Genomic DNA, 144,179 nt, shown 5'->3' with positions numbered 1-144,179 from the left:
TCATGTCCAGTTTAATTTATACAGAAAATTTAAAACACCACAAGTCAACCAAAGTGCTGCACAGCTCCCATAACTTCACCAAATACATATATAGATACAGTAAATAAATATACCAAAAATAAACACATACAAGTTTAAACAGATAAAAGCAAAATGAGAGGCTATCAGGCTGGATTTAAAAGAGCCCAAAGCAGTGCGAACCTCAGATAAAAACACAGACGATTTGAAAGCTTTGGGGCAGCTGCTGCAAAAACACGACCCCTCTAAGCTGAAGTCTACACTGATAACGTCTGGTCACAGGACCTCAGTGGCTGTGAAGGAGAGTAAGGGTGTAAGAGGTCAGTGACATAAGAGGGGGCTAAACCATTTAGGGAGTAAGAAAACAAACAAACAGTCAGATTTTAAACTCACTCGGCCCTGGAGGAAGCCAGTGAACTGAAGCTAAGCCAGGTGTGAAGTGATTCGGCGTTCGTGTGCCCGTTAGGAGTCTGGCAACAGCGTATTGGACGAGCGAGGGATGACCGATTAACTGCAGTGTGTAAGGAGTTCTAACAGTCAAGCTGAGAAGAGACAAACACACTCATTCGTTTTTCAAAATCAAGTACAGAAAGGAAGCAAATACACAAAGCTAACAGAAACAGGCTGTAACAATGGAGTCAATCTGTTCATCAAACCTGAGGGCATCATCACAAATCACACCAACACACTACTGTGAAATGTTCACCGCAGGTCACACAAAACACCAAGATCAATTGGAGGAGCACAAGCAAGATCAGAAGGTGCAAAACACACAATCTGTTTGTTAGTCATTTAAACTCAGAACATTTAGTGACACCCATCTTTTAAATTTTTCCAGACATTCTAAGAAAGGTTTAAGAGATTTTTTTTTAATCTGTTTCAGTGGAGGATATTATCTGTGCATCATCTGCATAGCAATGGAAAGAAATAATATGTTAAAAAATAAATCTTAAGGGCAGCCTGCACAATGAGTTTGGTTTACCAGTCCACTAAACTTGGGCATCTATAGAATAAGGGTGGAAACAAAAAAAAAAAAACGACACACATGGAAACTGCATTTAGAGTGTAAAATTAATTCTGCTGAAACTGAAAGACACAAACACTAACAATTATCTAATAATCATCAACTGGCATTACTGGTTCGGAGCTGTAGCACCAAAACTTTTTTTTTCCATTTAATTTATTAAAAGCCTGTAACATTCCATACAATCAAGTCAAACTTAATAAAACTGAATTCAAATCAACCCTCACCCATGAGGCCAACAGCCAGAGTAAAACTACTGAGAATAGTAAAGAGAGAAAGGAGTCTTCACTCCCAATATAAAAGCGGATTCTAAAACGTTATTGATTACATCCTGCCAGGTTTTCAAAACAGTTCTGAACAGATCCTCGAAGTGAGAATTTCAAACAGTACATAACAACAGTTACCCACTGACTTAGAATAGGAGAGTTAGGATTTTTCCAGCTGAGCAAGACAAGTCTACGTGCCAGTAGTAAAGAAAATTACAGCTTGTTTGTCCTTCTCCACTTTAAATCCATCTGGAAGAAAACCAAGCACAGCTGTTAGTGGATTAGGAGGGATTGCGACACCAGGGCTGTCTGAAAGGCATTGAAAGATTTTGCTCCAGAAAGATGTTAATTCGGTGCACGCCCAAAACACGCCCCCCTTTTTTAAACCTGTATCATATGCGTGAAGAAAAAAAAATGTATAATTGTTTATCCGTGCAGTGCATGCTGACTACGTTGCATTAAGCAGTCTCAGAATATTAGGCCAATCATATAAGTACACATACACTGATTATGGATGCCCGTCTTTAACAGATACGAACATTCCATTTAGACTTCACCAGGCTTGTTAACGGAGGGATACCGGCACGACACTTTTCTCTCGCCTTATACATTTGTTTTCGTTCTCAGCTCGCATGCACTTCGACTACTCTCCGTGGCCACGGACTTCAGGTTAATTCGGTTTCGTTGCAGTGTTTTTCTAATCAGAAATGTAAAGCCCAACTGATTTCTCGTTGCTCTTTCGAAAGCCGACCGGTGACAAAACTTCAAACTGAACACCGCGGACTGACAGAAGAGAACGAAAAGTGGAAAACCAAGCGCTGCGTGGGTGGAATCGCCTCCCCCTCGCGTTTGGCGATTCGGGAAGGACACGAGTGAAGGAAGACACGGAAAGAAATGAACTGGAGGGGGTGGCGGCCTGTCTGAGCGACGTGAAATAGAAATGGCACTCGAACATGAGAAGTGAGCCAAAAGCACGCAGGATAGAGAGGGGATTTACTCGAGCAAAAGGTCGGTGGCGTGTTGGTTGAAGAGAACGCGCTGCTCGCCTCTGATACAGTAACTGAATGGAGCGGATGAAAACCTCACTCAACCATAAAGTGCAGAGACCAAACCACAGGTACTTACCCACTGTCTCTCGGCGATGGTGTTATTTCTAAACTGATTCAGTCTCCTGCTTCGCTCAGTCGGCAATCACCTCCCGTCTCCTGCACCGCACAATGCGAGACAACAGGGTGACTTCTGTTTCCGTCGCCTCGCCCGAATGACGTGGCTGTTTGGAGAACCGAGAGTCCACCAACGCGCGTGCGCAATAAACCGAGACCACGCCCCCTGCCTTCCACAGTCCGCCCCGCGACCTCCCACAGTCTGTAGAAAGAGGAGAACAGCAGCAGCTGTACAGCTTTGGCAGTTCGGAAAAGAAAAGGAGCTGAAAACGTTTACCGGCCGGAACAATGGCAAGAAAGAATCACAGTATATTTAAGGAAACGTTGGAGCCATTAAACAAAACTAGTGACATATACGATTATATATTGCCTACGATCGTCATTATTATATCTTTTAAGTACTGTATATTATTTAAATGAATTGTTTTCTTTGTATTTCTTTTTAATATTTGCCTCATTATTTAAGCTATATCAACTTTTTAACTTATTTATGAGCTGTTATGTAGTATGTTAGTGTACAATATCAGACGTATTTATGTTTATCCTCGTCACTAACATTTGTTACATATTATTTAACTTGATTTTTTCGTAGTTAAGTTAGTCATTTATAAATGCACGATAGCGATTTCTGCCAAATTAACATTACATATTATTTCTGGCTTGATTTCCACATCCACATTTCTCCATAAAGGCAGAGAATATAAAGCCAGCATTGATTATATTGATTAAGTGTCCAAATGAGTCCAAGTGCCCTCTTTGTAAAGAGCAGGGAGACCACAGCAGCCTGATGCCTCACCTTCAGAGCCATGAGGCCCGCGTTGTAAAGGAAATTATGTAAGTATTGTGTTTTATTTTAAAAAATGACACTGAGCTACTTTACTATGCAGACAATGCTGATTGTTAGATTTCTAAATTAGAACGTTTTAAATACAGTTTAAAAAGATGAGCTAATCCTGCATTTGCTATTGTTTGGCAGGATTTACTATCTACAGATGCAGCACAGAGTGTCTCACACAAGTAGCCATTTCCATTATTTTTGTTTAAAGGTCACTGGCAATGAGAAAAAGATCTCAATCAATATATCAGAAAAGGAGTGGAAAATAGCAATTCAGAGAATTCACTCAAGCTGCATATGCGCAAAGCATACAATTATCCATCCATTATTCAACCCGCTATATATCGCAACCACAGGGTCACGGGGGTCTGCTGGCGCTAATCCCAGCCAACACAGGGCACAAAGCAGAAAATAAACCCCGGACAGTGCGCCACCCCACCACAGGGCACACACACACATCCACCAAGCACACACTAGGGACAATTTAGAATCACCAATGCTCCTAACCTGCATGTCTTTGGACTGTGGGAGCAAACCCACATAGACACGGGGAGAACATGCAAACTCCACGCAGGGAAGACCCGGGAAGCGAAATCAGGTCTCCTAACTGCGAGGAAGCAGTGCTACCCACTGCGCCACCGTGCCACCCATACAATTATTCAACTCAAAATTATATAATCGAGCACATCTGTCTCACTTAAAACTGTCCAAAATGTTTCCAGAGTAGGATCCAACCTATGAACGCTGCAATCAAGTCCCGGCTTCACTGGGTCGCATGTTTTGGGCCTGCACCAAATTAACATCATTATGGACCAAAATTTTTAAGTGCCTTTCAGACAGCCTCGGTGTCACAATCCCTCCTAACTCACCAGCAGCTGTGTTTGGTGTCCTTCCAGATGGGCTTAAAGTGGAGAAGCACAAACAAACTGATTGCATTCACTACACTATTGGCACGCAGAAATTATACTATTTGAAATTGGAAAAAATTCAAATTCTCAGTTAGAGGGTCTGTGCAGAACTTTTTTCAAAACCTGGCAGGATCTAATCAATAATATTTTAGAATAAGCTCTTTAAGCACCGAGGAAGCAGTTCTCTCCGCATTTCTTTTTCTTCTCCATTTATCTTTATCCGCCTATTAAACCCATCAATGAATTTATATTTCAAAGCTTTAAGTTTTACTCCGTTGGCCATGCTCTCTTTCTCAGGGGTGGGGGTCGATTTGTTTTCAATCCTATTTTTTTGTAAAAATTGATATATTTGTATGGAATGATTACAATAAAATGTAAAAAAAAGTCATTTACAACAGTTTACTGTATATCAGTAGTTAATTTTTTTTCTTTGATTAATTTTTAACTCTTTGTGTTTGGGCCTTTCAAGTCAGATGAATAGCCACAAATGCGGAGAAAACTGCTTCCTCGGTGCTTAAAGAGCTTATTCTAAAATATTATTGATTAGATCCTGCCAGGTTTTGAAAAAGTTCTGCACAGACCCTCTAACTAAGAATTTGATTTTTTTCCAATTTCAAATAGTATAATTTCTGCGTCTGCGGTGACTTGGCACCCTGCCCGGGATTGGTTCCTGCTTTGCGCCCTGTGTTGGCTGGGATTGGCTCCAGCAGACCCCCGTGACCCTGCAGTTAGGATATAGCGGGAAATGGATGGATGGATGGATGATTTCTGCGTGCCAAGAGTGTAGTGAATGCAATCCCAGTTTGCTTTGTTTCATGTACAGTAGCTGGTATGACCATTTCATATTATAACTATATTTTGTGTATGTCTGTATTTAATGTTGTGTCCAGATGACCATTTTGTGGTTTCTCTGTAGAATGCACTGCAAGTCTTCCCTCAGACCCCCTTCGAATTTGAACTTTAGTCATCTCTTCTTTCATTGTAGCATTTGTGGAGGGAGGATTATATCCGATTGTGGGCTCCTATTTTTGGCACCTTCTATAATTTGTTTTAGATATTTGTGTTCTGTTATGTTTATTTGATTATATTTGTATTATTTTTTACTTTTAGCATACTGTTCCTAGTGGTTTTGATGTTCCATAAACCCCCACCTTTCAAAATCCACATATTTTAAATGCATGTTTGTAATGGTTAACTTAAATATTTTTGTAACATTAAACTCCTTTTAACATAACGGGACTCTGCTCAGTCCTCTTTAGTATGACATGCTGGCTTTGAGGAAGTGCGGGTGTAGAATGTTGTTTGAGAACTCAAGCGCTAAACGAAGTTTCAATTTTCTTTAATAACTTTACTTCAGTGCTGTGGCGATGTGACAATTATGCTTAGCTATGTTGTAGATCAAGTACAAATAAACAGAATGTTTACCATTATAAACATAATGCTTCTTTTTGAAATCACTGAGGTAACTGCTCACATTGGACTGAGTGAGCAAACACTCTTCTAAATGAAGGCCAAGAACCCAACAAAATGTTAGAAATTACCAGGGACGTACAATCAGGGAAGGCATCCTGAAAAGTAAAAATAATAAAAAAAAAAAAACTAATAATGATAACATAAAATAAATGTGTCCACTGGTTTGTGCTATAAATTTGTTTTCTGTGTAATTCCGATATTTTTTATAGTCAAACTCGCACTGCGCATTTCCTGTTCAAATACTGGGGAGCAACGCGGGGTGCCGCAGCGACGAGTCTCCCCTCCCCTCGAACTGCGCTCTCCCTCACACACGGGGTTGATTCAATTGTCGCGTGCCTGTTGCTGCCTCTCTGTGTGTCGCCTATATAAGGTTTGCAGGCACGTTTATTATACACCCTGACTTTCCACAGTCTGGCTAATATCTTTAATGAATGTGTTTGACATATTTAGCCTTGCTGATCGGACATTAAACCGCAGTGAAAAGGCACAAGGTGAGCAGACAGTACCGTCCTGCCCTGAAGGGGGCGCATGTGAGCCCAACAGGTGCTCGCTGTTGCTGTTCTTCTGCGCCAATACGTTAGCGATATGAGAAAGTGAAAAGCACAGCAGCGGTCCGTTTATTTTTGTTTTGTGTTCCTACTGACTGCCAAAATGGAAGATTAAGATTTTTAAAAACTAAAGGAAAATAAGGAGGATTTTTACAAGAAAGTGACGGAGATTGTAATTTCAACGGCAACTTTTAGAACGCTTCGAGGGTGCGGAGCTAATGCGCTCTCTTCTCTCCGCCGTCTCTCACCGCTATAAATGTAACGTACTTATTTTAGCTAAATACATGCCTTACCTGTCTGTGTGTGTGTAAAGAATGTAAATGAGATATGAAACATAACCACTAGTCACTGTGCATGTGGCTGCCAATGGAAAAGTGAATAAGCTGCTCTTTTGGGATCCTACATTTATAAATCTCACTCTGAACGAGTCACCAGCCATGAACCTCACCGCATGTCACTGTATGGAAGGTACAGAAATGATGCCCAGCCTGGACATGCAGTGGCATTGTTTGTGCTTGTTCTTTTGGTTCATGTTCAACATTTCCTTAGGTAACTATTACTTTTTTCAAGTTTATTCACTATTGAGCCATTAATGAAAAGACAGAAGATGGGTAAAGTGAAAAACAAAAAAGTTGCTATTCCATAGCACTGAGTTAATGGAGATTTCAAATCTTTTCTTTCAGAAGAGAAGTCAGCTTCCCTTCTCTAACAATCCAGTGCAAGGCACTGACGAGCAGGTACAGACAACTCATTTTATAAACTTCCACAAGAAAAAGGAATTACATTTTGTTTACACTGGCTTAAAAGGCTTACTATATAGTCAATAAAATGTACGAGAAGACTTGTAATGTTGGTCTCGGATGCATACTGTTAATTGTTAACGAGTAGGAGTCAAAGCCTAAAAGACCAAAAGCCTGTGTTACGTCTTCTGACACAGAAATACAACTCTTAAAGGCCTTAAAACATTTGAAATGCATTGTGTGCTATGTTAATAATAGCATATTGTAAGAAACATGGAAGGCCTGTAGAATCTGTGATCGAAAGCGGCAATGCTAATAATGTGTAACATACAGTGGCTTGCAAAAATATTCGGCCCCCTTGAACTTTTCCACATTTTGCCACATTACAGCCACAAACATGAATCAATTTTATTGGAATTCCACGTGAAAGACCAATACAAAGTGGTGTACACGTGAGAAGTGGAACGAAAATCATACACGATTCCAAACATTTTTTACAAATAAATAACTGCAAAGTGGGGTGTGCGTAATTATTCAGCCCCCTGAGTCAATACTTTGTAGAACCACCTTTTGCTGCAATTACAGCTGCCAGTCTTTTAGGGTAGGTCTCTGCCAGCTTTGCACATCTAGAGACTGAACTCCTTGCCCATTCTTCTTTGCAAAACAGCTCCAGCTCAGTTAGATTAGATGGACAGCGGTTGTGAACAGTAGTTTTCAGATCTTGCCACAGATTCTCGATTGGACTTTGACTGGGCCATTCTAACACATGGATATGTTTCGTTTTAAACCATTCCATTGTTGCCCTGGCTTTATGTTTAGGGTCGTTGTCCTGCTGGAAGGTGAACCTCCGCCCCAGTCTCAAGTCTTTTGCAGACTCCAAGAGGTTTTCTTCCAAGATTGCCCTGTATTTGGCTCCATCCATCTTCCCATCAACTCTGACCAGCTTCCCTGTCCCTGCTGAAGAGAAGCGCCCCCAGAGCATGATGCTGCCACCACCATATTTGACAGTGGGGATGGTGTGTTCAGAGTGATGTGCAGTGTTAGTTTTACGCCACGCATGGAACTTTCTGGCCAAAAAGTTCCATTTTGGTCTCATCGGACCAGAGCACCTTCTTCCACATGTTTGCTGTGTCCCCCACATGGCTTGTGGCAAACTGCAAATGGGACTTGTTATGGTTTTCTGTTAACAATGGCTTTCTTCTTGCCACTCTTCCATAAAGGCCAACTTTGTGCAGTGCACGACTAATAGTTGTCCTATGGACAGATTCCCCCACCTGAGCTGTAGATCTCTGCAGCTCGTCCAGAGTCACCATGGGCCTCTTGGCTGCATTTCTGATCAGCGCTCTCCTTGTTCGGCCTGTGAGTTTAGGTGGACGGCCTTGTCTTGGTAGGTGGTTTACAGTTGTGCCATACTCCTTCCATTTCTGAATGATCGCTTGAACAGTGCTCCGTGGGATGTTCAAGGCTTTGGAAATCTTTTTGTAGCCTAAGCCTGCTTTAAATTTCTCAATAACTTTATCCCTGACCTGTCTGGTGAGTTCTTTGGACTTCATGGTGTTGCTGCTCCCAATATTCTCTTAGACAACCTCTGAGGCCGTCACAGAGCAGCTGTATTTGTACTGACATTAGATGACACACAGGTGCCCTCTATTTAGTCATTTGCACTCCTCAGGCAATGTCTATGGGCAACTGACTGCACTCAGTCCAAAGGGGGCTGAAGAATTACGCACACCCCACTTTGCAGTTATTTAGTTGTAAAAAAATGTTTGGAATCATGTATGATTCCCGTTCCACTTCTCACGTGTACACCACTTTGTATTGGTCTTTCACGTGGAATTCCAATGAAATTGATTCATGTTTGTGGCTGTAATGTGACAAAATGTGGAAAAGTTCAAGGGGGCCGAATACGTTTGCAAGCCACTGTATTAACGATATACTATATGCTATTTTTTCTCCTTTTTTTTTTTTTGCACTCCTTGTAAATGTAAAGGAAAAGGCTATAAGCTTTACGATGACCATTTAAAGATTTTTTTTTTCTTTCATAAAACGTATTACAGCAACACAGAATCTGTCAGCATTTTAAGGAAGCAGAGCAGTGGTGTGCTGAGAATAAATCTGTGTTCAGAGTTTGAGTCTCACTCCCGTCGTTACTGTCAAAGGAGAAAGACAACATCAAGAAGTGAAATGTGATTGGCTATCTGAATTTACAGAAGAAGACTACAGAGAATATGTCCTTAGACCCTTTAACTTCCTTTCTTCATATATGGAAGATACACATCTGTTTTTAGATAATATGAGAGGAAAAAGGAGTACCAAGTTCCTTGGTGTGCACATAACTGAGGAACTTACGTGGACACATAACACCTCATCACTAATCAAGAAAGCCCAGCAGAGACTACACTTCCTGAGGCAAGTGAAGAGAGCACGTCTTCCCCCTTCTGTCCTCGCCATGTTCTACTGATGCACCATAGAGAGTGTGCTGACCAGCTGCATCACTGTCTGGTATGGCGACTGCAACATATCCGACCGCAAGCACCTGAAAAGGATAGTGAAGACAGCAGAGAACATTATTGGGGTGCCTCTCCCTTCACCACAGCACATATTTTACAAAAACAGTGTCCACAAGGCCTACACCATTGTGCAGGACCCCTTACACCCCTCACGTGGACTTTTCACGCTTCTGCCATCCAAGAGAAGATACTGCAGCATCAAAGCCAGATCAGCCAGGCTGCAGGAATGTTTTTACCCCCAAACTGTCAGACTCCTTAACACCAGGCTGCCCCCTGGGATCTTCCACACAGCCTCAACCACCTCTAAAAGCAGAACTTTAATACATGAAAACCACTGTCCTGTAAAGACGAGTGTGCATGTAGAAAAGAACTGAAAATCTCATACTGACCTTTACGGATTTTGACACTCTTGATGTCCTTCTGCTGTGAAACATTCTGACCGGTCATTGTTTACACGTCTTGAACAACTATTATCATACACTGATCATTTCTTTATTATCTATATCTATTATTTATTTATTATATTACATATTTATTGACTATATTTATGTATCTAGACTGCAAATACCATACATTGCATCAATGTTCATATTGCTAACTACACGTCAATATTGCTGCTACTTCTTTGTCTTGTCTTTGCACAATGTCTTGTCTTGTTTGTGTTTTAAATTTAAATTCTATTTTTTATTTATTATTTATACTTCACTGCAGTGGGCTGGCGCCCTGCCCGGGGTTTGTTTCCTGCCTTGCACCCTGTGTTGGCTGGCATTGGCTCCAGCAGACCCCCGTGACACTGTAGTTAGGATATAACGGGTTGGATAATGGATGGATGGATTATTTGTACTTAATGTTGTTACACTGTGGACCCTGAGCTTCGCAATTTTGTCTATCTGTATACTTGTATATTGTTGAGATGGCAATAAAGTTCACTTTGACTTTGAAAAAGAAAAATCATTGTGTTTTGTGAGAAAATGTAACATAAACATACAAGTCCCCCATTGTTCTCTTACAACCTCCAAATCTAGTTCTAGATTTTATAGATTGTTTAACTTTTTTATAATAATTGTTGCAAACCAACTACATATTTGCAGGGCATTGTCTCAGATCTCAGTGTTATGCATTAAAATACAGTACAAGTGCAGCACAAGAAAGGGTAAAAGAAGCAGTTCAAATATCTACGTACACATCACATAGCATAACCAACCATTACATCAAAGATGAACTCATAATCCCTACACCATACATACAAATTAATACTATACTCATGCATGTTTATGAGTCAACATATACAAACATCATGTCAACTCCAGGGTCAAATGCCAGTGAGAAGAAATAAAACTTTAAAGATGACTTAAAAATGGCCAATGTTGTAGCAGACCTCATATACCGTATTTACGCATGTACCACACGCACATTTTTTCCCGAAAATTAGCATTAGAAAATCATGTGCGCGTACACAAGGAAATAGAATTCTGTAATGTTTACTTCTTCTGCTTGGGCTCTAACGCTCTCTCTCTTGCTCGCTCTCTCTCTTGCTCACACTCTCTCTCTCTCTCTCTCTCTCTCTCTCTCTCTCTCGCTCACTTGCTCGCTCGCTCTCTCCCTTTCGCTCACTTGCTCGCTCGCACTCTCTCTCTCGCTCTCCCTTTCGCTCACTTGCTCGCTCGCTCCCTCCCTCCCTCTCTCCCTTTCGCTCACTTGCTCGCACTCTCTCTCTCCCCCTCTCACTCACTTGCTCGCTCGCTCTCTCTCTCTCTCTTTCGCTCACTCGCTCTCTCTCTCTCCCTTCCTCCCTCCCTCCCTCCCTCTTGCTCACTTGCTCGCACTCTCTCTCTCTCTCTCTCTCTCTGGCTCTCTCGCAGAAAACGTGCCCTAAATGCTATTTCATTCAAACATTTAAAAACAAGTAATAGAATTTCAAAATCAATTCTGAAATGAACCCGGAAGACAATGGAGTGAGGTCAGTATTGCTGAAATATTGTCACATTTACGAGAGCCAGTCAACAAGTGAGCAGTAGCATTCTGGGCGTGTTGTAGGTGTCATAAACAAGGCCTGATTGACACCTACCTACAAAGAATTGCACTAAAAGAAAGAAAAGCCTTTGCCTTAAAGTCTCAGCTGGAAAAAGCTGCATTTAAAATAAACCAAAATAACTGTAAAAAAATGCATAGTAGTAATATTGGCAATAACCTGAAGAGTACAATTGTACACACACACAATGATAAGGAGGACCTAACAGCTACACAATAATTTAAAACATAAATCAGTACATTTAATTAAATCTTAGTTAATCTTAGCATAGTTTACAATAACACACTATAATAAGGAAACTTATAAATAAGGCACCACATACATATCAAAAGACAACTAATTATAATGAAATGTATTAGTACAAAAATAAAATATCTAAATGCAAAATATAAAGTGTTAACCGAGAACTGATGTACTGCTACCCCCTGTAGATTACCCGACATGTCTACTGACAAACAGAACAGGCCCAATCGAGAGAACACACAGTAGTATAACAAGTGACAAGTAAAATATCTGTGTAACATCTAGTGAGAGGTCAAGCAAAATGACACCTTTTATTGGCTAACTAAAAATATTACAATATGGAAGCTTTCAAGGCAACTCAGGCCTCTTCTTCAGGCAAGATGTACTAAGATTATAGATTGCAAACTGCCAGAAGAAGGGGCCCGAGTTGCCTCGAAAGCTTGCATGTTGTGATCTGTTCAGTTAGCCAATAAAAGGTGTGAATTTCAGCAATAATGGCTAACACGATCCAACACCCTAGTACTACTGTGTAACATAAAAAGAAACAAGTAAAAATAACAACTACATAACCATCAGAAAATCAGTACAATATGAATAAAACAATACAACAAATAGATCAATCAAAAAAAAAAAAAAGCACACACCACAGTGTGAGCCCAATAGAATAAACCAATCAGTCTAAATTATACAGAAAACAAATACAGTAGAGTCTCGCTTATCCTACCTTCGCTTATCCGACATTTCCTATTATCTGACGTCACACCGCAAAAAAAAAACAACGCATCAATCAGCAACAAGAACTGCAAGTTGCGAGCGTGAGCGTAGTCTATTTTTTGTTGCACCCGACTCTACCGCAGATAATTACAGTGGAACCTCGGTTTGCAAGCATAATTTGTTCTGTAAATGTGCTCGCAGTCCAAAGCACTCGTATATCAATGTGAATAAGAAATAATGGAAACTCAGATGATTCGTTCCACAACCCAAAACTATTCCTATAAAAATGATTAATACAAAATATAAAGTAAAAATACATAAAACAAATTAACCTGCATTTTACCTTTAAAAAGAATCATGGCTGGTGTGAGGGAGTTTCTAAACTCTTGTGGGATTCCACCCAACGGGACGACACGCGGAAGAGCGTCCCAAAGCAATCGCAGTCTCCCAGCGCTGTAGCAGTTCGCCGTAAAAGCGAATCCAAAAAGATCGCAGACATGCTATAAGCGCCTGCCGTCGATGGGTGATACAAGGAACAAGGGACATTATAAATGCGCAGGGCTCAGTATTACTTTTCCCTCCGACCCTGCCTGAGTGCCGTGTCTGTGTATAGGAGAATGGCAGATCCCGATGCCATAAGTAACTGTGCTGTTGTTATTTCAAGCTGAATAAAGCTGGTGTTGTTAAAGTACTGAGACTTAGGTTCGAGTTTTCGGGTGCAAGACGGGGACTCGCACGTCACAACACACACACACACACGCAGTCACAATGCTGTAGTAAACAGTATACGCTCGTACGGATGTTGACTATATGAGTGACGGAGTCAAGGCTCTAGAAACTGCAATTAATTACACTGAGCAACAAGAAGCTACAGGAATCGACATAATGATGCTGCAAAGATGGCGAGACTTGACAGCAAAGAAACGGCACACGTCAGGAAAGCAGACTACGATCAAAAATGTCTTTAAATCATCACAGGACTGAACTTTTTAAGTACAGTACATACTATATTTAACTTCAGACAATTCTGTAACTGTAAGTGCATTTTTTCAGTTAATTTATTCTGTTGTTTTGTTGTAAAACATGATTATTAGGTTCGTAATGTGAAAAATTATAACATAGTTTGACGTTTAATAGGCTTTTTCTAAACACCTGCCATTATCCAACATTTTCGCTTATCTGACGTTCTGCCGGCCCGTTTATGTCGGATAAGGGAGACTCTACTGTAAATAAAAAAAAATCAACATTATGAAGCAAAACTAGGCATCACATTTAGGGGAAACCAAACAGAGTAACACTGGAATCCTGTCGCTTTTACATGTGGTGAAGTGTGGATCTAGCTGGCGCATTTCGATGAGAAAACCTCTTCTTCAGGGCACAGCAACACAATATTAACTTCAGAAAAACATACACATACTAGCTGTGTAAGCCTGTGCTGTAAAAAAACCCGGGGTCCTAGAATCTATTGAAAATTGTCAGAAAAAAAAAATTGAAATGCAGAGAGGTGAGGTAAAGTAATTGAAAGGAACTACTCTGGGCGTCGCTCTCCTAATAGGAATCGTTTTCCCGGCGTGCTTGGCTCGCTTGTGTATTAGCGGAGGGAGGAAAAGTAATAGGGACTCCGTTCTGCCAATGTGCTCGCCTCACTTCTATATTGGCGGGTAAGCGAGTGTCTCTTTCATCGGAGGTTTCGTTTTACCAGCATGCTCACCTTGCTTGTGTATTAGCGGAGGGAGGAAAAGTAAAAGGGATACCATTTTGCCGATGTGCTCACCTCGCTCCCGTATTAGCCGCTAAGCGAAGTGATTCTCTCTTCGGAGGTTTCGCTTTGCCGACCTGCTGGCCTCGCTTGTGTTTCCTCGAAGGTGGAGCGCTTACCTCAACTCCACCTCTCACTTCCGGGCCGGACAGACACACACACACACACACTTCTACGCATAGACGTTTATATATAAGATAACAGTGAGGTAAATACTCATAAATAAATCTTACACCACACATCAACAATACAGTAGCACCCAAAGGAGGACAGCAGCTCACAGAGGTAAAGCCATCACATAACTTTCCGTTCCAGTTGTTCCCGTTTAGTTTCCCCAAATGCGATATCCAGTTTGCCTTCATGATAACATTTGTTTTATTGTATAATTTAGGCTAACTGGTATTGTGCTCATACTGTTTTTTTTTTTCAATTAATCTATTTGTTGTATTGCTTTATTCACAATTTAACAATTTTCTAATGGTTATGTAGTTAGCAAGTCAAGTTTAAAATTAATCAAACACACACACACACCCATGAGAAAGAGAGCTAGGCCAGCAGAGTAAAACTTTAATAACAATAAAAATATGTAAATAAATAAATGAATAAAAAAAGAGGGGAGAGAAACTGCTTCCTCAATTACATGCTTTTTCTAAAATGTTATTGATTACATCCTGCCAGGTTTTAAAAACAGTTCTGCACAGATCCTCCAAGTGAGAATTTCAAATAGTACATAACAACAGTTACCCACTGACTTAGAAGTGGCGAGTTAGGATTCTTCCAGCGGAGTAAGATAAGTCTACGTGCCAATAGTGAAGTATGTTTGTCCTTCTCCACTTTAAGCCCCTCTGTGAGCCCACCAAGCACAGCTGTTAGTGGATTAGGAGGGATTGTGACACCAGGGCTGTCTGAAAGGCATTTAAAGATTTTGGTCCAGAATGATGTTCATTTTGTGCAGGCCCAAACCATGTGACCCAGTGAGGTAACACTTTATATTTTGCATTTAGATATTTTATTTTTGTACAAATATATTTCTTTATAATTAGTTGTCTATTGTGTTTTGATATGTGTGCTGTGCCTTATTTACAAGTTTCTTTATTATAGTGTGTTATTCCTTTATTGTAAACTATGCTAAGATTGAATTAAATCTACTGTTTTATGTTTCAAAAGCTGCATTTAACCTCAGAATGTATCTTTTTGTCGAGATTGAATGAGTCATCAGAGATCACGCCTGGGTTCCTAACTGAAGCTTTATGATAAGTAGAGTATGGCAAGGGGTCAAAGAGCAACATTAGAGACACTCAAACCCTCTGAACTTTTGAACACCACAATCTCAGTTTTATTATCAATTTAGTTAAGAACATTCATTGCCATCCAGATTTTAATATTATTCAAGCACACATGGAGAGTCTGTATTGTCTTGCTCTCGTTCGATTTTACTGGCAAATAGATTTGAGCATCTTCAGCATAGCAGTGAAAGGACAAGCCATACTTGTTAACAATGGAGCCTAAAGGTTAACATGTAGATCAAAATGAGAGCTGGTCCAAGGATGGAACCCTGCAGAACCCCACAAGTAAGAGGAGCTAAAGAGGACGAGAACTCACCCAAGTGAATAGAAAAACTTGTGTTGCTTAGATAAGATTTAAACCATCTGAGGGCCTTACCTTGGATTCTTACATATTGTGAAGTGCCAGTTGAGCATGGGAAAGGCGCTATATAAATTACATGTATTATTGTTAAGGTGGGATATAAGAATCATAAGATCCAAAGCATCAAAAGCTGAGGTACAGTAAGCGCTAGCAGTACAAGAATGGCAGAGTCTCCAGTGTCACTAGTCAGGAGGAGGTTAATTGTAAACCTTTAACAAGGCTGTTTCAGTGCAGTAGCAAGATCTGTATCTGGATTGGAATTTTTCCAGAATACTATTGTCAACCAGAAATGTTTGTAATGGAGTAAGGACAAATACTTGGAAATTGCCTTGAAATTTGACACATCAGAGGGTTCAGATTTGATTTTTTAATAAGTGGCTGCACCACAGCGACATTTCAAGGCAGCAGGAACAGAACCAGAAATGAAGCTAGCAATTAGTAAGGTAACAACACTTGGTCAGTGTTGTGATATAAGATTTTGCATATAATTTGATAAAATGTTTTGTGTGTCTTTATTTAAAATTTAGGCAAAGCAATGTAATTTAGTGTTACTTTGGTGAGAGGCATTCATGTTTGCCCCCCACCCCCCCTTTACGACTAAGTCTCTTTGTAATTTTACGACAGGATTTGGGAGATGTGTCTTAAACCAGTTTGGGGAGTGTTTGTAGACAGGCCTCTGCAAAATATGAAAAAAATGCCCCCGGTGCTTCGGATGTTTTTTCGGCACATACCTCGGAACGTAGGCGATCCAGTCTTAGTTCATTATAATAGTCCTCTGGAGTCACAATCCTACCGCATTCTGGTTGCCACCCTGCTCGGGTTTGCTCGGCTTTAAACTGCACCCGGTCTTCCTCACCCCTGTCAGGTAAGTCCACACCATCTCAGCACCAGTTTGGACCGAAGTCTTCTGGATAGACCCAGTCTTTTTTCCTGCTTTCTTCCCCATCGTGGTCTGAAACTGACTAAGGCCCGATGTCACAGCGTTCTTCGCAGAGGGTAGCATGTCTACCTCTGTGTGTTCAGGCTGGACCTTCTTAGGGGTGTCTGCGTACATAATCCTTGTTTTGAGAACAGGTTCTCTGCCAACGGACGGCCAGAGAATCCTGCCGGCTACGCCAGTGTCACAGTAGAGGTTCTGATCCACCTCTTGAACCCTCGGCTACCACTCTAAACACCAGATAAAAGTCCAAAACTCTTTTATTTTCTTATAACACAGTGCACCAAGCACCTTTCACTCTACATTATTCACAAACACTATAATAACACAATCCTCCTCTCCCAGACACTTAGCTACCCTTCCTCCCAGCTCAGCTCAGTGTCTGGGCTTTCCCAGCGTCCTTTGATACCCCCTGACCTGGAGGTGGTCCTGCCCCACAGTCCACAAGTCCTTATCACTTCCGGGTCAGGGTAAAAGTCACTCTCTTCAACCTGGCAGTACGTCATCTCCTGTTCACGTGACCAGGTTATAGGGCACATAAGACTTTACGAGCCCCCCTACATCGACTCCCTGTGGTTCCCAAGGTATCCAGCAGGGCTGTGTATAAAACCTACAAAGTCCATGAGGCCCTGCTGGAACTCGGGGCACGTCCTTGCTGATGGGAGAGCTCCTCCTGGCAGCCAGGGGATGAGGGCCGGAAAGTCTTGCCGGACATTCATCACAGGTGATAAAGGATAAAGATGGAAACGTACTCACAAGTGAGGATAAGGTGCTGAGAAGATGGAAAGAGTACCTTGAGAGGCTGACGAATGAAGAGAACGAGAGAGAGAAGGTGTTGGATTATGCAGAGATAGTGAATCAGGAATTGCAATAGATTAGCAAGGAAGGAAGTAAGGACAACTATGAAGAGGATGAAAAATGAAAAGGCCGTTGGTCCAGATGACATACCTGTAGAAGCATGGAGGTGTTTAGGAGAGATGACAGTGGAGTTTTTAACAAGATTGTTTAATGGCATCTTGGAAAGTGAGAGGATGCCTGAGGAGTGGAGAAGTGTACTGGTGCCAATATTTAAGAATAAGGGGGATGTGCAGGACTGTAGTAACTAAAAGGAGATAAAACTGATGAGCCACAGCATGAAGTTATGGAAAAGAGTAGTGGAAGCTCGGTTAAGAAGTGAGGTGACGAGTAGTGAGCAGCAGTATGGTTTCATGCCAAGAAAGAGCACCACAGATGTAATGTTTGCTCTGAGGATGTTGATGGAGAAGTTTAGAGAAGGCCAGAAAGAGTTGCATTGCGTCTTTGTGGACCTGGAGAAAGCATATGACAGGGTGCCTCAAGAGGAGCTGTGGTATTGTATGAAGAAGTCAAAAGCGGCAGAGAAGTACATAAGAGTTGTATAGGATATGTACGAGGAAAGTGTGACAGTGGTGAGGTCTGCTGTAGGAGTGACGGATGCATTCAAGCTGGAGGTGGGATTACATCAGGGAGCCTTTTCTTATTTGCAATGGTGATGGACAGGTTGACAGAAGAGATTAGACAGGAGTCCCCGTGGACTATGAGGTTTGCTGATGACATTGTGATCTGTAGCGATAGTAGGGAGCAGGTTGGAGGAGACCCTGGAGAAGTGGAGATATGCTCTAGAGAGGAGAGGAATGAAGGTCAGTAGGAAAAAGAAAGAATATGTGTGTAAATGAGAGAGAGGTCAGTGGAATGGTGAGGATGCAGGGAGTAGGGCTGGTGAAGAAAGATGAGTTTAAATACTTGGGATCAACAGTACTGAGTAATGGGGATTGTGAGAGAGAGGTGAAAAAGAGTGCAGGCACAGTGGAATGGGTGGAGAAGAGTGTCAGGAGGGATTTGTGACAGGCGGGTATCAGCAAGAGTGAAAGGGAAGGTCTACAGGACAGTAGTGGGACTAGCTATGTTATATTGGTTGGAGACAGTGGCACTGACCAGAAAGCTGGAGAAACAGCTGGAGGTGGCAGAGTTAAAGATGCTAATATTTGCAATGGGTGTGACGAGGATGGATAGGATTAGAAATGAGTACATTAGTGGGTCAACTCAGGTTGGACGTTTGGGAGACGAGTCAGAGAGGCGAGACTGCGTTGGTTTGGACATGTGCAGAGTAGAGATGCTGAGTATATTGGGAGAAGGATGCTAAGGATAGAGCTGCCAGGGAAGAGGAAAAGAGGAAGGCCTAAGTGAACGTTTATGGATGTGGTAAGAGAGGACATGCAGGTGATGGGTGTAACAGAACAAGATGCAGAGGACAGGAAGATATAGAAGAAAATGATCCTCTGTGGCAATCCCTAATGGGAGCAGCCCAAATAAGAAGACGACGACTTGATCTTGTTTACTGTAGTTAAGTCCAGTTTGTGTTTTTGGTTCTGCTTTAATTCCAAAATGGCCTTATTTACCTTGCGGATTGTAGTTTGCACAGTTCAATTTAGTGCTATCATTGGTAACCTCTCTCTTTCGCAGATTTCTGTGTACTTGTCTGAGACAATTATGTCCAGGAGCTCCTCTTTAATTTCTGGAATTTCTTTGTCCTCTAATGATGGTGTCACCTTTGCTCTTTCTTGGTCGTTTTTATTAGCTTGTTTCCACTTAATTTGAGTCTCTGCAACTTTTGTTTTTTTCCTTTATTGTCTGTGCTCCCTTTATCATTGGGGTTGGGATTACTTGTGATTTCTGGGAATACATTTTTGGATGATGACTTTCATTGTCTGTTTTGGCTTCTTGAACTTCGATCACTTCCATTTTTAGCTCTTCCAGGACTGCTTTCTTTACTGACTGAATCTCACTACGTGAGAATTGATTACCTTTTAGAACATTACACTTTTGGGTGTTAAGTATTTTTTGTGTGTGTTTATTCATATTTGAGTGTTTACGTGTAAATTTGTTTTCACATACAGTGGAACCTCGGGTCACGAACGTCTCGGACCACATACAAATCAGGTTACAACCAAAAAGTTTGCCAAAATTTTGCATCTGTTCACGACCACATACTCGGGTGACGAACAAGCCAGTTTCCTTTCCGATTCATACGTGCCTATGATTTCCGCACGTGTTCAGTTTCTCCCTGTACATTCGCTGTGAACTCTTTGTGTTCTATTCTGTTTCCCTACTGGTTTGTACGCACCGGTGATTTACGCACGTGTTCAGTCACTCCCTGTACAGTACATTGTTCTTGGTCAGACGTGCTTCGCGCAGAGGGATTTTGTGGTATAGCGTGTCCACAGCTCACATCAAGAGGCCAGTTTTAAATAAATCGCCACGCTTGCAGCTTAGCGAGGGGGCGTGGTGGTTGATTGCTACAGTGCGAGGCGGCTAAAATAAAAGAAAGACGGAGGTTGCGGATTGAGGAAGTAAGCAGGAAGCAGTGTGGAAAGAACCTGTGTGAGCAAGCGCGTGCTCGCAGGCAGGCAGCTGGGCAGTGAGCCCAACCAGGGGTGTTTAGGCCGACACTCGGTGATGCAGAAGGAAGTGGTCGCTCCAGCTGAGCGATCAAGGAGTTGGAGTGACCAGAAGGACGACGGCTGGCTGCGTAAGGCAGTTAAAGAATGCACCGGGCTTGTTTTTAAAGAGACTGTTTCGAGCATTGTTTTAACCTCGTATTTAATGAAGACATTTTTCTATTGGATTTTAACCTCCACTCCACTTCTGTTATTATGGGATTAGTTATTTATTGAAGGATTCTGAAAGCACTGCACTTTATTTAATTTGGACATTGTTTTTGATTTTAATAACAAGCACTTGGCACTTTTTGCACCATCCGATTGCTCCATTGTAGTGCCTCACTGTCGTGCTCATCGGTAACAAGACTGACGGTGACGGGTTTAAGGGCTCCTGGAAGTGAGATAAGAGCATGCAGCGAACCTGCATCTTCACAGACTTTACCTCAAAACTGTACTCTTCTCACCACCAGTTCCTCCTCACTTCCTTCATGCCAGAACATGACTCATGCAAGGTTAGCTTATGGTTAGTACGGATTTTTCAAATGTTCATTTTTCAGTTCGTAGCATGAATTGTTGCAATGTTACTTTTCTTGGTTGTTTATTAAATTACGGATTTTTCAAATGTTCATTTTTTTCCCTGTTCTTAAATCTCATTAAAAAAGTGTTTACAGCGAGCGGTTCATAAGGGTGTAGCGTGAATTCTTGCAATGTTACTTTTCACTGTTCAAGGTTTTCTCAGTGTTATTCAATGTTTTTTACATTTAGTTTACTATTACACTGTGCATTTCTATGGTATAATTAACTATTTTTGTGCTTAAAAAAAATATTTACATACAGTTCATACAGCCTAGAATGGATTAATTGTATTTACATACAGTCCTATGGAGGAAATTACTTCGGGTCACGACCAGAGTTTTGGAACAAATTATGGTAGTGACCTGAGGATCCACTGTATGTCCATTTCCACTTTTTTGCTTAATTTTCCTGCTGATGTTTTCAAGCTGGCATAAATTTTGACAACATACAAGATCCCTCCTCTTCTCATTATCCCAGGTCTTCTCCCTTTCTGTTCTCATACCTGCTGGATTTGAGTTTTTTCATGTATGACCTCTTCTTTGTTCTTATTTGGAGATAGTCTAATTTCTCCTCAGTTATTTGCCTTCTTTCTTTAATTATTCCAATTACAGATCTTAAATTTGCATCTGTTATATTACTCAACTAGGAACTTGCGATTTTATTTCTGGATTGTAGTTTTATGCGATTCCTCCTTGCATATCCCTTTGTTGGAAATTCAGGGTTTGTTGCATAAAAGTAGCAGGACATGATCTCCTCTTTATCGTCACTCGACCAGTGGACTTTCCTAGTCCTGTTAATTTTTTAATTAATGTTATTAATAATGCTTCTCTCCAGTGTGAACTCTTTTGTGACTTTGAAGACTTCTCTTGTTATAGAATTGCTGGCCACATTCTAAACAGCTGAATAGCTTTTCTCTCCTGTATGAATTTTTTTGTGGCAGTTAAGTTGACTACTGTAACGAAACCATTTCCCACATTCAGAACAACAATATGGCTTCTCTCCAGTGTGAACTCTTTTGTGACTCTGAAGACTCTTCTCGTCATAGAATTTCCGGCCACATTCTAAACAGCTAAATTGCTTTTCTCCCGTGTGAATTCGTTTGTGGCACCGAAGATGACCACTGTAACGAAAACATTTCCCACATTCCAAACAGCAGTATGGCTTCTCTCCAGTGTGAATTCTTTTGTGACACTGAAGTTTACTACTCTCACTGAATCGTTTGCCACATTCCAAACAGCAGTGTGGCTTATCTCCAGTGTGAATTTTTTTGTGACACTGAAGTTTACTACTCTCACGGAATTGTTTGCCACATTCCAAACAGCAGTGCGGCTTCTCTCCTGTATGAATTGTTTTGTGCCTCAGAAGAGAGTTCTTGTGACAAAATAGTTTGCCACATTCAGAACAGCTGTGAGGTTTATATCCTGTATGAAGTTTAAAAGCAAAACAGAAAAAAAAGGTTAATTTCATTATATTTACCTATGTTTCACATTAAATTAAAACATTAAATTCTTATAGAAATGATGATCAATCTTTTTTAAGCATAATCAATCTTAAGTTAATTTTTATTTGGAAAGACCCCTAGCATGATCATTTTTCCTTATCTATTACAACTATTCACCATATGAGCACACTGACTGTAGGTAAGATGTTGCAACAGTAAAATACAACAATCATGTGTCATACGTCCAACTGAGAAGAGTGTTGGTCACATTTTGTGAACTACATTACAGATCTGCATCATAGTCTTGTCATCATCCTCTTAAAATGTTTTTTAAAGTTATTGCTTTATTTAATTAATGGAGGTAAAAAGTGAAAATCTTCAGTTATTCCAACACTGAAGAGAGTTTCATTTATAAAACAGAACACCAGGCCAACATGTGAAATGCGCTTTTGATAATCACAATGTGCCCTGACATATTTCCACAATTAGGCAAAAGCGACTCGACTCCAAAATGTATATCACAACAGCTTATTTAAATCACCAAAGAAAAGCAGAGGGATGAACCAAGTGATGTATGAGTGTACAGGACAATATGAGCTGCAGGGGTCAGGGAGAAAAAAAAATCAGAGGATGAGAAAACCCAGGATTAGCACAGTCAATTGTCTCCCTTCTGGAAAGAAAATGGCAAGTGACACTACGGCTGGTTAGCTATGTGACACATGAGAGGCTCACTGTGGAACGGTCGCACAATAACTACTCTCTGTTGCTCACCCAGGCTCTACCATTTTTTGTTGTTTTGTTCCTGTACCTTTATTAACTAACTGAAGAAATTATGTAATACCTGCCCATAATGATACCCTCCCTTGAGTTTAAGAACTTCCCCCAATTTAGTGACTCCGAGTCCAGCAAAGGAAACCCTCAAGACCAGGCATGACAGCACCCTGATCATTGATTCCGACAAGCTGTCTTTGATAATAAATGAGCTCCAAAATTTTGTGGAAGAACAAAATGGCATACAGTAATCCCTCCTCAATCGCGGGAGTTGCGTTCCAGAACCCCCAGCGATAGGTGAAAATACGAGAAGAAGAAACCATATGTTTGGGTAGTTATTTTTATATATTTTAAGCCCTTATAAACTCTCCCACACTGTTAACATTATTAGAGCCCTCTAGACATGAAATAACACCCTTTAGTCAAAAGTTGTGCTCCATGACAGGACAGAGATGACAGTTCTTTCTCACAATTAAAAGAATGCAAACATATCTTCTCTTCAAAGGAGTGCCATCAGGAGCAGAGAATGTCAGAGAGATAGAGAGAGAAAAGCAAACAATCAAAAAATCAATACGTGCTGTTGGGCTTTTAAGTATGAGCACCGCGATAAAGCAGCCGCAAAGAAGGGAGCAATGTGAAGGTAGTCTTTCAGCATTTATAGAGTAGCGTCCGTATCTTCTAAACAAACAGCCTCTGTGCAAACAGCCCCTCTGCTCACACCCCATCCGTCAGGCACAGAGAATGTCAGACAGAGTGAGAGAGAACGAGAAAAGCAAAAAATCGAGCACCGCGCGGAAAGCATATCTTATATCATTGAGGAGTTTTAGTTAATATGTAATACGTGTTCTGATTGGGTAGCTTCTAAGCCATCCGCCAATAGCGTCCCTTGTATGAAATCAACTGGGCAAACAAACTGAGGAAGCATGTACCATAAATTAAAAGATCCATTGTCCGCAGAAATCCGCGAACCAGCGAAAAATCCGTGATATATATTTAGATATGCTTACATTTAAAATCCGCAATGGAATGAAGCCACGAAAGTCGAAGCGCGATATAGCAAGGGATCACTGTACCCCAAAATGCCATTGAGAATGTTCTTTATAAGAGTTTTCGGATTTAAGTGCCAACTTCAACACCCTGTAGGCAGAGTAAAGCAAACTTTCTTAATCCTTTGACCGTTTTAAGGGCTGGCTTGAATGACATGACATGGATATACCCGGGGGGAGTTCATCTAACACATGTAGCCTCGTACCGTCACTTCACTGATCACAAGAGGACTTTGGAGGCAAGTGATAGCTTTGCACTTGGCTGATCTGACTATTTATTCAATAACTTTATCACAGATAAGTTCAATTTGCAAAATACCCTGCAGTGTTATTTCTTATGTTTAAGCTGTTTTATATTAAGAAAATATATATATATTTTGGAGTTTCTTTCTGCTTTCTCAGCAGGGGTGGTACGGTAGCTTTATGGTGATGTGAATTTGTTTGTCCTGCACTTTCCCTGGGTCTGCCTCAGGCCCAAAGTTATCGTGAACTGGTTACTGTGTTTATACTGGGCTTCAGCAGGTGGGATATTTGGACGTGGTTGCTGATCTGATCTGTTCTGCACTCCTCTGCTATTACAGGTGCTCACACTAAACCTTTTCTCTTCCTTGTTTTCTGCACTTTTCTTCCTTTTTTTTTCTGCCAGAACAGCTTTTCTTGTGGAATGTGAGGTCATCGTCTACACCTCAGAAAAGATTGAATGTAATAATGAACTTATATAACATAATAATGCAGACATAATACTTTTACAAGAAACACATCTCATTTCTATAAATGCAGAGCATGCTGCCCCCCAAATGAGATCTTGTTGCTGTCTCACGCCTACCTGTAGAATGGTGTCGTAACTTTAATTCAGCAATCATTACAGCACAAGTTCTTGACTCTGGTGGTGATGAGGGAAGGTTCTTCTATGCTCTGGCTTTACTGGGTGGCAGAAAACTCTCCTTTTATATTGACACAACTTAAAAGACTTTTTTTTTTATTGGTTAAAACATTTTAGTATTTGCCGTCTTTCAACTTAGTATTCACATTGATTTGAATTTCTTTATTACCCCGCTTTTAGATAAAGCTCCTTCTAGGATCAATCAACATGTTCCTCCTGCCTCTTCCACTCTTGTGAAATTTGTTTCTGATCTACCTCTGGTTGACTGATTTAAACTCTTCAACAAATCTGTGAAAGAATTCTCTTCATCTTCTTCAACATGATAAACCTTTCTCTACATTTAACTATATTTTTTAATTTCAAATCACTTGCATCACACTATCTTAATGCATCCTTACTATCTCTGATCATAAAGTTTCAACACTAGATATTCACCTTCCCGTTTCTTAAATATGAGGAGCTCTCTGGCTACAAAAGAAAAATTGAAGCAAATGTGCCCATCTCCTGTTCTTTATTATCTATCCCCTTCTCCTTCACCATTGTAAGGTCCCTTAAATACTAAGATGTTACTATTAATCCCCTTCCTTAAAGACATTCCTGCACTCAGTTTTCATGTGTTTATGAAAAGGTTAATCAATCCCTCCCTTCTCAGATTGAGATGAACACATGCATTGAAACTATGCGAGCACAATGCTAAACCCTTACCACTCCCCTCTATTCTAATTAGGTTCTCAACATTGGCTGGTGGACCGTTTCCTTTCAGTGCTGGTACACGCCATGAAACACAGCCCAGGGGTTTGGGGGACAGCAGCACCAAAACTGGTCTTCAAGATCCTCTGATAACTGCATAGAGGCAGCAGGGTGCCTGACCTCACAGGATATGCATTGCCACATACTCAGCTGTATACTTGACACATTGTTGACACAAGTATGGTGGACCAATCATACCGCCAGTCTGATACGAACATGATCACTGAATAACATGCGTGTCCCACAGTGGCCACAATTTAAGCCTTTGGCATAACATACGTGACTCCATGCAGCACTGACAGGCCAGGCCATTAACGTGCACCATATTCCATCACTGGAAATAGTGGCGCGACTAAAGCTCTGTGTTTCAGAAAGTAGGATTACTGTATATACTCACGTTTCAGTTCTCCCGCATATAAGTCGGGACTTCATGTTATCGTATAATTTCTGGTATTTTATAATGTCGGTCAAATAAGTCGAATGTGGAAAACTCAAGCGATTGGTACAAGGAATTATGATATGCTAACGCCCACTTGACAGAGTAACCACGGAGCACATGGACTTTTTTATCCCCTATGTATTGTGCCTACGTGACCCCATGGTAACACCCAAACTATTCCAAAGAAACGTTTGCACTGATTTGTGTTTTTTGTATTTCACACCCTCATACACGTTTACCGTAAGAGCATCCCTTATTTACGATGGAGCATTCGATCAGAAGAAAATAAGAAGGTGGTTTTAAATTAAAAGTCGTTGAAGTGGTGAAAGAAATTGGTAACTGCGCTGCTGCAACAAAATTCGATGCATCTGAGAGATTTGATGCGTGAGACTGGAGGAAGCAAAACGATGAAATAAAAATTAAGTGTTGCACTTCTGAATGGGCATATAAGTCGGGGTCTGATTTTATGATCATTTTTCGGGTTTCAAGACCCCACTTATACACGATAGTTTGAAATCAGTCCATTCCAGAAAACCTGGATTTAGCCAAACCTGCATTTCTGGAATAGATTAAGGCAGAAGTACGTAATCCAGGCCAAATATGCAGATATTAAAGGCAGCATTAGTGAAGTAACAGGATCAGGAATTACCTGCTCCAGTAGGAAAAGATCAGACAAAATCCAGCTCAAAAAATGGGGCAACCAATGCTGTGAAACTAACTTGTAAAAGAACAAGCTTAACATGAAGGCCACAAAAATTAAGGGGAAAAGCGTCCAGTCATAAAATCAAAGTCTATAAATGTCCTGTCAGAAATTCTGATCCCAGAAGCACTATTTAAGGAAGTACAGTAGAATAAAAACATTCAAAAAGTCGACCCCCCTTCCTGGATGAACAATCAACACAGAAGCACAATTCCTTTATCACATTATGCTCAGAAAAATATAATCAGACCATCATTAGACATGCCAGAATACCCAGAGAAGTGTCTGCATAAACTTTACCATCAGTGCTTTATTATCTCTGCGCAAACTTCTACAATGCGACATGTTCAGTGTAGTACACCGTGGCTTTGAGCCGACATGAATCCAAATCATGCGCATTGTGTGGTTGAAATTTAACATCTTATTAAAGAACAAAACATTCTCTAACAGGACAACTCAGTTATCAAGGAGTAGAAAAGCTGTACAGTGTATCTTTTAATTACTCCTCAGCAAAATGCCTCAGAGGGAGCATTCATCAAAAGCAGTCTGTTACAGCCTGGTCAGAGAAACAAAGAAGTAGAGGTTCATTTGATAAACTATTGAATTTACTAATAGTGTCAATCAATTCAGACATTTACTCTGGTTGGTTTGTTGGTTTACACCCAAATGACTGACATAAAATAAAAGTCTGTTACATTATATTCTGCTTCTTCTTATACTTTTGAGTTGCATCACCTCCCTTGACATTTCGGTGCATATAACAATTATCCATTATGATTGCTTACAGGACAACTGCTTAGTCATTTCTTAGTCCTCCTTCAGTACATTTTGTATATGACATCAACCTTTCTTCGGGTACATTATTTACTTGACCATCTCAGTATTTTTCCTAAACCAATTCTTATATTTCAGTGTACATTTTCTTGTTCACTTGACCTTTATCTGGTTTCTTAGTGTGACTGAACAGGTTTCTGACATTTATTAAGCCTTTATGTATTTTCTTTAAGATGAATGCTACGTTACCCTAAAATTATTTTTCCACAATTGTCTTCTATTTTTTGCTTAAGGGGCATTTTGTTTTTGAACAACCGTAGACATCTCGCATATATCGGCAAAGCAATTGTAAAAGTGTGCCAAAATTTGAAGCAGTACCTGTGCGTACACACACACACATACAGAGGCTATCTTCACAAGGCAGAAATAAATAACCACAATCAAAAATGAATTCCACGGAGTCGTATGAAGGGCAATCAAAGTTTAACAACTGTTGCATTGCTGAGCAAGAACAATTGACAATGGAGTCGCTGGTGGAATAAACTTCCCTCCTTCATCCTTTCTGCGGAGCCCCTCAGGCTTTCAAAGAGACATATCTCAAGACTCTTCTCTTCAACAGATCTTTACAGTACTCAGTATGCTTACTAATGCAGTTTTGGTTTAGGATTTTGTAATGGAATAAAACAATAATAGGACTTCATCATCGCACTGCACTTCATTTGGTTGAAGTTTGTATATCAAATTCTCATGAAATCATCAATGTGTCCCCTTATCCATTCTTAAAATAACATGAGATGTTCTGCACTTTTATATATATTTCTTTGGCACTGTTTGCACTATCCCCTGGCTTCATTAGGGAATTGCCCTCATATGTCAGCTCATCTCGGTGACATTACCAATGGTGTTGGGTTCAAGGGCTCCCGTAAGGACGATGGGAGTGTGGAGCAAACCCGCATCATCACACTGAATATACAGCCACTGAGCAACATGCTGACAATCTATCCTATCAACATGACAGGCTCAACCCCCAATACAGACTGACACCCCACCACATACACTCACAGGTCTCCCTGGATGCAAACAGATCTTTAGAAACTCACCGCTCTGAACTTAAGCCACAATGGAACAAAATGAACTGCAAAACTTAGATTGTGCTCGGCACTTCTGAGTGACTAAAAATAATTAATAACTTTGACTGCGTTTTGTTGGTAAATATTTCCTCAAACCCTCTGTATAATGAGTTAATACTAATATTGAGCTTTGATGGCAATGCAAAATTGAGATTTTTTATATAAGTTTTTACTTTGGAAAGAATCAACTCTAAATCATCTTTATAACCATTACCTGCTCCTGGTGAAGACCTGTAATACGTAGTTTTGCTACAAACACCTTCAAGCCATAGACCCTCCAAACACCATTCACCCCCCACTCTCAGGATCCAGCCATGCTGTGGATGGTTTGCATGGTCCATGCACATGTGTCAGACATTCCTAAATCCTAACAACAAGGAAACAAAGCTAACCTTTACATTATACGCCCTGATGAAGCACTCAGAGACAAATGCTATCAAGACCAGAAAAGACCAACGTTATCTCCTCATTTCCTAAAAACACTTCAAAGTTTCTTTGATGATAATCTTTATGCTCGATCACTGCCTATAATTTCCATTCCCTTTTATCTAAGGCTCAGAGGTACACATACCCAGTGTCAACAGCTCCTTATCTTTGCCATCCATGACAACCGCTATTCATAATCCCCCAGTACATGGTGCCTGTGTTTTCAGAATTCATATGCTGGTGGACTTCACGTCCTTCAATTCCCTGTCTTTGCTGTACCGCAGGTCCACGTGTTCAACTAGTGACTAATAAAAATACAGATTAACTATTAAGAAATATGGATTGGCTGATATTGAAAGATAGAAGCAAAAGCAGACCTATAAAATCCTGAAATATCATATGGCACATCTTAACTCTTTTAGGGCTATTTTTTTCCTTTTATCCCAGTCTGAATATTTTTCCAAAACACTTTTTTGAAGCGGTGGTTTCACACATAAATCAACATAAAAATGCTTATTTCTGACAAATGTCACTCTGTTTTATTTTCCATGTGCCTCTACAGAGTGTAAATTGACATACTTATTACATTCTTATTGCATACCTGCCTTCTCATCACTCATAAGCTGAAAGGCACTTTCTGGAAAAAAAAAAAAGCCGGAAGTAGTCAAGTGGCTGGTAATCTGTAGTGTCAACTGCACGATCAACACATACTGTACCTGACTTTCATTTTTGATCTCCAGATCACTTGCATCAAAATCAGAGTTCGATAAGTCAGAGTCTGATTCAGCAATAATACACAATAAAGAAATAATATGCATGGAGTTTTTTCACCCCATGTCTAGGCATTGTTTACACTACGCTATTCATGCACACACAGGCATTCAACATCAAGTCAACAAGTCTAATAGTCCTCCCACCTAGAATGTAACAATGAGTTTTATCGACGTTTACAGCTTTTACTGCCCTCAACCCTTTGTGTCAACAAAAAAGTCGAGATCCGCCCTAAAAGAGTTAAGTTAACAATTCCAAAGTGAGACCAAAGTAGCTGATGGCTTTCTTAATACATTCACAGTTTTACTAGAATGGTGATATTTTGCCCAACAGCCCTAGTTGATTATTAGCAATAATAATAACAACAACAAGGTGGCACGGTGGCACAGTGGTAACGCTGCTGCCTCACAGTAAGGAGACCCGGGTTCGCTTCCCAGGTCCTCCCTGCATGGAGTTTGCATGTTCTCCCAGTGTATGCGTGGGTTTCCTCCCTCAGTCCAAAGACATGCAGGTTAGGTGCACTGGCGATTCTAAATTGTCCCAAGTGTGAGCATTATGGTGGGCTGACACCCTGCCTGGGATTTGTTCCTGCCTTGCACCCTGTGCTGGCTCCAGCAGACCCCCGTGACCTTGTGTTAAAGGATGGATAATAATAATAACAACATCAACAACATCATAAGGTCGTTATAGCTAAGTAGCACTTTTTTATTTTAAAAACAGACTTTTGTTGTCATCTGGATGTTCGCCCAAGGTTTTGTCACGTTCTCTTCAAAAATTTTGTTATACAGTGAACCCTCGTTTATCACGGTTAATCCGTTCCAGACTCTACCGTGATAAATGAATTTTCGCGAAGTAGGATTCTTTATTTTCGCAGTTAAGAGTATAGAAAACCTGTTTACGACCTTCTAAATACATTTTGTAACATTATTAGAGCCCTCTAGACATGAAACAACACCCTTTAGTCACCATTACACTCGTATTACCCAATATATTAGACAAAATAAGACATATTAGACGTTACAAATATCATATTACTAGGCGCACTCGCCTTTTAAGGCGACCGACTTTTATCCTCAATTTTTGTGCGCTCCATGTGTACATCAGGCATGTAAGTGTAGGGAATGAGAACATCAAAGTGCCCATTCGTAAGTTTTTTTTATCCCCTCAAGTGCCTGTCCAAAGTCGTACAATGTCAGCCCACGAATCTGTACCGCTAAAGACGGAGTTTCATGCACTAAATAAGCTATAGATGAGAATAAGCAAGCACCATCTCCCCTGATATTTACTACGCGGTGAGGTATTTGTACTCCATAAACATTATTTCCAGAGACATAATTTAGTCTATTTTTCCAGCGCATCCCGCACAAAAGCAAGGGAACGATGACAGCACCAGAACTCTGCTCACATCGCGTCGCTTCGTACCTCAAGCCGCAAGTAGTAAGTCTGTAATAAGCAGACAATCCCGAACACTTTTATATAGTAGATTATTGTACTGTACATTTAATTGCACACAACCACTAACCTATGAAGGTACGACCTCAGTAGGAGAGTCTTCGGGTGGTGCAGTATCTTCAGCAGGTGCGTTGTTGTCTTCAGTGAAGAAGTACCAGGAGTAGGCAGTGGGTGTCTGGGTGCGCGGCTGAAGAACATCTTGATAGGCAGTTGCTGGCGCTGTCTTTTCATATGCGTGAGGAGGCTTTTGTAGGTTATTGCCATCTTTAATCATATCACCTTCTCCTGGATAGTAAGCATCTTCCTCCGGCGCTTAGTTTTATTGTCAGAAGGCTTAGAAAAAGCATCACATTTAGGAGCCATCGTAGGACTTAGATAAAAGTTCTCAGAAAGCGCATGCGTAGTGACGTAAGTGTGTATGAGGAAAAAAAATCACGATAGAGTGAAGCCGCGAAAGTCGAAGCGTGATATAGCGAGGGATCACTGTATAATCAAGCAGCACACACATCTCTCCTTTTTTATGTTTGCATTTTTCTGTTGTGGACAAGTTAACTGAAAGTCACTTGTTGGCACTGCGTTCAATGCTCGCTCCATCTGAGCTTACAACATTTTGAGTGCTGAAGACCTCTGCATCAGAATGTATCTCGGGTCTACAATAGTGGCCGAACAGTGCATGGTTTCTGTGTAAATCTCAATGAAAGGATTGCTTACAGCCTCGGAGAGAGCACTTGTACTTATTCTGGACTCCAAGGTCCACGTGAGAGTTCTTAGTCAACAGACATTTTACTGCATTAACTGAAAAAAATCGCATTAGTGGCTAAGATTTTAGACTGGAAAATTTCTCTAGTCAATTGTTCAAATACGGTGAGAAGTGCGCTTACGCCACCACCATCTACTCAAAGCACTGTGATGTTCCAACAATGATGGATGGATTAAAAGCCAGAAGTCTGTATGACCATCAACATCAAGTGACTCCATAAGAACCCTAAATCCAAAGAGGACTGTTTCATTTATGTTAGGTAGAATGCCCAGAGGGGACTGGGCGGTCTCGTGGCCTGGAACCCCTGCAGATTTTTTTTTCTCTCCAGCCGTCTGGAGTTTTTTTTCTGTTTTTTCTGTCCACCCTGGCCATCAGACCTTACTCTTATTCTGTGTTAACTAATGTTGTCTTATTTTGTCTTTAATTTTTCTTTTCTTAAGTATGTAAAGCACTTTGAGCTATGTTTTGTATGAAAATGTGCCATAGAAATACATGTTGTTGTTGTTTATGTCCTCAATCCAGCTCCACTGATTAGATGTTAGAGTTACAGGCAACACAAAATAAGCAGCATAAACCTCCAAAAGTACTCTGCTGGTCCAGCAAGCTTTGCAGCATAAAGAATGTGCTACTCCATCAAGCCCAGTGATACTCAAATTGCTTTGACCCAAGGACCACCTTACTAAACTCACAGCAGACTTATGAAGCCTGACAGTTAAATTTTACCGTACTTTCAATATTTTATATATATATATATATATATATATATATATATATATATATATATATATATATATATATATATATATATATATATATATATATATACACACACACACACATACATACACACACACACATACATACATACATAGTTGAGGCCAAAATTATTAGCCCCCCTGGAATCATGGAACATTTTCCTAAACTTCTTCCCAAAGTTTGCAACATTGATGAAACTTGATATAATCAAACATCTACCAGTGCTATTTACTAGCTTTTGATACATTTTGTAATATAAAATATATTTTTAGTCTTGCTTTATATCAAATATAGTAAAAAAATGGCGTGGTCAAAAATATTAGCCCCCTGTTAAAGTTTGCTTTCAAAACACACCTACACTAATTAACCAATCAGCTTTGAAACCACACCTGTGCAATCAATTTGCTTCCTAACAACACTCAACCAGCATAAAAAGACTCCCAAGGAACAGGGCTCTTGAACACATGAGAGGGACTACTGTTACTGACCATGCCCAAGACAAAGGAAATCAGTCTGGAGCTCAGAAAGAAGATAGTAGAGGCTCATGATAAGGGGAAGGGCTACACTGCCATTTCCAAGCGATTCACAGTGTCTAGAACTGCTGTACGTTGCATCATTGCCAAGTACAAGGAGACAAATTCTGTTAGAAACAAACCTGGCCGAGGCCGTAAGCGCAAGATTTCAAGAACTCTGTAGAGAAAAATAGTCATAGATGTCAGCAAGGAACCCCGGACATCTGCCAAGATGATTGTTGTTGACCTGGCCTCTTCTGGAGTTGATGTTTCAAGGAACACAGTTGTGAGGGCTCTTCACCGTGGTGGGCTTCACGGCCATCGTCCCAGAAGAACCCCTTTACTCAAAGAGCAGCACATTACAGCCTGACTGAGGTTTGCCCGTGAACATTTGAAATGTAAAGATGATTTTTGGAAGTCTGTGCTTTGGTCCGATGAGACTAAACTGGAACTGTTTGGGCACATGGATGTTGCTTATGTTTGGTGAAGAAAGGGACAGGCCTTCAACCCTAGGAACACAGTTGCCACAGTTAAACATGGTGGTGGGAGCATCATGCTGTGGGGCTGTTTTGCAGCCTTAGGCACAGGGAGCCTTGTTCGGGTGCATGGCATCATGAAAAAAGAAAATTATGTTGACATTCTGAGGGAGAATATGCAGAAATCTGCTCGTAGTCTAGGCTTAGGTCGTCGCTGGGTCTTCCAACAAGACAATGACCCAAAGCATATATCAAAATTAGTTCAACAGTTTTTCAAGGATACCAAAACCAAGATCTTGGAGTGGCCCGCACAGAGCCCAGACCTCAATCCCATTGAGAATCTGTGGCGAGTGCTCAAAGTGAATGCCCATGCTCAGAAACCACGCAATTTGGACCAGCTAGAACAATTTGCAATGGAGGAATGGACCAAAATCCCTCAGGAGACCTGTGCTAATCTAGTAAAGACCTACTCTAATAGATTGTTGTCAGTTGTGGCTCAAAAAGGGTACAGTATTGACTATTAATGGGCATGGGGATAATAATTTTGGATGTCTCATTTTTGCCCTTTCTTGTTTCCACTCAGTGTGTCAATAAAATATCCAAACTACAATTCGTGGACCTTGTTATTTTGGACACAGATACGTTTTAAAAAAACAAACATTTGTTGTTAATGGTCATTTTCATATTGGAATCAGGAGTGTTGCCTAATTTCATAAGGGGACCTAATAATTTTGGCCACAACTATGTATGTATGTATGTGTATATATATATATATATATATATATATATATATATATATATATATATATATATATATATATATATATATATATATATATATATATATATATATATATAGTGGAATATGGTTGGCGACTTCTCCCGGCCAATACCCCCAAGCTGCCAGGTAGAGCCCTCCCTGCAACATGGAGGTGCCCCGAATTCAAGCAGGGCATCAGGATATTTGGAGCTTTAATGCACATCCCTGCTAGATACCATGGGGCCACCAGAGGACACCGCAAGGAGGCCCAGAGACTTATTTTCCATACAGCCCGGAAGTTCTTCCCAGTCATGGGTACAGAAGAAATGTACTTCAGGGTTGAAGAAAATAGGAGTTTTCACCCGACCTAGAAGTGTTACAAAGTCACATGGACAGAGAGAGAGAAACACTTCCGGGTCAAAGACTGTGGGAGATCCCAGCAGTGAGCGGAGTTGGGAGGAAGGGTGATAACGCATCTGGGAATTGGAGGATTGATTATTGTGAATTGCGTATTGGTATAGAGGAGGTGGAGGTGCTTTGAGCACTTATTTAATACAATAAAGTCATTATTTGGACTTTTATCTGGTGTCTTGGTCTGAGGGTTCAATGGGACGACAGCATACATACACAGTATATTTATATATGTGAAAAACACTAAGATTCAAATCCAATGTTGCTGGATTTGAATTTCAAAGTCACAGATTACAGACAATACAATTCCACTCAATCATACATAAGCATCTTACTTAACAAAAACTCATAGGTACACTTAAAGAAAGTTGCTATAAAAATCAAACCAACATCTTATTTCTTATTGGGGCTGTTGCCACTTACTGCTTTTGGCTAAGCACATTTGACCGCTACCTGCACCAGTGTTCTAATAACACGTTACAAAGTCTGTGCAGTTTATATGACAAAGTCATTTGGTATTACTGATCTCATTGTTAATTATATTCATATATCAATGTTACCTTCCTGAAAATATGTATTTATTTATTTGGATATCCTGAAGGGCCATATGCACAGTAAAAAATCCTATAGGCTCATGTCATTGCATTAATTCCTTTATGATTAGATTTTTATGTTTTCCTATTGTCACGATAGGTGTTTGTAAATTGTAATTTTAATAAACAGATGCAGAAATGACATCCTTTCACCTCATTCTTTTCACATATGAAAAAAATTAGAACAAAAAATAATCCTTCAAAATTAAATGAAATTACATTTAGCCATTAAGAAGGCTAACAGAATGTCAGGTTATATAGAGCCTTGATGTGTGGAGTACAAGTCACAGGAGGTTCTGCTCAACCTTTATAATGCACTGGTGAGGCCTCATCTGGAGTACTGTGTGCAGTTTGGGTCTCCAGGCTACAAAAAGGACATAGCAGCACTAGAAAAGGTCCAGAGAAGAGCGACTAGGCTGATTCAGGGCTACAGGGGATGAGTTTGGAGGAAAGATGAAAAGAGCTGAGCCTTTACAGTTTAAACAAAAGAAGATTAAGAGGAGACATGACTGAAGTGTTTAAAATTATGAAGGGAATCAGTACAGTGGATCGAGACTTGTATTTTAAAATGAACTCATCAAGAACACGGACACAGTTGGAAACTTGTGAAGGGTAAATTTCACACAAACATTAGGAAGTTTTTCTTTACACAAAGCACCATAAACACTTGGAATAAGCGACCAAGTAGTGTGGTAGACAGTAAGACTTTAGGGACTTTCAAAACTCAACTTGATGTTTCTTTAGAATAAGTGGATAGGACTGGTGAGCTTTGTTGGGCTGAATGGCCTGTCCTCGTCTAGATTGTTCGAATGTTCTAATTACATTACAACATTGCATACATTAAAAAAATGCCAGATTAAAGACAAATTGGAATTTTGTTACCTAAAATGCATACTTAACATACCTGGAAACTCAACTAGATTATGCGAGTTTGAGAATGTGATGTTGTAAAATCATGAGTTTAATCAGCTTATAGTTACAATTTTGTGAACCCTTGGGAATCTCCTGGATTTCTTCATCAATTCCTCCTGAGAACATGGTTTGATCTCCAATCATGTTACAACAACAAAGAAACAAACAGAATCAACTTAAACTCATTAGGAACTTAGAACAATCTAGAAAAGAACAGGCCATTCAGCCCAACAAAGCTCACCAGTCCTATTCACTGAATTCTTCAAAAATGACATCAAGTCGAGTTTTGAAGGTGCCTAAAGTCCTACTGTCTTCCACACAACTTGGTAGCTTATTCCACATGTCTATGGTTCTCTGTGTGAAATAAAACTTCCTAATGTTTGTGTGAAATTTACCCTTAACAGGTTTCCTGTGTTCTTGATGAACTCATTTTAAAATAACAGTCTCGATCCACTGGACTCATTTTCTTCATAATTTTAAACACTTCAATCATGTCACCTCTTAATTTTATTTTCCTTAAACTGTAAAGGCTCAACTCTTTTAATCTTTCCTCATAACTCATCCCCTGTAGCCCTGGAATCAGCCTAGTCACTCTTCTCTGGATCTTTTTGTAGTCTGGAGACAAAAACTGCACCGAATACTCAAAACACACAAACAATTTGGATTGTCAATGCTGAACATGTCATTTAAACATTTACAGTCCAATCTGTGACATGCTATGCTAATGAACTCCCTAAAAGCTCAGTGGCGTAAGGAGTTCAGCCAATCACATGAGACTGAAGGTGTGGCTTCGAAGTGCCCAGCCCTATGAAAAATAGAACTCAAGGTTTAGGTACTGGCCTCATTTCAAAAAGATCTGCTCATGAAATATAATAAGACATTAGAGGAAGAACTGGAGAGAGATTCACAAAGTCCTGGGGGGTATATCAATCTGTCAGGTTGCATGAGTGTGCACAGAGGGCATCTACTAAGGTAAGTAACCCTGCCTGGCACCTTAGAAAACACGGCCACTAACACCTTCTCCTCATTTTCTTTTCTCCACACATAAGAGGATGAGTTCCGAGTCAGACTGTGATAACACCTCAGAATTCGGCTGAAGATCCTGCCCTTTCTGCGGCTACTTAAAGAACAATGGCACTGGAAGTCGTTGTTTACTTCAGAATTTGCCTCCAAAGACTATGGAACTCCATAGAAGAGAACTTTTGTCTGACTGAACCTTGGCAAGCAAATGCTGCTCTGGACATGAGGGCTACATGATTATTTCATTAAAACGGTTTTCTTATCTTTTTATTAAACACAGAACCCAATTGGTCACCAACCCTTTACAGTCTCTCAATTCGTCTCTTTATACTAGGAAGGAAAACTGAGGAATTTCACTTCTTCAATGGGTATCATAAAAGAATCACTTCAAAAGTGCAGAGGTTAAAACGTAACTTTTTTTGGGAAGAGTAAACAACCTGCAGAAATCCCTTGAACTTGACAAAGTCTCTGTCCATGTGTCCACTAGAATGCAGCTCCTGGAAGGGAACACTCAAGGAAAATACTGGTCTCTTAACAAACATCATTGCACATCTCAAGCTTGCAAAAGACCACCTGGATGTTTCACAGCAGATAAAGTTGAACTCTTTTCCAGAAACACTTAAGGTTAAGGGTTAGGGTATAATTGTTATTTTATACTTACTTTCACCAGACTGATTTGTATGTGGTGACTGATCTTCTTGAGCTCCAACAGTTGTATTTTCATTAATTCCCTTTGTGTCAGACAGTAAGGATTCAGACTTCACATTGACAGATGAGCAGTGTCTACTTTGAGAAGAGACTAACTTGGTGATCAATTCATCTTGACACCCATAATGAAGTTCTTCTTCCTTGACACTCTTCACACTTTTACTTTTGTGTGCCTCCATGCTGACAGACTTTCCTTCAGTCTCTTCTTTAATGCTCATTGACCCCATTTCACCCTCTTCATCCTTAATGCCCAGACACTCCTGTTTAGGGTAGACAGACATCCATTCACAGTCTTCCTCCTTAACATTTATGGTCCTTATCTCTATGCTATTTGTGTAAGCCTTGCGTATCTCCTTGTTCAAATCCATCTGGACGTTACAGTAAACTGCAGCTTTTTCTTTGTCTCTGTGGAAAGAATAGAATTTGGTTTCATCAAAACTGCATCACTCAGCAAGAAAGACATTTGAACGTAATTTTACAAACCTCATTTAAGATTTATGTCAATTCTGACAGTAACTCATTACTCTTGATATCAAAATATCAGGTGTAAAACTTGGAAAAGCTGGAGTGAAGGTTCAACACACTGGGAGATGATGACCTTCTCCTACAATTGCGGGCTAGCAGATAACATTTGGATTGTTGGGCTCCCAGAGTTGTGTTATCAGTTTTGAGGAGGAATGTTTATAAAAGAAGAGCATCAGAACTGTGTTAGGAAACAAGTACATGTCAAAAAGGGGAAGATGAAAGGGGAACTCAACTCTGCTGGACCGCAAATGACAAGCTATTTTTAATTTGTTAGTAGTTTTACTTTTTTCATGTAAATGCTGGGTTAGAATTTATATTACTATGTATTTTTATTTTTACACTGTTGCTTGTTCCTCCATGATCCTTCCCTGTCCTAAACTCCCTGACCCAAATAACCCTAGTTAAACCTATCCTTGACTAACCTACTCATACACCTCCCCAACACATCTGTGCCCCTCCAGTTCAGATGCAACCCGGAACAGGTCCTATCTGCCAAAAGGAGTCCAAATGCCCCATAAACCTATACCATTCTACTCTAGACCAAGATTCAAGTCACGTATTAAGCCTTCTGCTTTCCTCAATTTTACCTGGACTGGGGCATGACATATGCAGAACTTCAGAGAAGACTACCTTGTCAGTTCTACTAATCTCCCTGACACCTAACTCTTTAAATCTGGAGCACATAACTGACAGACTACCCTTTTGTGATTTGTTCCAACATGGACAGTAACAACTGGATCCACCCCTGCTCTGGCCATGAGCCTATGAACCCTTCCAAGGAGGTCTTCCTACCTGTACACCCAGAAGACAACACACTATGCAAGAGTCCCCATCTCTGCAGCAAAACCTTAATTCCAGTCGCCAACTATCACTACCTCTCTCTTTCTGGGAAATGGTTCTGAGGTGGCCCGTTGGAGCTTCTCATGCCTGCCTGCCATCTGATAATCTTCAAAGATACCATCCAGCTCTGCAAGGATCTGATAATGGTTTGACATTTTCAATTCGGAGGTTGACAGCGTGCACCCTTTGCCTTGCGACCTACCTATCTCCGCCTGTCTGGTCTGTTGTCTCCTCCTGCGCCACCTATCGGGTGCACACTATCTCTCTAAAGCAGGGGTTTTCAACGTCGGTCCTGGGGACCCCCTTGTCGCTGCAGGTTTTTGTTCCAACCAGCTTCTGTTTTTAATTGAACTCCTGGGCTAATTAAGTGAACTGATATTTCCCAAGTTCTGTGTTTAGGGAACAATATATTATTTAGAAAACTAAGCTTGCAAAAAAAAATATTAAAAAGTACCAAGCAGTTACAGTATATAGGAATAATGTATTTTTTTTCTTTTTAACATTCATTCTACTTTTCAAGGTGTTCTAATTGTTTAAATAATCCATTATTTACTAATTAGTGGGTCTGACTTTAACGTAGTTGCAGCCTTTGATTATTCAGTGTTGTTTGCCAGGGTGTCAAGATCTGCTCGTTTTAAGTTGTCATTATTAAGATACAATGAAGGGGGAAAAACTGCACAGAGAAAGGGCAAAGTATAATGAAATCAACAAAATAAAATTAAGCATTTAAATCTATAGCAAAAGCAAAAATATTTATAAATGTCTTAGAAATGTAAAAATCATGCTGCTATGCTTTTCTGAATGTTGAATAAAAGAAAAAAAAATACCAGCTAATTAAATGAGCTCAGTGTTAACAGGTGTTGTCACTGATTAGGAATCTGGTTGGAACAAAAACCTGCAGCCACAGGGGGTCCCCAGGACGAACTTTGAGAAACACTGCAGTCTAAAGGACGCCTGGGACAGGTCCAGAAATTCTCTACTAAAACACAAGCCAGCCAACTCCTCCTCTAGTTAAGCAAGCTGAAGATTGAGGTGTTGGATCAGCGGACATCTCCTGCAGATGTAGCCCACATCGAAAACTGGCTCCTCCAACTAGACTTGCATTGCACTGGCCTCATTATTAAAATTTGAGTTAGGATTACTAAAACTGCCTTAGCCTTTTTTTTTTTTTTATCAAAATTAAATTATTTAGCTTATATAGTAAAACTAAAAAAAAAGAAGCCAAAGAAATCAGATTAAAGACTGCGAGAGTCTGCTATAGTAATTTTTCATCTTCTGGCCCCTTAAGCTTCTGTGATCTTCTCCCCTTTAACTATATGCTGTGTGTTAGGTCTCATGGCCTGGAACTCCTGCAGATTGTATTTTTTTCTCCAGGCGTCGTTTTTTTTTTTTCCTGTCCTCCCTGGCCATTGGACCTTACTTTTATTCTATGTTAATTAGTGTACCCTAATTTTAATTATTTATTTTGTCTTTTTTCTCTTTCTTCATCATGTAAACCACTTTGAGCTACATTGTTTGTATGAAAATGTGCTATATAAATAAATGTTGTTGTGTATTCTTCTATTAGGTTAAGTTTACTTTTCTGTTCTAACTTTGCACTCATCCTATTCTTTACTTTAAAAGCTCTGCACTCTCAGCGTTTGTGTCCTTTCTTATTAATGAACCCTTATGCTGTCACCCTCTTAACTGCTCTACTCTCTTAATTGTTAAAAACTGTTCACTCTAGACTCACTTACTGAATATCTGCTGCTAGTTCATTTCTTACTGTCTTGTCTGCCACTTGTGCCTGATTGATGCCTTAACACTCACAGCCTGTCTACATACTGCTAAGCCTTTTCTTTACCATTTTGAAGTCAGTTACTGCCTTTTTTCCCCTACAATTAGGAATCATTTCTATTACATACAATAATGACAGTCATTTACTTATAGAGATGCCGCTGTAAGCTAGAGCTGCTTACTGTCATGCACTACTGTCACTAGTTTGAATACAAATAGCAAGTAGCTTTTCCAAAACCTCCCCCAAACACTCAGCTGCATTTACTCTTGTGCGGAGGGATAAAAATTAAAAATTCCTACACAGCTCCTTAGCAGCAACCAAAAAACAACACTTTTAGGAGCAAAATGTATTTTTTAAACAGATCCTCGTTGCAATGATGTTACAAAGACAGGCACTAAACAGTGTTGAAAAGTAAATGTGCTGTACTGCAGGTGGTCAGATTTTCTTAGTTTATTACAGTAGTATACCCTAAAATACACTAATTGAAACTTCTGTGGCAACTTAGTGGAAATCAAGTACATCTATCCATTATGAACCCAATATAAACTGTTCAAGAAAACATCAGATCTGGGTGTAGACAGTGGCCACTCCAGTATGACGCCCAAATCCTGCTCATGAGGTGTACTTTTAGGTTTCACACCTCCCATTGTGTATTCAGACCTAACATATGGGAACTTTATACTTTCGTCGAATTCGACCATCCTTTGATCATTTGATGACATTACAGGACAGCTCACGCCATTGAACCCAGTCCCTTGCTAGGCTTGTGAGATGTGCTAGTCATGTCTTGTTATATATTTCTTTCTGCTGAAGCCAAATGGAACCATAATAAACTTTTGCCTGATTTTTGAAGTTGCCGCTTCATTGTTAGGCAAACTCTACATGGCTTCACTCTTAACACATGCCCCACATATTTCCAACTTCTTAAAGCTGAAGCTTCTGATACGCTCTGGTTTATGACAGATTTTAATTTGAAATACAGCTACACGTAGGAAGTGCTTTTATAACTGAAACCAGGAAGCACTTCTTTATGCAAAAAGTTGTGGGAATCTGGAACAAACTACCAAGGCATGGAGTTGAAGCAGAAACCTTGACAACCTTAAAGAAGAATCTGGCTGATATATTGGGACACCTTAGCTACTAGCTAAACAAACAAGCTTGATGGACTGAATGGTTCCCTCTCATGTGTCAAATTTCTTACAGTATGTTCTCATATCTACTTCCCACATGTAATACTTTACATTTACTTAATTAAATTCATATGCCAAAACCTGTATGCCACCAAGTCTGTCTTTAATAATTCAGCTGATTCTACAGCATATGCCCTTCCACCTCACTTGGTATAAACTGCAAACTTATCCAGTTTATGGATTATGGTCTTGTCCAGATTGTTTATGTATTGTGAGCAGGGGGGCTGAACGCACCCCCTAGAAGACATGGATGCACCTCAAAAAAACCCTCTTAAAAATGCTGATAGACTACCTTCACATTGCTCCCTTACTTACTGGGCTTACTGTGTCTGCTCTGTTGCACGATATCCTTCTCATGCAGCGCTATGCATACTTAAAAGCCTGAACAGCACCTGTCCTTTTTAGGCTGATTGCTTTGTTTTCTCTCCCCTCCCCCAGATATCCTTTTCTCCTGTTGGGCTCCCCTATGATGTTTATCTATTCTTTTAGTTGAGAACTAACTGCATACTGAGCTTGTTTTACGTCTGAAAGAGACATGTTTGTTTGAAGTATCTGAATAAAATACCTGTCTCTACAATATCCTGAATTTCTGTGCAATTCTGTGACCCAAACGTGACAGTATATTAAAAAGAGCAGAGGCCCCAGCACCAACTCTTGAGGGACACCACTTTAACATCTCTGAATTTTGAAAACATTCCACTCACTGTAATCCTTTACTTCCTGTGTTTGAGTCAATCTTGCACTCAACAAAAGGCCGGACCCTGAATTACCACTTCTTTTAGTTTGATCACTAAGCTCTCATGCAGGACCTTATTTATCATGATTTTGGGAGGGCATTTGGTAATATCAAATGTTTTCGTTGCTTTGTCGTAACTTCCAGCATATTAGTGAAACAAGACTACAACTCCCCACAGAAAACTGAACCCATGTTAACTGTTCAGTTACACTCCTTAACTTGCCATTTGCACTCCTCAGTCTTCTCATAAATATTTCCTTCCATTAATTTATATGTGATGCACATTAAGCTCACTGGCCTGTAGTTAATTGGCTCCATCCAGTCACCCTTTTTATACAACAGGATGAAATCATTAGAAGATTATTTTCTAGCCTTCAGTCTTTAGAAATTTCCCCAGGATGCTAAGAGTTTCATAAAATGTGCATAAAGAGTTTATATCTGTACTCATTAACCTTCTTAAGCACTCAAGGATAAAATGTCACCTGGTCCTGGTGATTTGTTTGATTTCAGCCTATTTAATCCAAGCCACACTTCTCCCTCTATAATTTCAAAGACACTAAACCTCCCCCCCAAATTGCAATATCACATTAGACAACATTTTCAGTGGTTTTCAGTCGTACCATTTATTTACTAACTCTTATTGTGTCAGAGGCAGTTGGTGGCATGCCCATTAAGACCAGTCATGTGATATGACATGCTAGCAAATCACTCCAACTAGTCCAAGGCTTGCACTGGCAAAAATTAAACAGGCTTGATTCTATCTTTAGTCATAGGGACGTTTTCTGGATGAATGAGCACTGACAAGCAACAAATGCTCATCTGGAAGTACAATGCACATAGTGCAGAGATGAGGAATAAGGAATGTGGGTGTTCTGCAGAAGTGAGAATTGTCTGTCTGAAGTCTTGTGCTTTATACACCACAACAGAATGAAAAAAGAAAGAGGATGGATTACAGATAAACTAGTGGCACCCTTTAACCTTACATAAAGTACATGCTCCATCAGGCAGCACCTTATTAGCAGTAAGGTATTTTGACATGACCAGTGATTTGAAGTTCTGTTAATTGACATGGTCTGACAACAAGACCCGCAACTGCAATCAGCAGCTCTGACATACCTCATGACTAGAAGTTGCATATTACAGATTTAGTAGTCCCTGTTACTTTCGGGAGTTTGCCGTTTCACGGTGTGTATATTGCAGCTCACCTTTACTGTTCCTGATATTCTCCTTGACTGTACTTTTACTGCTAAAACATTAGAAGAATCTCTTTGGGTCATCTTTCACCTTTTCTGCAGTGGTTCTCTCCAACTATCTTTAAGTCGCCGCAATATCATGGTTGTGCCATATTCATCTTTTTTTTTTCTTCTCCTTTGTAACTTCCTTTTTAGGTCCTTTGTATCCACCTCCAAGTTTTCTTGAATGCCTTACTACTAACTAACTTTGGGACAAACTTTTCCTGTATTATATGCAAATACCTTGCTCACATTCTCTCAACATTTAAAAGCTTATCCTGGTTTATCTTACTTTGGATTTGCCTTCTCTGCTCAAAGTTTGCCCTACTAAAGTTGAACTGTTTCAGTTTTCAATATGCACTCTTTCAAAATACACAGAAATCCATTATATTATTGTCAATTAATCTTAATAGTTCAACCACCTTCTGTAATAATCAGGATAGAACAGAATACTAGATAGGCCCCCGTCTAGTCGGTCCTATAACATACTACATTAAAAAAGTAGTCTCTGATTACGTCTAATAACTCCTGGAGGGTATTCCACAAAGCACCCTTCGCCAAAAAAACCCACTTGAATTGAGACACTAGGCTTACCTGAGCCAGTCTGGGTTCCACCAAAGAGGATTACGACAAGTCACGCTCGGTAGCCAAGACAATAAAACGTCACCTCTTAGGCTACTCCATGCCACCGTGAAGGCGAAGCTTAGCAGAGTGTTGCAGACTGAGAGGTCATTACATTCCTGCTATAGGAGAACAAAAAAAATGTATCAAAGAAGGGATCTTGTCTTGTAATTATTTAGCAAAACTAATGTTACTAATTTAAAGTATGTTTAAATTACATGTTCATTACAAAAATGATAAAATACCATAACCTAAACTATCTATTGAAAATATTAAGAATATCACATTTATAATTATACCATTTGTCTCTGTTGCTCTTTTCTGTCAGCGAGAGACAAAAGTAAAAGATAGTTATAAAAAATAAGTTGAAAATGGCTTGTTCCATAATGTCAAAATCAGCAGTTATAAAAAGTGTTAATTGTATGTCAGTAAACCTCTAACACTTGTGGCGGACGGCCGGGACAGTATATGCTCAGGGGGAGCAGCCATGGACTACTCAGTATCTCCCCCTAGACGCTAGAAGGCAGCACCCCTAGGTTGGAGCGGTGCCTTGATTTCCTGCAGGGTTCCACGGGAATTGGACTTGGGTGCAGGCCTGTTGGGTCCCGCAGGCACCACCAGGGGGTGCTGCAGCTGAGACTCCTGAGCCCTTATGTGCAGTGTTTTCACCACACCCGGAAGTGCAGTCAGAACTCGGTAGTCAATCACCTGGAGCACTTCTGGGTGGACTATAAAAGGGTCCAGCAACCACCATTCCTCGGAACCGGGAGGTGGAGAACAACACTTGCCAAGAGGAGGGGTGGTGGTGGTGGTGAAGGAGACCATTGTGTTTTGTGTAGTGCTCGTGGTGTTTTTGGGACTGTGTACTGCCAGTGCGACACGGGGAAGACGTGCCCCACAGATGAAGAAAAATAAAAGTTTATTGGCTTTTATACGTGCCTCCGATGTCAGTCTGTGTCGGGTCAGCACCTATATAGTGCCATTATTAAACACTAAAGTAGCACAAAGATGTTCAAAGAAATGTAAAGCACAAGATAAAATGTCACACTTCAAGACCTTCTAGTTTCATTCCGTTGTACTCCTATCCTCGTGTACATCATTGAGCTTTAAAAATGGCTTTAAAACCGCCATCATAAGTAAGGGTCAGAAAGAAAGCCCACCAACATTTTTGATACATGTCATCACAGTATTTGTATGTACATTGTAAAATAATAGCGAGTAGCATATATTTATAGATTCAATTACACATCTTAATAATTAAACACAAGCTCTTTATCATTTTTGTAATTGCCCACCCCATCCTACTAGAAAGATATTAAAATACAAAAATCTTAAAAATTGTGGACATGCCAGTAACACAGAAACACTCATTATACGAAAAGCCAAGTCTGGTCTTCTACTCATGATGAAGACTTTCATTCATGGTGCGTCAATTCCATGCAAAATCTGATGCACGGGGGAATTCCGATTACTTGAAAACAAAGAGTTAAAGGACTGCACAGACCCCTTGACATTTCCTGTTGACCACTGAATTACAAGAAAAGAAAACTTATATGAAATTAGCTGAAGACAAACACTGCAAAGTCCACTTGATGAAGCCAATGCCCGAGAACTGTGCACACAGTTTACACCAGTCTGGACTTTTTTTTTTTTTTTTAAATTTTGGTAAAAGAATCTTTGTAAAAAGCATTTATTTAAAGATGTGTCAGGTACACTAGAGCATGTTAAACATCTGAAGTGTCACTGGCGTAAAAGACTGCACTCGTGTGCAAATAATGGCACCGGTAACTTAGAGGCTGACTAAGTACAATACACATAATTCATAGCATCAAAGCACAGGTCAACCGTTATAAATGACCCAGACGTGCACTACTAGTCATATTGTGCAATCAGCCATTCTGATGTGGGCAAACTAAACGGCAAGATTGACATTTAGGCATTGTGCCACAGACGGACGCTGCAGTTTTTTTTGGATTTCAATGTGTAATTTATGTTTGCATATAAATGTCTATTCTAGTATCAGTTGCTGACAAATGCACTTCATATTGCTACTAAATACTTTTTAAGTGTGTCACGCATAACGTGCACAAATATGCTTACGTTTTTAAATGTGCGTAACGCTATTAATTGTCTACTATGTGTCTACTATTTATTGTCAAGTAGCCTCTTTCGCTTTCTTATGGAAGCTCTGAACTGCACAGTGAAAAAAATTATGGGATAACGAGATGTTTTCACGTACGTATGAGAAACTTTTCTCTCTCTCTCTATCTATCTATATATCTATCTATATATATATATACACACACATACACATTTAGAGATAGATATATATATATATATATATCTATATCTATATATATCTCTATAGATAGATATAGATATATCTATCTATCTATCTATCTATAGAGAGAGAGAGAGATATAGATATATAGATATCTATATACTGTATACAGTGGTGTGAAAAACTATTTGCCCCCTTCCTGATTTCTTATTCTTTTGCATGTTTGTCACACAAAATGTTCCTGATCATCAAACACATTTAACCATTAGTCAAATATAACACAAGTAAACACAAAATGCAGTTTTAAATGATGGTTTTATTATTTAGGGAGAAAAAAATCCAAACCTACATGGCCCTGTGTGAAAAGTAATTGCCCCTGAACCTAATAACTGGTTGGGCCACCCTTAGCAGCAATAACTGCAATCAAGCGTTTGCGATAACTTGCAATGAGTCTTTTACAGCGCTCTGGAGGAATTTTGGCCCACTCATCTTTGCAGAATTGTTGTAATTCAGCTTTATTTGAGGGTTTTCTAGCATGAACCGCCTTTTTAAGGTCATGCCATAGCATCTCAATTGGATTCAGGTCAGGACTTTGACTAGGCCACTCCAAAGTCTTCATTTTGTTTTTCTTCAGCCATTCAGAGGTGGATTTGCTGGTGTGTTTTGGGTCATTGTCCTGTTGCAGCACCCAAGATCGCTTCAGCTTGAGTTGATGAACAGATGGCCGGACATTCTCCTTCAGGATTTTTGGTAGACAGTAGAATTCATGGTTCCAGCTATCACAGCAAGCCTTCCAGGTCCTGAAGCAGCAAAACAACCCCAGACCATCACACTACCACCACCATATTTTACTGTTGGTATGATGTTCTTTTCTGAAATGCTGTGTTCCTTTTACGCCAGATGTAACGGGACATTTGCCTTCCAAAAGTTCAACTTTTGTCTCATCAGTCCACAAGGTATTTTCCCAAAAGTCCTGGCAATCATTGAGATGTTTCTTAGCAAAATTGAGACGAGCCCTAATGTTCTTTTTGCTTAACAGTGGTTTGCGTCTTGGAAATCTGCCATGCAGGCCGTTTTGCCCAGTCTCTTTCTTATGGTGGAGTCGTGAACACTGACCTTAATTGAGGCAAGTGAGGCCTGCAGTTCTTTAGACGTTGTCCTGGGGCTTTTTGTGACCTCTCGGATGAGTTGTCTCTGCGCTCTTGGGGTAATTTTGGTCGGCCGGCCACTCCTGGGAAGGTTCACCACTGTTCCATGTTTTTGCCATTTGTGGATAATGGCTCTCACTGTGGTTCGCTGGAGTCCCAAAGCTTTAGAAATGGCTTTATAACCTTTACCAGACTGATAGATCTCAATTACTTCTGTTCTCATTTGTTCCTGAATTTCTTTGGATCTTGGCATGATGTCTAGCTTTTGAGGTGCTTTTTGTCTACTTCTCTGTGTCAGGCAGCTCCTATTTAAGTGATTTCTTGATTGAAACAGGTGTGGCAGTAATCAGGCCTGGGGGTGGCTACGGAAATTGAACTCAGGTGTGATACACCACAGTTAGGTTATTTTTGAACAAGGGGGCAATTACGTTTTCACACAGGGCCATGTAGGTTTGGATTTTTTTTCTCCCTAAATAATAAAAACCATCATTTAAAAACTGCATTTTGTGTTTACTTGTGTTATATTTGACTAATGGTTAAATGTGTTTGATGATCAGAAACATTTTGTGTGACAAACATGCAAAAGAATAAGAAATCAGGAAGGGGGCAAATAGTTTTTCACACCACTGTATATCTATATATCTCTATATATCTATATATTAAAGAGATCCAAATCGATTTCACTCTTTAGAGTGCATATTATATATCACAGTCAACTGAAAGAAAATGTCTTCTTCACATCACCGATAACAGGGCAAACAAGTCAATGAATTTCCTTACATTTGGGCTAAGCAAGTATTACCTGCCATTTAACTTCGGGATCCATCTTGTCAAATACGTTACAATAACAATCCGCCGCAACACGATTTAGATCTCTGCTGTACTTCTAAAGATCGCAGTTCGTTTCTGCACAATGCAACGGGTAACCCAGTGTGCCAGGTTTGCCAGTGGATTTCACTAGGATATTCAAGTTTTGAGTTTTAGCAAGGGAACATTTCTTGTCTGAAAACGGCAGCAGTTACAGTGGCCCGATTTGGATTTAACTCTTTAGATGCACGTTAAATCACACAGTTCATTAGTTCAGATATGCGATCGAGTGTGCCAGGTTTACCAGAGAATTAAATTAGTGAACCCGCATTGAACTGGGTAAACTTCACATGCACTAAATACGTGAAATATGAATTTCTTTCGTAACATGTGCGAATAACAAGCTGCGGGCTGGTAAGTAAATGGCTAACTAATGTACAGTAATTTCCTTTTACTATAAATTAGTGCATTGGTTAGCGGTGCTGCTTCGCGGATTTAACGATCTGGGCTTGAATGCATAGCGTGTCTTTATAAACTTGCCAATATTCATTTCTGTGTACTGTAACTGTGTGAGGAAAACATCAGACTGTTCAGTGATATGTCCTGTTTCCAGAAAATGATGTAGAGTAGCACGCGACGGCATTTGGTGCTCATCTGAAAGTATGCTGCGCACACGCAATATTGGCAGGTGCGACTTTAAAGAACCTGGTGCGCAGGCTATGGTAAGTGGCGGGCACGAGATAGTAAGTTGTACGCACCAAATTGTTTCCCAGGAAGAAACAAAACACCAGATCTCTTCAGGTGCTCCGTACGAGTGTGCAGACGAGTACCTGTAAACTAAACCCTTGCCCTCCCACAAGCCTACTCTTAACCATAGTGTAATGGGGTATGCGAGGGGCATTTCGTGACTGACGTTCTGGGCATTACCTGACGTAGGTATTGCATGCTGCTGTTAAAGCCAACTCTAACCATCCCACACTCCTTTAATAAATAAAAGCCCATCCGTCTGCTTTTTTATATCACCGCGCTACAAGCGCTGAAAGTGACGTCAAACTGAAGCGCCACGGCCTTGGTAAGGTCGTAATTAGGAAGCCCCGAAGCACACTTTTGTAATATTTTAATCTAAGTTTATCGCGTAGGTACGAGATATTTTCACTTATGTACGAGATAAGGGTTCTCCCTTTTTTTTCCCACTGTGCGGTTCAGAGCTTCCGTACTTTAATAGCATGACGCATTCCAGTTTATTATAAGTTATTTCTTGACCAATCAGTGAAAAGACCGCCACCGTCTCCGATAGGTTTGTTTATTTTATGGAGATTAAATAAAACTCTAAACTCCTCCAGTCTGCCCCATCAGTTTCACACTGAAAGTCACGGGTACTCAGGTAATCTGCGTATGTTGGGCATTCCCTCTGTGCTTTTTGAGGCCAGACAGATGTTATCACCAATCGGTTCTCAAAGGCTGCTTACACTATAATCGTGAAATGCCCGAGTCCGTCTACACGTTCGTGGAGCCGCCTGAGCCTCGAGGAGATTTATTCAAGAGAGACTACTGAGCCAGATCTCGATTTCATGGAATATCTCCCAGCTCTCTTACTCCGTTGTTAGTAAGGCTAACCCAGTTACTATTCTAGTAAATAATGCACCATCTGACTATTTTATGTTCCCCTAAACTTGATAAGATACTTGCCTAACTTTGGGAAGTTAAATCCGAAAATGTTGCGAAAGACGATATCGTCGACTTTCCGTTCATGGAGAGGCCGCGCGTGCACGTTATATCCGGATAGGAACAGGACGACTCTGGCTCAGATCATGAGCAGAGGTGAGCGGGCACAAAGATATCAGAAACAACCATAATATAACTTTTTGCGTTTTGCTGTGATTAAGAGGCACAAAAAAAAATGGCGAGGAGTCGTCGGTGCACATCGAAACTCCATTGATAGAATGGAGCTGTTAAACCCCAAAAACACAATAGAAACCAGGGACTACGATCAGAAGGTCTGACAATAGCGAGCCCCCCCTCAAAACACACTGTCTCTCATTTAGATTTAAGTTCGTACCTTTCATCTTGCGGGGATTTGTTTCTCCGGCAACTGCACTCGAAGTAACTAGTGTGAGCGACCGCATCAACCGTTCACTACACCAGAGTTCAATGCTTATAGTTGGAGTTCGCTTCTCGTGCAGCGTGGCTTCAGCTTCCGTCGCTGAAAATGACGTCACTGGCGCGCTCCACAATATCCTGCCGTGACGGTTTACTTAAAATATGAATGCAGGATTACGAACGAGGTTAAAGTTGGCGACTTATTCGCTGTAAATGTTTTTGACTAGTGCGTCCATTTGAAAGCTCAGCCAATGATAAACAAAAATCCAAAGAGTTAAGAGGGGTTCCCAAACTTTTTTCATATGACTGTATATTATTCATTAATACTCACGAGTTAGTCCCGTTTCATTGAGATTCTGTATGTATAGTTTGTCAGTAGAGCGTGCTGACGTTAACAATGCATTCTGTCCTAAATTACTATTCACAAGCTTTTTTGATATTTCCTAAAGGCCAATATGTCTCCGTTTGTTCATTAATATATTTTGACAGTGTTTTCAAATCAGAATTATTAGAAACATATTACCCATATTAATTTCCCATGTAGATATGTAGCGTTTGGTAAGAATAACAAGTAACAACACATATAGTAGTTAGCGCGTTTTTTTATAATTAACAAAACTCATCATTTGTCTGAAATGTTATGTTTTGTATTTTCATATTTGGCAATGAAATGTTTCAGTATACAGTACAGTCAATTTATTCACTCCTGAAGGTGTACATTGTCAGTATCTTCCATTGCATTTGCCCCCAGTGTAACGGACGAGCTCAAGCAATGGGAGACAAGACACGTTCTCATCCTGATGCCCAGGCTCTTCTCATAAATATTCCAATCTTGTGTTTTTTCACATTATTATTATTATTATTATTATTATTGTTATTATTATTATTATTATTATTATTATTATTGTTATTGTTATTATTATTGTTGTTGTTGTTGTTGAACACGTATTTAGAGGAAATGTGTGTCTTATTTTATGTCTATGAAAGGAAGGGCGGTAAAGCCTTGAATGAAACTGAGTGTTGATGCTTTGGATAACAAGACAGGTTAAGGAGCAGGGAATGTTAAATGTGACAGTGACTGCGGGGGATTGTGGAACTGAAGATGGTTTAAGAATACAGAAACGACAAAAGCTTAGTCTTTCAATAATTCTGTTTACATAAATCATTTACTTATATGCTACAGTTCGTAAGATTACTTATTTACCCCCCAGCGCAGCCTTTGATAAGATTCATTCACAAGGATAGGATGTTGCTGACAAAGTCAGATGCTTTTTTTGAAAGTTTGGCTCCAGATGTGCTTATCCAGCTGCTCTCTTTTCTCAGTACTTGAGTGATCTTTACATTCACCTCTGAATGAATTCGCAAAGTTTCTTTACAACTTGTTTGTCTCATTAACGCAGAAATCTCGAGGCTTTCCTTAAATTGCAGAAGACGCTGTCGATTGCACTAATTCTGTTTAAAAGACAGTTGTAATTAGTTATGCACCACACACATTTACTCCCATTGCGTTTTGGAAATCAATAATACAAATCAGCTACAAATTTTGGAATCACTGAATAGTAAAAACGTTTCAATGAGGAGTGTCTTGCACATATACTGTCGTGATGATCACGTCGGCTTTAGTGAAGCGTTTCTTAGCCTCTCTGATATGATCGACATGGGGTAGAATAGATTCTAGATTGTTATAATACGTGCTACCTTACGCAAAATATGCTCATCGATTTGTTGCATATTCTAGGTGGACAAGATTTTACACCAAGGAACGAGGTGCCCCATGCGAATCGTTCATAATGGCTCTTAAACGTATTTGTTAACTCACAGACATGTACTACATAACTGTTTTTAAAAAGTTTTTTTTTTTTTTAAGTGTGTGTTTGGTGTGTAAATGTGTGTGCGCGCCCTGCGGTGGGCTGGCGCCCTGCCTTGCGCCCTGTGTTGGCTGGGATTGGCTCCAGCAGACCCCCGTCACCCTGTAGTTAGGATATAGCGGGGTGGATAATGGATGGATGGATGAATGTTTTGTTTTTTGGGGGGCAGGCGTGAACCGTAGGATTTGAACTCGCGTCAGCACAACTTAACAAAGCAGCAGGGCCACCGCTTTTACGCTCTGAACCAAAGAGATTCAGCAGCCGAGTAACTGACTAAATCGGCTTCTGACTGCGCGCATAGCAGTGACGTCATGACGCTAGCGTGCCCCCAAAATCACGTGACGGGTGCATTTGAAACAAGCCTCGAAGCTGCGCTTCGAAAGCGCGACACGGTATCGATACGTCAGTATCGAGCAGCCCATCACTAGTTTTAACCCTTGCATGAGTAACTGCTTTGCACAACATATGTGAATAAGTAGCCAGCTTCAGCTTGGGTGTTCTCTTCTGCATTAATGCTCAGTTCACTAGAGACAAGGTTAAGCGCCTCCATACACACTGCTTGTCCATTTTGCCCTGTAATTAGCTTCCGGTCCAAAGGACCATGTACAGGTGCATCTCAATAAATTAGAATATCATCAAAAAGTTCAATTATTCTAATAATGTAATTGTAAAAAATGTGAAACTCATATATTACATTACACACAGATTGATATACTTCAAATGTTTATTTCTTTTCATTTTGCTGATTATGGCCTACAGGTAATGAAATCTAGTGCATGTTGTAGTGGTAAGTCATATTTGCAACTCTCCCTGAGCCTTTATTTTATTTGGCATGTACACGTAGGTCCATAAGTATTTGAACAGTGACACAATTTAAATAATTTTGTCTCTATACATCATCACAGTGAATTTGAAATGAAGAAATTATTACATGATTGAAGTGTAGGGTTTCAGCTTTAATTTAAAGGGTTTACCAAAAATATGGTATGAGCCATTTAGGAGTTGCAGCCACTTTTCATTATAGCCTCACCATTTCCAGGGGCTCTTTTCCACAGCCAGGAGGGAGCAGGTCCTTCATTATTTCAATAACTATTAAGCAGGTACAAGGTCTGGAATTGATTCCAAGTGTGGAAATTTCAGTTTGGAAGCCGTCATTGTGAATTCTCAATATGAGGTCCAAAGAGCTGTCCATGCAAGTAAAAACAGGCCATCATTAGACAGAGAAAACAAATCAAACCCGTCAGAGTGACAACAGAGACACCAGGAGTGATCAAGTCAACCATCTGGTACATCCTAAAGAGAAGGAACACACTGGTGAGCTCAGCAACACCAGAAGGCTTGGAAAAACCACAGAAGGCAACTGTACTAGATGATTGCAGAATTCATTCCTTGGTGAAGAAGAACCCCTTCAGAACATTTAATCAAACCAAGAACATTCACCAGGAGATGTCATTGCCAAAGTCCGCAATCAAGAGACGACTCCATGAAAGTAAATACAGAGGGTTTACCACAATGTGCAAACCAGTGGAAAGACCCAAGCATAGGAAGGACAGATCAGACTTTGCCAGAAAACATTTTTTAAAAGCCTGTCCAGTTTTGGAACAGTTTTCTTTGAACAAAGGAAACTAAGATCAATATATACCAGATTGCTGGAAAAAAAAGAGTACAGAGAAAAGAAAAAAACAGCTCATAATCTGTAGCATACCACATCATCTGTGAAACATGGTGGAGCCAATGTCATGGCATGAGTATGGGTACCTGCCAAATGGAAGTCAGCCCCTGGTGTTTATTGATGATATGACGGCTGACAGACGTAGCAGGATGAATTCTGAAGTGTTGCCTTGCATTACGTTTGCAAAGATTTGCGTTAATCTACAACAACCAGTCTTCAGCCACGGTCAGTTGTTCATGGCTTTTTCTAGGGTTAGATCTTTCGACTCATTATCTGTCGTCTCTAGCAAAACACCTATTCACAACTGCGTCTTTCAAGATGTATTTCTTTCTTCTTGATTTCTGAATTCTTTTCTCATCGTTTTCCGTTCCTATTCTTACACCGCCATATGTTACAGCAGGCGTCAGTGCAACTAGAATGTGAGGCCTACAATGGCATCAATTGTCCCGAGGTTGTTCCTGCCTTGGCCCCAGTGCTTGCTAGGATAGGCTCTTGTTTCCCTGCAACTAAGCTCAGGATAATGTGGGTTTAGAAAATGAATGGAAGAATATGTGATGCTCAGATGTGTTTGACTAACAACAACACAACTCACAACTTTTAAAGTTTAGTAAATTACAGACAACCCATATAATTTTCTTATAGGTGATGGTGGGTAAACCATAAGAGAAGACATATAATGAAAAGCACTCCTGCACATGGTCGGCAATAGAATGGATCATTGGTTCGATAGATAGATAGATAGATACTTTATTACTCCCAAGGGGAAATTCAAATAATCCAGCAGCAGTATACTGATACAAAAAAACAATATTAAATTAAATAGTAATAAAAGGCATGTAAAAGCAGACAATAACTAAGAGAATTGTTAGCATTTACTCCCTCAGGTGGAATTGAAGAGTCGCATCGTGTGAGGGAGGAACAATCTCCTCAGTCTGTCAGTGGAGCAGGACGGTGACAAAAGTCTGTCACTGAAGCTACTCCTCTGTCTGGAGATGACACTGTTCAGTGGATTCTTCATGATTGACAGGAGTTTGCTTAATGCCCGTCGCTCTGCCACAGATGTTAAACTGTCCAACTTTACTCCTACAATAGAGCCTGCCTTCTTAACACGTTTGTCCAGGCATGAGGCGTCTTTCATCTTTATGCTGCCTCCCCAGCACACCACTGTGTAGAAGAGGGCACTCGCCACAACCGTCTGGTAGAACATCTGGTGCAACTTATTGCAGATGTTGAAGGATGCCAACCTTCTCAGAAAGTATAGTCGGCTCTGACCTTTCTTACACAGAGCATCAGTATTGGCAGTCCAGTCTAATTTGTCATCTAGCTGCACTCCCAGATATTTATAGGTCTGCACACAGTCACCTCTGATGATCACGGGGTCCATGAGGGGCCTGGGCCTCTTAAAATCCACCACCAGCTCCTTGGTCTTGCTGGTGTTAAAGGTGTAAGTGGTTTGAGTCGCACCATTTAACAAAGTCTTTGATTAGCTTCCTGTATTCCTCCTCCTGCCCACTCCTGATTAAAACGATCCTGATCATTAAATGGTGGATGGTGAGGTTTGGATTCGTTGGGTAGTCCCACAAAGGTTTGTTGCATTGTAATGGCCTGTGCAGTGCTGCTCAGCATAGTGCAGAAACATGGGTGGCCTCAGGACATCAACACTATGGCAATTCAAAGATATCCGGATGTGGTACACTGAGAGTAAAAAGACTGGTATTGTAACATCTTGTGATGCCCAAGGCCTCACAGTGCCTTATAGTTGGGGTTTGCAGGCCAAAAGGCTTTTATATGAAGAAACTTGGGGTAGCGCCTGTCGATATGCACACGTGCATCCCTGTCAGTAACAATTGTTTCGTCTACACTTTAGTGTTTAATTTATTGTGCCTTGATAGTGAATAAGCGAGTGCTTACATACAGGCAAGTCTGTCTGTGTCCAGGTCATTTCCAGCCTGTGTAGCTTTTCGCACGTTCATGTGAAAGAGATCCTGCGTTTAAAGTGGGCACCCTCACCAGGTGTCTGTGGGTTGATGGATGGGCTGACTTTGAATGGCTGAAGGAGAGCAGCGGTTTAAGGAAGTTCAATTTATAGTTTACATTTTGTTTTAACTGATGTTTCATTTTTTGACTTAGCTTGCTTAGATTCCATGTGTTTGTGACTTCTGTTTTGTTTATGAGCTTCAGTACTGCAGAGAGTGTGTGGTGGATGGCCGGCTTCATATTCTGGCCCTTACCCCCAGGCCACCTGGAGGAGCTCTCCCGACAGCATGGATGTGTCCCGAGTTCCAGCAGGGCATCATGGACTCTGTAGTTTTTATACCCAGCCCTGCTGGATACCTTGGGGACCACAAGGAGTCGCTGTATGGAGGCTCATGGACTCGTATATGCCCTATAACCTGGAAGTACATCATAATCCCGTGACAGGAAGAAACGACGTGCTTCCGGGGTGAAGATAAGGACTATTTACCCTGACCTGGAAGGAATATTTTATTTATTATACATGCTTACTACTCTAAATAAATAAAAGGTTCTTTCTGGAACCTTCATGTGGATGGGTCTTTTTGGAATTAATAATGGTTCCCCTATCGGATTGCTCTAAAGAACCACTCTAGCATCTTTGTTTTTAAGAGTGTAGGAGGCTTTTGTGCTCACCTGCGGCCTCATGCATAATGTCGTGCATAGAATTGACACTAAAACACGGCGTACAGACAAAAGTGGAAATGTTCCTATGCACAAAAAACACAGATACATAAATGTGTGTGTTCGCCAACTTCCATGTTCTTCCGCTCCATAAATCCCAGTCAGCGAGAAAAGTAACGCACGTGCACACGCCTGCTGCCCCACCCAAACTCCTCCCAGAATTATGCCACTTTGAATATGCAAATCAATATAAATAGCCCTTAAAGCTCAGCATTCTGTGAAAAGGCAATGGCAAAAGCCCGGGGGAAAATAAAAAAAATTCAGCGAATACCAAGTGGAGGCATGGAAAAACGTAATATTTGTTGGTTTAAACAGTGATATAAACAACAAAAGGAAGTTGATCGAGTGACCTAGAGTGTCGGAGAAGCTCGAAAGCTCAAGTTCATAAAGTCGTACAGTGCCCAAAATAAAAAAGAAACTGTCAGATATCAAAGTCGCCGTGAAAAGGCGAGTCGTAGTGTCATATGAAAGCTTATTAGGGTACAGAGAAAAGAAAAAAATAGGCACAAAGTGGGAAAAAAACTCAATGTCAACTTTAATCTTGAACTTTACACTTTAATCACATAGTTTATTTTGCCATTAAAGTAGAACATCATAAACTTCATCTTTAAATTGTTTAATTTACTAGTTTCTCAAATCCCATCGTAACTAAAGCAGCACGTTAAATGCTTTGTTTTGTTTTTGTTATTCTATGTGTTGTACAGTGGGATGCAAAAGTTTGGGCAATCTTGTTAATAGTCATTTTTTTTCCTGTATAAATCGTTGGTTGTTATGATAAAAAAATGTCAGTTAAATATATCATATAGGAGACACACACAGTGATATTTGAGAAGTGAAATAAAGTTTATTGGATTTACAGAAAGTGTGCAATAATTGTTCAAACAAAATCAGACAGGTTCATAAATTTGGGCACCACAAAAAAGAAATGAAATCAATATTTAGTAGATCCGCCTTTTGCAGAAATTACAGCCTCTAAACGCTTCCTGTAGGTTCCAATGAGAGTCTGGATTGTGGTTGAAGGTATTTTGGACCATTCCTCTTTACAAAACATCTCGAGTTCATTCAGGTTTGATGGCTTCCGAGCATGGACAGCTCTCTTTAACTCACACCACAGATTTTCAATTATATTCAGGTCTGGGGACTGAGATGGCCATTCCAGAACGTTGTACTTGTTCCTCTGCATGAATGCCTTAGTGGATTTTGAGCAGTGTTTCAGGTCGTTGTCTTGTTGAAAGATCCAGCCCCGGCGCAGCTTCAGCTTTGTCACTGATTCCTGGACATTGGTCTCCAGAATCTGCTGATACTGAGTGGAATCCATGCGTCCCTCAACTTTGACAAGATTCCCAGTCCCTGCACTGGCCACACAGCCCCACAGCATGATGGAACCACCACCATATTTTACTGTAGGTAGCAGGTGTTTTTCTTGGAATGCTGTGTTCTTTTTCCTCCATGCATAATGCCCCTTGTTATGCCCAAATAACTCAATTTTAGTTTCATCAGTCCACAGCACCTTATTCCAAAATGAAGCTGGCTTGTCCAAATGTGCTTGAGCATACCTCAAGCGGCTCTGTTTGTGCTGTGGGCAGAGAAAAGGCTTCCTCTGCATCACTCTCACATACAGCATCTCCTTGTGTAAAGTGCGCCAATGGTTGAACGATGCACAGTGACTCCATCTGCTGCAAGATGATGTTGTAGGTCTTTGGTGCTGGTCTGTGGGTTGACTCTGACTGTTCTCACCATTCGTCGCTTCTGTCTATCCGAAATCTTTCTTGGTCTGCCACTTTGAGCCTTAACTTGAACTGAGCCTGTGGTCTTCCATTTCCTCTGTATGTTCCTAACTGTGGAAACAGACAGCTTAAATCTCTGGGACAGCTTTCTGTATCCTTCCCTAAACCATGATGGTGAACAATCTTTATCTTCAGGTCATTTCAGAGTTGTTTTGTGACCCCCATGTTGCTACTCTTCAGAGAAAATTAAAGGAGGAGGGAAACTTACAATTGACCCCCTTAAATACTCTTTCTCATTATAGGATTCACCTGTGTATGTAGGTCAGGGGTCACTGAGCTTACCAAGCCAATTTGAGTTCCAATATTAGTTCTAAAAGTTTTGGAATCAATAAAATGACAACGGTGCCCAAATTTATGCACCTGCCTGATTTTGTTTGAACAATTATTACACACTTTCTATAAATCCAATAAACTTCATTTCACTTCTCAAATATCACTGTATGTGTCTCCTATATGATATATTTAACTGACATTTTTTATCGTAACAACCAACGATTTATACAGGAAAATAATGACTATTAACAAGGTTGCCCAAACTTTTACATCCCGCTGTAAGTGTGTGAATCACTACATGCTTTTTAAATGGGCTTTCTCTTCCTCCAACTGGACACCGAATTCATTACATTCATGATATTACAGCTCTCTGAATAATTAAAATATTGAGATGTATACTTGATATCATTTTCATGATGATAGGAATAAAAGCATGTTATTAAACATTTTGTTGATTTATTTTGTTTTATAATTGTGTCTTTCATTTTTCTATTCTTTAATATGTAAAGCACTTTGAGCTACTGTTTGTATGAAAATGTGCTATATAAATAAATGTTGTTGTTGTTGTTGTAAACATGGGAACACGGTGGTGCAGTGATAGTGATGAGCTGGCGCCCTGTCCAGAGATTTTTCCTGCCTCCCATAAGATGCTTGCTGCGCCGTGCATGACCTTCGAGGAAATAATTTATTGCAGCAGTACTGTCTCTTTCAAACATACTAACCTCCAATTCTTGTCCTTCCTTTTCTTTCTCCAAGTAACCAATCACCACGCAATCAGCTCTGTAATAGATGTTAAGCCATCTGTAAGCTGAGAACGCCAATTCTTCAAAACCTTTAAGGAACATTGAAATATCTTTGTAGTGCATGTTTAATTATTACATCCATCTATCCTTCCAGTGTCGCGACAGCACCAGCAAGAATACAGCGTGAGGCAGGAAAAATCCCTGAACTAGCTAGCGCTGTGGCACCGTACAAGTACGAACAATTCTACAAGGAGCACTTGATGGACTGATTGAGTGCGTTTATAGTTCTTGGGATGAAACTGTTTCTGAGCCGCAGTGTCCCTACAGGAAATGCTCTGAAGCGTTTGCCATATGAGAGCAGTTCAAATAGACTGTGCACATGGCTAAGGCAGTGTGTGCTTGATATTATATACCGATAATTCTTTTTCCGATCAGCTGCTGTAGATTTGTGATTCCTCACTCAGATACAGTGATATAAATACTCCGAGTGGTGCAGTGCGATTAATATGGAAAAAGATGATCCACTGTGGCAACCCCAAACGGGAGCAGCTGAAAGAAGAACAAGAAGGTGCAGTGAAAGTAACAACCCTAAAGCAGTGATGGTATTTGGAAAAGTCTGGCCATAGAGTGGAGCATTATATTGTTACAGGTTAATTGCAATCAGATACCTTAAACTAATAAACAATATGCGGTTAATTTCAGTGTATTTAATTTAATTTAATTTCAGCAGCATCATGGATGTGCATCTAAAAAAGAAAGGGAAACCACACAGGAACAAAAGCACTGTTTTGATGCTGGGTGCCACCAGTTTGCCAAACAAAGTGGAGAACTTGCGTGTGGCAGGGTTTTAGCTAGCGTGAAAATGTGCATGGCTTTACGGCAAATTTAGGTTTTATACATTGTGATTTAAGCATGGAAACGGGCTTACGCAACATTTTTATGCTTACGCACCGTTTATACATGAGGCCCCTGGTCTTCCACGGGTGTGACATAACCCAGTTTCCTGTAATGTATACTGGTGTAGTTCAGCTTACTGGTAGCACTTTGCAAGTCTGAAGCTGCCCCTCTTATACTTCACAGAATAACTCAGCAGTCTGTTAGGAATGTATTAAGGAAATAGAAATATGTTTAAAGATATTAGTCTGGTATCTGGCTTGGAATGCTAAAATGCAATAACAGATTTCCTCACTAGATCTCCAAACTGGTTCATTCCCAACTTAAAGGCTGTTTTTCTTCTCTTGTACCTCTGGTTCCCTTTTAGTATCACTTTACCTTTAATACAGAAATCTCTTCAGAAAAGACAAGCTGAGTGTGATGGAAATGAGAAGAGGACAAGCAGGCAGCCATCACCTTGGAGCATTGAAACGACCCCTGATTCTGTACCTTGTGTCTCCTTTACCTTCTTGTTCTGTTTGCCACGGGTCTTCTTCCAAGCCTTCCACTGGGAGTTCAGATGCCTGTCAGTACACATGATGTGCTAAAGGCAAAGAGCTTGACACACCATAAAAAAGATGGCATTCATGGTAAACTGTAGACTGCATCAAAGATGAAATTAACAGGTTACCTTGAGGTTCTAATATCAGGTCAATTTGTTTAGCATCATATTTCTCTTGATATAATTAATCATTCATGCAATCATTTTTCATTCCATTTGAATCCAATACAGGATAGTGTAGAGAGGTATATTCTTAAAGTTGATGATTTGCACACTGTATATTCAAAGAGAATTATCAGTCAGTCATTCTCCAACCTGCAATATCCTAACACAGGGTCACGGGGGTCTGCTGAAGCCAATCCCAGCCAACACAGGGTGCAAGGCAGGAACAAATCCCACAGGGCACACACACACACCCACACACCAAGCACACACTAGGGACAATTTAGGATCGCTAATGCACCTAACCTGCATGTCTCTGGACTGTGGGAGGAAACCGGAGCACCCGCAGGAAACCCATGCAGGCACGGGGAGAACATGCAAGCTCCACGCAGGGAGCACCCGGGAAGTGAACCCAGGTCCCCTTACTGCAAGGCAGCAGCGCTACAACTGTGCCACCCTCAAAGAGAATCGTGAGCATATATTAAAATAAGCATTATATTCTAGTGCACGTCAGTATAGTAAGGGTTAAATCACAATTATTTTCCTTAGCAAGCTGAAAACCCCCAGTATTTCATGAGTCAAGGTCAGGTGTGTAGAGAGAGGCTGACAGGCAGATCCCCCCTTCTTTTCAGGTGGTGAAAGTGGACTGAGGACTAGAGATAATGGTGGCAGGAACTGGACGGGTTCGAGATGGGGAAGAGGGCCTGTCAGGTGGGCGTGATGGATAGAACTAATTAGAGGCAGGACCAAGGTACAGTAATCCCTCCTTGATCGCGGGGGTTGCGTTCCAGAACCCCCCGCAATAGACGAAAATCCGCGAAGTAGAAACCATATGTTTGTGTAGTTATTTTTATATATTTTAAGCCCTTATAAACTCTCCCACACTGTTAACATTATTAGAGCACTCTAGACATGAAATAACACCCTTTAGTCAAAAGTTTAAACTGTGCTCCATGACAAGACAGAGATGACAGTTCTTTCTCACAATTAAAAGAATGCAAATAGATCTTCTTCTCTTCAGGAGCAGAGAATTTCAGAGAGAGAGAAAGAGAGCGCTCGCAAAGAAAAGCAAACAATCAAAAAATCAATATGTGTGCTTTTAAGTTTGCCGCTGCATTTTTAGAGGAGCGTCAGTATCTTCTAAGCAAACAGCCTCTGTGCAAACAGCTCCTCTGCTCACATCTCCTCCGTCAGGCGCAGAGAACGTCAGAGAGAGAGAGAGCGAGATTAAAGCAAACCATCAAAAAATCAATAAGTGTGTTTTTGGAAGCACCGCGATAAAGCGGCCGGCATTTCTTAGAGGTGCGTTCGTATCCACTAGGCAAACAGCTTCTGTGCAAACAGCACCTCTGCTCACACCCCCTCCGTCAGACGCAGAGAATGTCAGAGAGGGTGAGAGAGAGAGAGACAAGCAAACAATCAAGCACCGCGCGGGATGCATATCTTATAGCATTGAGGAGTTTTAGTTAATATGTAATACATGCTCTGATTGGTTAGCTTCTAAGCCATCCGCCAATAGCGTCCCTTGTATAAAATCAACTGGGCAAACAAACTGAGGAGGCATGTACCATAAATTAAAAGACCCATTGTCCGCAGAAATCTGCGAACCAGCGAAATATCCGTGATATATATTTAGATATGCTTACATTTAAAATCCGCAATAGAGTGAAGCCGCGAAAGTCGAAGCACGATATAGCGAGGGATTACTGTAATGGGAAGCTGGGGGTCAGATAGGGAAGTCAAATGAAATGAGTGAGCTAAACTCTTGATAAGAACCGTAATAAAAAGTAAGGTAGCCCCGTTGCTAAGTGCTCATTTCACTGAATTGAGGCGGTTTAGTACTTTTTGTAATAAAACAGTGCCTCCTTTGAGCAATTTTTCTGATACAACAATAGTCAGTCATTTTCTAACTTGCTTAATCCTGAACAGGGTCGCAGAGGTCAGCTGGAGTGGATAACAGCAAGCATAAGTCACAAGGCAGGAACAAACCCTATGCCAGGATGCTAGGACACTTAGCGTCGCCAAACCTGCATGTTTCTGGACTGTAAGAGGAAACCAGAGCACCTGCAGCAAACCCATGTAGACATGAAGAGTATGTACACACTTTATACAGGTAGGACCTGGGATATGAACCCTGGTCTCCTTACTGCAAGACATCAGTGCTACCATCATGTCGCCCCAGTACAGGGCAACATAGGCCAAGATCTAACCTTGTACATGACACACTTGTCTGATGCTTTCAAAATGTACTCCTACTGGGTTATTTGAGAATAAACCAACCAACTGAAAGTGCACTGCTTTGGAAATATATATATTTTACCCCATTTTTTTGTCACCCACTGCACACCCAACCTGTCAAGAAGCGGAGCCTGTTAAAACCCATCAAGGTCTATCCTTACATTGTCTTTTAAATGATGTGACAGATAGGGGGCGCTATCGCTCCCTTGAACCCGTGTCCACGACTCCAGACACCAGATAAAAGTCCAAAATACGACTTTATTAACTCGCCACAGTGCACAAAGCAACCTCTTTTCCACTATACTCATAAATAACCAATAATTAATAACAATAAACAAAACTCCAACTCCCAGACGCGTTGCCCTCCTACCACCCAGCTCAGCTCACCGTCTGGGAGCTCCCACAATCCTTTTTATATTCCCTGACCCGGAAGTGTTCCCAATCCCCAGTCCATGTGATCCTGTATCACTTCCGGGTCAGGTAAAAGTCCTTTTCTTCACCCCGGAAGCCTGTCGCTCTTCCTTTGATGAACTTCCGGGTTATAGGGCACAAATAAGTCTTTGGTCCTCCCTGCAGCTCCCTCTTGTGGCCCCTGTGGTATCCAGCAGGGTCTTGTATAAAAACTACGTAGTCCATGACTCCCTGCTGGTCTTCGGGGCACCTCCATACTGCAGGGAGGGCTCCATCTGGTGGCCTGGGGGTATTGGCCGGGATGACAAGCCGGCCAAAGATCACAATGAATAATTGCCACACTCGCAGTTTAAGGAGGGGTCGATGTTAGCGTGGCTGGAGTGGCTCCTGAAAGCGATGCGGCACAGGCATTTGCGCACTTAAGTGCACAGGTGAGGAATCGTTCATGTCTGTAATTGATACCGGGGGCAGCTAATCGCCACACCTGTACCACGTTCCCCAAGATGAGAAGCACGAGTGTGGGGAGGAAAAAAGAAAGGTAATAGATGGAACGAAATTGTTGAGAGGGAAAAAACACAATTTAAGAGCAGTGTCGGGAGGACAATCTGGCCACCTAGAGGGAGGAAAGGCAGTAGGAGCTGGGGTCGCACGAAGGAGTGTAGTCTCTGACACTCTAGGGGCTTGGTTCGCCCTACTGAATAATGGTGTCGAGTGGGGCGAGTAGGCTGGATGAGCTCTCTATGGATCCGAGGTACGACTACAGGTGTGTGAAGGAAAACTGGAGGAAAGCTGATTTCGGACGGTTTGGCTGCATGGTTTGGAGGAATGAAGTTCATGGCTGCCGAGTCTCCTCCGGCTACACGAGTGATGGTTGAGCCGGGGAGATGAAGAAGGAAGTGGGCTGAGATTAGGAGGAGCCAGTGACCTCATTCTAACCTCTGGTTTTAATGGATTTATTTATTGTGGGTTTTATCTCCCACACTTCATTTGGGTTTTATGGATTTTTTTGGATGTTTCTGAAGCACTGCACTGTAGACACTGTTTTTGGTTTGTTTTGATTCTTTTAGGAAAAGCACCTTTGCACTTTTACACCATCCCCTTGCTCCATGTGAGATTTGTTCCATTAGTTAGCTCAGTTTGGTCATAACTATCGACGGGTTTGGGTTTGAGAGGCTCCCAAAAGTGAAGAGGGAGTCTGGAGTGGACCCGCAATGTCAAAGTTATAAATTCTCCATTATTAAATCAACCCTTAAACTGTACCATGTACACATGAACATATCGTGTCCAATGAGAAACGTGCTAAGGGCTAATTTAATTCTGTTAGGATTTGAACCCAGTGGTCTAATGATGGTGAGGCAGCAGTGTAAATCACTCAAGTGTTTACAGATTTAGGGTCTTCATTTCATTGCCCCCTTAATCTAAAGTGTCTCGGGGACCTTGCATTGTTAACACAAAATAAGTGAAATAATTACAATGAAAACGTGTGTAAAAACACAGGCCAGAATAAATTCTTCTTGTTACACCATTAAGCAATAGCGTAATAAATGTATTAATATAAATATGTTAATGTCCATTATACTGTCAGGGAGAAACTATAAATCAAATAAGTAAGTGTTTAATTTAGATTTTAGTAAGTCAAGTGATCATTGCATCCTACTATTTGGCAAATGGCAAATATCATCCCATTATATAAAAAGGGTGACAGGGCAGATCCAAGCAATTATAGACCAGTAAGCTTAACATGCATCACAGGAAAATTAATAGAATGAATTATTAAGAATAGGATTGAGCAACACATGGCAAGCACGGCAGTGGTAGAGAACAGTCAGCATGGGTTCAGAAGAGGGAGGTCGTGTTTTACTAACATGCTGGAATTCTATGAGGAGGCAACAAAAGCATACGATCAAAGTGGAGCTTATGATATTATTTATCTGGACTTTCAGAAAGCATTTGATAAGGTGCCACATGAGAGGTTGGGCATCAAGTTAAAAGAAGTGGGAGTTCAGGGTGATGTTTGTAGGTGGGCGCAGAATTGGCTCAGACACAGGAAACAGAGGGTGATGGTGCGAGGAACCTCATCAGAATCAGCTGATGTTAAGAGTAGTGACCAGCAGGAGTCAGTGCTGGGGTCGCTGCTATTTTTAATATATATAAATGATTGAGATAGGAATATAAGTAACAAGCTGGTTAAGTTTGCAGATGATACCAAGATAGGTGGATTAGCAGATAATTTGAGCTACATCATTTGTATGCAAATGTGCTATATAAATAAATGTTGTTGTTGTTGCAATTTGGAATCCGTTATATCATTACAGAAGGACTTGGATAGCATATAAGCTTGGGCAGATTTGTGGCAGATGAAATTTAATTTCACTAAATGTAAAGTATTACACATAGGAAGTAAAAATGTGAGGTTTGAATACACAATGGACGATCAGAAAATCGAGAGTACGCCTTATGAGAAGGATTTAGGAGTCATAGTGGACTCTAAGCTATCGACTTCCCGACAGTGTTCAGAAACCATTAAGAAAGCTAACAGAATGTCAGTTTTTTATAGCGCCTTGATGTGTGGAGTACAAGTCACAGGAGGTTCTGCTCAAGCTTTATAACACACTGGTGAGGCCTCATCTGGAGTCCTGTGTGCCGTTTTGGTCTCCAGGCTACAAAAAGGACAAAGCAGCAGAAGAAAAGGTCCAGAGAAGAGCGACTAGGCTGATTTAGGACTACAGGTGATAAGTTATGAGGAAAGATTAAAAGAGCTGAGCCTTTACAGTTTAAGCAAAAGAAGATTAAGAGGTGACATGATTGAAGTGTTTAAAATTATGAAGAAAATGAGTCCAGTGGATCGAGACTGTTATTTTAAAATGAGTTCATCAAGAACACGGGGACACAATTGGAAACTTGTTAAGGGTAAATTTTGCACAAACATTAAGAAGTTTTTCGTTACACAAAGAACGATAGACACTTGGAATAAGCTACCAAGTAGTGTGGTAGGCAGTAAGACTTTAGAAGCTTTCAAAACTTGACTTGATGTTTTTTGCTTCACTTTGCTTCGCTCACCCACCCCCGGGTTTGGGTTATCGAATATACAATTTAAAGAGATTATTATTTTCATGGGAACTGTTACATTATGCTCTGTTTTCACTTTTACTTTAAAACTTCAGTAAAAACAATATTTGGAATGAACGTTTCTTCAAGATCACATTTAATTTTGATTCTGTGTTTGGACTTACATCGTGACAATGCAACATATTACTGCCTGTGAGTGAATATCGTTTTCTTTCTCTCTAATAAATAAACCGTCTTTTTTGAATGTTTGTCCCTGCTCTTTCTTCTTCGCTTAGTCGTTGACGAGTCATCTAGAATGTATGAAATTATTGATAAAATTTATAAGAGCTGAGAGTGGAGGAAGTGTGTCTGTCAAAAGCATTCACACGGCTGAGGTTGTAAAGTAGGGTATGACTTGAAAGAATCTCATGTTAAAAGTCTCCATCTCACGGGGCTTCATTCCAAAAAGTCTCTCTGAAAAAGTCACGTCTTGTCACAGGATAAAAAGTCTCGTCTCGTCCCAAGATTACAGTATTTTATTATAATAGAGAGAAATAAGTGGATAGGACTGGCAAGCTTTGTTGGGCTGAATGGCCTGTTCTCACCTAGACTGTTCTATTTAAAATTACTTTTATAAAGCAAGATCAATTATGAAGATTAGAAGATGATCTTTATGTTTCAATTAGGTTATAAGTGCAAATCATTAGAAAATAAAATAAAGTGTGCAATTAGATAGATAGATAGATAGATAGATAGATAGATAGATAGATAGATAGATAGATAGATAGATAGATAGATAGATAGATAGATAGATAGATAGATAGATAGATAGATAGATAGATAGATAGATAGATACTTTATACCAAACATGCCTGTTATTGTGATGCAATAGTGGGTGACACCGAGCAGGCAGTGGCAGCACAGACACAGAAGAGGCCTTTCAGTGACATGTGGCTGTCAACACGTCCACACCGACTTCTTTCTACTCACGAGAAGGCACACTGTGAGCAAATAACATCAGAGGAAGAATTAAGCAGCAGCGCAGGGTGGGAAGTGCACTTGGGGCTATTAAAGTAAGCCCTGCTGGTGGATAAAGGGGCTTTACTGGGCTTTTAATTTGCATTTTTACTGCCCAATAAAAACAAACCACCTGTCCTGTCCACAAGACGGTCTTTTTAGGATTAAGTCAGGAGATGGCAAGCGCTGTGAGGTTTGAAAGTCACTAATTCAGATGAGAATAGTAACATGACTGCCAAAAAAAATTAAAATAGTAAGGTGAGAAACCCAAGGGCTTATTCATGAGGTAAAGCCTTAAATTAGGTGCAAGAAAAAAAAAGATTTTTATTTTTAATTTAATGTCACACCAGTTTGGGGAGCGTGCACTGGTACAGGATTCTCCGAAGAGATTTTCATGTGAATATAGTCAAATAGGTACATCTGCTTTTATTTGGGCTTGATTTATATGTTTTCTTTGATTAAGGCAGCATTTCTCAACCTTTAGTTTTCATAACAGTACTCGCGCCCCCCTAACGTTTTTTCGAAACCCTAATAAAATGTATTCCTATATTTTTTGCTGCCGATACACCGCTACAAGTTTTATTATACCTACTTAACTTTTATTGACATTTATCTAACTCTATATTTATTTTCCTTGTATCAGAATGTAGTTTAAGTTAATTTGTTTTGGTTTCAATAGATGTATTTTTCATATTTTCGATTCTTGTTTTCTTTTTTTCACATCTTCGTGCCCCCTTTTTTGTTACTCCACGCCCCATAGGTTGAGAACCGCCGCATTAGAGCATTGGTCCTTCATCCGAAATAGTTACATTTTCCTTGTAATTTGCTTAATTAACAGTCAATTAACACAAGTGATCAATTTTAATTTTATTCAATCCTGAAATTGAAAAGTAACATTTTGTGCTAGTCAAGCTTTAATCAAAGATCAGCTCCTCACCACCATAGTTTTATGTTTAATAATAAGGAGACATGTCTAAAATAGTGAACGTGATCATGATGGCGACTTTTGATCCAGGAGGTCTGCGTTTCTTCTGCCAGCTCACTGCAGTATGTCCATCCATCCATTTTCCAACCCGCTGAATCCGAACATCTTTATTAATTTTTATCAAACACTCGAGGTATTCAAGAACAAAACATAAAGAGTAGACTGAAAAAATGGCATGTCATATTAAAATAAATGTACATCGGTTGCACATAATAAAATTGTTTTTATGAAAAATAATTTAATTATGCTTAATGCGCTAAATTCAGTCAGTCATTTCCCAACGCGCTATATCCCAACACGGGCGGCACGGTGGCGCAGTGGTAGCGCTGCTGCCTCGCAGTTAGGAGACCCGGGTTCACTTCCCGGGTCCTCCCTGCGTGGAGTTTGCATGTTCTCCCCGTGTCTGCGTGGGTTTCCTCCGGGCGCTCCGGTTTCCTCCCACAATCCAAAGACATGCAGGTTAGGAGGATTGGCGATTCTCAATTGGCCCTAGTGTGTGCTTGGTGTGTGGGTGTGTTTGTGTGTGTCCTGCGGTGGGTTGGCACCCTGCCCAGGATTGGTTCCTGCCTTGCCTTGTGCCCTGTGTTGGCTGGGATTGGCTCCAGCAGACCCCCGTGACCCTATTCGGATTCAGCGGGTTAGAAAATGGATGGATGGATATATCCCAACACAGGGTCACGGGGTTCTGCTGGAGCCAATCCCAGCCAGCACAGGGCACAAGGTAGAAACAAGCCCCGGGCAGGGCGCCAGCACACAGCAGGGCACACTCACACACACACCAAGCATGATTTAGGATCGCCAATGTACCTAACCTGCATGTGTTTGGGCTGTGGGAGGAAACCCACGCAGACACGGGGAGAACATGCAAACTCCACGCAGGGAGGACCCGGGAAGCAAACCCAGGTCTTCTTACTGCAAGACAGCAGCGCTACCACTGTGCCACCGTGGCACCCACTAAATTCATATATCCTTGAACAACATGATATTTTTATTTAAAATGAGTGAAACTTTTTCATTCTCTGTTAAATTAATTGTATTTTGTTAAATGAACATGTCAAGAAAGCATACGTGTTTTTTAACAATTGTTTTATAACCTTTTTAAAAAATGCACCTCACCGAGTTACTTAGCTATAACTTTTATTAGGTTGTCAATTATACTTATTCCAGTATCATTTTATAGTTCATGTTCAAAGTTATTAATAAGATATAAACAGGTTTGCTTATACTAAAATTAGTTTTATTTGGTAAAAACAATACAAACCAACAAAAAATACAAAAGGTTCGTATTCAAAAGCTGAAGTGTACAACAGTTGTACAAGAGCACTACTTCTTTGGCTGTGCCAGAATGCCATGACCAGTGTAGAACTAGATATGAACACAAAATGCACCTTGGATAGAGTGTGATATTATAAAATACATTTATTTATATTTCTATAATGGTATATATTATAGAATTAATTAGTAAAATATAAAGTGCAAAAATTGCAGCTTGGCTCCTCCTTTCTTCTTCGTCTTCTTCTTTCATCTGCTCCCGTTAGGGGCTGCCACAGCAGATCATCTTTTTCCATATCTTTCTGTCCTCTGTATCTTGCTCTGTTACACCCATCACCTGCATGTCCTCTCTCACCACATCCATAAACCTTCTCTTAGGCCTTCCTCTTTTCCTCTTCCCTGGCAGCTCTATCCCTAGCATCCTTCTCCTAATATACCCAGCATCTCTCCTCCGCACATGTCCAAACCAACTCAGTCTCGCCTCTCTGACTTTGTCTCCCAACTTGAGCTGACCCTCTAATGTCCTCATTTCTAATCCTGTCCATACTCGTCACACCCAATGCAAATTTTTCAAACAAGCAAATTTGGCAACTCCATTGTTTTGTGTTTGGGTGTATTATTGATTTGTTTGTATTAATAGTATTTATCTGGTTGATCGATGTTATGATCATACTAATGAACAGCAATGCAGAAAGTAGCTGACCCATAACGAAAGTCAAAACTTTTGTTTTTTAAGTACGTAAATGTACCCGTACTAAGTGAGTAAATCTAGACAACCTAACAGTACATTTACTGATTTGTGACGGCAGTTAGTGAGCACAGTTTGATTAAATATTAAGAGAATACAAGGAAAAATGCAAAATGGAGTGACGTTGGTCTGTGTGATTAAGTGTTTTAAATGAATATCTGAATATTTCTCGTGTGTGTTTGTGTTTTTTTTTTCTCTTTTATTTCACTAACCCTTTTGTTCTTAACTGGTGACAGTAACTCAAACCCACAACCTGTTGCTTCTTTGGGAGTCACGTGACTTTACTGCCAAGTTATCCAACCTCCCTCCACTGACAATGATTCCACTTGGTTCTTATTAATTTCCGATGAGAACTAAATAGAGCTATTTTGACTTCTACCCAAACGACTGAAATTAGTATATTGTACATCCCACAAGATTCAATAAATTAAACATTATTGAGTTATGTTTGTGGTCTTACTAAAGCAGCGTTTCTCAACCTTTAAGTATTTGCGACCCAAGTTTTCATAACAGTTTTAATTGCGCCCCTCTAACGTTTTTTTGAAACCCTAATAAAATGTATTCCTATATTTTTTGCTGCCGATACACCGCTACAAGTTTTATTATACCTACTTAACTTTTATCGACATTTATCTAACTCTATATTTATTTTCCTTGTATCAGAATGTAGTTTAAGTTAATTTGTTTTGGTTTCAATAGATGTATTTTTCTTATTTTCGATTCCTGTTTTCCTTTTTTCTCATGTTCGCCCCCCCTTTTTGTTATGGGGCGCGCCCCACAGGTTGAGAACCGCCATACTAAAGAAAGAAACCTCCTCTAACAGGACAATTCAGTTATCAGGCAGGAGAAAAGCTGTTTGTTGTATCTTTTAATTACTCTTCGGCAAAATGTCTTGGAAGGAGAATTTATCAGAAACAGTCCATTACAACCTGGTCAGAATGATCAGAGAAACAAAGAACAGAGGTTCATTTTATAAACTATTGAATTTACATGCAGTGTCAATCAATGCATAAATTTATTCTGGTTGGCTCATTGGTTTACACCCAAATGATTTATCTATACTAATAAAAGGCAAAGCCCTCACTGACTGACTCACTCACTCACTCACTCACTCACTCACTGACTCATCACTAATTCTCCAACTTCCCGTGTAGGTAGAAGGCTGAAATTTGGCAGGCTTATTCCTTACAGCTTACTTACAAAAGTTAAGCAGGTTTCATTTCGAAATTCTACGCGTGAAGGTCATAACTGGAACCTACTTATGTACATATATATGGCCATAGCCTGCAGCTTGGTCACTTTGAGAGGCGGAGTTGCGTCCCCCATCGTCACGCCTCCTACATAATTGAGTGCCTGCCCATATAAGGTCGTCCATCAGCAGCGATCCAATAGACACGCTGCCACTAAATATTCGTGGGTGAAGGACTGTGCTTATGCAAACGAAGATGAGATGGTCAGGGATAGAATAGTGTTTGGCACAAACTCAGCGAAAGTGTGAGAGAAACTTTTAAGTCCCGGGTCTTAGCTAACATTAAATAAAGCCGTGGACATCGCAAAATCACACGAGATAGCACAAGCACAGCTGAGAACCTTCGATGCATGTACTCCGAGCGGCTCACATGAACTGACTTTGCAGGACTGGGAAAGGTAAACCCTTGAATGCAGTGTGTGATGTCTCAGATAAAGAGGAAGACGAGCTGTTTATTGATGCAGTAAGAAAGGAACAACCCTCTGACGCTGAACAAGCCTTTGTAGACATATCAATAGGAAAGCAAGGTGTAAAGCTTAAGTTTAAATTACGTTCATAGATACGCTGCCGCTAAATATCCGCAGGCAAATCCACAACTTAATACCGGGAATGCCTGTTAAACATCTTAGATTCACGAGTACCGATTTGGGTAGTGGACACTTCGATGAATGAAATCTGTTATCTTTACAACGGTTAACAAACACAGAATGTAACTTGAACACAACACGTCCTCCAAATACGAACCTGATTCAAAGAAATAATGATAATCAAATCCTTGATGACAGCAACACTCATAACAGTCACAAAACAATTACATTGACAATCATGTTACGTTATTTTTAAAAGTTTTCCTTTTCTTTTTCATAACTTCTTTAACACACTACTTCTCCGCTGCGAAGCACAGGTATTTTGCTAGTATAAAATAAAAGTCTATTATATTAATATTCTGGTTCTTCTTCATACCTTTCAGTTCCGCCACCACCCTTGAAATTTCTGTGCATATAACAACTGTCCATTCTTGCTTATAGGACATCTGCTGATTTCTTAGTCATCCTTCAGTTCCTTATGACATCAACCTTTCTTCCGGTACATTCTTTATTCACTTGACAAAAAAAAGAACAAGAATAGTTGAGCCTTACATATTTGCCCCTTTTTGTTAAGGTTAGTTTTTTAACAGCTGCTTGACATCCTCCTTTCTATCTCAAACAGACAAATGCTGATGGGATGTGCCACCTGACATCTGCACACATGTGGGTTCATACCAAAGATTTTAAAAGTGTCATTAAAATCATATATTGTAAACAAGATGATGACAGACAAATGTAAAGTAATAAAGATGGGAAGAACCCTGGTGTGCTGCCAGTTCGTCGATGTGTACATGGGAGAGGATGATTAGCCTAACATGGGAGGACACTGACAGATCTGAGAAAATGCAAAAGGCAGCAGCTCAATCGAGAATCAAATATTGCCTGTGACTGAGACCAAGTGCCACACTGAAAGTCTGTCATCTACTTATTCAGTCTGAAAAGACTCTTTCAAGAGTATCTTAAACACATGGATTGGAAAACCAGGCAGGGGCAGCAGATATCAATTATAAATTATGAGAAAGAAACAACAACAATGTGCTTATTTGACTTAGCCATCCTAATCTTATGTGTAGGATGAAACACATTTTATTTTTTTGTTTTACTTCAAGGGTCACACTCAGTGTTGTAAAAAATATTCAAAGTACTCTAAAAGTAAAGATTCCTTTTCTGAAAAATGATTCAAATAAAAGTAGCATTTTACCAAAAACTGTTCAAATCTTTGTCAACTTTATGTTTGCCTTCTTTGTAGGCATTTTTGATATTAATTCTGATCCATCCATCTGCCTACTTATCCAAGTCCAGGTCACAGGGACCAGCGGTCTAAGCAAAGAGGCCCAGAGGTCCTTCTTCCCCGCCACCTAATCCAACTCCCCCTAGGGGGAATCCTAAAGTGTTCCCAGGCAAGATGAAAAATATAATCTCTCCAACATGTCCTGGGTCTGCCATGAGACCTCCTTCCAGTTGGGGGTCTCCCCATGGAGGCAACCAGGGAGCCACTGCATATGGCAACTTTTGATGTGGAGGATCAGCGGCTCTACTTTAAGCTCCTCCTGAATGTGTACTCCTGCCTCTACTGTAAGGCTGAGCCCAGACACCCCCTGAAGGAAACTCATTTCTGATGCTTGTATCCATGATCTAGTTCTTTTGGCCACTACCCACAGCTAGAGACCTTAGGTGAGCACAAGGACATAGATTGACCACTAAACTGAGAGCTTTGCCTTTTGGACCATGACTAACAGGTACAACATTCTCATGACTGTGGATGCTGCTCTGGTCCATCTGTCAGTGTCCCGCCCTCTTCCACCCTCACTTGTCAACAACATCCCAAGATACTTAAACTTCTCCGCTTGAGACAGCACTCCATGACCAACCTGGAGAAGCCACTCCACCCTTTTCCAAAGTAACAGTGAAAAGTGTAAATATGGAAGGACTGGATCCATTTATACACTTAAAGTGTGAATTTAACACTGGAGAGTTTGCTGCGCAGTGTCTGTCTGAGGTCACAGCTCGATGACACTAGCAGGACCACATACTACTACTACTACTAATAATAATAATATATTATCATTATTATTATTTTATACATTTATATAGCACTTTTTTCACTATTCAAAGCTCTTTAGTGAGTGGAGATCCACTTTAACCAACACTTAAAACGTAGCATCCACCCAGATGTTGTGGACGGCAGCCATTTTGTTACACTCACCATACATTAGCTATTAGGCAATGAAATGGTGAGGGTTAGCTAGTCAATTAGAGATAGGGGATTATTAGGGATCCAGAATGACCAGGTCATGGTGAACAATTTACCCTGGACATATACCCTACTCTTTATGAAGGATGCCCAGGGATCTTTTATGACCACAGAACACCAGGACCTCGGTTTTATGTCTCATCAATGGGACGGCATCATTTTTACAACACAATGACCCCGTCCCTGCACTGTGGCATTGGGATCCACATTCAGATTTCGGGGTAAGTGCCTCTTGCTGGCCTCACCAACACCTGTTCTAGCAGCAATCCAAGCTTTTCCTATATGGTCCCTGATTCAAGTACTGGCCGGCCATGAACATACTTAACTTTTGGTGGATGGCCTCTTCTGAAGCGCATGTCATCTGAAAAAAAGTAGACGTGTGACCCTGAAGTCATCAAACAAGGCACTCTCCACTCCTGGGCTGAGCCGAGAAATTCTGTCCATAAAAATTTTGAATTTTCAGCCGTCTCTGTGAATCACCACCTTATTGTGGTGGGAGGGTTTGTGTGTCCCAATGATCCTAGGAGCTATGTTGTCTAGGGCAATGGGTGCACAAGGAAGATTGGTGGTGGTCTGGTGGTTGGGTACAGCTTAAAGGAGCAATATGAGGTCTATCTTCCAGGGGACCCACTGCCTACTGGAGAAACCATCAGGACCCTGTGCTTTATGGCTTGGGCAGCAATTGAAGGCAAGTGCCTTGGTGGACCAATCCCTGGCTCTAGGAACACAGGATATTACTTTTGAAATCTGTTGTATGAATCCACATGTGTGCAGATGTCAGCTTGCATAGGCCAACAGCATTTGTCTTCACGTCTGAAGTAAAAATGGGGATGATAAGCAGTTCTTTAAAAATTTGACCCTGACAAAAGTGACAAATATGTAGGGGAAATACTTCAATATTCTCTCTATTATCTGATCCTTAAAATCTATAGTATTTGTCACTTTGTAAGCTGAGAATTAATAAAGACACAAGGTGATAAACTGAAATGAGTTATCAGCAGAATATATGACCTTTTGGTCAAAAGTCAACCCCACCATCAAGTCCACAATTTTTGTAAAGTCCCACACTGGTGAGTCTCTTTATTGATTAAACAGTAACCTTTGGTGGTGAGGAGCTGATATTTGATAAAAGCTGGAAGAGCACAAAGATTTATTTTTGAAATTTTAGGTTTGAAACTGTCACTTGCTCATTTTAGTTGTGCCAAAAGAGAATTTCAACTTAAGCTGTAAGGCAACTGCAAGTACAATTAAAGCTTTTTCTAATATGAGATTATCTTTACAATCAAAGGTGAATTGTAAATCAAGCCAAAAGAAAAGAAGATGCTTCTGTATCGCTCTATGCAGATTAAATAAAATCTATGGCCTTGCACCTAATTTTACGGCCTTACGTTATGGATAAGCCCTTGGGTTTGCCACCTTACTATTTATTTATTTTTGTAGCACTGCTCCCATTTCCAGCTGACTTCAATACTTAACAGCACTTGCCGTCTCCTAACTGAATTCTAAGAAGACTCTTTTGTGGGTGATTGGGTGGGATGGGTGGTTTGTTTTCATTGTGCAGTTAAAACACAAACTCAAAGCCCAGTAAAGCCCCTTCGTCCACCAGCAGGGCTTACCTTAATAGCCTCAAGTGCACATCCCACCCTGAGCTCCTGGTTAATCCTAATAATGTTATTTGCTCACAGTGTGTTTCCCCCGCCTTCTCGTGAGTATAAAGACGTCGGTGTGGACATGTCAAGATCCACATGTCACAGATAGGCCTCTTCTGCATCTGTGCTACCTGTCACTGCTCGGTGTCATCCAAGACGGCATCTCAATAACTGGTAATGCTTCTCATCATGCACTTTATTTTACTTGTAATGATTTGTAAGGTAATCTCATTTAAGCACAAAGATCATTTTCTTTGTTTTCACTCTGCTTTATAAAGGTAATTTCAGATATCTCAAGGAAATCATGCAATGCAATGATCACTTGACCTATTGAAATCTAAATTAAACACTTATTTGATTAAGCGTCTTTATATCTTTGCCTTGACTTTTTAAAGGATATTTACACGTTTATCTTAATATATTTATTATACTCCACCAAATTTATTCTGGGCTATCTCTGTGTTTTTATGCACTTTTCTTTCATTGTAATCACTCCATGGGTGACAGCAGGGCCTTCAGCTGTATAGCGCCCAGACTCTGGAATGACCTACTGAAATTAATCAGGTCAGCTGACTCCATGAATTCTTTTAAAAAACAACTTAAAACTCATCTATTCAGGAAGGCTTTTAGCTCTACTTGACTTTATTCCCCTTCTCTCAGTTTACCTCTCTGTCAAGATGCTCATGTAACCTGTATGTGTGTGCTAGACATCAATTCTGTTGTCTGTTAGGCTCTTTCTCTGAATTTACTGTCTTAAACTTCTTTATTTATTTATCTGGTTTAGTACAATGCTATATACTACATACCCTTCTGTTCTTTCTTAAACTCTGTAAAGCGCCTTGAGCATGGGAAAGGTGCTACATAAATAAAATGTATTATTATTATTATTATTATTTATTCTGTGTTTACAATGCAAAGTTCCTGAGATGCATTTTTATTCAGAGGCACTGGAATAAAATCTTAAATCCTTGAACCCTTGAGTGATTCGCACTGCTGTCTCACAACATCAGACTGTCGAGATTGAGTCCTAAAAGCAAAATTAGCCCTTAATGTTTATCTATTTGAAGACATTATTTTCATTTCTATGGTACATTTCAAGTGTTGAAGGCGGCACGGTGGAGCAGTGGGTGGCGCTGCTGCCTCACAGTTAGGAGACCCGGGTTCGCTTCCCGGGACCTCCCTGTATGGAGTTTGCATGTTCTCCCCGTGTCTGCGTGGGTTTCCTCCCACAGTCCAAAGACATGCAGGTTAGGTGCATTGGCGGTCCTAAATTGTCCTTAATGTGTGTTTGGTGTGTTGGTGTGTGTGCCCTGCCCGGGATTTGTTCCTGCCTGGTGCCTTGTGTTGGCTGGGATTGGCTCCAGCAGACCCCCGTGACCCTATGTTAGGGTTGGATAATGACTGACTTCAAGTGTTGATTTAGCAATGGAGATTTTACTACACTGTTCAAGAGCTATGATTTCCTCGCCTTTCTTAAAGGTGGAAATTTCCAGTTGATTGTTTATTGTCAAATGGCTCAGTGTATGTGTGATGTTTCGTGTATCAGACAGTGTGTATCATGATCAAGTTTTGATCTTGGCATATGCTCTCCTGGTAACCTGTACTGGAATTATAGGGAATGGAAAATGAATCAATGAATAGAAGTGTGAAGTGATGCAAGTCCTCTCAAGGTAACCTGTTAATTTCATTTTAAATGCTGTCTTTCTACAGTTCACCATGAAGGCCATCTTTTTTACGGTGTGTCAGGCTCTTTGCCTTTACCTCATTGTGTGTATTGACAGTCGTCTGGACTCCCAGTGGCAGGCTTGGAAGAAGACTCATGGCAAACAGTACAAGAAGGTAAGGGAGAGACACAAGGGGCAGAACCAGAGGCCGTCAGAATGCCCCGAGGTGATGGCTGCCTGCTTGTTCTCTTCTGATGTCCATCACGCTCGGCTTGGCTTTTCTAAAGAGATGTCTGTGTTTCAGGCAAGTGAATTGCAAAAAAGAATAATATGGGAAGAGAACTTGAGGAAAATTAATGCCCACAACCTGAGGTACAAGAGAGGAAAAACAACCTTTAAGTTGGGAATGAACCAGTTTGGAGATCTGGTAAGGAGATTTGGTATTGCATTTTAGCATTCCAAGCTAGATCCCAAACCAATATCTTTAAACATACCATACTTTTCTTTTCGTTGCTTCTAACAGACCTCTTCAGAATTTGCCAGTATGCTGAGTTCCTATTCTGTAAATCACATGAGGGACGGCACACTGTCTGCCGCAGATCTGCGAAGTGCTGCCAGTAAGCTGAACCTCACCAGCATCGATTACAGGAAACTGGGTTATGTCACACCCGTCGAAGACCAGGTGAGCACAAAAGCTTCAGAGATTACAAATGTCTCTTCCTATGGTGTCATAGTAGGTGGCATCTTTAGTATCTTCTCATTTACCTTCACCCGAAGACTTATCAGGGCTTTGTATGAAATAACAATGAGGTAAAAAAATGCCTTCCGATAACTAACAAGGGACCCTAAGGAGAGGACAAAGCTGCAATCCTTGTATCACTTGTTTAGATTGTTATAAGAAATCCTGTAGAATTATGTATTTGGTGGTGTTATTAAAAATTTTTTTATAGTAACAGTGATGGAAATTTTGGAAATTGAGGAAAAAGAAAATCATTCCTGAAGTGCAAATGCCATACAACCCTAAACCTTGGACTGGCAGGTTAGGAAGATGGACGGATTTAGAGATGGACAAAAATCAGGCTCATAGCTGAAAATGCCAATAATCATTTTGTGGTTCCACTGTCAGTAAATGAATCCACCTGTGAAGTGCATCATAAAGTTTTAGCAAATCGGTTTCAACTGAGCTTAAGCATAAGGCGTAGTGTGACTTTTGACATGTGATTGACTAAGCATTAGCTAGTGATGAGACATGCCAATGGAAATTAAATGAATGCTGTCCTCCAATCATCACAGTGCTATTAGATGAATTCCTAGAAGTCAGAATAACTTTAATAACTTATTAAAATATATAAAAACATTAAGCAAGACAGGCCCAGCTGAGCGCTCTTCTCATTTTTCTGCAGGGATCGTGTGGTTGCTGTTGGACTTTCAGCGCTGCTGGAGCAATAGAGGGGCAAACCTTCAAGAAAACAGGCAATCTGATAACACTAAGCAAGCAGAATCTTCTCGATTGTTCAGCATATCTGGGGAACCAGGGCTGCTCAGGCGGTAGGCCCACTTTGGCTTTCCAGTACGTGATCGATAATGGTGGAATTCAGGCTGAGGCCACCTATCCCTACACGATGGCGGTAAGTACTGAAGCGGCAAGTCAGACGTCTTCTCACAGAGAACTGTAGTGACCTTCTACAATTACGTAGTGGCATGTGGGAAACAATTTAATCTGGAAATCCCAGATGTTCAGAAAATGGCAATGATTAGTTGAAAGGTTCATTCTCATCAAACCTGATCTTACAGTATGTACTCTTTTCAGACACAATTATATTCCAAACTGTGGTCTTTGTTATAAATAAAGGTCCCTCATTGATTCGATTTGTGAGGGTATCTCCACATGCAGTGACGCTGCTGGCTTCAAGATCAAAACCTTAGCACAATCCACTTCTGTAAGCATAAATGATGTTTAGAAGGGCTGAACCTGTGAAATTTCTGAGATGTGAGGACTTAAATAAAACAGTGTGCAGATAGTTCTGGAACATGATGAAGGAGAAGATAATTGGGAAGGGAAATATAACAGCAATGTCATTAAAGACAAAGTCGATTTTTGGATATCATCACCAGTTGGATTCAATAGTATATATGCAGCTGAACTGGAAAGCTACCATATTTGGGGTGCTTTGCACTCATAATCAACATTCATTATTTTTATAGCAGCTGATGTTTGAAAACTGATAGGGCAAAAGAATTGTTCAGGGTCCCATAATCAGTCAATGATGGAGAATGGAAGAGAAAAGTTTTGGGTCATCTGTCTAGCATTTCTTGGAGAAATTGCCTGCTTCCACTCTTTCTGTCTCACATTTGTGCTGATGCCCCTCCCTCAAGACACTTCTGGGGGTAGGTACATTTATCACCCCTTTCTAGCCACTCTGCTTCCACCCTTGCATCTAGTGGACATTTCTGGTGGTCAGTGTGGCTCTCTTTTTTTGCCCGGAGGTTTTCTGTGTAACTTTAAATTCACCCTGTGTCACCCAGTCATACTTTTGTTCACAGCTAGTCACACCTTTATGCAAGATTATTAATAAAGGTTCGGCACTGTTTAAGAATTCGGTGAAATAAGTTTCTAGATTACTTGATGGCACAATTTAAGTATGTAGACTACTTTGTGGCCAGAAAATAAAGGTTTGTAGGCTATATTGTCCTGGCCTTTTTCCATTTTTCATTTGTAGACCCCTTTATACCATAGATAATGATAGAATGCTTATCACACTGTCAGGGTTGACTGCTACCACAGTTCAAGGATTCTCCCTTTCTTTTACATCTGTAACCACAGGCATCTAAATCGGTTACCAGAACAGGCAGGACATTTACTCATGCACTATAGATAACCAGTCCATAAAGGCAGAGAACAGTGAAAGTTGGTAAAATAACACCACCTGGTATAAAGCTGTCAAGTGGTGCTCTATCTTCTCATGTTAATTGACTAGCAGAACAGTCAGTTTCAACCTCATCAATGCAAAGCCTTCAGTCCTTCATCCCAGCACTCAACACAGATTTTTATGTGATCTGCTAGGGTCATAACAGTGACAGAGCAACAAATGGTGAATCAGCTTCCCTACATTTTAATATAAGATTTTGTTAGACTTCATTGCCAGGATCATCTTCTTCTTCTTTTGGCTGTTTCCATTAGGGGTCGCCACAGCGGATCATCTGTTTCCATTTCTTCCTGTCCTCGTCATCTTGCTTTGTCACACTCATCACCTGCATGTCCTCTCTGGCCACTTCCATAAACCTTTTCTTAGGCTTTCCTCTGTTCCTCTTGCCTGGCAGCTCTATCTTTAGCACCCTTCTCTCATTATACCCAGCATCTCTCCTCTGCACATGTCCAAACCAATGCAATCTCGCCTTCCTAGCTTTGACTCCCAACCGTCCCCCCTGAGCCGACCCTCTGATATCCTCATTTCTCATCCTGTCCATCCTCGTCACACCCAATGCAAATCTTAACATCTCTAACTCTGCCACCTCCAGCTCTGTCTCCTGCTTTCTGGTCAGTGCCACCGTCTCCAGCCCATATAACATAGCTGGTCTCAGTACCATCCTGTAGACCTTCCCTTTCACTCTTGTTGATATCCGTCTGTCACAAGTCACTCCTGACACTCTTCTCCACCCAGCCTGCACTCTCTTCTTCACCTCTCTTCTACATTCCCCGTTACTCTGTACTGTTGATCCCAAGTATTTAAACTCATCCGCCTTCACCAACTCTGCTAAATATGTTAAATTTAAAGAAAAAAGTATCACTCAAACATATTTGATAAAAAATGATCTACAAAAATATTTGTCATATTAGATATAGCAAAATACCCGCGCTTCGCAGAGGAAAAGTAGTGTGTTAAAGAAGTTATGAAAAAGAAAATGAAACATTTTAAAAATAACATAACATGATTGTCAATATAATTGTTTTGTGACTGTTATGGGTGTTGCTGTCATCAAGGATTTGATTATCATTATTTCTTTCAATCAGGTTCGTATTTAGAGGATGTGTTGTGCTCAAGTTACATTCCATGTTTGTCTAGTCTATCCCTGACCATCTCATCTTCGTTGTCAACCGTCGTAAAGATAACAGGTTTCATTCATCGAAGTGTTCACTACGCAAATCGGTACTCGTGAATCTAAGATGTTTAACAGGCATTCCCGGTATTAAGTTGTGGATTTGCTTGCGAATATTTAGCGGCAGCGTGTCTATGAAGGTGATTTAAACTTAAGCTTTACACCTTGCTTTCCTATTGATATGTCTACAAAGGCTTGTTCAGCGGCAGAGGGTTGCTCCTTTCTTACTGCATCAATAAACAGCTCGTCTTCCTCTTTATCTGAGACATCACACACTGCATGCACGGGTTTACCTTTCCCAGTCCTGCAAACTTTAGTGAAGTGGTTCAATTTACTACATTTTTTACACTGTCTTCCTTTAGCTGGACATTAACTTTTTCCACCGTGTGCTTTGTTTCCTCAGTAGCTGCACTTATGAATATGCTTGTATGTGTCACTCGCTTCATATTCTTTTGCTGCCGTCTCAATTGTGTAATGCGTTTTTTGTTCAGCGCTCTTTGGAGCTCTTGATTGTTCTCTGCGTACTGCGTTCACAGTCAGTTCACGTGAGCCGCTCGGAGTACATGCATCGAAGGTTCTCAGCTGCGCTTGTGCAATCTTGTGCGATCTTGCGATGTCCACAGCTTTATTTAATGTTAGCTCAGACCCAGCATTTAAAAGTTTCTCTCGCACTTTTGCTGAGTTTGTGCCAAACACTATTCTATCCCAGACCATCTCATCTTCGTTTGCATATGCACAGTCCTTCACCAGCGAATATTTAGCGACAGCGTGTCTATTGGATTGCTGCTGACAGTCGGCCTTATATGGACAGGCACTTAATTACGTGGGAGGCGTGGTGATGGGGGACGCAACTCCGCCTCACACAGCGACCAAGCTGCAGGCTATGGCCGTATATATGTACATAAGTAGGATTCAGTTATGACCGTTATGCATAGAATTTTGAAATGAAACCTGTTTAACTTTTGTAAGTAAACTGTAAGGAATGAGCCTACCAAATTTCAGCCTTCTACCTACACGGGAAGTTGGAGAATTAGTGATGAGTGAGTCAGTCAGTGAGTTAGTGAGGGCTTCGTCTTTTATTAGTATAGATTTTCCAATTGTTTTATCTCCACTATATAGAGTTATTATTATAAAGTGTGGAGATTACAGTGAAATTCTTATTTGTTTGTGGTAATCAACATGCAACATGTCACCAGTGCCATAATTAATGAGTATAACAAACTTTTAACATCTGTATTCCTTATCTGAAAAATCTGAGAACAAGTTTGTCACTTCCAATGCAATTTATCCCTAACATGACATTAAAATATTTAATAATAATAATAATAATAATAGATTTTATTTATATCGCGCTTTATATTTAACAATCTCAAAGTGCTACAAAAGAAGAATAAAATTAACAAACAAAAAAATCTATAGAAATAATTTAACAGAAAGCCTTTCTAAAAGATAAGTTTTTAGGCTTTGTTTGAAGGCATCAATCGACTGTGGGGCTCTCAAGTAGTCGGGGAGGGAATTCCACAGCCTCGGCGCCACCGAAGAAAAGGCTCTATCACCCATACTGCTAAGCTTAGTTCTGGGAACTTGAAGAGTGTTGGTATGCACAGAGCGGAGGGTGCATGAGGAAGTATGAGGGATAAGGAGTTCCTGTAAATACAGGGGAGCAGATCCATAAATGCACTGATGGGTAAGGAGGGAAACCTTGTACTCAATTCTAAGTGGTACAGGGAGCCAGTGAAGGGTTTTCAGGATAGGAGTGATGTGGCTATGCTTTCGCACCCTCATCAGGATCCTGGCAGCGCTGTTCTGAATGTACTGGAGTCTCTGGATACTCTTGCCAGGAATCCCAATGAGGAGCGCATTACAGTAATCCAGCCTGGACGAGACAAAGGCATGGACAAGCCTCTCTGCATCTGCCAGGGTAATTGTTGGACAGAGTTTAGCAATGTTCCTGAGATGGTGAAAAGATGACTTACAGAGAAGCTTAATGTGGGTGTCAAAAGTTAGTTGAGAATCCATTTTAACACCCAAGTTTGTAACAAATGTAGAAAGAGGTATCTTTTTCCCAGAGAAGGTGATACTGGTGATGGTAGTGGAACGAAGCTGGTGTGGTGTGCCAACTAAAATAGCTTCTGTTTTAGATCTGTTTAGCTGAAGGAAGTTGAGCCTCATCCATGCCTCTATTTCCTCCAAACAAATAGTCAGTGCAGATGTTGGCAGAGGAGCAGTAGAGGAGGTGGGAGTAGTCCTAAGATAAAGCTGAGTGTCATCGGCATAACAATGAAAAGAAAAACCATGTCTGCTAATGACACTTCCAAGGGGGAGCATATAAATGTTGAAAAGGATGGGGCCCAACACAGAGCCCTGTGGAACACCACAGGTAACATTATGGGTGTGAGATTTTGCGCTGCCAAGTGCGACATACTCAGTTCTACCGGTCAAATAAGATGTAAACCAATTTTGAACAGTTCCTGAAAGTCCAAGGGTGTATTGCAGACGGTGAAAAAGAATATCATGATCAATTGTATCAAAAGCAGCTGTCAGGTCAAGGAGAATGAGTAAGAAGGGAGAACCAGTATCTGCTGACATCAGAAGGTCATTTGTGACACTGACCAGGGCTGTTTTGGTGCTATGGCCAGGGCGAAAATTTTATTCTAGCTTTGTTTGTCCAAACTTCTCCCATTTGCATTGTAGGCAGTTTTAAATTTGCCATAAGGTGGAGTTTGCAAGAGTCCCAGTGCAACAACCTTCCACCTACTAGAGAATCCATAATTAATGGATGAGGTTTACAACTTTAGAAGAAATCATTTCACATCAACTTAGTCATAGTTACATGTATAAAGTAAAGATAGGTGCTTGGAGAGATCAATCTTGGAGCGAGGTGAAATATATTAAGAGTCTATAAGGAGATACCAGACACAGGAAAGTGTTACAGTGTCATGGAAAGCTTTACATGAAAAAGTGACGAGTCAAAAGGCGACATGACTATAAGGATTTCAGTCTAAACTTGATTTTGTTTATTGTCATGGATTGCAGTTTTCACTTTGGAGAATTCCCCCCCATGGACATTATTGTCATGGAAGGTTTCAAATATTTGTGAAGTAAAAGCAGCCTGAAACAGACAACCAAGATGCACCTTACTTTAAAATAAATGATCCTGGAGTAAAAAATATGGCTGATTTCTTAGTCTAATGTGTTCCTCAGCCATAAAATATCACCTTGGATGGAAGCGGCTCTGTAGAGTCCTGCTATTTTATTAAACACCCTGTCAGTGTCTAAGTATTATCTTACTGAATGATGTTAAAATCCTAACTTACTCTCATCCTGCCACTCACCTCAGCCCATTTTTATTCTCACAGGTGGGGTCCTGTCGTTTCAACAGCAGCAAGGTTGTCGCCACAGTGGCAGATTACAAGTACCTCCCAATTGGCAATGAGCAGGCTTTGGCAGATGCCCTGGCAACCATCGGGCCAATCTCAGTGGTTATAGATGCCAGTCAGATCAGCTTTCAGTTCTACTTGTCTGGTGAGTTACTTTTTGTTCACTTTCAGCTGTCACAAGGGAATAACTCAATGAAGCAACCGTGTCAGGACAGAGCTGAACACTCTGCTGAATTGTCCAAGTTTCAAAGAAACAAAGTACAATGGACTACTTGTGGCCATATTGTGCTCATTGCTGTAACATGGCTTGGCCAGTCAGGGTGGGCATCTAATCAAAAAAGGAATGTAAGAAAGGGAGCTGTATGAGTTATCTTGGAGCTAGTGAAGTTAAGGGTCCAACAGGGGGTCAAAACTGAGAGTTAGGCATCCGTAAGTGTACCCTATACCATTTGTGTAGAACTTGAGGCTGAAGGAGCCCTTAAAGAAGAATAGGGGGCTTCACATTTGGGTCTGCCAAGGAGCGTTTGCTTTGTTTTCTTGTTGTTGTGCAATACCTACAGTTTAAAATAAAACATGGGCTTTCCATATATATTTACATTATTCGACCAACTGGGAACTAAGTCCTTCCAGTAAGCAGAAGGGAAGTATTCAGTTTCTCCCAAGGAAGAATACAATTTAGGAGAGTCTAATGTGATCAATAGGGGGTGCTACTGAGCCCCAAAACCCAAACATGAATTAACCTCAACCCTAAGCCTAACCCAAACATGAATGCACAGACAATGTCCCAGGTTCAAACAAAGGTTTTTATTTTAAAGAAATGTCTCTGTACTGCAATTACAAGCACTCCTTTTTTTTCTTCTCTTCTCTGTTACTCATCCCAGAAGAGTGTTCTCTGTCTCCTCACCTGGCTCCAAGTCACCAAGACAAGGCAGGGTGGTCCTTTTTATTGAAGACCTGGGAGTACTTCCAGTGCTAGGGCTTTGCCTGTTGGAAGTACTCCTGGGTTATATGAAAGTCCCATAAATTAGGGAGGGTAACTCCCTGCAGCACTCCCTAGTGGCACCCATAGACCCCCAACAGGGCTGCACAACTGGACCATAACTGTGGGTGTCTGAATGGGTACTGAAGCCCAGGGATGTGGCGATCTAACATGTCGGGAGAGCACACAGCCTTGAAACATTGTCTCCCTCTATCTCGCTGTTGTGTCGGCTTCCTGACTGATTAAGATAAGATCCCAGCAGAGGCGCCAGCCCATACTTCTTGGCCATTACACTAACCTGCATCTGAAATTCTCTGCTCATAATATTTGAGTTGAGGCTGTTGGAAAACTATGGTGCCCGGTATATGCACAGGAGACATGACACAATTTCTGTCCTTCATGTCTGTTTCTCTCTCTTTGTTTCTCTCAGGAATCTACAATGATCCAAAATGCTCCACATTTAACCTAAGTCATGCCATGCTGGCAGTTGGTTATGGATTCCAAGGAAGTAGCAATTATTGGATTATTAAAAACAGGTAAAGGCTCCTGGAAAATGGGATTACAGCCCGTTGCCAGACACACAACAACAACAGCATTTATTTATATAGCACATTTTCATACAAAAAAATGTAGCTCAAAGTGCTTTACAAAATGAAGAATAGAAAAATAAAAGACACAGTAAGAAAATAAAATAAGTCAACATTAATTAACATAGAATAAATAAGGTCCGATGGCCAGGGTGGACAGAAAAAAAACTCCAGACGGCTGGAGAAAAAAAAAAACACCACACAATGAACCACCCAGGTTGGGATCCAAGTGCAGCTGCCCAACGAGTGACACCTCAGCACCACATTGAACATTATGAGGTTCTGAGGCTGGAGTGCCTTGCAGGGTTGGATGCAGACTAACATCATACCCAGGATGGAACAAATGCAGGTTAAAGGCTTTGCTCAGGAGCCCAACAGAGTAGAGTCAATTCTGGGATTCAAACATGCAACCTTCTGATTGCCAGCACTGATCTCTAGCCTTAGTGCCACCACTCTGCCATTGTTTAGCTAAAGACAAAGAATGCTGGCAGTCACCTGCTATATATTAACTGTGTAAGCCGCAAGGGATCCTAGAAAGTATTGAAATCGTCAGAACTGGGCATCTCTCTTCTATGAGGAATTGTGTTGCTGATGTGCTTGCATCGTTTGTGCATTAGCAGGTAAATGACTGTCTTTCTTAGGAGGTTTCCTTTTGCCGGTGTGCTGGCCTCGCTTGCATGTCCTCGGAGCTGGAGCCCTCACCCCGACTCTACGTCTCACTTCTAGGGTGTACAGACACATACACATGCTCGTGTAGAACTGTATTTAATTTCAAAAGCAACAGGGGCGCAGTGGCGCTGAAACATAAAGAATGCTGGCAGTCACCTCCAGTTCGCCCTCTGGTGGTTGTTCTGAGTGTCAACTGAATGATAACATGCATACAAGACCATAAGGTCACCCACCTACCCTACCCAGAAGGGGGTGGGTGAGGGCTGATTTCACCCTGCAGTATTTTTAGTTGACCATTGAGAAACGTGTACCATGAAAATCGCTCCAGCTGTTCAGACTTGATGCTGGAACATACATACATACACACACTGACTTTTTTATTTTTATATTATATATATCTTGTTCTTCTTTCGGCTGCTGCCGTTACGGGTTCCCACAGTGGATCATCTTTTTCTATATCTTTCTGTCCTCTGCATCTTGCTCTGTTACACCCATCACCTGCATGTCCTCTCTCACCACATCCATAAACCTTCTCTTAGGCCTTCCTCTTTTCCTCTTCCCTGGCAGCTCTATCCTTAGCATTCTTCTCCCAATATACTCAGCATCTCTCCTCTGCACATGTGCAAACCAACGCAATCTCGCCTCTCTAACTTTGTCTCCCAACTGTCCAACTTGATCTGATCCTCTAATGTCTTCATTTCCAATCCTATCCATCTTCGTCACACCCAGTGCAAATCTTAGCATCTTTAACTCTGCTACCTCCAACTCTCTCTATTGTTTTCTGGTCAGTGCCACCGTCTCCAACCCATATAACGTAGCTGGTCTCACTACCATCCTGTAGACCTTCCCTTCCACTCTTGCCCATAACCGTCACAATCACCATTACTCTGTACTGTTGATCCCAAGTATTTAAACTCATTCACCTTTGCCAACTCTACTCCCTCATCCTCACCATTCCACTGACCTCCCTCTCATTTACACACATGTATTCTCTCTTGTTCCTACTGACCTTCATTCCTCTCCTCTCTAGAGCATATCTCCACCTCTCCAGGGTCTTCTCAACCTGCTCCATACTATCGCTAAAGATCACAATATCATTAGCAAACATCATAGTCCACGAGGACTTCTGCCTAATCTTGTCTGTCAATCTGTCCATCACCATTGCAAATAAGAAAGGGCTCAGAGCCGATCCCTGATGTAATCCCACCTCCACGTTGAATGCATCCATCACTCCTACCGCACACCTCACCACAGTCACACTTCCCTCGTACATATCCTGTACAACTCTTACGTACTTCTCTGCCACTCCTGACTTCCTCATAGAATACCACAGCTCCCCTCTTGAGGCACCCTGTCATATGCTTTCTCCAGGTCCACAAAGACGCAATGCAACTCCTTCTGGCCTTCTCTATACTTCTCCATCAACATCCTCAGAGCAAACATCACATCTGTTGTGGTCTTTCTTGGCATGAAACCATACTGCTGCTCACTAATCATCACCTCACTTCTTAACCTAGCTTCCACTACTCTTTCCAATAACTTCATGCTGTGGTTCATCAATTTTATCCCCCTGTAGTTACTGCAGTCCTACACATCCCCTTTATTCTTAAATATTGGCACCAATACACTTCTTCTTCACATCTCAGGCATCCTCTCATTTTCCAAGATTCCATTAAACAATCTGATTTAAAAACTCCACTGCCATCTCTCCTAGACACCTCCATGCTTCCATAGTTATGTCATCTGGACCAACGGCCTTTCCATTTTTAATCCTCTTCATAGCTGTCCTGTCTTTCTCCTTGCTAATCCATTGCACTTCCTGATTCACTATCTCCACATCATCCAACCTCTTCTCTCTCTCATTCTCTTTATTCATCACCATCTTGAAGTACTCTTTCCATCTGCTCAACACACTCTCCTTGCTTGTGAGTACGTTTCCTTCTTTATCATATGTATCTTATATATATATATATATATATATATATATATATATATATATATGCACTAGCTGTGTAAACCCGTGCTGCTAAAAACTATGGAAACGTCAGAAAAAAATTGAAATACAGAGTTGGATGTGCTTGCCCTCCTTGTCTGCTATGCTATGCAAGTTTCTCTCTCATTTGTCTTTCTTCTGTGGTTTCACTTTAGTGATATACTTGCTTTCTTTCAGCTTGACAGACACAAACACTTCAATGCATACACGTTTATATAATGTGTGTGTATATCTACTCTCGCTATATAGAAAATCCTAAGCCTAAAAGTGTAATGATTTTGTGCAACAATTTTATGTGATGCTTTTATGTCACATTTTTATCACACTTTAAATCGGGCTTATTTTAAAACCTATATATGTGTTTGGTATCATTCTTTTCAGGATTTATCGAACTTTAATGTGATGTTGTTAGATTTTCAGATTCTTAATCCGTTTTTAAATGACAAAATAAAAAATGTCAAGAACTCACATCCTGCAAGATAAGACTTAACCAACAGTGCCAAGAGGTTTAACCACACCCCGGGCGGGAAATTAAACAAAAAGAGTAGGACAGCTGCTGTACAGGCTTTGAAATGTTCAAAGTGCTGCACGAGATGCAGATCACGCGGCGGCAGCAGCAGCAGCAAGCCTGATCAAGCAAAGAGGGGGTAAAAATTCAAATTATATCACCATTTAAGAGGGGGTTTCGGATGAGCGACCACATCTCCTGGGGGTTCGTTCAGCCCCCCTCTTCACAACGCGAGCAGCAGAGACGTGAAGTGGCTGGCGCGTATTGCAGGCCTGGGTGGGTTGGCAAGCGAACCCCCTACAAATAATCATTTTTCTTTTGTACATTTACACATTTTACTAATATTCTGGCTGCAACTGGGGGTTGGGTGCCGAAGGCGCCAGGGGGGCTTGCCCCCTAGTATAAGTATATGGGATGTATTCTTGGTTGATCTCTGTCTCATTCACTATTATGTGATTTATAAAATCAGCAAATTGAAAGGGAACTAGAAAATCACTTAAAATGTTCTAATAAGTTGAGGTATAAAAAGTTGCCCACACTGAAACATATATCTGTCTGCTAGTGATCGGAATTCCAATCCTGATCACTTTATAGCACCTTGCATCTCCTCCAGCACACCACAACACATCAAGTGCTTCATGCAAATTACAATTTGAGTCTGTAAATTAGTGGTTGATATTATCTGATTAGAATTTGTATTTTCTAACAAAATGTATAAAGATATCTTCCTCTCTTTTAAATTCAACATTCGGCCTGCTCCAGACTTTCTCTCTAACTTTTCCTTTCATTTCATCTTTCAGCTGGGGCAAGCTGTGGGGTGTCGGTGGTTACCTGATGCTGGCCAAGGACAAGAATAACGTCTGTGGGATCAGCCAGTATGGAGCGGTCCCTTTTGTCTGAGACACACAGCTGGTTCCCTTTAGATTCCACTGATTCAGCTGCAGTCATAAGCCTGACTCTGGTCATTGGAGTTCTGTTCAATTTGAAATCTTGGTTGTGGGACCTGGTGGAATGTGAACGGCACTAATAGGAGGTAAAATGAAAACAGACTGCTAAACACACACACACTGCCATGGAGGACTAAATAGACAGTCAAGCATAATGATGGCTAATTGGAGTTAGAAGGAAATTTGTGTGGAGGGAGCCAAGTGATTATTATGTAGTTCTGTGGCAGTTGAGTAGACCAGCCAGTTTTACAAGCATTTTGTAGTAATTAATTCCTAAATGAATCTTAAATCTGACCTGATATGATTTACCCGAACTCATTCCTCATGAAAGCAAAATGAATGCAACTGTTAATTTTAATAAAGTTTTCTCTTCTAAATAGCTCTGTGATTGTTTTTTTATATACTAAAAGTCTCCAAATATTATAATTGTGATAAATTATTTATTGTAATGTTAACATCTAGGAATGAAGGCAAGTGGATTTTTAAAATAACTTTAAATTGGATTGTATCAACTAAATCACGGGTGGGCAAAGTCAGTCCTGGAGGGCCGCAGTGGCTGCAGGTTTTTGTTCTAACCCGGTTGCTTAATTAAAAACCAATTGTTGCCAATAATTTAATTTCATGGCTTGCTAGTGCTTTAACTCTGCTATGTTAGGTCATTCTCATATTTCTAAGGATGCCATCCAAATGATTTGAAGTCTAAATGAGACAAGTTATTCTCAGTCCTTCACTTTTTTTCTGTTCACTTTCCTTCCAAGTATTTCATTAAACCCAATAGTGCACTATAAATACACACACTGGTGTAAATGGTAACAAGGTAAATAGAGAAATGCTGGTCTCTTTTGTCATTTGCATCTTATTGCTAATTTGGAGCCATTAAAAACCAAGACTACAGTTGTTTAAGACTAAGACAAGCAATAAGGGTTCAAAATCTTAACGAGCGAGACCACTAAAGTGAAGCAGAAATGTTACTTGAGCAATAAGTGCTTCTAATTAAGCAATTGGGTTGGAACAAAAACCTGCAGCCACTGCGGCCCTCCAGGACTGTGATGGAGGACCCCTGAACTAAATGTTCAGCATATTAGAAACCTGCTTTCGTCTGCTTGTCTATCAGGATCAGTGCTGCAAGTCTGAATTTCAAACTCAATTTCTTATTTTTAAGCTTTTATTAGTGTTGAGTTCAGTATTCCCACTTCTAAATCAGTTCATTAAATCTCACACATTAAGTCTTCACTTATTTTAATGGCTTCCCGATTAACAAAGGGATATAAATGACTAAGGAACCAGCAGGTCACCATTTAACTTGTTTTTTTTTACACTTGGGTGTGTTTGTCATGAATTATCAGCTTTAAAAGAAAAAATAAAACTGGACAGCGATGTAACAGAAAACAGTAATAACTGAGAATTATCCATCCATTAATCAACCCGCTATATCCTAACTACAGGGTCATGGGGGTCTGCTGGAGCCAATCCCAGCCAACACAGGGTGCAAGGCAGGAACAAATGCCAGGCAGGGCGCCAGCTCACCGCAGGGCACACACACACACACCCACTAGGGACAATTCAAAATCGCCAATGCACCTAACCTGCATGTCTTTGGACCATGGGAGGAAACCGGAGCACCTGGACCCATGCAGACATGGGGAGAACCCGGGAAGCGAACCCGCCCAGGCCATGAACTATTTAGATAAAATCATTGGAAAGTAAAATCTCTCTCTATGTATAAAATCCAATGCCTGTCTGTCTGTCTGTCTACTTCACGGATTTAGATCGTTTTTTTTTTCTGTATAATTTGCTAGAACATTCCGGTTGATTTTGCGACTTCTCTTATTGTGCTAGTATCATAGTTTGCATGTGGTACCAATTTATTTGCGTGAATCCGAGAGAGACAGGGCGAGGCCCTCCTCAATCAAGTGCCAGCCTCGCGGGCATAACCTTAATTCTACTTAGTTAGTGAACGAGAGAACTACTTCACGGATTTAGATCGTTTTTTTTTTCTATAATTTGCTTAAACATTCCAGTTGATTTTGCGACTTCTCTCATCGTGCTATGAATCACAGTTTGCTTGCAATAGTGATATAGTCACGCTAATCCGAGACAGAGGCTGTGGGCTGAAGGCTGAGGGGAGGGGGAAGAGTGACGTCAGGAGTGGGGAGCCAGGCAGGGCCCTCCTCGATATCCTGTTTCACTACTACGCGGGTGGAGCCGCAGGGGACGGCTAGTCTACAATAAAAGAATAACCTGATCAAGCAGAATGCAAAATCTGAAAAGTCATTCATTTAAACAAATTCTGTCATCATCAACAAATGTCTTCTAATGAAGCAAATGGATTTGAATAAGAAGCTGTAGGTGCCGCTTTCACGGGCAGTTAGCCACCCTGCACAGTTTGATGGCTTCAAAATTATGCCATTAAAGCTCTCACACTTCTGTTTATTTCAACTCCATTCTTTATTCCTCCCATAATGTATAAAGCAATCCTGCAGAAACACTTCTGGGTTACGGGAACGGCCAGATCTTGCTTACCCAGGTTTTCTTGAAACGTTAAAGAGTTACATACATCGGACATTTTCAAACCTGACTGTCCTCAAAATGGCATGAATGGACCCATACCACCCGCTCTGGAGCAAATCTGCCACAAGGTGGGTGGATGGAGAGTTCTCGCCACAAAAGGGCAATTAGGCCCCCAGCTTTCCTAATACACCAGGTGGTCAGCCTCATATGGAACTAAAGATTTTGGCCTTACTGTCTATTTGCTGTTCTAAAACAAATGACCCCCTGAGTTATTCAGTACTGAGAACACAGCTCTTCTCGTCTCATCTGTGTGTTCATGAGAAGGGATTGCATTTCACGCAGTTTCAGTCCAACTTATGCCTACCACACCTTGGCAAAGCTTTGCACATTGGACATCCCTACGAAGGGTAGAAAATAGTAACATTTATTGAGGAGTTATAAGTCACATTGAAACAGTGGCGTAGCTAGTAGTGGTCCGCCCCAGGCGGCACAGTTTTGGGGGCGGCATTATTGACCAGAATGCTCAGCACAATTCGTGTGTAAGCAGCAGAGTTCAGAAAAATATCACTCATGAATGAAAAAAGTAAAATTCGCCGATTTTTATCCACAAATGCTTCAAAAATAATTTTCAGACTGTCTTTCTGTGATGGCATCAGACACAGCAGTTGAAAATTATGAGCCAATAACAAAAATAAACATTACACCAATAATAATTTTTAGGAAGATAAACAACTAATTTACAATGTATAATTTTATTTCGTTATCAATGTAAATGCGTTCTTTCTCTGCACAGAAAACATCCCCACCTATCACTTGTACACTACACATAATTATATGAAACTAATAATTAGAACACGGCTTATCAGTGTGTCTATACAATATTCTTGTCTAACTGATGCCTTTAAATTATTATATGTGAAAATTATTGCTGTTTCTCTATATATGAATAAATCTTTGAAAAATGTATCTTAATTTTTCTCTATACATCATTTAAATTTTCTATTTAAATTGGTTAACATATTCAGATATGTTGGAGGGCGGCAAATCAAAGCACCATCCCGCCCCATGTGGCATGAACTCGAGCTACGCCACTGCCTTGAAAAAGCAAGAACTGTGGTTAAAGAGGACCCAAAAACATACGCTGTGAAGTGTTGCAATAGTATCTGTATAAAAGGAAAAATGGAGCTCTGAAGTGTGTTACAATCTCTTTATGGAGATTTTTTTTGTTTTTAATAAAGAAATAAAGAAAGAAAAAAATTCTTAATGAAACTTTGCATAACTTTGGGCATGACATTATGCTCACACCAAACAACTGGAAAACAGGAATTTATATATAAAAAAAAAAAATCCACACACTGCGCTTTACAGGTGCCGGTCATAAAATTAGAATATAATGACAAAGTTTATTTATTTCAGTAATTCCATTCAAAAAGTGAAATTTGTATATTAGATTAATTCATTACACACAGACTGATGTATTTCAAATGTTTATTTCTTTTCATTTTGATGATTATAACTGACAACTAATAAAAGTCCCAAATTCAGTGTCTCGGAAAAATTAGGATATCAATTAAGACCAATGCAAAAAAAGGATTTTTAGAAATGTTGGCCAACTGAAAGGTATGAACATGAAAAGTATGAGCAGGTACAGCACTCAATATTTAGTTGGGGCTCCTTTGGCCTGGATTACTGCAGCAATGCGGCGTGGCATGGAGTCGATCAGTCTGTGGTACTGCTCAGGTGTAAGGTGAGCCCATGTTGCTCTGATGGCCTTCAGCTCTTCTGAATTGTTGGGTCTGGCGTATTGCATCTTCCTCTTCACAATACCCCATAGATTTTCTATGGGGTTAAGGTCAGGAGAGTTTGCTGGCCAATCAAGAACAGGTATACCATGGTCCTTAAACCAGGTGCTGGTAGCTTTGGCACTGTGTGCAGGTGCCAGGTCCTGTTGGAAAATGAAATCTGCATCTCCATAAAGTTCGTCAGCAGCAGGAAGTATGAAGTGCTCTAAAACTTCCTGGTAGACGGCTGCGTTGACCTTGGACCTCAGAAAACACAATGGACCAACACCAGCAGATGACATGGCACCCCAAACCATCACTGACTGTGGAAACTTTACACTGGACCTCAAGCAACGTGTGCTTCTCCTCTCTTTCTTCAGACTCTGGGACCTTGACTTCCAAAGGAAATGCAAAATTTACTTTCATCAGAGAACATAACTCAGCAGCAGTCCAGTCCTTTTTGTCTTTAGCCCGGTGAGACACTTCTGATGCTGTCTCTTGTTCAAGAGTGGCTTGACACAAGGAATGCGACAGTTGAAGCCCATGTCTTGCATACGTCTGTGTGTGGTGGTCCTTGAAGCACTCACTCCAGCTGCAGTCCACTCTTTGTGAATCTCCCCCACAGTTTTGTTTCACAATCCTCTCCAGGGTGCGGTTATCCATATTGCTTGTACACTTTTTTCTACCACATCTTGTCCTTCCCTTCGCCTCCCTATTAATGTGCTTGGACACAGAGCTCTGTGAACAGCCAGCCTCTTTAGCAATGACCTTTTGTGTCTTGCCCTCCTTGTGTGAGGTGTCAATGGTCGTCTTTTGGACAACTGTCAAGTCAGCAGTCTTCCCCCTGATTGTGTAGCCTACAGAACTCGACTGAGAGACCATTTAAAGGCTTTTGCAGGTGTTTTGAGTTAATTAGCTGATTAGAGTGTGGCACCAGGTGTCTTCAATATTGAACCTTTTCACAATATTCTAACTTTCCGAGATACTGAATTTGGGACTTTCATTAGTTGTCAGTTATAGTCATCAAAATGACAAGAAATAAACATTTGAAATACATCAGTCTGTGTGTAATGAAAATCTAATATACAAGTTTCACTTTTTGAATGGAATTACTGAAATAAATCAACGTTGTCATGATATTCTAATTTAATGACCGGCACCTGTATATATTAGATTTGATCTCGCTCTCTAATGTTTTTTTTTTTTACACAAATCACAATGTACAAATAGAGGAATAAAATGTATATGAATGTGTATTTGTGTTTGCTTAATTAAAAGTTTTATTAAATTAGAGATTAGATTAAAGTCATTTTGAAAATATCAGTTTTCGTTCGTACTGCTTACATGAATAATGTGCAAGAGAAAACAATAAACAATAAGTTTCCTTCCACGTTACACTGAAATAGATATTGGAGTTTGTATATGAATGGGTGGAATTTATTAGTTCACTGCTTTACGCGTAAATGTTTATTATCATCTCCTAACAGAATTCATCGATTATAATGCGCCGCTGTTTTCACGAACCTGCCGCCTGCCTTGATGCAGCCGAGCTGTCGGGGACTTTTATTGTGTTGAGATTATTCAATACAGAAGTGGGCGTGTCCATTTTCTTGTTGTGCGCATCGCAATCGTCACGTGTGCCTGTGGTGGCTTTCTTCAGGTTTCCCTAAAGATTATTGCATATCTAATAATATCCGTTTGATTTTAGACTTGAATATAAAAAAATGCTTATTCCTGGATTTTCAAAAGGCATTTGACACAATAAAGCATGAATTTATCCAAGGAACTCTAAAATACTTTAAATTTATTTATTTTTTTTTTTTTGTAAAAGCAGTTATGACGCCATATAAGGGAAGTATTAACTCAATTTAACATACTCGTGGAACCTCCACACATTTTGAAATTCAGAGAGGAATTCGTCAAGGTTGCCCCTTATGCCCCTGCTTTTTCTCCCTATCATATTCTTAGCTTGAATTCTAGTTCAAATTCTGAAATTGGACTTAAAAGTATTAAACTCAATAAAAAAGAAATAAAGATCTCACAGGTGGCCGATGACACTACTTTTTTTGGAAAGTGCAAGTTGAAGAGCATAAAGCATAAAGACGGTTCATGAAATTTCAACCCTGCTGGATATTCAATTCAATTATTGCAAAGTTTAAGTGTTTAGCAACAGCAGCAACTCAGCCACAAAGTGGAAGACCACATAAAGTCAAGAGCGGGTCAATGATTGTTAAAGTGCATGATGTGTAAAAGACACCAAAGCTCTGCCAAAATGTTCCAAACTTCCACTGGCATTAAAGGTGTGGTGTGAGCATCATGAAATGGGTTTCCATGAATGCAAGCCTCACATCGCCAAGTCCAATGCCAAGTGTCAGATGGAGTGGTGTAAAGCACGCTGCCACTGGACTATAGGGCAGTAGAAATGTGTTCTATGGTGTGACGAATCACCCTTCTCTGTTTTGCAGATGGTGGGAGAATGTGACCTGCCTGATTGCATTTTGCCAACTGTCAAGTTTGGTGGAGGAAGGATAATGGTGTGGAGCTGTTATTCAGGGTTTGGGCCTGGTTTCTTAATTCCAGTGAAAGGTAATCTTAATGCTTCAGCATACCAAGATTTTTGGACAATGCTATACTTCCTACTTTGTAGAAAGAGTTTGTGGAAGGACCTTTTGTATTCCAGTATGATTGTGCCCCAGTGCACAAACAAAGGTACATAAAGACATAGCTGGATGAGTTTGGTGTGGAAGAACTTGAAACAGAATCCATTGAACACCTTTGGGATGAAATGGAATGGAGATTGTGAGCCAGGCCTTCTCGTCTATCACCAGTTCCTGACCTCATGAATGCTCTACAGAAAGAATGGGTGCAAATTCACACAGAAACACTCCAACATCTTGTGGAAAGCCTTCAAAGAAGAGTGGAAGTTGTTATAGCTGCAAAGAGGGGGACCAACTCCATATTAAAGTCTATGTACGGGGGACATTCAAAATGTTTCTGCACTTTTTTTAACTCTATTAAGAATTTCAAAAACAAATTACATCACTGTTCGACATAGCCGCCTTTGTTTGCGATGCAATTTTCCCAGCGTTATACCAGCATTAATGCCAAGTTACTACTCCTCCCACCTTCACCATTTCCAATGAAAATATAGAAGTGTGGAAACTTTTTGAACGCCACTCGTATTTGAATGCAATGCTATTAAAGGCCCTGTTAGTGTAATGGTCAGGTGTCCCAAGATTTTTGTCCATATAGTGTATACTAGCCATACCATGCGGCTCCTCCCGCGTAGTAGTGAAACAGGACAGTGAGCAGGGCCCTCCCCACTCCTGATGTCACTCTTCCCCCTCCCCTCGGCCCATAGCCTCTATCTCGGATTAGCGTGACTATAATGCTCCTGCAAGCAAACTGATTCTTAGCATGATGAGAGAAGTCGCAAAATCAACCGGAATGTTCAAGCAAATTATATAAAAAAAAAAAAATCGATCTAAATCCGTGAAGTAGTTCTCGCGTTCGCTAACTAAGTAGAATTAAGATTACGCCTGTGAGGCTGGCATTTCAGTGAGGAGGGCCCCGCCCTGTCTCTCAGATTCACGCAAATAAATCGATGCCACACACAAACTATGATACTTAGCACAATGAGAGAAGTCGCAAAATCAACCGGAATGTTCTGGCAAATTATACAAAAAAACCTGATCTAAATCCGTGAAGTAGACAAACAAACAGACAGGCATTGGATTTTATATAAATAGAGAGAGATTTTACTTTCCAAGGATTTTATCTAAATAGTTCCCCCTTCCCTCGGCCCGCAGCCTCTCTCTCGAATCAGTATGAATACATCATTCCTTCAAGCGAAACATGATACTTAGCATGATGAGAGAAGTCGAAAAATCAACCAAAATGTTCAACCAAATGATAGAAAAAACCCAATCTAAATCTGTTAAGTAGTTCTCTCATTCACTAACTAAGCGGAGTTAAGGTTACACCCCGAGGCTGACGTGTGACTGAGAAGGGCCACACTCCCTTCTCCGCAGCATCTCCTTTGGATTCACGCAAATAAATCGGTACCACAAGCGAGCTTACTTAGCATGATGAGAGATGTCACAAAATCAACCAGAATATTCAAGAAAATTATAGAAAAAAACCCGATCTAAATCCATTCTCTCATGAAAAGCGGACAGACAGACAGACAGACAGACAGACGTTGGATTATATATATATATATATATATATATATATATATATATATATATATATTGGATTCAAGAATAAAAAGCCACCGGTTCAAATCCTTCTTCATTCCAATGGCTATTAATCTTCTGAAAAGGTTCAACTTTACATCCTTAGGCTTACATTTTGGGGTTAACTGTTATCATTTGAATCAATCACTAGTCAAATCTATATGTTGATTTAAGTTTTATATGTAATATGTTTGATCTATTATTTTACAGGAAGTGTTTGCTGCTACATTATAGTTATTTCTAATAGGTTTCTGTTCTTTGTGATGTGTTTCTAATGCTTTGTTGTGGTGCATCTGTAATACCTGCTGAGAAACCAACTTAACTACTAGGACAAAAATTGATTTTAAAGATATAAAAGGAAAATATTCTCTAGTGCCAGAGCAGAATTAAAACACCATCAACATATTACAATTAAACAATTAAAGGAACAATTTGAAAACACATCAGATCTCAATGGGAAAAACAAAATCCTGCTGGCTATCTCTACTGCTATGGACTGATATGGTGATGTGTTAGGAACGAAAGGATGGAAATGAAAATGATTAACCGACAGACAGAGGGCTGAATTCAAAGACAACCCAGAAATCAAAGGGGAAAAATTATGTAGTAGGCAGACAGGCAAGTCCATTTGGCCGAAATTTAATTGCAGCAACTCCAAATTGTACTCAGTAGTTTGTATGGCCCCCCACATGCTTGTATGCATGCCTGACAATGTCAGGGGGGTGGTGGGGCATGCTCCTAATGGTCTCCTGGGAGATCTCCATCCCACCACTGAGTGATCATGGACAGTATGAGGTGTCAGATGGACTGAAACATAATGTCCCACCCAGAGGTGTTCTATTGGATTGAGGTCAGGTGAGTGAGCGTGGGGGGCCAGTCAGTGGTATCAATTCCTTCATCCTCCAGGAACTGCCTGCATACTCTCGCCACATGAGGCTGGACATTGTCGTGCACCAGGAGGAACCCAGGAGTCACTGCACCAGCATAGGGTCTGACAAGGGGACCAAGGATTTCATCCCGATACCTAATGGCAGTGAAGGTGCCGTTGTCTATCCTGTAGAGAGTCTGTGCGTCCCTCCATGGATATGCCTCCCCTGACCATCACTGACCCACCACCAAAGTTCAAACATTTATACCCTAATAATGGCAATTAATTATTATTATTATTATTATTAAATAATTCCTCCCATATAAGTAACATTTCACGGACTGCCTTCTTCCATCTCCGAAACATTTCTAGACTTCGTCCTGTTCTTACGCAACACAGTACTGAAGTATTGGTTAATGCCCGAGTCACCTCACGTATAGATTACTGTAATGCTATTCTATCTGGCATCCCACAAAACTTATCCATCGCTTACAGCTTCTTCAAAATTCTGCTGCCAGGATAATAACCGGCTGTTCTAAATCCACTGAACATATTACATCTATTCTCTCTCAACTTCACTGGCTCCCTGTTAACTACTGAATAGAAAACAAAATACCACTCTTAACATTTAAAGATCTCCACAACCTCACTGATCTCCTACAGACTTGCACTCCTCTCGCTCGCTCAGATCCTGTAATTTGAGAGTATTCAGCCTGGCAATATGGTGCAGCCTTAGTTTGTGGAAGACAGACACAACTAAAGACTTGAGCATAAAATGATGGTTGTCAATTTCAAACTGTGTTTCCTCAATGCGCTCCTTGAGAAAACCCACATCATCTGAACCAATGTCAGCCCGAACAAACTGATTGATCAAAGATACACTGACAGCTTGTCCTAATGTCGACTGTTGGATAACACACTCAGCTACTTTGACCACCTTGACTGTACCATCGGAAGGAATCATCAAACCTCCTTTGTTTTTTAATTTGAGCAAGTGGTAGCTTTGATCATATGATGCCGGTACAGCATCTGTTACCAAACTAGCACGGCACACATCACAGGACATCTTTCTCAAAATGCTGTCTAAGGGCGACCTCCCACTGCTTCCTCAGGTGGATTTCTTAGGGAAACCTTCAAAGTATGAGAAATTTTAACAGCTAACAACAATCTACATAGTTAGTGACTAAATACGTTTAGCCAAAACGTTGTTTGGAGGCTCACTTGTGCACATCAATGCATAGCTTTGCTATCTTAGCCTGCCGTAGCTAAAGTTAAGATTATAAAATGGGATTTTTTAATGGCCAAATATAACCAAAACAATTGTTCAGCCTTACCTATGAAATGTAATCCCCCGGGATCTGGTTTGAAGCGTACAGCGGTTTGTACAATCCCAAGCAGCACATGCATGAGGCATCTTTATCCATTACTTCACGCCACAGCAGTGCCACTCGCAATATGGTGGCGACGTTGACGTACAATGCTAATGCCCATGCGGCGTCTAGTAATGCTATGTCTATGCTCGGGAAGCCGGACGGAGATGCTGCCATCCGCGGAGCGAAGTATTGTGGGTAGCCGGAAAGAAAAAAGCGAAAGCGTGCTTGTCTTCCGTGTCAGTTTATAGTTCAAATGGTTAGAGAGTTCCTTAGGAATTGTGTGCGTCAAACGAAGCAACGTAAGTTCTGTTCTTGTTTGCTTTAGATCTGGTAAGTAATCTCCTTGTTAAAGTGTAATAAGTAAAGAATGGTAAAGTTAGATTTTTGAGAACTTGCATTGTCACTACAGTTCTTATATGGCATTATCGAAGAATATTTAATTTATTAATGAAGTTTATATTTGTTACGCATGTAATTTTATTAACACGCTTCTTAATAGTGTTTATAGTAACAATTGTGCCATCTTGCGACCAACTTCAGTATTTCAGCTTGTTTAAGACTGCAACCTTATCTCTTTTCTGTGTGTAGTTTGAGAATGAAGAATAGTTTTACTTCTCACTGTAGTTTATCGCAGACTACGCATACATGTACATCTATATCTGCATATTAAAGTTTGGATCTGAAATCTTTAATCGACAGTTCGCTATGAATGCCAGTTATTCTTGCACAACCAGACAAAGTCGTTTAATATTTTTTTCTCTCCTACACGTACACTCCTAAATATGGAGAAATACAGGACCTTTACCTTCACACCACGGGATTATGAATGGATTGCAACTGAAAATGAAACTCCGTATTGCCTTTTTATCGAAAAAAAAAGCTGTATGTCACAATGTAAAAAATAATAATTGATATAAATGATAAACTGCACAGACGCTCGTCACATTTCATCTCACTCCCTCTTCGTTCGACTGGAGTTTCATTTTTCAAGTGAAAAACATTGTTTCAAGACGTTATAAACTTCTAAGGTTCTCATCTTTTCCACTTGCAGACGGACATAAACGGCAATAAAGTGCAATTCAAATCTGCGAGTGACGCGTGTTGTAAAACATTGGGCGGTGATTTTTAGCTGGCGTCGGAATGGTCGGCTGGTGTAGGAATGCTGGGAAATGGGGCGGGGTCAGGTAGACAGTCGAAGCCTGATTTTGAACCGGAAATGGAGAGTAGTGGAGAAACTAGTCTGGTGAGAAGAGAATGGAGAGAGAGGCTGAATCTACGGTAGGAAAAGAATAAAGAAAAATAATGCAAGTGCACTTTTCAGTGATGGTGAAGAAGGGCAAGCTTTATTTCAAAAGAGAATGAAAGAGTTTAAGGTATTGTTTAAATTTGAATCCTCTCGATCTTCGATACATGCAATTATTATTATGTTTTAACATTTTATTGAACGATAAATACAATTAAACTAACGAAAGAGATGTGGGTGATCGGGACAATGCTCAGACATTGAGAGATGGAACTATATTGGTATTTTGTAAAAGTAGTAAACAATGTGAGAGTCCTTTAAAAATACTACTAATAAAAAAGGTGTAACTGGTAAAAGAATAGAAGGAATGTTGCCATATAAAAATTAGGATGTTAAGGGAGTGATAAGAGGTTCCCTTAGAGTTATCAAATGGACAGATTAAAAGCCATTTATTAGAATTTAATAATTTATTAAATATAATAATAATTTATTAGGTCAAAGAAGTAAAAAGGCTACCAATTTTTCAGAAATGGGAACAGTATGGATAGCTTATCAATACTACCTTATTTTGAAGAAATGAAATTACCAGAAAGAATATGTTTAGGGTTTGTAAGCTCTAATGTGTGAGGGTATATCCCACGCCCAGGTCAGGTCAGGGAGCATGCACTGGTACTGGTTCCGACCACTTAGATGCTGCAAATGTCAGAAATGTGGGCACATTACAGCAGTCTGTTGTACTAGACTGAGATGTAGTAGATGTGGATGAAGAATGTAAAAAATATATAAACCAGAATATTGTCATTATGGGGGAGAACATAGCATAGCTTGTAGGGCAGGGGTGTTGAACTCCAGGCCTGGTGGGCCACAGTGACTGCAGGTTTTCATTCTTGCCCTTTTTCTAATCGGTGACCAGTTTTCACTGCTCATTAACCTCTTTTCCCTTCATTTTAGTAGCCCTGTTTTTCAGGATTCAGGCCTCTGAATTGATTCCTTTCTTCATTAAATGAGAGCCAAATAGAAATGAGATGTGAAACGCGCCAACCAGCTAAATTGGGGCTTCAAGCTCCAGCTAGTTTCACTCCAACCGATCTCTTAATGAGAAGCCGAGTGTTGCTGTTCATTAAACCCGTTATTAAATTCCGCAGCTAGTTGCTGCTCTCATTCTGCCACAGCAGACATTTCCAAAACTGTTTTTTTTCTGTTTTTACTAAGAACACCCTCAAAATGTCTTGGCGACCTGAGAGATCAACCTTACTGAGACCATCCACTTTCTTTTTGTTCAGGTTAGCTGGTCATGTGGTGGCTCGCTTTGTGTCTCATTATTGTTTGGCTGCTCATTAAAGAAAAAGAAAAAACTAAGGGGCCTGAGTCACATTAATTAAAACTAAGGCATAAGAAGTTAATTAGCAGCAAAAACTGGTCACAAATTAAGAAGATGGTCAGAATGAAAACCTGCAGCCAACTGCGGCCCTCCTGGACTGGACTTCGACAAGAGGGTGTGAGGTGTTAAAGAGAGCTGCCTTGGTGGTCTAGGAGTGTCCTATGTGGAAGCGCTGCAAACTGTAAAACAAAAAAATGAAAAAGTAAAAAATGGATCTGTAGTGAACCAGAATGTGAAATCGTGAGTATGTAAACATAATTGTTCTTTTACAAAAGACTACTTAATAGTGGATAGGCTTAAATTTGTAACGTTTGTAACAGATGTAATGAACCGCACATCCCAGATGACAAGTTGTGTTGAAAAAAATTAAAATTAGAGTCAAGGTGGCATATTAGCTTAAGCGGTGTTACGCGGGAATCTGTAAATGAAAATTTGATGGGTGGAATGATATCGGCTCAGTCTCGAAGTGAAGAGACATAATGGGATTTAAAACAGTGCAATGGAATGTGAGAAGCTTAATTGTGAATGGTCAGGAATCCCAAAAGTTTATATCAAGTAGAACTCTTCCAGTTGACGGCAGATAAAAATTGGGGTTGAGGGTTTTTTAGATATGTGTAACATTGGCCATCTTAATGATAGAACAGGAACAAGATTTAATAGACCGAATCAAACTAAGAATGGACTTGACCTCAGTTTAGTTAGTAGGAAATTAGCAGGAATTAGTAGATGGAAGGTTATTTGTATATTTATATGTATGTGTGTGTGTCAATCAATCAACATTTATTTATATAGCACATATTCATACAAAAAAATGTAGCTCAAAGTGCTTTACAAAATGAATAGAAAAATAGAAGACACAATAAAAAATAAACATAAGTCAACATTAATTAACATAGAATAAGTAAGGTCCGATGGCCAGGGTGGACAGAAAAACCAAAAAAACTCCAGCGGAGGAGAAAAAATAAAATCTGTAGGGATTCCAGACCATAAGACCGCCCAGTCCCCTCTGGGCATTCTACCTCACATAAATGAAACAGTTCTCTTTGGATTTAGGGTTTTCATGGAAGGACTTGATGATGATGGTCACGTAGACTTCTGGCTTTCAGTCCATCAATGTTGGAGCATCATGATGCTTTGAGTAGGTGGTGGTGGCGCAGCCACCACCACAAAGAAACGGAAAAAGAAACAGAAGAGAGTAGGGGTCAGTATGGATTTTAGAGCCACCATGAATAGTTATTATGATGAATTGAACATACAGAGTATCAGGATTAAGTTAAAGTGAAGTTATAAAAGGCCATGTTAAAGTAATGTGTTTTCAGCAGTGTTTTAAAGTGCTCTACTGTATCAGCCTGGCGAATTCCTATTGGCAGGCTATTCCAGATTTTAGGTGCATAGCAGCAGAAGGCCGCCTCACCACTTCTTTTAAGTTTTGTTCTTGGAATTCTAAGGAGACACTCATTTGAGGATCTGAGGTTACGATTTGGAATATAAGGTGTCAGACATTCCGATATATAAGATGGGCGAGATTATTTAAGGCTTTATAAACCATAAGCAGAATTTTAAAGTCAATCCTGAATGACACAGGTAACCAGTGTAGTGACATCAAAACTGGAGAATGTGTTGGATTTTCTTTTCCTAGTTAGGATTCTAGCAGCTGCATTCTGCACTAGTTGCAAGTGATTTATGTCTTTTTTGGGTAGTCCTGAGAGGAGTGCGTTACAGTAATCTAGTCGACTGAAAACAAACGCGTGAACTAATTTCTCAGCATCTTTCAGTGATATAAGAGGTCTAACTTTACTTATGTTTCTTAAGTGAAAAAATGCTGTCCTAGTGATCTGATTAATATGCGATTTAAAATTCAGATTACAGTCAACAATTACCCTAAGCTTTTTACCTCCGTCTTGACTTTTAATCCTAATGTATCCAGTTTATTTCTAATAGCCTCATTGTATCCATTATTGCCAATCACTAAGATTTCAGTTTTCTCTTTATTTAACTTGAGAAAGTTACTATTCATCCATTCTGAGATACAAGTCAGACATTGTGTTAGTGAATCAATAGAATCAGGGTCATCAGGTGCTATTGATAAGTACAGCTGTGTGTCATCAGCATAGCTGTGGTAGCTCACGTTGTGCCCTGAGATAATCTGACCTAACGGAAGCATGTAGATTGAGAAGAGCAGCGGACCCAGGATAGAGCCTTGTGGAACACCATATGGATATCATGTGTCTTGAGTTGTAATTACCACAACTAACAAAAATTTTCTCCCTGTCAGGTAGGATTCAAACCAATTTAAGACACTGCCAGAGAGGCCCACCCATTGACTAAGGCGATTTCTAAGAATATTATGATCAATGGTGTCAAATGCAGCACTCAGATCTAAGAGGATGAGAACAGATAAATGGCCTCTGTCTGCATTCACCAAGTCATTTACTACTTTAACGAGTGCAGTTTCTGTGCTGTGATTTGTTCTAAAACCCGACTGAAATTTATCAAGAATAGCATGTTTATTGAGGTGGTCATTTAACTGCATAATGACTGCCTTCTCCAGAACTTTACTTAAGAAAGGCAGGTTAGAGATGGGTCTAAAATTTTCAAGAGCAGAGGGTCAAGATTATGTTTCTTAAGTAGGGGTTTAACTACAGCAGTCTTAAGACAGTCTGGGAAGACCCCGTATCTAATGACAATTTACTATGTCAAGAACATTATCAATTAGCACGCCTGATACTTCTTTGAAAAATTTGTTGGTATTGGGTCAAGGACGGGTGGAGGTTTTAATTGAGAGATTATTTTATGTAAATCAGGTAAATCTATCCTAGTGAAAGAGTTTAATTTGTTTATAACAGGATGCTGGGGTTTAGGAGGATCCTTAGTGTTGGAGGGATATACTATGTTATTTCTAATATCATTAATTTTTTGATTGAAAAATACAGCGATAGCCTCACAGGTTTTACTGGAAGTACTTAGGAGGCATTCCTTTGAGTTACCTGGGTTTAGTAGGCGATCAATTGTAGAAAATAAGACTCTGGGATTACTAGCATTGTTATTTATAATCTTGAGAAATAGCAGCGCCTCTCAAGACGGACAGTGTTATTGTATTCTGTTATTTTAACTTTTAATATTTCATAGTGGATAGTAAGTTTAGTCTTCCTCCATTTACGCTCAGCTCTACGACATGTTCTCTTTAAATCAGACACTCTTTGGGTCTTCCATGGTATAACAATGCTAGAAGATTTTTTCACTGTCTTTTCAGGTGCAACTATGTCAACAGCAGCTCTCACTTTAGTATTAAATCTTTCCACCTTACTATTTACATTATCCTCGCTATTATAGTTGGCACTATAAATGGACTGATTGCTTAGAATATTTGTAAGTTTTAAAGCTGCTGCCAAGTCAAAGAAGCGTTTTTTAACAATATGCTTCTCATGGGTGTTTTTATCATTATTTCTATATTAAAAAGTAAAAGAAAATGGTCTGATAGACCAATATCAATAATCTGCTTTATATCAATTGTCAGTCCTTTAGTAATCACTAAGTCTAAATATACCAGCCTCTAGACGCTGTCCTCGTATAGCCTTTGATGAGCGTTTGGATTCTGGATGAAGGTATTTTTGACCATTCTTCCATGTAAAATCTCTCCAGTTCAGTTCAATTTGATGGCTGCCGAGCATGTACAGCCTGCTTGAAATCATCCCATAGATTTTCGATGACATTCAAGTCAGGGGACTGTGACAGCCATTCCAGAACATTGTACTTCTCCCTCTGCATGAACGCCTTTGTAGATTTTGAACTGTGTTTTGGGTCATTGTCTTGTTTGAATTTCCAAACCCTGCATAATTTCAATTTTGTGACTGATGCTTGAATATTATCCTTAATAATTTGTTGATATTCTGTTGAATTCATCCGACCCTCAACTTTAACAAGGGCCCCAGTCCCTGAACTAGCCACACAGCCCCACATCCTGCCATACAAATGTTCTTTGTGCAAATTGTGCTGAATTGTAGAACGATGTACTGATACACCATCTGCAACAAGGTGTTCTTTTAGATCTTTGGAGGTGATCTGTGGGTTGTCTGTCACCATTCTCACAATCCTGTCATATGCCACTCCTGGATTTTTCTTGGCCTGCCAGACCTGATGGGTTTAACGGCAACTGTGCATGTTGCCTTCCATTTCTTGATTCCATTCCTTACAGTTGAAACTGACAGTTTAAACCTCTGAGTTTGCTTTTTGTAGCCTTCCCCTAAACCAGGATACTGAACAATCTTTGTTTTCAGATCTTTTGAGAGTTGCTTTGAGCATCCCATGCTGTCCCTCTTCAGGGGATAGTCAAAGGGAACCACAACTTGCAATTGACCCCCTTAAATACCTTTTACCACTCATGATTGGACACACCTGTCTATGAAGTTCAAGGCTTAACGAGCTCATCCAACCAATTTGGTGTTGCAAGTAATCAGCATTGAGCAGTGACATGCATTCAAATCAGCAAAATTACAAGGGGATCCACATTTTTGCACAGCCAGTTTTTCACATTTGATTTAATTTATAAAGCTAAATACTGCTGTACTAAAAATCTTTTTTCGGAAAACACCTTCGTGCTCAGATTTTCTAGGCCATGAAACACATACCACTGTTATATTTTTTTGTTGAAAGTAAAGTAAATTATCATACAGGCTGAGAGGGGTTCCTAAACCTTTGCATATCTCTCTCTCTCTCTCTCTCTCTCTCTCTCTCTCTCTCTCTCTCTCTCATATTCATATATATATATATATATATATATATATATATACATACTAGCAAAATACCAGCTTCAGAAAGGAGAAGTAGTGTTTAAAGAAGCAATGAAAAGAAAAGGAAACATTTTGAAAATAACGTAACCTGATTGTCAATGTAATTGTTTTGTCACTGTTGTGAGTGATGAGTGTTGTTGTCATATATATATATATATATATATATATATATATATTACACACACATAAACATATATATATATATATATACATACATATATACACACACATATATACACAGAAATACATATATATATATATATTGTAATAAGGTTTCTTTTGAAAAAATAATATTCCCACCAAGAAAAAGTTTTGGGAACCGTCCCCATATATTGTCGTCCAGACAATCAAAGAAAAACACGATTCACAGTCTTAAATAAAACAATGAACAACTTTCTTGAGAAAAAATGGCGACTTTATAGAGGGAAGGATTATGGGACAGGAAATGGTTGGCAGTAAGTGACGTCTTGAAACAGGAACCAGAAGTGACGTCATCGGGATGGGACGGAGGTGATGTGAATTGATGGAACCAGAAGTGATGTCGTCACGGCCATTTTGGAATCCGGAAGTGGAGGAGTTATTTTTCTTCCAGTTTTCTGTCGGGCAAAAGAGATTTAGGTAAGTACCACGTGACAACCCTCTATCTCGCGATGTTTCACTCACCTTTAGGCTCTTTGACTGCCTCCTAATCGCACATGTGTGACTATATATATATACATACATACACACACACATATATATAAACATATACATACATATCTACATATATACACACACAGCTATTTTGTATCAGTGCAATACGCTGTTTGTTAAAACGGTTGACTCCCGCTCTTACGTGCAATAACAAATCAAATCAGTCAGTTGTCTTTGCTCATATGTCATTTTAGAGCTGGACGCCTGGCATCTTTTTGGCCACAAGTTCGTTTCTGTTTGGTGTGAGGTTCTGTGTTGTGGAGATTCTCAGGATGGATTGCAGGTGCTCATCAGTGAGGCGACTCCTGTGTGCTGTTTTGTTAGTCTTTATCACTGAGAAGAGCTTCTCACACAGATATGTGGTACCAAACATGCACAAGGTTCGAGCCGCATGTAGACGGACTTTTTTTGTTCTTCAAAGTCACCAAAGCGCCGTGCAAACTCAGTGCGCAATAACTGTAGTAAGCGGTAAGTGTTAAGCAAGGCAGCTGAAGCGCTGCATTATGGGATCTGTAGTTTATTGTGTTACCAGCGCTTCATATACCGGGCTTTAATAACAATAATACAGTATATAAAATGATCTTGCGGGCGGATATAATTACACGCGGGCGGATGTGTCCCATGCCCCTTGAGTTTGACACATATGGACTAAATAGAACTTGAAAAGATATATTTTTCAAATGTGATCGCGCAATTCAGATAGAGTTGACGCACTACAGCCTGCATGCCTCAATGAGTCATCCTCCCCTCGCTCTTACTTTTTTACCGTTCATCTAATGAATACACTGAGTATGGCTTTACCAAAACAATCATTGATGGCGAATAAAGTATCCATTATTCGAGTATGTAGAGCGGGATATATATATATATACATATATATATACCCGTATCAGGGAGAAGTAGTGTGTTAAAAAAGGTAGAAAAAGAAAAGGGAACATTTTAAAAATAACGTAACATGACTGTCAATGTACAGTATTTGTTTTGTGAGTGTTACTGAGTGTTGCTGTCATCAAGGATTTGATTATCATTATTTCTTTCAATCAGGTTCGTATTTGTAGGATGTGTTGTGTTTAAGTTACATTCCGTGTTTGTCAATCGTTGTAAAGATGACAGGTTTCATTCATCGATTCGTTTCTTACTGCATCAATAAACAGCTCGTCTTCTTCTTTATCTGAGACCTGACACACTGCATGCACGGGTTTTTACACTGTCTTCCTTTAGCGGGACATTGACTTTTTCCACCGTGTGCTTTGTTTCCACAGTGGCTGCATTTATGAATATGCTTATCAGACGCTTCATATTTTTGCTGCCTTTTCAATTGTGTAATTCGGTTTTGTTCAGCTCTTTGGAACTGTTGCTTTTATCTGTACACTCGTCCAGTTCCGTGAGCCGCTTCGGTGTACATGAATCGAAGGTTCCCAGCTGTGCTGGTGCCATCTCGTGCTATGTCCATAGCTTTATTTAATGTTACCTTAGTCCTGGCACTTAAAACTTTCTCTCGCAGTTTCGCTGAGTTTGTGTCAAACACCAACCTGACCATCTCATCTTCCTCTCCATAAACACAGTCCTTCACCCGTGAATATTTAGTGGGAGTTTGCTATTGGATTGCTGCTGACGGACGGCCTTATATGGGCAGGCACTAAATTACAAACGCCAGCGGCAACCTGTCTATGAACTTAAAGTGTAGGTTTACATCGTGCTTTGTTACCGAAGTAGCAGAACTCATAAATATGGTTGTATATGTCACTCGCTCGCTTCTTATTGTTTCGCTGCCTTCTCAATTATATAATGCATGTTTTCTTGAGCGCTTTTTTGAGGTCTTCCTGGTTTTCTATGTACTGCGTGATTACGTGGGAGGCGTGATGATGTCACACGAAACTCCGCCCCCACGGCGTTGAAGCTCATCTCCCTTACAGTAAATGGAGAAAAACTGCTTCCAGTTATGACCATTACGCGTAGAATTTCGATATAAAACCTGCCCAACTTTTGTAAGGAAGCTGTAAGGAATGAACCTGCCAAATTTCAGCCTTCCACCCACACGGGAAGTTGGAGAATTAGTGATCAGTGAGTGAGTGAGTGAGTGAGGGCTTTGCCTTTTATTAGTGTATATATATATATATATGAGTGAGAGAGTAGATGTAAGAGCTCAGGCACTTGTTGTAAAAAATGCAAAAAGAAAATATTGGAGAGCGTATTATGAATGGATGGGGAGGGATATTCAATTAGGAGATGTATGGAACAGGATTAAAGCAATGGGAGCAATTAAACAAATCATAAGACATTCAATCCTGATTAGTGAGGATAAGAAATATGTTACAGAAGATGACAAGGCTGAAATATTCGCTAAAAGTTTTGTTAAAGTACAGAGCGTGGAGAATCTAAGTAATGAAGCTAAAGATTGCTGGAAATTATCTTTGAAATGTGGTCCTGATATATCAGAAACTAGTTATGGAAGTGGTAAGTGTTACAGATATTGAATTTTCAATGTATGAATTTAAAAAGTCAGAAAGTTTGGGTTACGTCTCCCGGAAAAGATGAGATTTGCTTATGCATGTTCAAGGAGTGCAAAATCGAGTTTGATAATATCATTTGGAAATTAGGTACTCTGACTTCAACCTGGAAAACCACAGTAGTGATACCAATTTTAAAACCAGGTAAGTCACCGTCAGATCCTGCCAGTCACAGACCCATCTCATTAATGGCACATATGAGTAAGGGAATGGAGTGCGTGGTCAATGATAGATTAAATTACCAAAAGTGGTTTTTGAGGAAGGGAAGAATGACAATGGATTCTATAATGAAACTAGTAGATGAAATTAGAAAAGCAGAGGCAAATAATGAATTTGAGTGTGTAGTCACTAGAGGCAGTAGAGTTTGTATTATTGGGATGCATGGCTTATAAATGAGAACAAGTTCATCATTTTAAATCATTGGGAATGAGCAAATTGACATTAGAACAATTATTACAGTATGGAGAAGAGTTTAAGCTGATTCATAGATCCATATTCAGTTATTTAAAAACTATAAGATTATCTGAGAGCATTTAATTGTAAATACAGTATAGGTATTTCAAGTCATTTTTTCCCTCCTCTTTCTGCATCACACTCTAGTCCAAAAGGTGGCGGTAATGCACCTTGATTTGGTTTGCCAACTGGCATTAAACAACAAAAGAAGAAGAGGTTATTTTTAGTGAGCAGGGAGCACATGCATGAAGCAAATCAGGTGGGGACTCATGTTAGAAAAATAAGCACGGATGGAGCAGTGCCGTAGCAGTGAAAGTTCTGCACCGCTTGAATAGACGGCATGGATCTGGGTGCAGTTTAGTGAGGCAGGAGTGCGAACAAGTTCAGAAAGAACCTCAACATAGAAAGACAGACACAGACAGAGGGTAAGTAATCGGGGTTCAGGTGAGACATTTTATGGGTGTTTTCATCCGCTACACTCAGTTACTGTACGAGACTTGAAAGTTTGTCTCAGTGAAGCCCCCCCCAAGGTCCACACGTCTTTGACTTCAGCCTACTTCACGTTATCGAGTTTATTTCTACTTCAGATCTCCCGTACACACTGTCACCTCCTCCTTTTTATTCATTACCTTTTATTCTTTCAGTTGTCTCTTCCATGAATCGAGGAGATTGAGGTCCTTTGCACACACCGCTTTGATTTCTGTCTCCATTTCTCCATTCAGTCCGTCACGTGGAATTCAAGCTCGATTGCAAAGTTTATGACGGACTGGCTATTGAAAGAGTTGCAAGATGTTGGATTTTACCCCTCTGGAACTTGGGTTTGTAATGATAAGAGCGTCGACAATTCACTTTTAAGGTTGTTCTTTAATGAGTGCTTTGGAAGTCATCGTTACTAAAATAGCATGTTAAATCCTTCATAATCTACGCAGTCTAAGACACAGTTCTTAATTTCTAAGTGCATCTTAAAAGAACTTCCTCCTGCACTGACTAGCGACAGAATAGAATACGTCACATTCACGTTACTATAGCCCCCTGAACATTGAAATACTATGCTTTATACTTGAGATTAGTGTATTTCTTCATGAACATGATTTAAACAATTTACAATATTACACTTTATAGGCAAGATCAGTTTGTTTAAATAATTTGTATGGTGAGGTGGAAGCTACATGTATCTTTACCTTGCCGAGGCCACTAGAGTAGAGACTTGTTCAGCTGCTCAGTCTGGAGAGCGAATTTCCAGACTATGGAGCTATGATGATGACTGAGTCACTCAAGGCCTTCACCACCTCAAAGTCACTGTATTGTTTGGAGCTTGTATCTTAAAGGGGGTTATTACTGGGTTAAATATTATATTCTTTATGATTTTGTGTGTTTCTGTGCAACATTTACTTCCAGAAGGTGAAATCAGCGAACAGGAAAAATGTGTTTTCAGATTTAAATATGTTTGTGGTGATTTTAAGGAAAAATCGTCCAAAGTTCTCTAAGACTTGTACCGTTTAGCTGCTGTCTTCCATTAATCACATTTTTTTTTTTTTTTAATTTGTAAACTCAATGCAGACTCCTACCGCATCTGTTATACATGGCTACAGTAAGGTTTAAATTGTTATTGTTGAAGCAAATAGTTTATATTCTAAAGAAGTGAATTAAAGTAATGGAGGACATGATATTATATAATGAAAGTATGCACTGGTGGGGGTTAACTTGGTATTTCACTACACAAGTAAGAGATTGTCTCTTCAAATTAGGGAAGAAAATATTCAGGTATTTGCAGTTCCTATTAATATGAAGTTGTTTTGTTGCAGTCTGGCTGTTTCAGTGATTCAGGACCCCACATCCATATAACGCTCGTGTGAACAGCTCACTTAAATGCAGGTTGCCGTCAGTTCACTAAAGCGCATATCTGGTTACTTGTTTGTTACATCAGGCTCCATTATAGCAGCAGCAAAGTCCCACTTATACTGTACATGGTGTCCTCTTCCCTTCAACAAAACTCCGTTCTCCCTCTTACCTCTTCACAACAGAATCCGACCGCCAGTAAAAACTGTGTCTGCATTCTGCCATCCAACAAAGCACTGTTCTGTCTCCAACTTCAGATGCAAAAATTAGAAAAATGCAGGCTGGGCGCTTTGTATGGAGCTGTAGTGTCTGTCAATCATTTTTACATGGGTGGGAATATATATGTTAAATAGCCAATCATTACATGTTTCCACTTTAAACTTTGTTTGAAACTTCTCCACGCTGTATGCTCATTACACACTATACTACTTATGTAACTGTCAATGTCTATTTATATTGCACATTTAAAACAACATAGTAATGCTGTGGCCAAAGTGCTTTACAATCTTTATATATATATATATATATATATATATATATATATATATATATATATATATATATATATATATATATATATATATATATATATACATACACACACACACACACACACAGTGGAACCTTAAGATACGAACAGCTCTGTATACAAGAAATTCAAGATACGAGGAAAGTTTGAGCGAAAAATTCGGATCTAAATACGAGCATTGGCTCGGGTAACGAGCCACGAGCCAGGCTGTGGTTATGCGTGACGCGTTTCGCGATCCACCTCGACTCGGGGATTCACCCAAGCTGACGCTGCCAGCCTGTCAGCTCACTCAGTATTCCTTGTTCCCCCGTGGCATGAGGATCTATGTGTTTGTGCGCTTGTGACTTCATTGTTTCGCTGTAGCTGTTCGCCGTATAAGCGTATCCAAAAATATCACGGACTAGCAGATGGAGAATAGGAGACAATTGCCCTCGAGGAGTACTAGGGTGTTGTACCGTGTTAGCCATTATGAATGTAGAGAAAAGCCAAGCAAAATGACACCTTTTATTGGCTAACTAAAAAGATTACAATATGCCAGCTTTGATAACATCTTGCCTGAAGAAAGGGCCTGAGTTGCCTCGAAAGCTTGCATATTGTAATCTTTTTAGTTAGCCAATAAAAAAAAAGGTGTTGCTTGGCTTTCTCTACCCTCAAGAGGGGAGAGAGAGAGAGAGTGGCGCGCACGAGTGAGAGAGATAAGGAGAGAGAGAGAGACGCGAGCGAGAGAGAAGAACCATCAGCTCAGTTATGATCACATGATGCGCAGCAGACAAATTGTATCTATACTACTCGTATTGCAAGACATCGCTCATTTTATCAAGTCAAAATTAATTAATGAATTTAACTCGTCTTGCAAAACACTCATAAACCAAGTTACTCGCAAACCGAGGTTCCACTTGTATATATTAATCATCAGTGTTATTTGTTATGAAAATGGATTTTTATGTTGATATTTTTGGGGGTGCGGAATGGATTAACAGGATTTCCATTATTTTCAATGGGGAAGTTTGTTCTAGATACGAGAAATTCGATATACAGGTTCAGTGCTGGAACGAATTAAACTCGTATCTTGAGGTTCCACTGTGTGTGTGTATATGTGTGTGTGTGTGTATAATATAAATATATATATATATATATATATATATATATATATATATATAAAATTCACTAAGGGCTAGTAAGACAGAAACCCGCCCACCAACTCTAAGACCATGGGATATGCACGACAGAGCCGCGCCCACCTACTCTAACTCTCCTCCCATGTCCACCCTCAAATGCGGTCCCGCCCACACGCAGCTGACACAGCATTTCTCGCCAAGCATCTGCAGTACGTTTAAATCGCTAAGACCAATCCAGTAGCAGCTGTACGAAAGCTTTTCAGGGAAAACCCTAGGCAGAATTTACAATGCTACAATGCCCCGACATGTCGCACCAATGTTGCAGCGATTTTCGTCAGAGAAGATGGCGAACCACCTGCCGAAAGGGACATTTGCATCTGTCCCATAGGCAACTCCTGTAAACAGATTTCCACGCTCAATATGAAATGCAATCCTATGGTTTACGCACTTTTATTCCCTTACGGAGACATTGCCTGGCACAAAGATTTACAACATGTTCCAGATAAAAGAACCTCCAAGCGAAGAATGCTTACTCAATGCCAATTTTACAAGTACAGATTAGCAATGAGGAGTATATTTAGTATTTTGCACTCCAGCAGCGAACTATTCCAACAGTATGTTGTAGATGCATATGTTAAAACAGAGGGAGCGCGACTCAACTATCTCAGATTAGATCAACAAGATTTGCGCGTGGAACAATATAAAGGACTGTCAGACGCACTGCAAGCAAACGCTGCAAATAAAAATGTACATGTAAGCAAATTGATCATATTACCGTCCACATTTCCAGGAAGTCCAAGATACATGCAACAACTAGCAGGATTCCATGGCCATAGTACGTAAATTTGGACAGCCTCATTTATTTATCATTTTCACATGTAATCCTGCTTGGCCAGAAATTCTACATGCACTTTTGGATACCCAAAGACCGGAGCACAGACCTGATATCCCACATGCTGTTTACTCTTCTCAATAATTCTAACAACCAGTCTTTAGCCACGGTCAGTTGTACGTGGCTTTTTGTAGAGTTAGATCTTTCGACTCATTATCTGTTGTAACCACCAAAACACCTATTCACACCTGCGTCTTTCAAGAAGTATTTATTTCTTCTTGATTTCTGAATTCCTTTCTCACCGTTTTCCGTTCCTATTCTTACACGGCTTCGGGTAGTAATAGAATAAAACAAAAACAACATAAAACATAAATAGTAATAAAATATATGAATATAAAATATACATAATAAATAGAAATGATGTTTTATAATCACAAAGAAAAAACCATCAGTATTACTGAAGGTCACGGAATGCAAGTGAATCGAAATGAGTCCTTATTCTTGTTTTGAACAGTTAAATTGTAGACGACTCCTTTATGTGATGAGGTAAAGAGTTCCACAGGCGGGGCAGCAGCGAAGGCGCTGTCCCCCTTGGTTTTACACTTGGTACGAGGGACAACAAGAGACAACTGACCAGAAGATCTAAGAACTCTGAATGGCTGGTGTAAAACACACAGTTCAGATAAATAGGCAGGAGCCTATTTTATTTTGATTTAGATCAAGAAAATTATTAGGCATCCAGGATCTTAGTTCAGACAGACAGTTGTAGAGTTGATTTGTTGCAGACGGGAATATAAACCTGAGTATCATTAGCTTAGCAGTGAAAAGAAATGTTAAATTTCCTAGAAATTGCTCCAATAGGGTGAAGGTATATAAAGAATAAAAAAGGACCCAAAATGGATCCCTGAGGAACACCAAATTTAAGAGGAGCAGTAGAAGAAAAAGAGGAATTAAAAGTCACTGAAAATTGTCTACCAGTTAAATATGACCTGAACCAGTTAAAAGCAGCCCCTTTAACTGCCAACTCCCTAAATATTCCCCATGCTGGGAGAAATCTGAACAATTTTTGGTTTTTTACATTTATTCAAGCAGTATTTACCACTAAATGTTGTGCAAGTTCTAGAAATGGGCAAACGCGTAATAAAACACAAAGATGATAGATACTTTATTAATGCTAAGGGGAAATTCACATGATCCAGCAGCAGTATACTGATACAAAGAAAACAATATTAAATTAAATAGTAATAAAAAGGAAAAAAATAAACATTCACAGTATCATGCAGCGCACGTTGCTGATCATCATTGTCGCTAAAATCTTCTTCAGAACTGCTAAAATCGTGATCAGAATTATTGTCCAAAATCGCCTGCAAAACATCATTTGAAGTCAGTTTACGTTTTGTCATATTCACAACTTTCACTTCCGAATCACAAAGTAAACAATGTTTATCACGTGACCAACAAAGAAAAATTTTCCAGCCAATACAACCAGAGAGTTGTCGAAATACAATGTAGTAATAATACCCACGCCAAACCGTCAGTTATACTACACGGCAGGCATTCACATAACCATAGGCAAATGTGCCGGATAATTCCGGCAGTATGGCGTCAGCAATAACGCTATGATGCTGGATATATCCGGCACAGGGTGGTTAAGAGGTTAAGCCCAACAAGATGTTCAAGCCGCATCAGCAATATTTCATGGTCAATAGTGTCAAAAGCAGCAGACAGATCAAGGAGATGAAGGGCTGCTGAATCACCTGAGTCAGTAATAAGAGAGATGTCGTTGAACACTTTCAGGAGTGCCGTTTCAACACCATGATAACGCCTGAAGCCAGATTGGTAGATCTCCAATAAATTATTGGAGTTAAGGCGATCGACTAATTGATTATAAGTAATTCTTTCTAGAATTTTAGCCAGAAATGGCAGTTGGATAAAATTCCAGGATCTAATTCTGCCTTTTTTAGATGGGGACGTACAGCAGCATGTTTAAAAAATGAGGGCACATCCCCCGCATTTATAGAATCATTTATAATGGCTAGTAAAGATGGGCCCAACACATCAAAGGCTTCCACTAAGAGACGTGGTGGTACAATATCGAGGGGGCTGGAAGCTGGTTTAAGGGTGTCAATAGTTCTTTTTAGCAGTGAAAGTGAGACTTGATCAAAGGATTCTAGAACAATGTCATGATTAACAGTAGGAAGTTTATATTCAGTTTGAACAATGCCAATAATAATAATAATAATAATTAATAATAATAATACATTTTATTTATATAGTGCCTTTCCCATGCTCAAGGCACTTAGGCCACGACAGATAGTATCAATTTTGCTGACAAAGAATGATAGAAACCACTCACATGAATGAACAGTGCTATTTAATCCCATCACAGAATGAGGATGAATGGCTGCATTAACTGAATTAAATAAAACCCTAGGATTTTTTGAATGGCGGGATACTAAATTGGCAAAGAAGTCCTGTTTCAATTTCTTAACTTCAGCCTGGAAATTGAAAAGAGAAGTCCTGAAAATCTGTTTAGAGACCGTCAGTCCATCTTCTTTCCAGCGCCGTTCAGCAGATCGACAGGCGCGGCGCAGTAATCGTGTATTTTTGTTTAGCCAGGGAGCAGGTCTTACCTTATTACTGCGTATCTTGGGCGGAGCAATTGCATCTAAAACCGTTTTACAGGAGGAATAAAATTTTATGACAGAATCATCGATATCATTATTTTGGTCATGCACATAAAGACTAGAGAAAATGGTTTTAAAATCAGATATAATGGAAGAATTTAAAAAGCGCGAGCAGCGTGGGGGGCAGCTATTAGTCAGGACATCAACAGTAATATTCAGATCCATCATTATAGAAAAGTGATCAACTGTGCAATCTGCATTACTCAAATATTATGACTGGCTTATGGAGAAACAGGTATTTTTATAAATCGGTTTTATTCAGTTACCATGCAAAGGTCTGTGCCTAACCTACCACAAAAATTCGAACATTAGCATCTTTTATGATATATTTCAGCCTAAGTTAAAAACATAAAATCAGCAGAGGCCATTATTGGGACTGAATTGCCATCACTCAAACTCTTGTATAAGACTCGCTGTGTGAGAAGGGCCAAAAATATTCTCAAGGACAAAACCCATCCTGGATATTCTTTGTTTGAGCTCCTCCTTTAGGTCAATCCGTGTACACACAAACAAACTAAAAAATAGCATTTTCCCATCTGCCATAAACTTGATCACTTAACACTGTATACAACATATTTGGAATTATTTGACTTTTCTTTTAAATGCACCTTGGGGCTGTGACAAAAAGTAATTTCGTTGTGTTACACAATGACAATAAAGTACTTGAACCTGAAGCTAGCAAACCCATTATTTCACCTTCTAGTCTTTTCCTGCTACAGGACATACATTTGAACAAAGTTAGTTTCCCCTTTCACTATCCCCTTCCATGACATACCTCTGTTTCTTAACACAGTACTGTGGCCCTACTTGTGTGAACATTCCTTGACTTAACTGATAATGCCATTCTAGGACTCCAACAACTAAGTATGCGTAATCCAAGTAGTGAATGTTGCTGACCCACAGCTGTGTGAGGTGGTCTTCTCCTTCCAGCTTATTGGACCTTCACTCCACTTTCAAGTTTATTTGACGCCTGATAATTTGATATAAAAAGTAATTAATTACTGTTAACATGCTATGACCTGTCTGGCTTGACGTATGATGAGAGAGAGTTTTACTGTGAAATTCCTGGAAATCTGTACAGTGTAATTTTGATGAAATCTTTCTTTCCACAGAGACGGGGAAAGCAGCCATATCCTGTAAAGTCTTGATGGAGGTGAAAGAGGAAACATTTGAGGCTGACATGAATATCATGGAGAAAAAGATTGTAAATGTTAAAGAGGAGGACTGTGAATGGGAGCTTGTCCACCCTCAACAGGAGAGTCTGGGCATTACAGATGAAGAGTGTGAACTGAGATCAGTGAGCATTAAAGAAGAGGCTGAGGAGACGTCTGTCAACAGTGTGACTGACAGCCATACAAATGTGGAGAGTGTCAAGGAAGAAGATCTTCACGATGGGTATCAAGATGAAGTGGTGACCTCTTCTCTAAGCCGACACCATTCATCCCAGGAATCTTTTGTCATTGTGATGTCTGAATCATTACAGCCTGAGGAAATTACATCACCGAAAGATCAACCACTACCTAAAAATAAGTCTAGAGAAAGTAAGTATAAAATAAAAATAGATGTACAGTTTAGGGCAGGTTTTATGAAAAGCTTAGAAATTTAGCAAAATTACTGTTTTATTGTTTGTTTCATGTGGTTTGAGAGTTCATCTTCTACTAGGAGACTTCAACAGTTGTGGCCAAAAGTTCTGAGAATGACCCAAGTGTTGTTGTTCATAAAGTTTTCTGCTCCACTGCTCTTAGATCTTTTGGTCAGATGTTTCTATGGTACACTGAAGTAGAATTACAAGCATTCCACAAGTTTCAAAGGCTTTTATTGACAATGACATGAAGTTTATGCAAAGAGTCAATATTTGCATTGTTGGCTCTTTCTTTTTCAAAAACCTCTCGTCTTGGCGTGCTGTCAATCAACTTCTGGGCCAAATCCTGACTGATGGCAGCTGCCCAGTCTTGCATAATAAATGCTTGGAGTTTATCAGAATTGGTGGGTTTTTGTTTGTTCACCTGCCTCCTGTCCACAAGTTTTCAATGGGATTAAGGTCTGGGAAGTTTCCTGGCCATGGACCCAAAATTTCGATGTTTTGTTCCCCTGAGCCACTTAGTTATCACTGCTGCCTTATGGCTCAGTGCTCCATAATGTTGGTAAAGGCACTGTTGGTCACCAAACTGTTCTTGGATGGTTGTGAGAAGTTGCTCTCTGAGGATGTTTTGGTGCTATTCTTTACTCAGGGCTGTTTTCTTAGGCAAAATTGTAAGTGTGAAGCAACCCCACACATGAATGGTCTCATGATGCTTTTCTGTTAGCATGACACAGGACTGATGGTAGCTCTGGTCACCTTCTCTTTTTTTCCTGGATGCCCTAAACATTCGGAAAGGGGATTCATCAGAGAAAATAATTTGACCTCAGCCGTCCAATCCCAGAATATCAGTCTGTCCCTGATGTTTTTTCTTGGCTTCTTTGCTGCCCTTCTTGACACCAACCAGGCCATCCTCCAAAAGTCTTCACCTAACTCCCACCTGCCTGCTGCCATTCCTGAGCAAGCGCTGCACTGGTGGTGCCCGTAGCTGAATCAGCTTTAGGAGACGATCCTGGTGCTTGCTGGACTCTCTTGGAAGCCTTCTTCACAACAATTGAACTTCTCTCTTCTAACTCAATCAGCATGACAGAGTGGTCTCCAGCCTTGTCCTCTCTCACCCGTGTTAACAAGAGGATTTAATTTGATGCAATTTATCTGCTCACTCTTCAGAACATTCTGGAGTCCATGCAAATTGCCATCATCAAAACTGAGGCAGCAAACTTTGTGAAAATTTAATATTTGTGTCATTCTCAAAACCTTTGTCCACAACTGTTAGTGATTAGTAAAAATTTTGTCTTCGGCAAAGCACAAAAAACATTTTCTTAAGTAAAAAGTATGGCCAGGAAAACCATGCTGTCTATAACCATTTACTCTACATAAGCACAATCCTAGTCACTAACACATTTCCTGTGTCCCCTTGTCCCTTCACAATCATATTGTATAAAATAAGTACAAATAGCACTTGGTAAGTTTAATCAGAGCTTCAGCGCACCCTGAACCCACAATCTACTGATCGGTAGTATTATTAGCCACGACAGCCAAAATTAGCAAGTCTTCAGTTTTGTCATTCACGTGAAGTAAGATGTACATGCACTTTTGTTACATCTTCATTAACAAGGATAATCACAGTTTTAGTAAGAATCAGAAGCACAATGTTTATGAGGAGAGATGAGTATTATAGTAAGTGAGGGGTTCTGCAGTGACAAACTGACATTCTGTGCTGAGACAGCAATGCTGACATCATCTTTAGGTGGAGGAAGTACTGAGTGAAGTGCATCAATTCTATATAAAAGTTAATTAAAACGTAACTTTGGCTCCTAAAAACTTGTTTCTATGATTGCCACTATGGAGGAGTGTGGACATTTTTACTGCTTTGTTTTGCTGTTTGTTCTCACCTGCACAGAAGCTTGTGTTCAAACTTGTAGTGTGGGCAGGACGCAGTGCGGAGCAGAGAAAGCAATGTGAGAAGACGGTGAGTTAATAACCAGCATCATAGTGGCCAATAGTTCAGCGTAGTTATGATTTCTTAGTTGGAAGAGCTTAAGGTACAGGTGTCGAATTCTGGTTCTGGGGTGGCCGCAGTTGGCTGCAGGTTTTCATTCTAACCATCTTCTTCATTAATGACCAGTTTTTGCTGCTAATTACCTTCTTTTGCCTTAGTTTTAATTGACGTGACTCAGACCCCTTAGTTGTTTCTTTTTCCTTAATTAGCATCATAACAATAATGAGACACAAAACGAGCCGCCACATGACCACCTCACCTGTGCCCGTCACACAATATCTGAAAATAAAGAACGGTGAAGGTCTCAGTGAGGTTGATCTCTCAGGTCACCAAAACATTTTGATGATGTTCTTAGAAAACAACAACAGCATTTATTTATATAGCAGTTTTTCATACAAATAATGTAGCTCAAAGTGCTTTACTTGATGAAGAAAGAGAAAAAAGACAAAATAAATAAGAATTCAAATAAGGGAACACTAATTTACATAGAATAAAATTAAGGTCCGATGGCCAGGGAGGACAGAAAAAAAAAAAAAAAAAAAAACTTCTGAAGAAAAAAAATGAAATTTGCAGGGGTTCTGAGGCCACAAGACCACCCAGCCCCCTCTAGGCATTCTACCTACCATAAATAATCTCAATCAGTCCTCATTGTATTCAGGGTTCTCATGGAAGAATTTGATGATGATGGTTATATGAACTTCTGGCCTTTAATCCATCAATGTAGGGACATCATGGTGCTTTGATCAGGTGGTGGTGATGCAGGTCGCTGCTCCAGGAAACCGGAAAAAGAACAGAAGAGAAAGTACAGATTTTGAATATGAATACCATGAATAATAGTTATAGTTAATTGAATATACAGATCATCAGGATTAAACTAAGATGAAGTTATGAGAAGGCCATGTTAAAGTAATGTGTTTTCAGCAGTTTTTTTAAAGTGCTCCACTGTATTAGCCTGGTGAATTCCTATTGGCAGGCTATTCCAGATTTTAGGTGCATAGCAGCAGAAGGCCGCCTCGCCACTTCTTTTAAGTTTTGTTCTTGGAATTCTAAGGAGACACTCATTTGAGGATCTGAGGTTATGATTTGGAATATAAGGTGTCAGGCATTCCGATATATAAGATGGAGTGAGATTATTTAAGGCTTTATAAACCATAAGCAGAATTTTAAAGTCAATTCTAAATGACACAGGTAACCAGTGTAGTGACATCAAAACTGGAGAGATGTGCTTGGATTTTCTTTTCCTAGTTAAGATTCTAGCAGCTCCATTCTGCAGTTGTTGCAAATGATTTATGTCTTTTTTTTTTTTTGGGTAGTCCTGAGAGGAGTGCGTTACAGAAATCTAGTCGACTATAAAACAAAAGCGTGGATTCATTTCTTAGCATCTTGTAATGTTATAAGATGTCTAATGTTTGCTATATTTCTTAAGTTCAGGTTACAGTCAATAGTTATCCCTAAGTTCTTTACCTCCGTCTTGACTTTTAGTCCTAATGCATCAAGTTTATTTCTAATAACCTCATTATATCCATTATTGCCAATCACTAAAATTTCTGTTTTCTTTTTAATTAATTTGAGAAAATTACTACTCATCCATTCAGAAACGCAAGACTCCGTGTCATAAAGTGATATTTAGCAGTGGGAGGGAGGGAGTCTTAGCATGAAAGTTCAAGAACCACACAAATGGCATAACAATTACCCATCAGTATGCTAAGAAACATTTCCTGCACTCTAAGTTAAAAGAGCAATGTTGAGAAAACTAACATAAGGAGAATAGGCAGCAGAGATCCTCAGGTACTGTATGGTAAATGAACCCTCCGACAAAGCGAACTTCAAAACTGCACGCCACAACGCTTCAAAGTTATGCTAATCAGCACTTTGTATAACCTTGAGTCTTTCTTTAAATACGTTGTTCTAAATAAAGTCAACACTTTGCTCAGACTCTGACTCAACCTTTGTGTGTAAAAATGGGTAGCAGAGCGTGAAGATGAAAGGTTACATAGGTGGTGTTTTTCCTGCCATTTACGCTTGGCTGTAACTTGTAGTACACATGACCAATCATAGACAACCGTGAATCGTTCCAAACCTCTGCTATCCAATGGTAATGAGGCCTTCCTTGTATGCAGCTTGAAATAGGAGGGATATCTGATATAAGCAGAATAACTCTGCTGTGACGTGCTGCTAGCCTCTAGTTAAACTTATTGCAGTCGTAAATTTTAATAATGGAAACATGGAAATGTATGATTTTTTTTTTTTTTTTATTTATTTATTTGAAAAAAGACCCCATTGGGTATGCATAAATACCATGATTGGTTTTGATTGACTTGTGAGTTTATTGTGGTGGGAGACCTTGTGCATAAGCAGTTAAATAAGTTATTTTCATGTACATTTTGAATTCATGTGGCTGTCGAGCACATTTTGATTATTGAAGGTGAATTTCACATGCGTGACAAGGCACTCTGTTTTATAAATTAAATGCTGTTTAATATCATAATTAAAGATTAAGATACTTCCATTATTCAAATGAAATAAGAGCATCATATCATTTTAAGTATGTTAAGAGTTTAATGACATAACATTGATAAATTCTGTAATGTAGTTAACAGAATGAGACCATTCATCGTGTCAATTGTACCCATCATATGTGATCAATTTATGTCACACTTTTTCAATTTCTTGGCTCCAGGTAATTGTGCTCATGTGGTGAACAGTTGAAATGCAGGAGGTTAAATTATCAAGTTGAGTAACTTTTCACATCGGACTAAAGTTTTAAAATTGCTCATGCTTATCAGAGGTTGTTTATAATTTTAACGAGCATTTATTTTTGTGTATGCTTTTTTTTCCATCTTATACTTCAAACAGGAAACAGACCTTACTGCTGCCCTGAATGTGGCAAACAGTTCTCACGAACCAGCCATCTTCAGCGCCACAAGCAAACTCACACTGGAGAGAAGCCATATTGCTGTTCTGAATGTGGCAAACGATTCTCCCGAACCAGCCATCTTCAGCGCCACAAACAAACTCACACTGGAGAGAAGCCATATTGCTGTTCTAAATGTGGCAAACGATTCTCACAAACCTGCCATCTTCAGCGCCACAAACTCACTCACACCGGAGAGAAGCCATATTGCTGTTCTGAGTGTGGTAAACTATTCTCAGAACTTGGTGTTCTTCGGCGCCACCAACGAACTCACACTGGAGAGAAGCCATATTGCTGTACTGAATGCGGCAAACGATTCTCACAAACCAGCCATCTTCGGCGCCACAAACAAGTGCACACAAGAAACGAGCCCTATCTGAATGTGGCAAATGATTCTCACAAACCAATGGTCTTCAGCGCTACAAACAAGTGCATACAAGAGAGAAGCCCTATTGCTGTTCTAAATGTGACAAACAGTTGTTAGAAAGGTATTTGTTTTGGAGCCATAAAAGAATTCAGAATAGGAGAGAAGCCATAATGTTGTTCTAAATGTTGCAGTTATCACAAAGGAGCACTCTGCGTTGCTAAAAAAAAAAATCACATGAGCAAAGTATTATACCTGCAGTGGGTTGGTGCCCTGCCCGGGATTGGTTCCTGCCATGTGCCCTTTGTTGGCTGGGATTGGCTCCAGGACACACCCGTGACCCTATGTTAGGATATAGCAGGTTGGAAAATGGATGGATGGAAAGTATTCTACAAAATGCACCCCCATTCTGATAAATTTAATCTCAAGCACCATGCCTCACTGGCAAACAATATGACATAGGACAGATAACTATCCTGAATATAAAATAAAATGAGTGTTTTTCAAAAGGAGGCTCTTAATCAGGTCTACTGTTGTGCCTGGCATTAAAACCTGATTAAACACCCTCCAAAATAATCCTGGACATGAATTTTCATATTGGAACCTCTGAGAGCCACTTGCTTTCTATTTATAAATGATTTGAAATATCTTGTTGCTGGTTGCAAAGTATTCATGGCTGCAGGATTATACATTGAAAGACACCACAAAGTGGCCAGGCTTGTTTACTGGTACATTTAAGAGAATATAACCGCAGCACCAGAAACAGACTTGGAAACACTATCCAGACTACATAATGGAAAATGAGGAGATGTTGATCACTTGAGACACACCAATACCAAATGAAGAAAGTAGCTGCTAGAAAAACATAAATCTCAAAAAATAAAAACTAATAAAGCGTGGCTAAAAAGTATCAGTTTCTAGAGTGTGCTCAATTCTAAGGCAAAAAACGAAGAAATGCAATCTGAGATATGCCAAATGTGGGAGTAAATACAAAAATATTTCCCATTGTGCTGGGTTCAACAAGATTAATAAAGGGAAACTTTTGGCTCATTATGGCCTCCTTTTAAATTACAATAACTCCTTACAAATTGCAAAAAGAAGTCTTATTTGGAACAATTCAGGTGTTACACTGAGCCTTTGCTGCAAACTTATGAGAGTTACAATTAAAGCAGTATAACTAGACCATCCTGACTCCCGTTTTGATAATAAGCAACCTAAGAAACTTTGGAAAAATTAACCCGAGAGAAGTTGTATTGCATCTTTGGAGCCACACAATAATCCACACTGGAGAGAAGCCATATTGTTGTTAGGAATGTGGCAAACAATTTTCACAGATGCCCAATCTTCAGAGACACGCTAGAATTCACACAGAAGAGAAGGAAACTGCCTGTGGGGTTGGGATTAACAGGACTAATAAAGAGAAACGTTCAGGCCCACCTTGACATCCTACCAATTACCATAACTCCGTATGAATGGCAATAACAAGCAGAAGTTGCTGCGGTGAGCCCTCACTACAAACTTGAAGCAGGAAAGAATAAAGCAGTGCCGCTGATCTGTCATGACTCACAAGTGAGCTTCATTCCTGTCTCTTCATAGAAAGCACACCAAGACTGCATTGCTCTTCAGAATGTGGCCAGATGTCTTGTAGGCCATCAAAGATTTCACACTGATTACCACCACGAGAAGTCCTGAGGAGTACATCAGAGGGGAAAGAAGGAGCAAAAGGAGGAAGCGGTCGAGTACCGTAACGTGGCAGGATGAGTTGGGTAAGATCTGCTGTAAGACTAAAGGTGGCATTTCTTTTTCCACCCGAAAATGTTATATTTCAGACTTTTAACCAGGTATTTTGAATAGTTTCTGTGCATGTGTGTGTCTTTAATTTTTCTTATCTAGACCATTGCTAAGTAAATAAACTTTTCAAATATGAACAACAGTGTGGTTTGATATGAAATTAAGTGTGGGTGCTTAAGGCTTTTCATTTACAAATAATACACAGCTTAGCACTTGAATCTTATGTGTGACAAAGAGGGGGATTTCCACAAGGGTTGTGACAAATGGGGACATTTTATTGGCTTTGGGGTTCATAAATAATGACGTGATTAGTGTGGGATAGCTTGTTTATATCATCATGTGCACATGCCAAATGTATTCATTCGCAGCTTCTGTCTTTTAATTAAAAAATACAGTTTAAAGTCAATCCTAAATAATTTAAACATTATTATGTCATTGCCATGTGAATTAGTGAATATCGAAATGATTTGGAATATTTTAACTTGCACAAGCTCTTTAAAGCTGCTTTTGTAAAAACAGAATTTTTAAATTAGGTTTGTCAAAAAAATCCTTTGTCAGGTTTGTGACATTTGCCATTGTGGGACAGCATTGGTGTGTAGACATTCGCTGGTCGGTAACACTGAGGGAGAAGATCAATGCAAATGTCACCCTACCAAATCTTTCCCTCCTCTTTCAGAATTCCTATAAATCATACAATTGATTAGATGTTGCTGTTTCTATTTTCCTGTGCTTTAATGTAGAATTAATTATTGGATTTGACTTGATGTTAGAGCAGGAAAAAGTTGCAAGAGATGGTGTTGCATTCCCTCCTGTACCATTCAAATATGTGCTTTAGCCACATTTTAGTCAAGTTTTAATTCTTCATGTGTCTCCACTGTTGTGTGTACCACAGGTTGAGAACCATTGATATTATACACCAAATTTTATCAAGAGAAAACTTCTTTGTTAGTATGAAAATATTATTATTGATGATGAATTTAATAAAAAACAGTAATTCATGCTGAACTCGCATCTCCTGAGGTAAAAAGGTGTCCTCAACATGCCCTCCCCTTGTCTCTACACTTCGGTTGGTGATGGTGGTAACAATAGCATAAAGATAGCAGAAGATCTCCACTGTGGTGACATTCCAGATGAACAGTGTTCCATGTTCAAAAACTGAAGAGGACTAGATACCGTCCAGTGATGAATTGAAGACAAAGGTGAGATTATGTACTGCTATTTTCATTCAGCAGACCCCGAGTTCCCAACACAGAGAGATGTCAAAAGGGCCTGTACAAGTCTGTCATTCAGAAATGTAACCTCAGGTACCAAATTAAATAATACAGGAGACGCAAACTTAAGATCTCTAATATATATATGTGCTGTCATAAAAAACAGACACTTCTTCTTTCAGCTGCTCCTGTTAGGGTTTGCCACAGCAGATCATCTTCTTCCATATCTTTCTGTCCTCTGCATCCTGTTCTGTTACACTCACCACCTGCATGTCCTCTCTCACCACATCCATAAACCTTCTCTTAGTCCTTCCTCTTTTCCTCTTCCCTGGCAGCTCTAACCTTAGCATCTTTCTCCCAATATATCCAGCATCTCTCCACTGCACATGTCCAAACCAACACAGTCTCGCCTCTCTGTCTCCCAACTGTCCAACCTGAGCTGACCCTCTAATGTCCTCACTTCTAATCCTGCCCATCCTCGTCACACCAAAGCAAATCTTGGCATCTTTAACTCTACCACCTCCAGCTCTTTCTCCTGCTTTCTGGTCAGTGCCACCGTCTCCAACCCATATAGCATAGCTGGTCTCACTACCGTCCTGTAGACCCCATGAGGACTACTTCAGTCAGGAAATGAGTGGTCAAGGCAAAAGGTACACGATGAAGAATAGAAAAAGTTAAAAAGAAAACAAAAAATAAAAATCAAAATATATTATTACTGAGCCAGTATTGGTTTTCTTTGACCCAGGAAGAAAAACAACAGATGTGCCTAAAATGGTTTAGGGGCTTCAAGAATATCAAGAAAGTTGGAGACGTGTGGCTTATGTAGTAAGGACAGAAACTGATAGGCGATTTGCTCAAACTGAAATGGCGTGACCAGGTGTCATGTTTGGATGTGAGACGTTCCACTCTTACATTTTTAGATTACCATTTGTTGACACTTAAACTGATCGCAAGCCACTTATCACTGTTCGCCAAAAGCACTTGAACCACATGAGACCACGTATACAGAGAGATGATGACGATGATGAAACTACAACAGTGCAATTATGGAAAGTCTTATATGGGAAGTATCTGGGGTAACACTTTACAGTAGGTGTCCATAATTACACTGTAACTACTATGTAATTACTGGTATAAGTACAGTGTAACAATGAGTTATTACTCCGTAATTACTGTGTAATACAAAGTAATGCTATAGTTAATTACTCAGTTGTCATTGTTATTCCACAGTTAAATTGTTACATTGTAATTATATAATCACTGATCCAAAAACAAGCGTACTTACATAGTTACATTGTATCTGTACTTTGAAAATATACTGCTCAAAAGAATTAAAGGAACACTTTTTAATCAGAGTATAGCATAAAGTCAGTGAAACTTATGGGATATTAATCTGGTCAGTTAAGTAGCAGAGGGGGTTGTTAATCAGTTTCAGCTGCTGTGGTGTTAATGAAATTAACAACAGATGCACTAGAGGGGCAACAATGAGATGACCCCCAAAACAGGAATGGTTTAACAGGTGGAGGCCACTGACATTTTCCCCTCCTCATCTTTTCTGACTGTTTCTTCACTAGTTTTGCATTTGGCTACAGTCAGTGTCACTACTGGTAGCATGAGGTGATACCTGGACCCTACAGAGGTTGCACAGGTAGTCCAACTTCTCCAGGATGGCACATCAATACGTGTCATTGCCAGAAGGTTTGCTGTGTCTCCCTGCACAGTCTCAAGGGCATGGAGGAGATTCTAGGAGACAAGCAGTTACTCTAGGAGAGCTGGAGAGGGCCATAGAAGGTCCATAACCCATCAGCAGGACCAGTATCTGCTCCTTTGAGCAAGGAGGAACAGGATGAGCACTGCCAGAGCCCTACAAAATGACCTCCAGCAGGCCACTGGTGTGAATGTCTCTGACCAAACAACCAGAAAGACTTCATGAGGGTGACCCAAGGGCTCCATGTCCTCTAATGGGCCCTGAGCTCTCTGCCCAGCAGCATGCAGCTCGATTGGCATTCGCCATAGAATACCAGAATTGGCAGATGCACCACTGGTGCCCTGTGCTTTTTACAGATGAGAGCAGGTTCACCCTGAGCACGTGACAGAAGTGAAAGGGTCTGGAGAAGCCATGGAGAACATTATGCTGCCTGTAACATCATTCAGCATGAGCAGTTTGGTGGTGGGTTAATGATTGTCTGGGGAGGCATATCCATGGAGGGTCACACAGACCGCTACAGGCTTGACAAAGGCACCTTGGCTGCCATTAGGTATCAGGATGAAATCCTTGGACCCATTGTCACACCCTATGCTGGTACAGTGGCTCCTGGTGCACGACAATTCCTGGCCTCATGTGGTGAGAGTATGCAGGCAGTTCCTGGAGGATGAAGGAATCGATACCATTGACTGGCCACCACACTTTCCTGACCTAAATCCAATAGAACACCTCTGGGACATTATGTTTTGGTCCATCCAATGCCACCAGGTTGCACCTCAGACAGTCCAGGAGCTCAGTGATGCCCTGGTCCAGATCTGGGAGGAGATCCCCCACAACACCATCTGTCATCTCATTAGAAGCATGCACCGATGTTGTCAGGCATGTATACAAGAACACAGGGGCCATACAAAGTGCTGTGTACAATTTGGAGTTGCTGCAATTCAATTTTGGCAAAATGGACTAGCCTGCCACATCATTTTTTCACTCTGATTTTTGGGGCGTCTTTGAATTCAGGGCTCTGTAGGTTGATCATTTTCATTTCCATCAAACGATGTGGCATCCTTTCGTTCCTAACACATTACCCAGTCTATATCAGTATAGATATCCAGGAGGATTTCTTTTTCCCATTGAGATCTGATGTGTTTTCAAAGTGTTCCTTTAATTTTTTTGAGCAGTTTATAATAAAAACATCAGGGTATGTAACTACAACTATGTAACAGATGTTCCATGGTCTGGGAAATTGTAATGGAGAATTGCAGTGATAACTGTATAGGTTTTCGATGATATTTCAGGATCTTTTCTAAATGGTGAAAATGCCTTTGCAAAATGGTTAACGCTTTTTCCCAAAATCTAGAGGGGCACCTCCTTGACATGTTTTGCTTAAACAAGCATTTGTCACATTCTTGTAGTTGTGTTACACTATTTATTGTTGAGTTTTTTGGGCTATTATTATACCCATCCCTAACATAATACTGCCAAACTTGCATCATTCAATCAAGGTACACAGGGCCGCAGAGCCATTCCAAGCATCACCGGGCACAAGGCAGGAAACAGCCCAGGATGGTGCCCACTGACACATACCAGCACTCACACTCTTACACGTATGGCCATGTAACCCAACTTACATGTCCCTGGGATGTGGCAGTAAAACCCATGAAGGAGACAGAGGGACACATGGGTAAAACGTACAAATTTTACACACATATCCATCCATCCATTATCCAACCCACTATATCCTAACACAGGGTCACGGGGGTCTGCTGGAGCCTCCAGACAGAATTCCATCTCAGGATAATGGATCTGTGAGGCAAAAGCGTTAACCATTTTGCAAAGGTGTTTTCACCATTTAAAACCGATCTTGAAATATCATTGAACACCTATACAGTTATCACTGCAATTCTCCATCACAATTTCCCAGACCATGGAACATCTGTTATACAGTTGTAGTTACATACCCTGATGTTTGTATCTGTACTTTGAAAATATAATAAAATGTAACTATGTAAGTACACTTGTTTTTGGATCAGTGATAAATTGTTACATTGTAATTATAAAAACTGTGGAATAACAATGACAACTGAGTATTTAACTATAATGTTACTTTGTATTTACACAGTAAGTTCGGAGTAATAACTTGTAGTTACACTGTACTTATACAGGTAATTACATAGTAGTTACAGTGTAGTTACGGACACTTAATGTAAAGTGTTACCGTATCGGGTTGTTGCAGATGGTTTATCTAGAGCAGGGTCCTCAAGCTGGCTGAAGGTTTTTGCTCCAACCCAGTTGCTTAATACGAAGCACTTATTGCTCAACTAACACTTCTGCTTCACTTTAGTTGTCTCACTCGTAAAGATTTTGAACCTTTATTGCTTATTTTAGTCTTAAACGACAGTATTTTTGTTATTTAATGGCTCCTAATTAGGAATAACATGCAAATGACAAAAGAGAGCAGCATTTCTCCATTTATCTTGTCACCATTGACACCCGTGTGTATTTATCATGCACTGTTGGGTTTAATTAAATACTTGGAAGGAAAGTGAAGAGAAAAAAGTGAAGGACTGAGAATCACTCCTCTATTTTAGCCTTCAGATCATTTGGATGACATCCTTACAAAGGGGAAGAAAATCCAGGGTATGAGAATGAGCTGAAATTGCCGAGTTAATGCACTAACAAGCCTTGAAATTAAATTATCAGCAAGAATTGCTTTCTAATTAAGCAACCGGGTTAGAACAAAAGCCTGCAGCCACTGCGGCCCCTCCAGGACTGTGATTGAGGACCCTTGATCTGGACCAACAAATGGAAGGTCACTGTTTGTTAATTATCCAACTTCTTTAATACGAGTCGTAAATGTTTGCTTAACTCCTTCTAAGTGATAACCGAGTATTTTGATCTCAATTTTGCTCACACTTTCCTGCATTCCATCCATCCATTATCCAACCCGCTATATCCTAATTACAGGGTCACGGGGGTCTGTTGGAGCCAATCTCAGCCAACACAGGGCACAAGGCAGGAAACAAACCCCGGGCAGGCCGCCAGCCCACCGCAGCTTTCCTGTATTTTCTTCATTAATTCTTGCAATAGTCTATTTTTAAGGTTTACATAAAATTTATTGTTTAAATGCATCTCCTTGTCTTTTATATCATGAAGCAGCAGGTCAATTCTATCTATTCTCTTGTGCATATCCTCCTTTGCATCATTTATTTTTTGCCCCAGATGTAGTATCAATGCCTTCAGCTCAGATAGCTCGTTTCCATCTTCTCAGTGCTCCTGGGTATGACGTTAAACTGCATCCAGCCCTGCAAGCGGTCCTCCAACTTGCAGGGAAATCATGGGGGTTGGTAGCGGATTGGCCACCATTAAAATACTTCACACAGCTCCAAAACAACAGAAAGGACTCCTTTTTGTTCTCCGTGGGAGTAGCTCTGCTGTAGCTGCCCATAGGAACCCTGTTCACATCATGAAAGGGATAGGGGGAAAGTCCTCGGGAGCCCCATCCCCGTAAGAGTCAAAACCGTTGGAGAGCCAATAGGTTCAGATCTGTTGGGGATCGGAACTGGTGTGGTGCTGAGGCATCGCCCATTACACGGCAGCGCTCTGTCCCAATTTGAGGCGGCCCTACGGGTGGTTGCATGGAACGTCTTGTCTCTCCGGCAAGATGATCATCTTCCTCTGCTGTTGGAGGAGCTTTCGTAACACCATATTTCAATGGCGGCATTCACTGAGGTGCGCAGAACAGAGACTGGCCAGATCACTGTAGGTGGGTACACCTTTTATTGGTCTCATCGCTCTGATGGCTGTCATACTCAGGGTGTAGCTGTTGCTGTAATGGATTGGCTTCTTCCAATGGTGTCCAATGTCACTCCTTAGGTGCCTTGTCTGTTGTCTCAGTGTATGCTCCGACCGCGGTGAGTGATGTTTTATTCGCAGCTTTGCTCGGTGGTTGATGGGTGCCCACTGGGTGACACTCCTCTGGTCATGGGTGACTTCAATGCAGCCACTGGCATTGACAAGGCTGGCTTTGAGGATTGTCTCGGTCCCCATGGGTCTGGTGACCGTGGTGAAAGTGGCTCCATGTTCGATTACATCCTCGTGGGCAGACACTGGAGGCTCTTGTAAAACTGCAGGGTCTACAGAAGTGCCCAGTTTGTGAATTCTGACCACAGACTTGTTGTTGCTACTCCTAGGATCCAGCGTAGGTCCAGTAGGTTACCACCTGCTATGAAAATGAGCCTGGACTTGGCCAGACTCCAAGACCAGGCTGTTTCTACTGAGTTTGCACACAGTTTGTGTGAGGAACTTTCAGATTTGGGTGTGACTGCTGATCCTAATGTGATGTGGGTGACCTTCCGTGATACGACCCTGAAGGTTGCTGAGGGTTGTGTTGGTGTTACTGGTGTTCCCAGAAAGAGGTGTTTCATCTCACATGACACCCTGGATATCATCGCGAGGAGTCGCAGCGCACAGCTCAAAGGCAACTCTGGTCTGTACCGGGAACTGAGAAGGATGGCTGAGAGGGCTCTGAGGGCAGATAAAGTGACACACCATCTGTGGTCTAGTGACCTATGTCCTGCTTACAGAGGAATCGAAGCATTATGCACATCTGAAGCTGTTCCTCAGAGAGTCACAGCCAGGGTGGCTGATGGAACAATACTAATGTATGATACTGCAATTGTGACCCGCTGAACTGGCTTTTTTGAGCAGGTATTCAAAGCTAATCATCCGGCTAGGACGTTGGATATCTCTGGTTCCACGGTTCTTGAGGCTGATCCTCCAATTAGCTGTGAACCCCCCACTCTCACTGAGATTGCACAGATGGTGAACCAGCTAGGCTGCAGGGATCTGTGGTATCTGGGATGAACATCTCCAGGCTGGTGGTAAAGCTGTCCTCCTGGCATTTCAAGCAATCTTTACTTCCATTTGGGAGACGGGCATCATCCCAACCGACTGGAAAATGGGACTCATTCCTATCTGGAAAGGGAAGGGTGATTGCCTGGATTGTGGCAACTACTGGGGATAACACTGCTCTCGGTGCCGGGTAAGGTCCTTGCTAGGGTCATCCTTAATAGGATCCGTGATCACATGCTCACCTACCAGCAACCGGAACAGTCTGGTTTTACACCTAAGAAGTCTACTATCGACCGCATCTTGGCACTGAGGGTTCTCATGAAGCACAAACACGACTATCGGTAGTTTCTTTGCGGCCTTTGTTGATTTTCAGTTGATCAAGCTGCCCTGTGGGACATCCCGAGGGTTCGCGGGATCCCCCCGAGGTTGCTGGATATCATGGCTGGCCTGTACACTGGTACTGTGAGTGCTGTGTAGAGTGGAGGCAGAACCTCTGCGTTTTTTCCCAGTTGATTCTGTGGTTCGTCAGGGGTGTGTTTTTCCTCCTACTATGTTCAATGCTTGTATGGACTGGGTGCTGGGCAAGGTCGTGGGGTCCAGCGGCTGTGTGGCATCTGTTGGTAAAGAAAGATTCACGGATCTTGACTTTGCTGACGATGCTGTAAACTTTGCAGAGTCAATGGGGGCTCTCCTTGGGGCGCTCGAGAGACTGAGTGAGGAGTCTGAGTGTCTGGGCTTGCAAGTGTCCTGGATAAAACCAAGAGCCAGTCCTTTAATGACCTCTTAGGCACAGCCATCAGCAGTGTGTCTGTTTGCAGAGAGTGTGTCGACCTCGTCGAGAGGTTTACTTACCTTGGCAGTGACATTCATGTCTCTGGTGACTCTTCCTATGAAGTCAGTAGATGGATTGGGAAAGCATTGGGGGGTCATGAGGTCGCTGGAAAGGGGTGTGGCGCTCCTGATATCTATGTAAAAGGACAAAGGTCCAAGTGTTTAGAGTACTGGTGCTTCCTGTCTTGCTATATGGTTGCGAGGACGCTACCCAGTGACCTGAGACAAAGACTGGACTCCTTTGGTACTGTGTCTCTCCGGAAATATCCTTGGGTACTGCTGGTTTCCCAAATGTGGCACATTGACTGCATTGTGAGGGAGTGTCAGTTACGGCACTACGACCATGTGGCACATTTCCCCGAAAGTGATCCGGCTCATAGGATCCTCATTGTTGGGGACCGAAGTGGCTGGACCAAGCCTAGGGGTCGCCTATGTAACACCTGACTGCGGCAGATTGAGGGTCATTTCTGGAGGATGGGACTGGACTGCATATCTACCTGTGTGGGTTGCCAACCAGGATCTCGAGTTGTTTTTTTGTGTGGTGGGTGCAGCAACACACTATACCAGTGCATGCTCCCCAATTTGACTTGACTTGAGTGCTCAGTAAGCAGAGTTATGTTTCCTGTTGGAATTGATTCCATTGGCTTACACTGGGTGTTGATAGTAGTTTACAGTGGGAATAAAGATACCATAGTTGGTTCTTTTACCCCACCTGAGATCGGTGAATTCTCATTGCCTGCTTCACTCACAGTTTTCTATCCACCTTCACTGTTGGTTGGAGCAGATGCTGCAGCATCAGGTCCTGGCTGGTCCGTCCCTTCACCTGTCTCTTCCAACTCAGTCTGTGGCAAACCTGAGACCAGCTTGGACTTGATGGAACTTTAGTTACCTTTACCTTCTCTTTCTGACCCCTTCGTCTCCTGCTCATTCTTTAATATACAGGGAGTCTTCGGATTACAACGTTTCGACATACAACGTAAATTGAGACCTGGCTTACACCATTAGCGTTGTACTTACAGACTACGTGGGTGAACTAATTTGGTTGCACGCAGCAGAAAAATACGCAGTAACACAGCATATGAGTGAGGGAGTTAGCGAACTAGTTTCGTTGTGTACGGAGGAAGTGGTCCGTTTGTGTGGCTTTGTTTGGCGACTTTGTGGCCCTTATCATGGCTCCTAAATGAAAGTCAGAGTCTTCAGATCGTAGTGCTTCGAAGAAGAGCAAAGCCATGATGATGAAGTGAAATTAAGACATTCGATAGAAATCAGAAGGAATAAAGGTAAGGAATTTTTTTACACTCATTTTTTCTGGTACTACAGTACAGTACACAGTATATTTATGTCCTTTTCCTTTTTCTGTGGCTTAGTTGTGTTTTTATGTTCTAGATTATGATTTTGCAAATGTGTTAGGATAGGTAAGTGACTTAGGCTAGGGTGTGTTTCGACTTACACCAAAATTCGGGTTACATCATTGTTGTAGGAACGGAACTGCGTCGTAACCTGAGGACCCCCTGTACTTGTAATTAAATCCTCTCTGGTTGACTAAACGTAGAATTTCTCAGACAGATAATAAAAAATAGCTAAATAACACCACTGCCAGTGGAGCACCATCTCAAACATCCATCTCTTGCAATGAACGAGACCAGCTTCCAAGAAGCCACTGTTGTCGATGTTAGATTAATCTGACGTGATCTGGTCCATCGATGACACTGGTCAAATTTCGCTCTTCCGCTGATGGCTTAAACAGAGATGTTAACTTTGGTGGTTTAGCAATTGTTTAATTTTTTTTTTGATATTTTCTTTCTCTTAGCATGGTAGAAATCCTACTTTGTATACAATAAACCTGAACAGATTTCAAAGATAATCTTGTCCACCTTTCTGTTGCCTGTGATGTCACAAGATGCAACACACCAGTTTCGCTCTGTTTTGTTTAGCCAAAATGTGCTCAAATTGTTTGTTTAAAAAAAATGAAATGTATATTTTTGTGGAGATCTGATGATGAGGAGGGTATTTTCGCCTGCCTTGCATTGGTTGTGGAAGTGCCCCAATGCTGGTGGATGGCTTCTGAAGGGTGGACTAAGATCAGGGCATCGGTGTCTGCACACAAGTGGATGAAGTGAGACGGAGCTGGAAATGGGAGCTAACCTTCGAATAGAAAATTGTTTTCTTAAAATTGGTAATCCCCATGTATTAGAAAAGCAGTATAAGCACATGGGAAAAGTAGACACTATATTTTATTAAGCATTAAGATGCAAGAGTTTGGAATAAAAAGATTTATGCTTACATATTTTTTATCATTCTGTATGAGCTAGAAACCACCAATAGTTTATTAAGCCAAAGGATAGACATGCAGGAGGGCTAGAAAAGGATGGGCCCCTCGCATATAGAGAGGGAATATGAACACTTGGGCTGTAAATTAAAGTAGCAAGCAAAAATAGTCCTTATCAAACAGATAAGATACACAGAACGTGGTCTGACAACCCCTTAACTAAGAATTATTGGTGGAAACAATTAGGGGCCGGACTAGAGCAGTAGAATTCTAGGAGTCCGATGAGGAAGAATAATGGCTTGTGTGATAAGAATTGTAATAAATGTAAGAGTTGCTTTTAGTTCATGGCTCATTGTTCCATCAGAGATGAGTCTGCATGCATGCCATACAATAAAGCTTAACTCTGCTGTCTGTTCTGAAGTCTCTACGTGACTTCATTGGGGCTGAGGGCTCCCCTGCCATGTCAACCTGCTTCAACGGTCTCTGGTTGTGAGACGCTGAAGGTTTATACCTACAGTGGGTACGGAAAGTATTCAGACCCCCTTCAATTTTTCACTCTTTGTTATATTGCAGCCATTTGCTAAAATCATTTCAATTAATTTTTTCCCTCATTAATGTACACACAGCACCCCATATTGACAGACAAAAAAAAAAGAATTTTTGAAATTGTTGCAGATTTATTAAAAAAGAAAACCTGAAATATCACCTGGTCCTAAGTATTCAGCCCCTTTGCTCAGTATTTAGTAGAAGCACCCTTTTGAGCTCATACAGCCATGAGTCTTCTTGGGAAAGATGCAACAAGTTTTTCACACCTGGATTTGGGGATCCTCTGCCATTCCTCCTTGCAGATCCTCTCCAATTCTGTCAGGTTGGATGGTAAACGCTGGTGGACAGCCATTTTTAGGTCTCTCCAGAGATGCTCAATTGGGTTTAAGTCAGGGCTCTGGCTGGGCCATTCAAGAACAGTCACAGAGTTGTTGTGAAGCCACTCCTTCGTTATTTTAGCTGTGTGCTTAGGGTCAGTGTCTTGTTGGAAGGTAAACCTTCGCCCCAGTCTGAGGTCCTTAGCACTCTGGAGAAGGTTTTTGTCCAGGATATCCCTGTACTTGGCCGCGTTCATCTTTTCCTCGATTGCAACCAGTCGTCCTGTCCCTGCAGCTGAAAAACACCCCCACAGCATGATGCTGCCACCGCCATGCTTCACTGTGGGGACTGTATTTTAATGTTTTATTGAATTTATTAAAAGCAAATAACATTCCATACAAGAAAGTCAAGCTAAGTTCAAATCACTAGTAAATCTGAAGTGTGTTCTTGTGTAGAATTCTCACTTGCCTCCAAATAAGCCTCACATTGCTATGGAATGTTTTATTGGTTTTAGCGTTTAAAGACCAACATTCACAAACTTGTAAATTTACAGTGAAACTGAACAGTTCCAAGGAAAATGTTTACTTTGTACAAATCCATTAACATTTAATTATACAATGCACAAATTCAAAGCTGAAATTTACTTTGGCATAATATCAGTCTGCTATAGACTGTCCGCAGACACTATCCCTTTTTTGTATTATCTACTATATAATAAAACACTAAGTTCAGTATGTCCTACTCCTATCAGCAATCTGATTTGTCACTTTTGCTTTGGCTTCTCAGTCAAAATGACTGGACAGATTGGGGCTAAGATCTCCGATTGGTCAGTTTGGTTTTGGTCTGATGATCATCGGCACACTTGTCTAATATGCAGGGTGAGTTCAGACAAACAGCAGGTGGAAAAGCTGAGAGTCAGGGAGAGCTGCAGAAAGCTCAAGTCTCGGCATGGAAACTTGGTCTTTCGGGGCTGTAATCAGAATATAAGTTTAATGTCACTGTGCAAAAAATATTTTATAAATCCACTCACATGTACAGGCCAAATTTAGCACATGGGGGCTCATCATTTAGAATTGCTAGGCAAGCATTAGAAAGGGACAACTACGAAAATAGGAATTGTACTATTTCTATATGTTAGAGATGAAATTGAATCCTCTCCTTGCCTTGTTTGGAATGGCATGATTTACCTAAGTAAGGGCCTACACATGGAGAAAACGGTATAAAAGACTTGAACAGCAGCCAAACACCTCGAAGCCGACGGATAGATGGGGGATAACGTCATCCGTCCTGAAAACCCTTCCATCACAGCGACGAAAAATGACAAGACTGTATACATCGAGATCCCATCTTGGTAATTGTTTTGCCATTTGGCTTCCTCGTCTGTTATGCCACATAAATCATCATTAAAGAAATCTAAGTTGTTTTCTCTTATGTGATTTCTTACCACCATATCACTATGGGGGAGGTACCGCCTTTTAATATTATATCTATATAGTTTCGGGTTACTTAAGATGCCACAATTACAAAAGAATGTAGTGCAACCAGGGAGCTATTGCCCCCTAGAGGAAATAGGGGCAACACTTGAACGTGCCATTTTGAATCTAACATAAACATGGCCTGGATTATCCACAGTGCAAAGCTACTGTGCTCAGATGCATCAGAAAAAATATGAAGTTCTCCCATAGCTTCAGAATCAGCAGCACAATAAGGTGTGTAGCATTTTGGCAACATTATTTCTTCCAAATAATTTAGTTCTCATTTGCACGTACTCCATTTGTCGTGCAAGGCTTCAGATTTTATTAATGGCATCCCATCTCAACTTAGCCTTCCACAGGTCCTGAATGAGTACCTTTGCTCTTGCAGTGTATGGAGTAAGAAATGTGAGGGTTGTATTGACTATCAAGGACTTTATAAATATGTCTCATAGTTGGCAAGATAGGCTCAATAGCATGATAGTTCTAAGCTAAACATCCTGCAGTACAGATCCACTGCAATCCAAGTGTGGATTCTTGGGGGTCTCCTTTCTCTTGAGAAAGTCGAGAAAAGCCAAGCAAAATGACACCTTTTATTGGCTAACTAAAAAAATTACAATATGTAAGCTTTTGAGGAAACTCCGGCCCCTTCTTCAGGCAAGATGTAATCTCTGGATTAACTCTATCTTGCATTCCAGTCCGAAAGGTGAGCTGGAGTCCTCGTCTGCTGGGTGCAAACTGAGAGTTTACTGCACATGCCATCCGAACCCATTGTGGCACCTATAAACCGGTCATCTACATTGTGTGAGCTGCGGTTTGGCTTATCACAGGAATATCAGCTCGGTTCACTAGAGATGAGGTTAAGCTCTTCCATACACACTGCCTTGTCCATTTTACTCTCGGGTCGGTTTGTTTAGCTTCCGGCTCGAAGGACCTTACTAAAAAAAAAAAATAAAAAGGGTTT

General features: G+C 40.4%; 4 protein-coding genes across 8 annotated transcripts in view; 2 read left to right on the top strand and 2 right to left on the bottom strand.

The window, feature by feature from the left end:
• The window catches only part of LOC120533439 (zinc finger protein 239-like), a 33,752-nt gene extending 30,922 nt beyond the window's left edge, over window positions 1-2,830 (bottom strand). Inside the window, exon 1 of the mRNA XM_039760336.1 lies at window positions 2,434-2,830. The gene's annotated coding sequence lies outside the window, so the exon portion shown is untranslated. The remainder of the gene's footprint in view (window positions 1-2,433) is intronic.
• An 18,306-nt stretch (window positions 2,831-21,136) lies between these two features.
• Window positions 21,137-51,712, bottom strand: LOC120533459 (oocyte zinc finger protein XlCOF19-like). 2 transcript variants are annotated; one of them, XM_039760371.1, is made up of 4 exons: window positions 51,559-51,712; window positions 45,237-45,385; window positions 38,296-38,747; window positions 21,137-22,272 (listed from the first exon to the last, which is right to left on the bottom strand). In XM_039760371.1, exons 3-4 carry the CDS (start codon window positions 38,708-38,710, stop codon window positions 21,743-21,745), a joined length of 945 nt encoding a protein of 314 aa, XP_039616305.1. In that variant the 5' UTR covers window positions 38,711-38,747; window positions 45,237-45,385; window positions 51,559-51,712; the 3' UTR covers window positions 21,137-21,742. The 2 variants fall into 2 exon arrangements, with proteins under 2 accessions (XP_039616305.1, XP_039616306.1); XM_039760372.1 differs by having other exon boundaries at window positions 45,237-45,382.
• Window positions 51,713-79,410: 27,698 nt separating this feature from the next.
• LOC120534705 (procathepsin L-like) lies at window positions 79,411-92,472 on the top strand. The gene is made up of 6 exons (XM_039762291.1): window positions 79,411-79,785; window positions 79,882-80,040; window positions 80,762-80,986; window positions 86,816-86,981; window positions 88,246-88,351; window positions 92,373-92,472. Exons 1-6 carry the CDS (start codon window positions 79,411-79,413, stop codon window positions 92,470-92,472), a joined length of 1,131 nt encoding a protein of 376 aa, XP_039618225.1.
• An 11,024-nt stretch (window positions 92,473-103,496) lies between these two features.
• On the top strand, window positions 103,497-128,457 carry LOC120533453 (oocyte zinc finger protein XlCOF6.1-like). Of its 4 annotated transcripts, none has more exons than XM_039760362.1 (3): window positions 103,497-103,589; window positions 122,478-122,906; window positions 127,803-128,457. In XM_039760362.1, exons 1-3 carry the CDS (start codon window positions 103,544-103,546, stop codon window positions 128,342-128,344), a joined length of 1,017 nt encoding a protein of 338 aa, XP_039616296.1. In that variant the 5' UTR covers window positions 103,497-103,543; the 3' UTR covers window positions 128,345-128,457. The 4 variants fall into 4 exon arrangements, with proteins under 4 accessions (XP_039616296.1, XP_039616297.1, XP_039616299.1 ...); XM_039760363.1 differs by having other exon boundaries at window positions 103,497-103,620; XM_039760365.1 differs by lacking the exon at window positions 103,497-103,589 and adding an exon at window positions 104,458-104,568.
• Window positions 128,458-144,179: the final 15,722 nt, after the last annotated feature.

Source organism: Polypterus senegalus, chromosome 8 (assembly GCF_016835505.1).
Source record: "Polypterus senegalus isolate Bchr_013 chromosome 8, ASM1683550v1, whole genome shotgun sequence".
Taxonomy (NCBI): Eukaryota; Metazoa; Chordata; class Cladistia; order Polypteriformes; family Polypteridae; genus Polypterus; species Polypterus senegalus.
The sequence above is the reverse complement of the archived record's forward strand: the minus strand, read 5'-3'. Positions and strand labels throughout refer to the sequence as shown.

Excerpts from the sequence above, each read along its gene's own strand:
- LOC120533459 (XM_039760371.1), bottom strand. The coding sequence starts at position 38,710 with ATGGATTTGAACAAGGAGATACGCAAGGCTTACACAAATAGCATAGAG. Across the intron at positions 22,273-38,295 it reads TACAAATCAGTCTGGTGAAA|GATATAAACCTCACAGCTGT; the intron begins GTAAGTATAAAA and ends AACTTCATACAG.
- LOC120534705 (XM_039762291.1), top strand. The coding sequence starts at position 79,411 with ATGAAGGCCATCTTTTTTACGGTGTGTCAGGCTCTTTGCCTTTACCTC. Across the intron at positions 79,786-79,881 it reads TGAACCAGTTTGGAGATCTG|ACCTCTTCAGAATTTGCCAG; the intron begins GTAAGGAGATTT and ends TGCTTCTAACAG. Across the intron at positions 80,041-80,761 it reads TCACACCCGTCGAAGACCAG|GGATCGTGTGGTTGCTGTTG; the intron begins GTGAGCACAAAA and ends ATTTTTCTGCAG.
- LOC120533453 (XM_039760362.1), top strand. The coding sequence starts at position 103,544 with ATGGTTAGAGAGTTCCTTAGGAATTGTGTGCGTCAAACGAAGCAAC. Across the intron at positions 103,590-122,477 it reads TGTGCGTCAAACGAAGCAAC|AGACGGGGAAAGCAGCCATA; the intron begins GTAAGTTCTGTT and ends TTCTTTCCACAG. Across the intron at positions 122,907-127,802 it reads TAAAAATAAGTCTAGAGAAA|GAAACAGACCTTACTGCTGC; the intron begins GTAAGTATAAAA and ends TACTTCAAACAG.